Source organism: Pelophylax lessonae (assembly GCF_965119305.1).
Source record: "Pelophylax lessonae genome assembly, chromosome: 4".
NCBI lineage: Eukaryota > Metazoa > Chordata > Amphibia > Anura > Ranidae > Pelophylax > Pelophylax lessonae.
The window spans coordinates 490,536,347-490,680,525 of record NC_138771.1 but is presented as its reverse complement, the minus strand read 5'-3'; the positions used below and the strand labels follow the sequence as shown (position 1 = coordinate 490,680,525).

General features: G+C 44.5%; 1 protein-coding gene and 1 long non-coding RNA gene across 2 annotated transcripts; both read right to left on the bottom strand.

Moving 5' to 3' along the window:
- Window positions 1-54,840: 54,840 nt before the first annotated feature.
- Window positions 54,841-56,558, bottom strand: LOC309552714 (serine protease FAM111A-like; the record flags this gene model as incomplete). Its single annotated transcript, XM_082253639.1, has 1 exon — window positions 54,841-56,558. The coding sequence occupies exon 1, from the start codon at window positions 56,536-56,538 to the stop codon at window positions 54,841-54,843; it is 1,698 nt and encodes a 565-aa protein (XP_082109765.1). The 5' UTR covers window positions 56,539-56,558.
- Window positions 56,559-59,221: 2,663 nt separating this feature from the next.
- Window positions 59,222-121,736, bottom strand: LOC309553223. Its single transcript, XR_014225150.1, has 2 exons — window positions 121,642-121,736; window positions 59,222-59,338 (listed from the first exon to the last, which is right to left on the bottom strand). It is a non-coding gene; the product is annotated as an uncharacterized lncRNA (long non-coding RNA).
- Between the last annotated feature and the right edge of the window lie 22,443 nt (window positions 121,737-144,179).

Here is a 144,179-nt window from a genome sequence, read left to right as displayed (position 1 = left end):
GTGACGGCGCGGGCCACGGCCGAAGAGAGAGGAAGAGGAAGTAAGGTGAGTATATTTTCTTCTAAAACAAGGTAAGTAAAGAAAAAAAAAATCGTGATTATCCATTTATTTTTCAGGTGAAAGAGAGCAAGCAGATGGGGAAAAATTACTTTTAAGGGTGGAACTCCACTTTAAAGAGGAAGTAAACTTCTTTCTAATCTTTGTACCTATAGGTAAGCCTATAGAAAGGCTTACCTATAGGTACTGTAAATATCTACTAAACTTGCACCATTTAGGAGATACTTACTGTACACTACGCTGATGACCCCATCGTGTATGCGCTCTGAAGGAATGGTCGCCCTTGCCATTTCTTCAGAACCCTGTGCCATGACCGGCGGTTCCCGTGCACATACGCGGGAGTGACGTGACACGGCTCCAGCCAGTCACACAGCCAGAGTCTGCGAACCCAGAAAGGAAGATGGTCGAAGATGGATGCGGCCTCCAGCAGAGAAGACATGGGCTTTGTTTGCAGGTCAGACCAGAATAGTACAATATGGGGGTCACAGAGTTAAGGTCGGCAGAATAGTACAATATGGGGGTCACAGAGATAAGGGGGAGGGGAGGCAGAATAGTACAGTATGGGGGTCACAGAGATAAGGGGGAGGGGAGGTAGAAAAGTACAATATGGGGTCACAGAGATAAGGGGGAGGGGGCAGAATAGTAAAATATGGGGGTCACAGAGATAAGTGGGAGGGAACAGAATAGTACAATATGGGGGTCACAGAGATAAGGGGGCAGAATAGTACAATATGGTGGTCACAGAGATAAGGGGGAGGGTGGCAGAATAGTACAATATGGGGGTCACAGAGATAAGGGGGAGGCGGGCAGAATAGTACAATATGGGGGTCACAGAGAAAGGGGGGAGAATAGTACAATATGGGGGTCACAGAGTTAAGGGGGAGGGGGCAGAATAGTACAATATGGGGGTTACAGAGATAAGGGGGAGGGGGCAGAATAGTACAATATGGGGGTCACAGAGATAAGTGGGAGGGAGGCAGAATAGTACAGTATAGGATCACAGAGATAAAGGGGAGGGGGCAGAATAGTACAATATGGGGGTCACAGAGATAAGGGGGAGGGGGCAGAATAGTACAATATGAGGGTCACAGACATAAGGTGTAGGGGGGGCAGAATGGTACAATATTCTCCAGGCCAGGATCACATAACTCCCACACATGCCCACAGAAGTTTACACATTGTAGCATGGGTGTGTTGGGGATGTACATTCTAAGCATTTTGTGAGGAGGAAGGTAGGAAGCCTTTATTGCAGAAAGGACTTAAAAGTATAATATAGTATAGTAAAGTATTTTAAATATCCTTCCTGCTCCCAGGTTTATACCTTTAGGGCTAAAGCTGGGTATACACTTGTAGAATTTTAAACAAAAATTAATTTGAAGATTCTTAGAAAAATAATTACAAAAACTCTCAGCACAATTGAATGTCATTCGGAAGTAGTTCAATGTTTCATTTGGTTTTGATATTTAATTTTGGAATGAATGGACTTTATCATATGAAAACCACATACACTGTTAGAAATTCATATACTCTGAAAAAAAAATTCCCGTCCTGCTCCTTCAAATTTTTTCGTTACGGCAGTCGAAAATGAACATCGATTTGACCCCACTAAGGATTAGAAAAATGAACGAATATTCTTACAACAAGAGTTCTACTAGTGTATACTCAGCTTTAGTTCAGCTTCAAAGATTATCTAAGGTATTTTTTTTACTTTTGGATGAATTGAGTAAGGATTGTAACCCCATGTCAGGTTTTAATTGCTATAATTATGAATCATAGTTACATAGTTACATAGTTAGTGAGGTTGAAAAAAGACATCAGTCCATCCAGTTCAACCTATGATGTGTGTGTGTGTTTGCTTTTAACCGTACATTGTATACCCCTGTATGTTGTGGTCTTTAAGGTGCCCATCTAATAGTTTTTTGAAACTATCAATGCTCCCTGCTGATACGACTGCTTGTGGAAGAGAATTCCACATCCTTACCGCCCTTACAGTGAAGAACCCCTTACGCATTTTAAGGTTAAACCGCCTTTCCTCTAGTTTTAGTGAGTGGCCACGTGTCTTGTTGTATTTCCTTACTCTGAATAGTTTGTTCCTTATGCTAGGGTCGCCAGTACAGTATTTGTACATTGATATCATATCCCCCCTCAAACGTCTCTTCTCTAGAGAGAATAGGTTCAGTGCTTGTAGTCTTTCCTCATAGCTGATGTCCTCCATTCCCCTAATTATTTTTGTTGCCCTTCTCTGGACTCTTTCCAATTCCAGCACATCCTTCCTGAGGACCGGTGCCCAGAACTGGACAGCATACTCCAGATGTGGCCGGACCAGAGTCTTGTAGAGCGGGAGAATAATCTCTTTATTTCTGGAGTGAATCCCCTTTTTTATACATCCCAATATTCTGTTGGCTTTGCTTGCAGCTGCTTGGCATTGCATGCCACTGCCAAGCCTGTTGTCTACCAGTACCCCCAAGTCTTTTTCCATCCTAGACTCCCCCAGAGGTTCCCCCCCTAGTGAGTAGCTTGCTTTCTGGTTTCTGGCCCCCAAGTACATTACTTTACATTTATCAACATTAAACCTCATCTGCCATGTAGTTGCCCACCCCGTTATTTTGTTTAGGTCCGCTTGTAAGGTTTCCACATCCTGTATAGAAGATATTAGCATGCTTAGTTTAGTATCGTCCGCAAATACTGAGATTGTACTCGATATCCCCTCCTCTAGATCATTTATGAATAAATTAAACAGGATTGGCCCCAGGACAGAACCCTGGGGGACCCCACTTTCCACCCCCGCCCAATCCGAGTACTCCCCATTAATCACCACCCTCTGGAATCTCCCCTGGAGCCAGTTCTCTATCCAGGTACTCACCTTATGGTCCATACCTACCTTCCTTAGTTTGTACAGTAAGCGTTTGTGGGGAACGGTGTCAAAGGCCTTTGCAAAGTCCAGATACACCACATCCACTGGCTTACCTTTATCTAGATGGCAGCTCACTTCATCGTAGAAGGTTAATAGATTGGTTTGGCAAGAACGATTTTTCATAAATCCATGCTGGTTACTACTAATTATATTGTTTTCATTACTAAAGTCTTGTATGTGGTCCCTTAACATCCCCTCCAAAATCTTGCAGACTACAGATGTTAGGCTGACAGGTCTATAGTTACCCGGGATACACCTCGGCCCCTTTTTAAATATTGGTACTACGTTGGCCTTTTTCCAATCTGCTGGCACCATACCCGTCTGTAAACTATCCTTAAAGATCAAGAATAATGGTCTGGCAATCACCTGGCTGAGCTCTTTAAGAACCCTCGGGTGCAAGCCATCCGGTCCCGGTGATTTATTTTTGTTAAGTTTCTCAAGTTTAGTTCTAAGTCTGTCTTCTGTTAGCCATGGCGGCACTGCCTGAGGTGTGTTGTTTAGATTGGCCTTACAAGCTGGGTTCGTGTAGCCCCCCGATTCTTTTGTGAAGACTGAAGAGAAGAAATTATTTAACACTTCCGCCTTTTCCCTGTCCTCAATGGCCATATTTCCTTTGTCATATTTTATGGGGCCAATGTGTTCTGACCTCGCTTTCTTACTGTTTATATACTTAAAGAACTTCTTGGGGTTCTTTTTACTCTCTTCCGCTATATGTCTCTCGTGTTCTATTTTAGCCGCCCTGATTTCATCTTTCCATTTCTTATTACACTCTTTGTAATGCTTAAATGCTGCCAATGACCCCTCAGCCTTGTATTTTTTGAAAGCCTTTCCTTTAGCACTAATATGCATTTTTATGTTGGAGTTTAGCCACCCAGGGTTTAATTTTGCTCTTTTAAATTTATTTCCCTTTGGAATGCACTGGTCAATCCCCTTGTTAAGTATGCTCTTTAAGCACTCCCATTTTTCCTCCGTGTTCTTTGTTCCCAGGGTTCTATCCCATTTGATATTTTCTAGCAGCGAGCGCAGTTTTGGGAAATTGGCTCTTTTGAAATTCAGCGTCCTTAAATTACCCCTCTGCTTCCTATTACTGTAATTAATACTGAAACTTATTGACCTATGGTCACTGTTTCCTAAGTTGTCCCGTATTTCTATATCCGTGAGCAGGTCTGTATTGTTGGTAATCAGTAGGTCAAGTACCGCATTGTTTCTTGTCGGTGCATTCACCATCTGACCCATGAAATTGTCCTGCAAGATACTTAGGAACTGCCTAGCCTTGGCTGAATGCGCGGTTCCATCTGCCCAGTCTATATCTGGATAATTAAAGTCCCCCATTATAATGACATTTCCCATCCTTGCTGCCAATCCTATCTGTAAAATGAGGTCCGCCTCCCCCTCCTCCCTCAGGTTGGGGGGCCTATAGCATACGCCCAATATTACCTTCCCCACTGTGCCTTCCCTTTGAAGCTCTACCCATAGGGATTCTGCCTCGTCCTTAGCTCCATTATTAATATCATCCCTCATATTTACCTGCACACTGTTCTTAATATACAGACATACCCCTCCTCCTTTTTTACCCTCTCTATCTCTGCGATAAAGGGAATATCCCTGAATGGTCGCCATCCAGTCATGAGAGCTGTCAAACCAAGTCTCAGTTATCCCCACAAAATCTAAGTCCTCCTCCAACAACAGCAGCTCTAGCTCTCTCATCTTGTTGGCCAGGCTTCTGGCATTGGTATACAAACCTCTTAATTTTGAGCGGCTACATATATCCTCATTTGATGTTTTTAGGTTGCCCTCCTGATTTTTCCCCATACCCACCCTGGGTATAGGAGCTCCGTACACCCTACCGCTAGTGCCCCCATTTCTGCCCTCTGCAACTTGCTTTTGTAATGTTCTGGTACCTCTGGTACCCCTATTCCTCTTTACACTTCAGTGTATGCGTCCCACCATTCTCTTCTGGTAGGTGCGCATACACCTTTAAGACCGATGCTGTCATCACTGAGCGCCGCAGAGCGGCTATTTCAACCGCCGGCGTTCTCACTCACATGTTCGTTCAATGTGCCTTGTTGCTGACCTGCCTTGAAGCTCATATGCTTGCAAGCGTACCTCGCTGTCGGAACCTCGCTACTGATCCTGTATCCCGCTACCGGATCACTCGCTCATACCGAACCTCTCTACTACTGCTTGCTATTAGTGATAAGTACCCCGCAGGGGAATCCTCCATAACCTTCCTACTAAGCTTACACTATCTAGCTCTGCATACTAAGGACTGTTACTATCATCTGCACTAATTAGATTGCTAGCTCTTGAGCCTACTAACATCTATCCTTGCACTGGGTTAGTCTCTCCTGTATGTCATCTGCTATCCTACCACCTACTACCATACATGATTGCTAACCTATCTGCATCCTACCTGTTACCATCTATGCTCTCATGAACATTTCTCTCAACTGCTGTTCACCTATTGTCACTGTTCATACCTGTCTCTTCAGCTCATCACCACTATACTGCTATATACACCTATCACTCCAGGAACATCTTATTGAGTGTGTATATTTGTATGCTGAATCAGACAGACCACAGTGATGAGTCTTGGGAGTTGGAATTGGTATTTCAACGTATCTCTACATGACTGCTGAGTGGAGTTTTTCTGCAGCTGCAAATCCATCTTGTTTCAGAAAACGCAGGAGCGTTACAGATTGAACGAACCTAAAATGGATTCAGCAGATTTACCCACTCAAGTGACACAATTAAAACAACAAGTGACTGCGTTAATACACGCTCTTACTGAATTAAAAGAAGACAATCAGGCTCTGAAGCAGCAGGTAACCCGTCTATCACAACTTGCCGCTGCTCAGCCCCCTGAACCCAAAATAAATCCTCCTCTAGTGTTTACAGGTGATCGCAAAAAATTTAGTGAATTCAAAAACGCCTGTCAGTTACTTTTCTTGATAAAACCTCGTACCTACCTTACTGATCATATCAAAGTCTGTACTATTATTTCATACCTAACGGGTGATCCACGGGCCTGGGCAGACTCTCTCTTTGAGAAAAATGATCAGCTTCTCAACTCCTATGCGTTATTCCTAGCGGAACTCGCTAGTCTATATGATGACCCCAATAGGCAGAGTACTGCCGATATTCAATTGAGGTCCTTGAAACAAGGTAGGAGACCTGTAGAAGACTTTGTAGCAGAGTTCAAAAGATGGACCCTTGATTCAGGGTGGAATGATACATCTCTGAGAACTCAATTTAGACTCGGCCTATCAGAAGCCGTTAAAGACGAGCTCGCCCGAGCAGATTTACCGGACACCCTGGATGCTTTGATACAACTCAGTATCAACATAGACAGGAGGCTGCGAGAAAGAAAGGCTGAAAAAATGGGAATGCCATTGTCCAGTCCTTCTTGGATTTCGGCCGTTGACCCTACTCCTATGGAGGTAGGAACCATACGCCCACCTTTATCAACTACTGAAAGAGCCAGGAGACGATCCAGTAATCTTTGCTTATACTGCGCATTCCCGGATCACATGATAAGCGTCTGTCCCCTTGTCCGCAAAGAAGAGGGTGAGTGTTCATATGTCCTCCTAGGGGGATTGACAACTTCATTTACTAACCCTTATCTTTTTGTTCGTTTGACATTGCAGTGGGACCAGACTAGGATTACCACTAAAGCCATGATCGACACAGGATCTTGCGGAAATTATATCGATATACGTTTTGCTACTTTAAATAAAGTACCTATTATTTCAAAACCTAAGCCTGTCTCTGTGAGTCTTATTAACGGTATTCCGTTATCTTCTGGCCCAATCACTAATCAGACACAAGCACTCCTAGTCACCACTAACGAGTCTCATACGGAGACCACTACCTTCGACCTATTATCTTCGCCCCATTTTCCCATTGTTTTGGGACTTCCCTGGTTACACACACATCAACCAACCATAGATTGGAAGAAACGGACCCTAACCTTCCTCTCTTACTATTGCGAGAGTACGTGTAACCTCCCGTCTTATGGAAAGATCCTGTCTGTGGTGTCAGATGAGCTTGCACCACTATGCTATCAGGATCTGTCCGAAGTTTTTCTTGAGAAAAATGCTCAAGTACTGCCTCCCCATAGGGATTATGATTGCACTATTGATCTACTCCCAAAAAGTAAATTGCCTTTTGGTCATGTTTATCCTCTTTCACAGGATGAACTTTCCCATCTCAAGGGATACTTGGATGAGAATTTGACAAAAGGTTTTATTAGACCTTCCACTTCTTCCACAGCTGCAGGACTTTTTTTTGTCCGCAATAAAGACTCAAGTCTCAGGCCTATTATCGACTATAGGCAATTGAACGCCATTACAGTAAAAGATCGCTATCCTTTGCCGCTTATCCCTGAACTCATTGAACAAGTGCGTGGAGCTACCTACTTTTCAAAATTGGACCTAAAAGGGGCATACAATCTAATCCGAATCCGTGATGGAGATGAGTGGAAGACAGCATTCAGAACCAGATACGGATTGTTCGAATATCTTGTAATGCCATTTGGGCTATGTAACGCTCCTGCAGCCTTCCAACGATTCATAAACGATATCTTTAGAGACTTACTTGATGTCTGTGTTGTTGTATATCTGGACGATATACTTATTTATTCACGATCCTTGTCTGAACATATAAAACATGTAAGACTTGTGTTATCCAGATTACTCACACACAATCTATACGTGAAACTAAAAAAATGCTTATTTCATAAAGAAGAAGTATTATTCCTAGGATACATCATATCCAAAACAGGAATCAAGATGGATATGAGTAAGATATCCTGTATTCAGGATTGGCCTATACCAACCACCCACAAAGCACTACAGCGATTCCTTGGATTTTCAAACTTCTATAGAAAGTTCATCAAGAACTTCTCTGCCATTGTGAGACCTCTCACACAACTCACAAGTATTAAGAAACCATTCAAATGGTCAGATGAAGCAAATGAAGCTTTTCGCTTGTTAAAAACAAGCTTTACCTCTGCTCCCATACTACGCCATCCAGACCCATCCCTCCAATACATTCTGGAAGTAGATGCGTCAAATATGGCAGTAGGAGCAGTACTCTCCCAACGACCAACGAATACTTCACCACTCCATCCAGTCGCCTTCTTCTCTAAATCTCTAAGCAGCCCAGAGGTGAATTACCCAGTGGGTGAAAAGGAACTGCTTGCTATAAAACTGGCTCTGGAGAATTGGCGACATCTACTTGAAGGCACCCGATTACCAATACTCATATATACAGATCATAAAAATCTTCAATATCTTCAGACTAACAAAACCCTCTCCCACCGGCAGGTACGATGGTCACTATTCTTCCTAAGATTTAACTTCCTAGTGACCTACACACCTGCAGACAAGAATAAAAAAGCGGATGCGCTATCACGATTAACTGAAGATAATTGCTCCGAAATCCCTTCCGTTCCTATAATACCCTACAAGCGTATTATTGGGGTTGTCCGTTCCTTGAAGGAAGAGATTCTACACAGTATAGGTTTGGATTCACCTCCACCACAACTAAGTGCTGATGCAGAAGGCTTCCTCTACTACAACGACAAACTCTACATACCCCCTACTATGCACACCAAGATCTTGGAATTGTCACATGACGTGCCTATGGCAGGACATATGGGTATGACAAAGACCCTTAATTTGCTTACCAGGCAGTTTTGGTGGCCTGATATGAAGACATCTATACAAAAATTTGTCTCTTCATGCAACGTCTGTGCCAGGTCCAAAATTGACACTACAAAACCATCCGGTCTACTATGCAGTCTACCAATACCCCAGACTCCATGGGAAGTTGTGTCCTTGGACTTTATAGTAGAACTACCACCTTCCAAAGGATTTAATACCATTTTAGTGTCAGTGGACCATCTGACAAAGATGGCACATTTCGTTGCTATTCGCAGACTACCTTCGTCCAAACAAACAGCGGAACTACTGATGAAACATGTCTTTAAGTTACATGGAATTCCAAAAACTCTTTTGTCTGACCGTGGATCACAATTCATCTCCAAGTTTTGGCAAGAACTATGTCACATACTACGAATTGAGCGAAAGCTCACTTCTCCCTACCATCCTCAGACCAACGGACAGACTGAAAGAGTCAACCAGTGCATCGAGCAATATTTACGTTGCTACACATCATACCTACAGGATGATTGGGTGGATCTCCTCCCTCTGGCAGAATTTGCCTACAACAACGCAACCCACAGTACGACCAAACAGAGTCCGTTCTATTTGAACTATGGGTTTCATCCCACTATTCTTCCACCACGCATCCTTCCATCAAGTAACCCAGTAGCCTCAGACTATCTTACCCAAATAAAAGACTTTCTGGGTTTACTTAATACTACCATCTCACACGCTCATAGTCAACAAAAAAAGTACTATGACCTTCGTAGAAGACCTTCTCCTCAGTATGCTATTGGGGACCTCGATTGGCTATCAACAAAAAACTTAAGATTAAAGATCCCTAGCAAAAAGCTTGGGCCTCTGTTCTTGGGACCCTTCCCAATCAGGAAACTTATTGGAAAGGCTGCAGTACAGCTCACATTACCAACAGACCTCAAGATACATCCCATCTTCCATGTGTCGCTACTGAAGCCCCATGTTCCTGACCAAGGAATAAGGCCTACCATCCCACCTCCACCTCCTGTACAAGTTGAAGGCGGAGAAGAATATGAGATAAAGGAGATTCTGGATTCTCGTATCCACAGAAGAAGACTCCAATATCTAGTACAATGGAAGAACTATGGGCCCCAAGACGACACCTGGCTGGATACCTCTGATATACATGCCCCTAGGCTGATTCGCAATTTTCACGCGAAATACCCGGAAAAACCAGTTCTAGAGGCCTTCCGGAGCCGGCCTTAAGGGGGGGGGTACTGTAATGTTCTGGTACCTCTGGTACCCCTATTCCACTTTCCACTTCAGTGTATGCGTCCCACCATTCTCTTATGGTAGGTGCGCATACACCTTTAAGACCGATGCTGTCATCACTGAGCCCCGCAGAGCGGCTATTTCAACCGCCGGCGTTCTCACTCACATGTTCGTTCAATGTGCCTTGTTGCTGACCTGCCTTGAAGCTCATATGCTTGCAAGCGTACCTCGCTGTCGGAACCTCGCTACTGATCCCTGTATCCCGCTACCGGATCACTCGCTCATACCGAACCTCTCTACTACTGCTTGCTATTAGTGATATGTACCCCGCAGGGGAATCCTCCATAACCTTCCTACTAAGCTTACACTATCTAGCTCTGCATACTAAGGACTGTTACTATCATCTGCACTAATTAGATTGCTAGCTCTTGAGCCTACTAACATCTATCCTTGCACTGGGTTAGTCTCTCCTGTATGTCATCTGCTATCCTACCACCTACTACCATACATGATTGCTAACCTATCTGCATCCTACCTGTTACCATCTATGCTCTCATGAACATTTCTCTCAACTGCTGTTCACCTATTGTCACTGTTCATACCTGTCTCTTCAGCTCATCACCACTATACTGCTATATACACCTATCACTCCAGGAACATCTTATTGAGTGTGTATATTTGTATGCTGAATCAGACAGACCACAGTGATGAGTCTTGGGAGTTGGAATTGGTATTTCAACGTATCTCTACATGACTGCTGAGTGGAGTTTTTCTGCAGCTGCAAATCCATCTTGTTTCAGAAAACGCAGGAGCGTTACAGCTTTCCACTGGCTAATTCTACATCTGTACCCTCCCCCCCATTCCCTAGTTTAAAGCCCCTCTAGCTTTTTGGCCATCCTCGCACCCAGTACGGCTGCACCCTCCCCATTTAGGTGCAATCCGTCCCTACAAAAGAGTCGGTGACCGACTGAGAAGTCAGCCCAGTTCTCCAGGAACCCGAAACCCTCCTTACTACACCAGCTCCTCAGCCACTCGTTAACTTCCCTAATCTCCCGCTGCCTCTCTGGTGTGGCTCGAGGTACAGGTAGTATTTCGGAAAATACTACCTTGGAGGTCCTTATCCTCAACTTAGCGCCTAAGTCCCTGAAATCGTTTAGGACCCTCCAACTTCCTCTGCCTATGTCATTGGTACCCACGTGTACCATGACAGCTGGGTCTTACCCAGCCCCACCCAATAATCTGTCCACCCGATCCGCAATGTGCCGAACCCGAGCGCCCAGCAAACAACAGACTGTTCGGCACACACGGTCTTTGTCACAGATTACACTGTCTGTCCTTCTAATAATTGAGTCCCCTACCACCAGCACCTGTCTTTCCTTTCCCTTTCTCCCAGCCTCACTGGAGGAGTTCTTCCCCTGGCAGCTAGGGGTGTCACACTGCTCCAGCAATGCTGGTCCCTGACTGGTTTCCCCAACAATCAGTGGGATGGGAATACTTCACCTTAATAATAAATAATCAATAGGTACTGATGATTTCACATTAAGCCTCTTAGAAAAATATATAACAAAATAACTTTTCAGTTGCCACCAATTACACTTCAAAGAAATAAAAAAAAAAAAAATATATATATATATATATATATTTTTTTTTTTTTTTCTAGCCACAAGCTAAAATCTGAAACATGTTAACTTACCCATACTTTAAATAAGTCAAATGCTACACATGGCCAGACAGCTTATATCCTAAAGAGGAACTTCACTCCTTCCTGTTTTTTTTTTTGTTAAACATTTACCTCTTATACTGGGTTGTTCTTGATTCACATACCCTCCTGCCCAGTGTATCCAGCTACAGTATGTCCTGCTGCTATTTGCTGCTCAGCTGCTACACCGCCATCTTCTTCTCTAATATCATCCAGAGCTGGCTAACTCTTCTGTATTCTTGTAGCAGGCCCCGATGAGGCAATCGATCATACTGATTTGGGGGTCAGTATAGTACAATATGGGGGTCATAATGAAAAAGGGGGCAGTATATTATAGTGTTGGGGTCATAGTGATATAGGGGGCAGTTTAGTATAGTGTTGGGGTCATAGTGATATAGGGGCAGGATAATACAGTATGTGGATAATAGTGTTATAGGGGGTGCGAACAGTATGTTATGTGGTAATAGTGATATGGGGGGCAGGTTAGTACAGTTTGGGGGTCAGAGTAATATAGGAGGCAGAATGTGGAGTAATAATGATATTTACTGAACTGTAGTGCACAATCCACTACTCGCTGGCATCATTGGAAAATTGACATCTGTCTGTCCCAGGTTTGCCGGGACTGGGACAGTCCTGGTATATATTGAAGACTGTGTCCTGGTTGGTGTCCCAAGATCACAGCATGAAGCCATGATTCTGACACTACCGCTACCCAGCCCTGTGTGCTGTGTTTACACATACGTAAAGAAGATAATAATATGCAAATCTGAATGGCATTCATATGTAAATTGCCCCACCTCCACAAATGCTTAGGTCTGCTCAGCGGGGGATCTATCTGCTGACCCCCACTGAGCAGGTGGCTGACAGGTCCGTATCTGCTCCTGTATGCAGAGCAGACACAGGCACAGCCCGTTCTCTTCTATGGAGCGGTCTGATGGAAACAGACTGCTTGTCTGTTTCCATCTGACTGTCATCCCATCAGATCCACTGGACGTAAGGGAGACAGATTCCCATCTGTCTGTTTTTAGTGGACAGGATTGGATCAGATGCCAGCTGGTGTCAGCGGACATAGAGCTTATGGAGTGATCGGGTCTGCCTGTCCATTAGATCCTTTCAGATCAATTGGTTTTATTTGTGTGTGTTTGCACAGAAATGGAACGTAAAGGTCATATCAATAGGGACTGATGGTTTTATACTAAATCTTTTAGAAAAAGAATATATAACGAAAGGACTCTTTAGTCCTGCCTTGATGTTGAGGGGAGGTTCCCTGGCCTTTGGGTCTTTTTCCTCTCCCTATCCTGAGGGGTCTCACTTCGGGAGAACCCTTTGCTAAGTACATGATGGACCAGCTTTGGCTGGTCCTTAAGGAGTTGGGTCCACCTGGCTGCGGCCTACGTGGACCATGGCGTACCTTGTCTCTGTTAGGAACCTTGCACCTAGGGGGTTCAGAGTTAGAGGCCCCTCCCGCTTTAGGGGATTGGCTTTTCTGAACCCTCTGTGCACTTCTTTGTGTGCTGTGATTTCACGGGCCACTTTCTTTGTTCACAGGGGTTCAACAAAGCACTCTTTCCTCTCCCCTAATGCCACACTCGCTGACACAGGGGAGCAGCCTGATAATAGACAAGTATATAAAGCTTTCCGGGGGGGGGGATGTTGGTGCAAAGCAAGCAAAGTAGGGTGCTGAAGTAAGCAGAGAGGAAAATACCCTTTGGGTGCAAAGGTGAGCAAGGACAGGGGGAGGGGGAGGTAACAGAGAAGGGATTGCTGTTTGGGTGCAAAGGTGAGCAGAGGTTGGTGGGGTGCAAAGGTGAGCAGAGAGGGAGTATGCAGAGGTAAACAGAGGGAGGGGTTGAGGTGTCAAGGTGAGTAGAGAGGGAATGTAGGGGTAAGCAGAGAGGGGGAGATTGGAGTGATGGGGGGTTGTTGAAGCAGAGGTTGCATTGGTGGACAGTGTATATACTGTATACCTTTTATGTTGGGCCAATGTAAATCTTTCTATTATAGTGGTGGTCAGTGTAAATTTTCATATTACATTGGTATTCAGTGTAGAATGTCTTCATTACAGTAGTGGTCAATGTAAATGCCCCTATCACATTGGTGGTCAGTGTTGAATCCTCCCTGACAATGGTGGTCAGTTAAAAATCCCCCCTTACAGTGGTGGTCAAGGTAAATTCCCCATTATATAGGCGGTCAGTGTAAATCCTCCTTTAGATAGTGGCAAGTGTAAAATCACCCTTATTTTGATGGTCAGTGAAAATCCTCCCTTACATTTGTGTTCAGAGTACAACCCGACACATTTTACATTCTCTATAGGTGTAGAATTGTCCTTACATTGGTGTCAGTGTAATTCCCCCTTACGTTGGTGGTCATTGTAAAAATCCCCCTTTTCACTGGTCATCAGTATAAAATCCCCCCTTACAATGGTTGTCAGTATAAATTCTCCCCTTACAATGGTCTTCAGTGTAAATTCCCTATTACATTGGTTGTCAGTGTAAATGCCTCTTAACTAGTTTTATTACACAGGATTTTTGCCACAATCGCAGATCGCCGCCATTACGCATTAAAAAAAAAAAAAACAACAAAAATGAATCTTTCCCTTTGTTAGTAAACGCAATAACTTTTGCGCAAACCAATCAAAATACGCTTTTTGCTATTTTTTTTTTTAACAAACATATGGTAAAAAAAAAAAATTGGCCTAAAATGTTAAAAAATTTTGATTTTTACATTTTTTTGGGGGGAAATTTCATATAAAAAAATGAGAAAAATATTGTTATTTTTGCAAAATTTACGCTCTTTTTTTGTTTATAGTGCATGATCAAAAAATCGCACAGATGATTAAATACCACCAAAAGAAAGCTCTGTTTGTGGGGAAAAAAGGATGCCAAATTCGTTTAGGTACAGCGTCGCACGACCGCGCAATTGTCCGTTAAAGTCACGCAGTGCCGAATCGCAAAATAGGCCCTGGTCAGGAAGGGGGTAAAATCTACCAGGGCTTAAGTGGTTAAATACTTCAGTGCAAAATACAATGTCAAAAATTTAATTGGTGATAAACACAAAGTTTAGAATAAAATGCAATAAAATATATCACACAGGTAATATGAGAATTATAATCAAAGAATATTATTTCAGAATAGTAAGATGACCATAACCAATGACATCTAGAATATGATTAATAGTCTACCAGGAGGACATAAAAGATGGCAACCAATATGACAGATTTGACATGTGACTTCTCTCATCCAACAGATATTCATAATTCCAATATTTTAAATAAAGTTATATGGATACATGGATACAAATACAAATTGTTATACCATGCACTGAGACTTATTAAAAGTCCAGATCTTTTTGGTAAAGTAAACTTCTATTTAGTTAATCTACTATAAAAAAATAAAAAAAACATCATAACTGAACCATTTATTCAAGCCAAAATTAGCTTAAAATTCCAAGATAAGAAAAATTAAACCAATTATACTGCATTTAGAATGATTTAAATTCAAATCAGTTTAGGTGTGATAATGGATCAATTAGGAGTATATGGATAAGGCAAATTAGATTGTATACTTTACCAAAAAACAAACAAACAAACAGAGTTTCTGTTGTATGGGACGCTGTCCTGGCTTCAGGATCAAATGTCACCCATCAGTATTTCAGAGCTCCCTTCAAAACCTCTTCTTCCTCTAATCTCTTCAATTCTCTCTCTCTCCTCTCTAGCTGACTAAAACTTTATGCTACCTAAAATGTGGGCAGGGATCTCATTTCCATATGACCCTGACATCACTAAGGGGCTCATTTGCCAAGTTTCTTATAACTCGGACACAACTTTGAACCACCACCAGTGGCACTGTTGGATTGCGTACGGATTTGGGACATAGAATGTAATTACATTGTTTTCCCAAAGATAACCCTTTGACCTCAGTCTGGTAAAAAGATCAAAATTTCACAGATATGTCAAACCGTCAAGACACTATGGCGAGAGTATAGTATTTATGGTGACCATAAAAACTTAAAGAACCTTACATAAACATATTCTCTGTAAGTGGGTAATTAATACCACCTAAGTGTAATTCGTACTTAGCAATTATACAAAAACAAAACCATAGTATACAAAGCATTCTTAGAAATATGTATATGCCACACGTAACAATATTGTTGCTAATATTTTTCTCACCCAAAATTATGATGTTTCCTTACACATGTTTTAAATGAGCCCTAAAAGAAATATAATGAACTATTGTTCATTGTGAAACCATAGACAGACTAAAATTACACCACCCTCATTAGAACCTGGACTGGCACCACCATGATCTCTTATCTGATGAGATGTAAAAAGGGCCTCATTACTTAAAGAAAAACAAAATCTTCTGTTGAAACTTCAAGACCTTCTGTAAAAGACATCTTGTTTAAAAGAATATGAACTTTCACTCACCCCAACACAAAATGGATGCCAAGCTGTTCAAAAGTTCTATGTATATAACTGAATATATATGGCTTTTATATAATTCCATTTTTTTTATAATATCCTCAGTAATCCTGACATACCCCCCCCCCCCCTTCTTCCCAGTATTCAGAACAACCTTAGACATATCTGGGAATAAGGTCAGGAGGAAAAAAAATGTCTTGTCCTCTTTCTATAAGAGAAAAGTTCATATTGGGAATTGTTCATGACTTTTAAATAATTTGGTGGAATAAAAAATCAATTCCGAGTGTAAGTTCGTAGCGACTTTACTATTGTTAGCTATGTCACAAACTGTTCCTTATAGGTATTTTGAACTTCGATTTCCTGGTAAAGAAACTCAAATTTTCCTTGAAATCTCCAACTTCAGCTTGTAAAGTCTTGATAGAGACAGAAATTAACTGCTGCGATGGTATTGGCAACTACCATTCAAAGCGCAGTAAAACAATGCTGGCAATCAGGAATCAGAGAAATCTATTTGGACATTCAATCTCCGACATTGGTTGAATAATGAATGGTCTCAGCATGGTCTAGAGCAGTGGTCCTCAACCCTGGTCCTCAGAGCCCACCAACAGGTCAGGTTTGCAAGATAACTGAAATTCATCCCAGGTGATATAATTTGCTGCTCAGTGATTGCAGTACTCTAGTCTGCATCTCCCCAAGGTAATACTTAAAATCTGGCCTGTTAGTGGGCCCTGAGGACCGGAGTTGAGGACCACTGGTCTAGAGTGTCACACACCTATACTGAGTTTTGCTTACACGTGCAATATACCATTCTTGCATCTCCTCCAACTGAAATTAGGATATATTGTGATTTTTCTCAATGGATATCCTCGGATCCAAATTCACAAAGATCTTCTGAAACAAAATCTTCCTCTCCATCAACAAGGATCCAGGGGTGTCTTGCAACATGACTCCTGATGAAGGACCCGACTCAATGATGGGTTCTGTCCTGAACTGGGCTCCAAGGAGTAAGATGACCCATCCGATCGCTGCGTTTTTGGTATTCATCGTCTGTACCAATCAACGACCTGGTATGGAAGGTTAATCTCCTCCTATTAGATAAAAATTACAGTATGAATATATATTCTTATCAATTGATATTTTGCAAGATCTGCGCAACTATGAAGAAGCTTTGTATGTAAAGATCTGTTAAGTGAGAGAAAATATCACAATGTCAAATCATTATGTACATTAGGTTTCTTCTTCAGCCTCACCTTCCAGCATTCTTTTAAACTAGGTGATGGGGGGGAGGGTACAGATGTAGAATTAGCCAGTGGAAAGCAAGATCCAGAGGGCAGAAATGGGGACATTAGCGGTAGGGTGTTCAGAGCTCCTAAACCCAGGAGGGGTATGGGGAGAAATCACAAGAGCAGCCTAAAAACATCAAATGAGGATATTTGTAACGGATCACCGATAAACCGATTACGAGGCTTGTATACCAATGCCAGAAGCCTGGCTAACAAGATGGGAGAGCTGGAGCTGCTGATGTTTGAGGAGGACTTCGATTTTGTGGGGATAACAGAGACTTGGTTTGACAGCTCTCATGACTGGATGGCGACCATTCATAGAGATAGAGAAGGTAAAAAAGGGGGAGGGGTATGTCTGTATATTAAGAACAGTATACAGGTGAATATGAGGGATGATATTAATAATGGAGCTATGGACGAGGCAGAATCCCTATGGGTAGAACTTCAAAAGGAAGGCACTGTGGGGAAAGTAATATTGGGCGTATGCTATAGGCCCCCCAACCTGAGGGAGGAGGGTGAGGCTTACCTCCTTTTACAAATAGGATTGGCAGCAAGGATGGGAAATGTCATTATAATGGGGGACTTTAATTATCCAGATATAGACTGGGCAGAGGGAACCGCGCATTCAGCCAAGGCTCGGCAGTTCCTAAATGTTTTGCAGGACAATTTCATGGGTCAGATGGTGAATGCACCGACAAGAATCAATGTGGTACTTGACCTACTGATTACCAACAATACAGACCTGCTCACGGATATAGAAATACGGGACAACTTAGGAAACAGTGACCATGGGCCCGATTCATAGTACGGCGAATTGGCGTTTCGGCGGGATTTTGCGAACCGGCGAATTTTTAAGTCTGAAATTGGTATTCAAAGAATGGCGGGCGGAAAATAACGCCAACTGTGAGATTCATTAAGATCAACTAATGTCAGGACTGGACTTAAAAACAGTCCAGCTAAAAGGTGGACTAATTTTTTCAAAATCACAAAATATGGCAGGAAAAAAATAAAAAATGTGTGGGAAAGATGTGTTATATGATTTTGAGCTAAACTGCTTTTAAACTGTGTGAAAATGTTAAGTAGAAAAAAAGATATTAATAAAAGTGTAAATTGCAAAAATAGCTCCAGAGTCAATTTCTGGCAGATAGCTCATGTGAGCATGCTCCAAACCAAAAAGTAGGCTGAAAATAACGTTTTTGAAAACGTTAGTGGAAGTTTTATTGAATTTGCGGCAAATACCGCTGCAAATTCGCGGTAAAACGGCGCTATTCCGGCGCTAATAAATTTTTATTTTTTAATTTTTTTTTTTTTTTATTTTTTTTTATTTTTTTTGCACATATCTATGTATGTCTATATATATATATATGAATCACAAAAATATATATATATATATATGTTTTTTATTTATTGATTTGCCTATGTGTATATATATATGTATATATATATATATATATATATATATATATATATATATATATATATATATGAAAAGGAACACTAACACGGCTCCTCCCCGAAAATTAAACATTGTATATGTGTGAAATTAATATATTTTTGGGTTGGTTAGATATAGAAAGTAACAATAATATATGTTTTTTTGCATATGTATGTATATATATATATATATATATATATATATATATATATATATATATGCAAAAAACAATATATTATTGTTACTTCCTATATCTAACCAACCCCAAAAATATATTAATTTCACACATATAAAATGTTTCATTTTTGGGGAGAAGCCGTATTAGTGTTGCTTGTCATATATAACAACATACAGTTGTAGGTAGTTCAGGGATTCGAACACCCAAATACACTGTATATAAAATTATATATATATATATATATATATATATATATTCTATATATATATATTCTATTTAGACCCAATTCAAGCTCAAATAATTTTTATTTATTAAAATTTTTTGATGAACTAATTTAATCAAACTATATTAATTTTTAGAGCCCATTCACATTAGCGCGACTTGTCAGGCGACTTGTCAGCCTGACAAGTCGCGGTATGTCACGGTCCATTGAGTAGTACAGGACCCGTTCTAATAGGAGCGACACAAGTCACTCCGACTTAGAAAAAGGGTCCTGTACTACTTTGGGGCGACCTCGGAGCGACTTGCATAGACTTCCAGTATGTGAAGTCTCTGCAAGTCGCGGTGCACAGCGGTGCACGCGACTTCACAGGTCACCCCCCGAAGTCGTGTCACCTCAATGTGAATGGGCTCTTAAGGTGCCAGTGCATGTATGCTTGGTATAAAGATAACAAGAAACAAAAAAAAAAAAAACCTCAGAGATCACAATTCCCAAATAATTAACCTAGTTTAGTAAAACTGTATATAATCAACAAATTTTTAAAAATAATCCTGCATGCTGGAAATTATATATAGGTGTTTAAAACATTTATTTCTGTGAAAAATTAGTATTTTAAACTTAAATTGATAGGCTAAGAAACTATCAGTGGCATATATTATGAAATAAATGTAACAAAGTGATTATTTTTGTGTAAATTGTGTTTTGCAAAAATGTTGCAAATATGTATTGAGCTTGAGCTTGATTAAATAAACTGACCAAAATATCCAAGTGGTTAGCACAGCTGCCTTGCAACAATGTATTTGGGTGTTCAAATCCCTGAACTACCTACAACTGTCTGTTGTTATATATGACAAGCAACACCCCAAAAATAAAACATTGTATATGTGTGAAATTATTATATTTGTTGAGTGGGGAGCCATATTAGTGTTGCTTCCTATATAGAGCCACATTACACTCTGAAAAATAGCAGTGTTTGAGCTTGCAAATCTGAGAATTTGCAAATTGATTGAACATATGCAGTGCAACCCCAGAACTCAGAATTCAACAACCCAAAAAAAGATATATAGATATATATATAAAAAATTACTACATCAAGTCAACACACATAGGAAATGCTATCAATAATCTCAGAATGAGCACAAAGTGGCTTTTTCATTTAGACTAATGGGCCATACACACTATAAGATTTTCTGAAGATTTTTTCCTTTAGATTTACCAAAACCAGATAATATGAGGTCAAACCTAAACACTTTCAATTTGTATGCAATCTGGCAGGCCCTTGCACTACATAGAAAAGGTAAATCTGAAGGAAAAAGTCTTCAGAAAACCTTATAGTGTTTATGGCCATACATGATCCAATTTTCTTACAATTTTCTGTCCAATTTTCTTGAAATTTACCTTCAAGTATGTAGTACAAAGGCCTGCCTAATTGGATACAAGTGAAAGTGTTGTTTAGCTTTGACATCACATTATGTGGTTTGTGGTTAATCTATCAGAAAATTGTACAACAAAAATCGAACATGTATGGCCATACACACTATAAGATTTTCCGAAGGCTTGTTAGTATGATGCTTCCGACAGCCGACATCGCATTTTCGGCCGAACAGAATCTTTCGTGCAGGCATTAAAATTTTTGTTGGCCAACACCAGAACGGCCGATTGTTCGCCAGTCAGTACAGAATTCGGCCGACAATCAGCAGATTTGCAAGACTGAGCATGCTCAGAAAAGAAGAAACACACGGAAAGTTAACCATCACATGACATCACTTCTGCAGTCGTCTGTTGTTGGCCGACAAAATTCGTGTGCAGTCTTTTGCAGTTTTCAACAGACAGGACAGCCCTGGACAAAAGATGGCAGATCGGTCGGCCGACGATCGGTATGTGTGTACGAGGCATTAGTCTAAATGAAAAAGCCACTTTGTGCTCATGCTGAGATTATTGAAAGCATTTCTTATGTGTGTTGACTTGTAAGAAACTTGGATCATGGATGGCCAGCCAAACACTCATTCATTGGTGAACTGGTGATTTTGGTTTAGGAACCAACAGACCCAATTAATTACTTTGCTGGGCGTTTCCTATACTGGGTGGGTGTAGTTTAACCAAGGTTATATAAAGGGATGTATGAGATCATATCATTTGGCCTGTGGAAGGGCCACATGTCTTTATGGCTTGCTTCTGTTAGGCATTACGCTGCCTGAAAGGAGTGGAGTTGATACCAGGAGAAGATGGAGCGAAAAGGAATACAGAACACCCTTCGTTTTCAGGTTCTGCCTGGTTATATTCGTAAAGTGAGCTTGGAATTTCTGGTGCAGGACTTACTGCAGAAGTCGGTCGGAGTGGAGTTGCGACATATTTTTTGTATTCAGGATCATGCAGCACCCAGGTATTATGATGTTTCCTTTGTGCACAGTTCCCTTTGCATGGATGTTTTTGAAAAGTGCAGGGAATTGGAAAAAGCAAATAACGAATCAATAAGACCTTTTATTGTGGAACCCCTGTATGCCATGGAGGAGAAGCCACTGGTTGTTCATCTTTTCAATCCTTTCACGGATATTGCTTTAGTTGTTGCTTTTTTGAGAAGGTACTGCTCTTCAGTGAAGGGGGGCTTCAGGCTGACTAACCGTTTAGGGATCTTTAATAGCAAATTAAAGTTCTTTGTTAAACTGAAGGTGGAACCAGGAGGGATTGGTGGGGTGTGTCACCCACCGGCCAACTTTTCAATAGCGGGTAACAGAGGCTTTCTCTTTTATCCTGGTCAGCCTGCATATTGCAGGAAGTGTTTTTCATTTGGGCACACCAGGGAAGACTGTAATGTAGAAAAACGTTGCCGGAACTGCGGTGAAGAGGGGCATGAAGCTGGGGCTTGTCTGGTAAAGCGTGCTTGTGATGTTTGTGGTCAGCGTGACCACACAGTGAAAAATTGCTCAAAGGTCAGGAGGGCCTTTGTCTCATATGCTGAGGCTGTTAAGCGCACCTCTGAGAGTGGACGACCAGTGTCCACACAGGTGCTGTCTGACTCCCCGGAAATACAGGAAGAGGAAGTGGAGATTGAAGATAAGGAAAGTGGGCACCTGGAAGTGGAAGAGAGGGCAGAAGAGCCAACTACTAGCGCTGAGCCAGTACTTGTGGAGGATTGGGTGGAGGTGGAGAGGGAGGTGGAAGAGCCCATGGAAAACCTAACAGCAGCTTTGCAGTGGGAACCGGAGGTACAGGATGCACAAGAGGTGGAGGAGATGGAAACAATGGGGGCTAAGACAAAGGTGGACTCTTTGGACAGCCCCAAGCAGAAGAAGGCAAAAAAATTTAAGGTAGAGACACCTGGGTTTGAAATAAGTAACCCTTTTGAGGTCCTGGCAGTGTTGGGCGCTGAAGTAGAGAAGGAGTCATCACCCTTGAGTCCTGGGTCACTTGATTCTTTCCAGCCAGCCATGTTGTCACCTAGCCTGGATTTTTTGGATGATGAAAGTGTTGTCGCTTTGAACAATGTATGTCATTTTTCTGGCACAGGTGATGAGACTGGGGGTAAATAACGCACATTATGTGAATGAGCATTAAGTTTGTGTCCCTCAATGTGAGGGGTTTTGGGTCTCCTGCAAGGCAAGCAGTTATTCTTGAAGATCTGAAAGTTAATGGAGGAGACATTTATTGCCTGCAGGAATGTTTCTTTAATCGGCCGCCCAAACTTCCGGACTGGGTAGTGGATATCTGGTCGCCAGTTGGGGACAATAGGAATGCTGGGGTGGGTATTATCATCGCAAATAGGAACATTCACATCATATCACACGTTGTGTTAGTGCCTGGAAGACTACTTATGGCAGATTTAGTTTTGTTTAACCAGAAATTTAGATTATTTAATTTATATGCTCCCGCGAATAGACGGGACCGTCCTGAAGTATTTGAGGTGTTGAAATTGCATGCAGTGGGGAGGAGGCCTTGTGTGATTATGGGTGACTTTAATACAATCCGATTTTTGAAAGATCGAGTGGGAACAGCGGATGCTAAGCTGAATGCTAATAGCGCTATTTTGAATAGCATAATTCAGGATTTACATCTTAATGATGCACATATCGTTCTGGATTTGGTGGACCCCTACTTCACTTTTTTTTCTGAGAGTGGGCGAGCCAAGTCCAGAATTGATTTATGTTTGTTTTCAGAGGCTTTAAAATGCTCTGATGTCAGGCATAGACTGGTAGTTTTTTCTGACCATGTTGCAGTATATGTGGATTTGTGTGTGAGGGGTGACATTAACTTAGGGTCAGGAATATGGAAATTAAATAGCTTACTGTTGCAGGATGAGCATGTTAAAGCCCAATTTAATAAATTGTATAATAGATGGGTCCATAGGAAAAAGGACTTTAATGATATTTTGGGGTGGTGGGATTGGATTAAAAAGAAAATTAAGGTTTTTTTTCCAAAAAAAAAGTAGGAATAAAAATATCAGTGAAAAGAGGAGATATATTAGTTTGCAAGCCAGGTTGGCTACATTATATTCATTTAGGAATATGGGTTTTGACATGGCAGAGGAAATTGAGCATGTTAGGGGAAGAATTAAGGAAGTACTAACCAGAAGGGGAGAACAAATTATTTTTCAAGCAAAAGTTAAATATTTGGAGCAGGATGAAAAATGCTCTAGGTTTTTCTTTAAGAAGGCTTGTGGTGCGAAAGGGGTGTTTGAGGCAGTGTATGATGAGGAAGGGAATGAATGTAAAGGGGATGATGTGTTGGATTGTGTGACTGATTTTTATGAAAGGCTTTATAAAAGGAGTGTGTGTAGATGAGTCTGATTCAAGAGTGTTTGATATGTTGGAAGATAATCTAGATGAGGATGATAGGGTTTTTTTACAGAAAGAGGTGGAAGAGGCTGAAGTTTGGGAAGCAGTTGCAAGTATGGCAGCAAATAAAACCCCGGGGGGTGATGGCTTACCCAGTGAGTTCTTTAAAATGTATTGGGATATTGTTAAGGGGGAAGTAGTAGAGGTGTTTAGGTGTATAATGGGCAAAGGTACCTTGTCTGAATCTATGAAAATGAGGGTGGTGGTCTTAATTTACAAAAAGGGAGATAGAAAAGATGTTCGGAATTGGAGGCCTATTTCTTTATTAAATTCTGACTATAAAGTTTTTGCAAAAATGATTGCCAGACGATTGTCTAGAGTAATTAGTAAGATGGTAAGTGTGACGCAGACTTGTGCTGTGCCAGGTCGAAGAAGCTCAGAAAATTTAATCTTAATTAGGGATATAATTAATTTTTGTAAAGACCGGAATAGCTCGATTATCCTGACGTCTTTTGATTTAGAAAAGGCTTTCGATAAAGCCAATCATGGCTTTTTGTGGGAGGTTTTAAAGCGGATGGGTGTGCCACAGCATCTGGTTAAAGTATTGAAGGGTCTGTATTGGGGAATTAGTAGTCGGGTTTTAGTTAATGGAAGGTTGGGGCGGGCTTTTTTTATTAAATCAGGGGTGAGACAAGGGTGTCCATTGTCCCCTATTCTTTTCATTTGTTTTATTGACCCACTGTTGAGGATGATTCAGAGAGATAAGATTGTGAGGGGCTTTTTGGTGCCTGGTAGTGGAGGGGGGACGGTGAAATGTTTGGGTTATATGGATGATGTGGTGGTAGTATGTCAGTCGGTAGTTGGTGTAAAGAGGGTGAAGCTGCTTTTGTCTATTTTTTGTATATGCGCAGGAATGAGTGTGAATTGGAGTAAGTGTAGCATGGGTGTGTATGGGAGACATGTGGAAAGTGTGGATGATCAGATTGGGAGAGCGGAGGATGGAGTAAGGATTCTTGGTATTGTTTTTGATCAAAGAATGAAGGGGGAAGTGTGTTGGAATGAAGTAGGAGAAAAGGTGGCTAAGAAGTTGAGGTTTTGGTGTCTGCGAAAGCTATCAGTTTATGGGAAAGTATTAGTTATTAAGGCTGTAATCTTACCTTTGATTTTATATACAAGTAATATTTTTCCTCCTGGGGAGATAAGAGTAAGGAAAATTAATAAACTATTGTTTACCTTTCTGTGGGGGTCCAAAATAGAAAGAGTGAAGAGGGAGTATGTGTGTAGGCGGGAATGTAATGGTGGTTTAAGTTTTCCGAATGTGAGAGTATTTTTGTTATTGCAGTATTGGTTTTGTGTGGTGAGGATTTTGGAGAATGGTGGGTTGTGTGCTGGGATGGTTGCATTTATGGGGGGTTGGTTGTTTAGGAGGTGGGGGTGGTTGGAAAGGGACTCAAGGTTGCCGGTTGCCTTTGTAGTGGCACGTGACTACTGAATATTAGAGAAGTTTAGGGTGGAATTTAGGTTGGCTGAATTAGGAGAAAAGGAAAGAGATAAAGTGAGGGTGAAAAAATGGTTGTTTGAGAGGGAAAATGTATGTAACCTTAAAGAAGTGAATGCATCAGTGGCTGGTGAAGTATGGAAGAAAATGAATGTGTATGGTGTGACTAATGTGCAGAGAGAGATAGTTTGGATGAGTCTGCATGAATGCTTAGCTACAAGGTGGTTTATGAGGGGAAGGGATTTGTGTGTGTCTGGTATATGTCCAAGAGAGAATTGTGGGGGTGTAGAAGATTGTGAACATGTGTTTTGGGGGTGTGAATTTGCGAAAGAGGTGATTAATAGGAGTCAGGACCTGGTGAAGGAAATAATAGGGGTGAGGGTGAGTGGCAATGTATGACATTGTTGGAGATATTTAATGAGCACCAAGCTGAATAGTCTCTGGATGGAAATTACTGAAGTGGTATATAAAAGAAAGAAGAAAAAAAAAAAATTTGCTTTTGGGGGTGGGGGGGGGGGGCTTTGCTGGCATGCCTAAAGATCCATATTGCAGTAAGTGTATTCTGTTGGATGAATACTTTTCATGCTCTAACTGTTTGGTATAGTTTTTGCAAAGTGTGTCTTTATGTACTCTATACATGTTTTTTTTTTATTTTCATGCCTCTGTGTAGCTGTATGTTCTACTGATTTGATGGTATTTAAATGAAAAGGCAGGCTCATGCAAACAATTAACATAAAAGTATGTTGGGTATGTTTTATGCTTAATACTAAGGTGTCTACAACTTATTTTGCTTGACTTTTGGATATTGTAAGCTCTATCTATCCATCATATGTTGTATCTTTGCACTGTAATTTGAATAAAAATTACTTGATTTGGGGGTTTTGGGGGGGGGGGGGGCATTGCACATTTCACATTTTACATGCTTGCTTGAGTGATTACTGATGTTTTATACATGTTCAATAAAGCTTATTCATTTGTACACAGCTCCTGGTTTTTTGTTTTCTTTTCTTCATATTTGTCTAGATGTAATTCAGATATCTTTTGTGTCGAATGTAATCCATTTCTTGTATTTTTTGTGTGTGTGCAATGGCAGTACAGTATGAACTTGGGTAGGGTTTCTCCATTTACTCCAGTGAAGTGTGTGTGTGTGGGGGGGGGGGTGGTGTGTGTGTGTGTGTGGGGGGGGGTGGTGTGTGTGTGTGGGGGGTGGTGTGTGTGTGTGTGTGGGGGGTGGTGTGTGTGTGTGTGTGTGTGTGTGTGTGTGTGTGTGGTGTGTGTGTGTGTGTGTGTGTGTGTGGGGGGGGGGGGGTGTGTGTGGGGGGTGGTGTGTGTGTGTGTGTGTGTGTGGGGGGGGTGGTGGTGGTGTGTGTGTGTGTGGGGTGGTGGTGTGTGTGTGTGTGTGGGGGGGTGGTGGTGTGTGTGTGTGTGTGGGGGGGTGGTGGTGTGTGTGTGGGGGGGGGTGGTGTGTGTGTGTGTGGGGGGGGGGTGGTGTGTGTGTGTGTGTGTGTGTGGGGGGGTGTGTGTGTGTGTGTGTGTGTGTGGGGGGGGGGGGGGTGTGTGTGTGTGTGTGGGGGGGGGGTGTGTGTGGGGGGGGTGGGTGTGTGTGGGGGGGTGGTGTGTGTGTGTGTGGGGGGGGGGTGGTGTGTGTGTGTGTGGGGGGGGGGGGTGGTGTGTGTGTGTGTGTGTGTGTGGGGGGGTGGTGTGTGTGTGTGGGGGGGGGTGGTGTGTGTGTGTGTGTGTGTGGGGGGGGTGGTGTGTGTGTGGTGTGTGGTGTGTGTGTGTGTGGGGGTGGTGTGTGTGTGTGTGTGTGTGTGGGGGGTGGGGTGTGTGTGTGTGTGTGTGTGTGTGTGTGGGGGGGGGGGTGGTGTGTGTGTGTGGGGGGGGGGGTGGTGTGTGTGTGTGTGGGGGGGGGTGGTGTGTGTGTGTGTGTGTGTGGGGGGGTGTGTGTGTGTGGGGGGCTAAATTGTAAGAAAAAATTAAAGTGTTTATGTATATATTTAGCTAAAAATATATAAATTAAGGAATAATACAAAATTTCCATTCAGTCGCTGTGGATGAATGTAACCAAAACATTTAATAAAAAAATCACTAAAAATGATTACTAAAGAAAAGATTGCTACAGTGCTCACTCGCCTTTTTAGTTGGCTTAGGTCAGTGATGATGAACCTTGGCAACACAGGTGTTTTGTAACATTTCCCATGATGCTCACCTACACTGCAGAGTACATGAGCATTTTGGGAAATGTAGGGCAAAAACATCTTGGGGGGGGGGGGGGGGTTAAGGGTTACCATCACTGGCCTAGGTAAAACATTTCCAATACATTTTAGTTGTCTGTGTGCGCCATTTTTAAAATAAATAAAGCAAAATCTCTTTACAATAAATTTCAAATGGCACATTGGAGTTCGCCCTGGACCAGAAATGACACCAAATTGGCTTGCACACATTCCAGCAAGTGGTCACAATCAACTGGCTAATCATGGTGAGGGCCACTTTCAGCTGTGAAGAAATGGCATTCATATGCAAAGTAAGTGTGTGTGGGGGGGGGGGGGGGGTCTGTGCTTGTAATCAGAGCATTGATTACCAGTGCAGACCCTTGGGGGATGCCACTAGAGCCACCAGGGATGCCCACCCATGCCACCATTGATGCCAATCAGTGCTCAGGGAACCTGTTAGTGCCCTCCTCATCAGTGCTGCCCATCATTACCATCTTTCAGTGCTGCCCACCAGTGCCAATCATTGCCCATCAGTGCCACCTATCAATGCTGCATATCAGTGCCACCTATCTATCTATCAGTGCTGCATATTAGTGTCTCATTAGTGCCTGCCAGCGCAGCTCATCAATGCTCGTCAGTGCAACAAAAAACATATTGATTTACCAAATTTTATTACATAAACAAAAACACATTATTTTAGGGGTCAAACATTTAGGTCTTCTTTTTGCCAATAGAAAAAAAACCTTGCAGTGATCAAAAGAAAGCACTATTTTTTATGAAAATACTGTCATACATTTGTGTTAGGTACAGGGTTGCATGACCGCACAATTGTCATTCAAAATGCAACAGTATAAAAAGCTGAAAATTGGCCTGGGCAGGAAGGGGTGTAACTGCCCTGTAAGGAAGTGGTTAACTATTGAAACATGGGAATAAATATTCCAGGGGTAATCATGCTCAGCTCAATGGTTTAGTGGTTAGTGTTCCTGGCTGTAAACACTGAGAGCATGAGTTCAAATCCCAAGTGTGCCATCACCTTCTTAAATTTTAGACAGCTATAAATAAATACTGAAACTTGGCAAATGCATAATTGCACCCTGCACATATGCATGTTTGTTTCTTGAATATACAAGGCCATTGACATGCAATTTTAGGTGATGTAGCCAATGTATTACTATGTGGCCAAAAAAAATTTGGGCACACAGGGTGTTATCATGGTTGGGCCTTGAACTCATGACCTAGCAATCTTTGGCTGTGAGCTTAGCCCACTACACCAAAGTGCTGAATACAATCAGATATGCCTGAAAGTTTCAGATGAATAAAGAATGAAGATTGCTAATTAGACAGCTGTGTAGTCTGCTATTAGAAAATCTAAAGGTTAAAACACATAAGATACATAACTATACCTTAAAATTTAAAATAAACCATAATAAATGACATTGCTGTGTAATAGTGATTCAGAATAGACAAATTTCCTTTTATGAAAAACACAAAGGGAATTTGGCTAACTCCAAACTCAAATTCAGCCTAAGTTAACTCCAAACCCGAATTCAGTCTAAGTTAACTCCAACTCCGAATTCATTAAAGCATCTAGTTGATGGTTTAACTCCAGCCACTTACCTAATTAGGATGCAATGAGTTTAGGCTGGAGTTATTTCTGGAGAAGTGAGCAGCTCTACTCCAAACTTATACTGAATTAGGCCCTATATGTGTAATTTATGCTTGTAGACAGTGCTCCTTGCATGTTGGGCCTCTGTATGTGGTCAGGCTGTGTAAAAGTCTCACACATGTGGTATCGCCATACTCAGGAGGAGTAGCAGAATGTATTTTGGGGTGTAATTGCAAGTATGCATATACTGTGTGTGAGAAATAACTTGTTATTATGACAATTTTGTGTTTTTCTTAATTTTCCCAAGAATTTTGGGAAAAAATTATAACTTCAAAAAATTCACCATGCCTCTTACTAAATACATTGGACTGTCTAATTTCCAAAAAGGGGTGATTCAGGGTGTATTTGTACTGTCCTGACATTTCAGGGCCTCAAAAGATTAGATAGGCCGTCGGTACATCAGGTGTAATTAGGCGTGATCAATTTTCAATGATTGGCACCATAGCTTGTAGATTCTATAACTTTCACACAGACTAAATAATATCCACTAATTTGGGTTATTTTTGCCAAGGATATGTAGCAGTATAAATTTTGGCCCGAAATTATGAAAAGAAATTACTTAAAGAAAGCTCTATTTGTGTGAAAAAAATTATAAAAAATGTGATTGAGTACAGCTTTGCATGACTGAGTAATTGGATAATAAGGAATAAAATGATATATGGATAATAAGGAATTAAATGATCACTGGTACACTTTTTTTAACACTTGCGAACAAAAATTACTAAGTCTCATTATTGCAAGGAGGAAGAATAAACTCAAGGCTTAAAAGAAATTTTACAACCTCATGCAGGCACTAATGAATATAAAGAAAAAATGAAAAACATTCAGGACTTTATAACAAAATTGGATCGAGACAGGCAAAATAAAAAAATAAAAAAAATTCATAGGGACACGAATGACTGTAAGGCAGGAAATGTCTACAAATGGCAGGAATTAATGAAGGAAGGGAATATCCAATCTAGAGGATTATCACCAGAGAGGAATATATTCCCCACCTCATCCTCCTATCCTGAAAACACACCTATAGCTAGTACTTCCCAACACAACACTCAAAGTGAAGAACACAGATATCCCAGAACACCCCAAAACAATGTTCCGACACACAACCGCTTAAACCCATTAGGAACTACTCTCCCTCCCCCAACCAGAGGGGACCACCTCCATATAGGAATTATGGTTATTACCAGAACTCCCCGCATAGAGGGGATTTTTGAAATCGGGGTCAAGGCAGACCACCATGGAGAGGACACAGGGGAAGAGGGGGTTATTGGGGACCTCTGAGAGCCCAACCCCACTACTGGAGGCCCAGGGGCTATCACAAGGGTCCTCCTATGTACGAACCACAAGGAAAAGAAAAAAAAGAGGATGCAGCGAGAAAATTAGGAACAGGGATATTCAATCTGAGTGACACTTGATGATGAGGAACTTAAGATTTTAGATTTAGGATTAAAATATGCACCACCCAAGAACAATCGACAAGTTTCAGGCGTTCATAGATTTACAAACATTCGTAAGAAAATTGAACCTTAAAAAGCATTTTGCTAATAAGAATATTGATGAATTCAACAAGGATAATATGTTGTTGCCCCATACCCACAGTTGTCTTAAAAACAAATCCACATTCAACCCACAAACCAAAAATAATCAATGCCTCGATGTATTTAAAATGATGGTGGAACAGGACATAGAACACATCAGTGTACATCCAGTTAGAGGCAGTAGGCATATACAACAAGGCATTAGGGCCCTTGAAAAGAAAAGGGATGTAGTAATTAGACCTGCAGATAAGGGGGGGGGGGGGGTTTGTGATTTTAAATAAAAAAGGCTATATGAGTGAACTTAACTGTCTCGTGAGTGATCAAAAGACATATGAAAAGCTGAAAGGAGACACACTGAATAAACATAAGGCCATGCTTACCAGGAAAATAAAAAAAGCTTAAAGAGACAATATATTGGACAAGAAAGACATGAGGTACCTTGTTCCAGATGCCCCTAAAATGCTGATTATCTACCAGGTACCGAAAGTACATAAAGATCCTAAAAAACCACCAGGGAGACCCATTATTAATGGTGTAGAGTCTTTATTTTCCAGAACTGGAGAATATTTAGACCACTTTCTCCAGCCGTTAGTTCAAAAATCAACTTCTTATTTAATAGATAGCAAAGACCTGCTAAATTTTATTGAGGGGCTCACCATTACAGAGCACACCATTTTAGCAAGTGTGGATGTCGATTCACTCTACACCAATATTAATCAAAAAGACGCCCTAGCAGCAGTTAAATGGGCATTGGAAAATGACAATAAACTACCGACCCCACAAATTGAATTTATGTTAGATATATTAGAACTGGCTATGGGCAACAATTATTTTTGGCACTCCAGTAGTTTTTACAGACAGATAAGGAGAGTAGCCATGGGAGCGAAGTATGCTCCCACAGTAGCGAATATTTTTATGAATAAATGGGAGTCAGAGTATATTTTTAAACATCCACACTTAAAAGCTTTTAAACGCTACATTGACAATATTTTGATAATATGGGAAGGAACGATGAATACGCTGGAGGAGTTTATCCAAAAAATGAAAAATAATATTTATGAAATTTCTTTTACGGCTAATTTTAGTAAAGAGGAAATCAATTTTTTAGACCTTACTCTTTTTAAACAGGATGAACGCATGGCTACAAAAATGTATTTTAGAGCAACCGACAGGAATAATTATATTCCAATCAACAGTGGGCACCACTCAAGATGTCTTTCAGCAGTCCCTAAGGGTCAATTAAGGATAAAGCGGAATTGCTTGTTAGAAAGTGATTATGTTGAACAATCTAATCTATTGAAAAATAGATTCATAGATAAAGGATACAAAGCCACACAACTAGATGTAATTCAACAGAAGGTTAAAGGACTTGATAGGCAGGATCTACTGAAAACCAAACCTAAAAACCAGAGGGCATATGAGTTGGCATTTTGTACGGAATTTAATTCACAGTTCAAACAACTTGAAGGTATTATTAAAATGCACTGGCCCATACTTTTAAGAGACCCAACATATAAACAAATATTACCCAACAAGCCCAAATTTGTCTATAAACGACCACAAATTTTGAAGAACAGAATAGTCAAAAACATCCCAGATCCACCAACTAAAACAGTAACGTTCTTAGACCAGATAGGTTTTTTTTAGATGCGGCAGATGTGTCATTTGCCGCACTTGTAGAATAAATAATAGGACAAGAAAAGGAACCCACTTCCAGTTTAATACTACCCAAACGCCAATACAAAATAGACAAGTTTATTACCTGCGGAAGTACCCATGTCACTTACCTGCTTGAGTGTGAATGTGGGTTACAGTACGTGGGTAGAACAACAAGGGAACTACGCGCTAGGCTTAGGGAACATGTTAATAATATAAAAAATGGTTTCAGGAAACATAGCTTGTCTAACCACTACAGGATATACCACAATAAAGACCCTAGTAAATAAAAGTTTTGTGCAATAGACAAAGTAGAAAAACATTGGAGGGGGTCAAATATGAAACAAAACATTTCCCAGAACGAGACAAGGTGGATACATAAATTAGAGAGTATGGCGCCCAAGGGTTTGAATGTGGACATAGACATCAATTGTTTTATAAGTGATTTTTAAATAATTTATACACATATATTTATTCGTTTTTATATAAAGAAGTTTTATAGTTATTTATAGGAGGGCGAAATATATTTAATTATAAGGGTTCGTGATTTTCTTATGAGTCTTATGAATACTAACAAATTTGGTGCATTGAGAGATATTTTAATGTGTTAGTATATATGTTTTATTATTTGGCATGAAAGTGTAATGTTATTTTATAGAGATGTAGTTTGACTAAATGCCCACTAGAGGTCAGTGTTTTTTTAGCATTATGTGAGATAGTACACAGCACAGGAATATAGTTGTTTATGGGGCCCAATTTCTTTATGATTTTTGATGGTTTTCTAATTAAAAGGTAATAAAATATTAATGGCAAAATGAAGGGCACATAATACACAGAATATATGCAGCCATTTCCGGTTAATACGGAGGATACATTGGATGGCATTAAGTATAGGAGGAACGTCCCACCATTTAAGCTTGACATGCGCTCTCTTAGCCAGCTATTGAGAACGCCCAGTGGGAGGGCGAAACACAGTGTCTAGCAAGGGAGAGAGCGAGAGATGTCATTTCCTGTTATTTCTGGCCGGTGGAACGCACGCTGCAGCAGCAGCAACCACCGGACCGGTGTTCCGTGAAAAAACCCTACCCGTGAAAATTCTCTAACCTCGTCACTTCCGGTGAGGGTATGTCATACATCAGCTGAGCCGCTTCCCAGTGCGCATGCTCACAGCTGTGGAGGGTAGAGAATTTTCACAGGTTAGTGTTTTTTCACGGAACACCGCCTCATTCATCAGCTGTTGCCGCGCAAAATCATCTCGGCTCCAACCCGTCAGACTTCCCTCATCTCTGCTCCAGGAAAATGAAATTGGCAGCGGGTCTATGAAAATAAAAATCACGGCTAGTGTTTTATACCGTAACAGTCACTCATTTGGGACGCCGCACCTGCTGATGAGGGAAGTCTCCGAGATGATTTAATTTAGCGGCTGGGCATGCGCAGTGGGACGCGCTGCAACAGCTGATAAATGACACGGTGTAAGGTTAAAAAACACTACCCCATGAAAATTCCCTACCCGCCACAGCTGTGAGCATGCACACTGGGAAGCTGCTCAGCTGTTGAATGACGTACCCTCACAGGAAGTGACGAGGGTAGGGAATTTTCACAGGGTAGGGTTTTTTAACGGTACACCGGCAAGCGCTACACTACATTCTGTCTGTAAGTGCAATGTATAGCTTTATGTTTAAATAAATATTTTAATGTACTTCACTATGGGGAGCCCTATCTTCTTTTTTACTGAGGGGAAATAAGGCCAGTATAATCCAGCAGCCCCAGCAGTGAGACTAATGCCCCGTACACACGTGCAGATTGTCGGCCGAACAATCGGCCGTCTTTTGTCCCCAGGCTGTCGTGTCTGTTGAAAAGTGCAAAAGACTGCACAAGAATTTTGTCCGCCGACTACAGCCGACTGCAGAAGTGATATCATGTGATGGTGTTTTTTCTTTTCTGAGCATGCCCAGTCTTGTAAATCTGCTGTCTGTCGGCCGAATTCTGTATTGACTGGCGAACAATCGGCCGCTCTGGTGTCGGCATACAAAAATTTTAATGCTTGCACGACAGATTCTTTTCGGCCGACAATCAATTTCGAAAGTGCGCTGTCGGCTGTCGGAAGCATCATACTAACAAGCCGAAAATCGGCCAATCGGTACGGGGCATAAGAGCAGCGTTGGACCAACAGGGTTGGATTTATATCTGCATATAAGGCTGTTCATATACATAGTTCCGGTGACTAGGGACACAAGAGGGGAGCACCAGCACTTTATTAGAGATGTCGCGAACATAAAATTTTATGTTCGCGAACGGCGAACGGGAACTTCCGCAAATGTCCGCGAACGGGCGAACCGCCATAGACTTCAATAAGCAGGCGAATTTTAAAACCCACAGGGACTCTTTCTGGCCACAATAGTGATGGAAAAGTTGTTTCAAGGGGACTAACACCTGGACTGTGGCATGCCGGAGGGGGATCCATGGCAAAACTCCCATGGAAAATTACGTAGTTGACGCACAGTCGGGTTTTAATCCATAAAGGGCATAAATCACCTAACATTCCTAAATTGTTTGGAATAACATGCCAGTGTGTGAATACGATCAGGTATGATTTTGTATCGATCAGGTAGTGTAAGGGTTACGCCCGCTTCACAGTGACAGACCAAACTCTGACAGACCAAACTCTCCGTTTAACGCACCGCAAACAACCGCAAACAGTCTATTTGCAGTGGGCACAGTACAGTCTGTGGACCTGACACTCACTGGCAGGCAACTGCAATTATATTACAGAGGAAAAATTAAATTGATTTTTTATCTGCAAGGTGCTGTGCCACCCTATATGAGTGGTGGGCAGTGGGCACAGTACAGTCTGTGGACCTGACACTCACTGGCAGGCAACTGCAATTATATTACAGAGGTAAAATTAAATTAATTTTTTATCTGCAAGGTGCTGTGCCACCCTATATGAGTGGTGGGCAGTGGGCACAGTACAGTCTGTGGGCCTGACACTCACTGGCAGGCAACTGCAATTAAATTACAGAGGAAAAATGTAAATATCACTAGTTGTACTAAATTAATAGATGATGTTGTAATCCACTGCGCTTTAGGAAATACAGGTAACACAAACCTGACAGAATAACACAAATAACACAAATTGCTGCTACTTAAATGAGTAAATATAATAAAAAATAAAATTCATCCAGAAAAAACAGGAACTGGCTTTTTCATTCAAATTTCAGTAGCGCAGGGATGGTGATAACCTCTTACCAAATAAATAGGATGATAACATATATGAATCAGATGTGATAAATATACGCATAAAATCATAAATACATAAAAGCATGAAATCACATCAATAGGAGTCCATAAAGTCCACAGGTATAAAGTGCATAGAGCAATAAAAGTGCAAACATTAAGGATCACAGGTGCAACTTATGGGGACCACCCTTGCTTGCCACCACCACACAGTGCTGGGAGAAGTATCTGAAATTCAGACTCACCAGATGCCTATGCCTAACCACTCTCATGGACTAGCCAACAACAGTATATAGTAAAATCAGATTTCCTTCAGATCTCTGATTTGTGCTGCAAAGACTCCTCTGGAAGATTTCCTGGTAAATTTATAGTGAGTCTGAATTTCAGATACTTCTTATCACCATCCCTGCGCTACTGAAATTCGAATGAAAAAGCCAGTTCCTGTTTTTTCTGGATGAATTTTATTTTTTATTATAGGAAAAATTAAATTAATTTTTTATCTGCAAGGTGCTGTGCCACCCTATATGAGTGGTGGGCAGTGGGCACAGTACGGTCTGTGGACCTGACACTCACTGGCAGGCAACTGCAATTATATTACAGAGGTAAAATTAAATTAATTTTTTATCTGCAAGGTGCTGTGCCACCCTATATGAGTGGTGGGCAGTGGGCACAGTACAGTCTGTGGGCCTGACACTCACTGGCAGGCAACTGCAATTAAATTACAGAGGAAAAATGTAAATATCACTAGTTGTACTAAATTAATAGAGGATGTTGTAATCCACTGCGCTTTAGGAAATACAGGTAACACAAACCTGACAGAATAACACAAATAACACAAATTGCTGCTACTTAAATGAGTAAATATAATAAAAAATAAAATTCATCCAGAAAAAACAGGAACTGGCTTTTTCATTCGAATTTCAGTAGCGCAGGGATGGTGATAACCTCTTACCAAATAAATAGGATGATAACATATATGAATCAGATGTGATAAATATACGCATAAAATCATAAATACATAAAAGCATGAAATCACATCAATAGGAGTCCATAAAGTCCACAGGTATAAAGTGCATAGAGCAATAAAAGTGCAAACATTAAGGATCACAGGTGCAACTTATGGGGACCACCCTTGCTTGCCACCACCACACAGTGCTGGGAGAAGTATCTGAAATTCAGACTCACCAGATGCCTATGCCTAACCACTCTCATGGACTAGCCAACAACAGTATATAGTAAAATCAGATTTCCTTCAGATCTCTGATTTGTGCTGCAAAGACTCCTCTGGAAGATTTCCTGGTAAATTTATAGTGAGTCTGAATTTCAGATACTTCTTATCACCATCCCTGCGCTACTGAAATTCGAATGAAAAAGCCAGTTCCTGTTTTTTCTGGATGAATTTTATTTTTTATTATAGGAAAAATTAAATTAATTTTTTATCTGCAAGGTGCTGTGCCACCTTATATGAGTGGTGGGCAGTGGGCACAGTACAGTCTGTGGACCTGACATTCACTGGCAGGCAACTGCAATTATATTACAGAGGAAAAATTAAATGAATGTTTTATCTGCAAGGTTCTGTGCCACCCTATATGAGTGGTGGGCAGTGGGCACAGTACAGTCTGTGGACCTGACACTCATTGGCAGTCAACTGCAATTATATTCGAGAAAAAATGAAATGACTTTATCTGCAAGGTGCTGTGCCACCCTAAATGAGTGGTGGGCAGTGGGCACAGTACAGTATGTGGACCTGACACTCATTGGCAAGCAACTGCAATTATATTACAGAGGAAAAATTAAATGAATTTTTTATCTGCAAGGTGCTGTGCCACCCTATATGAGTGGTGGGCACTGGCAGTGGGCAAAGTTCAGTCAGTGGGCCTGACACACACTGGCAGGCAACTGCAATTATATTAAAGGGTAAAAATTAAATGAATTTTTTATCTGCAAGGTACTGTGCCACCCGATATGAGTGGTTTGCACACAGTACAGTCTGTATATATATAGAAAAAAATAAATAAAAGCAGACTGATATAACAGCCCTAAAAAGGGCTTTTTTGGGGTGCCGTCAGGATGCTGTCCTTCCAGCAGGAGTGGACACAGAACACTGGCCTAGCTATTGATTTCCCAATTAAGCAGCAGCAGCACTCTCCCTGCTCTAACTAACTCTGCAGGTTCAGAATGAATCTAAGATGGATGTTATCCTTGCTTTTTTATAGGAGGTGGGAGGGTCTGGGAGGGAGGGTATGCTGATTAGCTGGAATGTGTCTGCTGACTGTGAGGTACAGGGTCAAAGTTTGCTCGATGATGATGTATAGGGGGCGGACCGAACATCGCATATGTTCGCCCGCCGAGGAGAACACGAACAAGCGATGTTCGCCGGGAACTGTTCGCCAGCGAATATTTCGAGACATCTCTACACTTTATATGTTGTGGAGCACTGAAGCACTTTTTGTACAGTCACTAAAATTGTGCACACTACAAAGAAGGATTTCTGTATGGACTTATGTACTAATATATGGACATTGATGTATACATTTTTCGCTTCATGCTAATTATATCACCGTTTGCACATAGCCCTTTATGTAAGCAATCACTATTATATTATTCATTTGAATATTTATTATTTATTATTGGAATATATATTTTTTCTGCACTTTGAGCAGCTCTGACTTACACATTTACAATTATTATTCAAAATGTGAGAGCGCTGTAAGCTGAAAATTGTCCTGGGCAAGGAGGGGGTGAAAGTGCCCTGTATGGAAGTGGTTAAAGTGTTGCCAATAGAGATTTTTAAATACATACTTGGTGCCTTTCTATGAGCATGTGCAATTTTACAGCGTGACATGTTAGGTATCTATTCACTTCATGCATCATCTTTTATAGACTGTAAAAAAAAAAATGGGTATTATATTGTGTTTGTGCATTAAAGTTCATTAAAGTGCATCTTTTCCAAAAAATTTCTGTTAGAAAAATACCGTGTGACAAAAAATTGCAAAACCCCCCATTTTATTCTCTAGGGCCTCTGCTAAAAGAATTTATAATTTTGGGGATTCAAAGTTATTTTCTAGTAAAAAATACTGGTTTTTACATGTAAACATGTCTTCTTTTTACTGATAATACTACTAATATTAATAATATCACAGAGTCAGAAAGTGAAAGAGATTTTCTTTATTAGAATATACAAGATTATTATAGATGGAAATCTATGAACATTTGTGTATTCTTTAGCACATACAGTAACAGTGTAAGTCCAGGTGTCAGTTCTGTGGCACAGACATAGATGTGTTATCGCACTGATTAAAAAAGAGAGGGAGCGATTTGTTTAAATAAATAGCTAAGATGCAAATTTAAGTTTTCATCTTATTGAATTATTAAACCATTCTTTTAAATTTACATAATTTGGGTCATCTGTACCCTCCAATAGTCAGGGAACTACAAGCCCGAGAAGGCTGTTTTATAAGCTGTCTAACAGGTCTTTTCTCCAGAGGTTCCTTTGTGATCATATTTTAGGGTCATCCCGCCCAAGTCCAAATACTGTATATCAGTAGTTGTAGCTGTTGGAGAGTAACATTGGCCATGGGTGGATCATTTTTGTTGTTTTTTTTTTTTTTGATCAGCCAGTGGACTGATCAAAAAGACTAAATGGATACCCCCATCCTCTCCACCTCTGCTGTCAAAATATACTGATCAGCGCTACAGTTGATTGGCTGCAGTGCTGAGCAAACAACATTTTTTCAACAAGCCAGTTCATGATAAGCCAATCGTTAGAGTGACTTCTTATGAACAGGATTGGTCATAGATGGATTTAAATTTGGCTTTCACACTGATTTGCTTTTAGCAGCTAAAACAGAGCTTTCCAGCGTAAAAAAAGCATATTAAAGCTCTTCCCTTTTAACCGGTTAAAGACCGGCCCACGTACATATACTGCGGCAGGGCAGCCCTTAAGTGCAAAATCACACACCTGTACGTGATTTTTTTTTCGGCTCTGGGGTGGGTGTGCTGTGATTGGACACAGCGGGAGCCAATCAGCATGTCTGGCAGACCTGGTGTCTCCCTGGAAACCCAGCGATCGTCCCGAGAGAGGCAGAACAGTGGTCTGCCTATGTAAACAAGGCAGATAGCCGATCTGCTAATAAGGAAGACAGAGATCTTGTGTTTATGCTAAGCAGGAACATGGATCTCTGTCTTCCTTCAGTTAAACCATCCCCCACACAGTAAGAAAGCACTCCCAGGGAACACATTTAACCCTTTGATTGCCCCTGATGTTAACCCCTTCCCAGACAGTGTCATTAGTACAGTGACAGTGTATTTTGTTAGCATTGATCACTGTATTGGAGTCACTGGTCCCCAAAAAGTGTCAAAAGTGTCAGTTAGGTGTCCAATTTGTCCGCCATAAGGTCTTAAAATAGAGGGGCGGGTACTGTGTCTGTCAATGAACTTCAGAGACAAGGATTTTATGGTAAGACAAAAATCCAATTTTCTCTATCGTTCATTGACGGACACAGTCTCTGTTCTTCATAGCAGTAGCGATGTCCCAAAGCAGTGCCATAAAACATGAGGGGTGGGAACAGCAGAAAATAATTCCCAAGGCTGAACCACAGCCAGCCAGGCAACATAGGACTCATCAGAACAATAAGATGAGACCCATTTGAAAAAAACAACCCTCAAGGGAAACCAAAACACCCTTGAACTGCAGCCTGCAAAACTTTGCGGCCAAAGGAGGCACCTTCAGATGCCAGCACATCCACCTTTTAAAACTTTGTGAAGGTATGAACAGACGACCAGGTAGCCGCCTTGCAAACCTGAACCACAGATGCCTGATGACGAAAGGCCCAGGAAGCACTAAGCGCCCGAGTAGAATGCGCCTTTACAGGGAAGGGAGGAACCCGACCCTTAACTGAATAAGCCTGCACAACTGTCTGTCTGATCCATCTGGAAATAGTCGCAGCAGACGCCGGCAGCCCTTTCTACGGTCCATCTGTGAGAACAAAGAGCGAATGTGACTTTCGAAAAGACTCAGTAGTCACCAAGTACACCCTGATTGCCCGAACCACATCCAAAGTATGCAGTGCAAATTCCTTAGGATGCTTAGGCTTAGGACACAAGGATGGTAACACAATGTCCTCATTTAAATGGAAACTGGAAACCACCATCGAAAGGAAGGACGAATCCAGACGAGTACCACTTTATCCCTGTGAACCACCAGATAGGGAGAACGACAGGACAACGCCGGCAGTTCCGACACCCTGCGCGCAGAAGTAATAGGCACTAAGAAGGCCACTTTCTGAGATAAGGTAAGCAGGGGAATCTCCCGAACATTTTCAAAGGGAGGTTTCTGGAGAACCGACAGCACCAAATTAAGATCCCAAGGTGGCAACGGGGGTCGTACCGGAGGAACCAAGTGTTGCACGCCCTGGATAAAGCTACGTACCAGGTAATGGGAGGCTAGTGGCCTTTGGAAGAAAATTGCCAAAGCCGAAACCTGACCCTTGATAGTACTCAAGGCCAATTTTTGATCAACTCCCTGTTGAAGGAAAGCCAAGATCCAAGCCACCGAGTAAGAGCGAGGAGGAACCCCAAGAAACTCACACCACGCAATATACGCTTTCCACATACGATGGTAGATCTTTCTAGAAGTCCCTTTTCTTGCTTTAAGCAGAGTGGCAATCACTGAAGCAGACAATCCCGTCCTTCAGCACCTGGCTTTCAACAGCCAAGCCGTCAAAGCCAGCGACCGCAAAGCAGGATGGAAGATTGGTCCTTGAGACAGCAGAGCCTCACTGAGAGGAAATCTCCAAGGAACGTCTTCGACTAGCCTGACCAGGTCAGCATACCAAGCTCGGCGAGGCCAGTCCGGGGCCACAAGGATGACCGGAATCCCTTCCACCTCGATCCTGCAAAGAAGTTTTGGCAGCAACTTGAGCGGAGGAAAGGCATACATCAGCTGATATTGACCCTATTGAGCCACCAGCGCATCTGCCAGAGGGTCCCGAGAGTGGGCCACAAACCTCTGCACTTTCCTGTTGATCCGAGACGCCAATAGATCTACATCTGGAGTGCCCCAATAAAGGCACAGCTGCTGGAACACCTCCGGATGGAGAGACCATTCCCTTGAGCTAAGTTCTGCCGACTGAGGTAATCCACCTGACAATTTTCCACTCCTGGAATGTGAACAGCAGAGAGAGCTGGAACAAAGCGTTCCGCCCACCGAAGGATGCCTGCCACTTCCAAGGCCACAAGGACCCTTCTGGTGCCCCCTTGGTGATTGATATAAGCCACAGCTGTGGCATTGTCTGATTGGATGTGCTCTGGACAGCCCTGTGTAACGCTCCTGCGTTTTTAGTATAGGCTGGATTTGCAGCTGCAAAATCTCCACTCAGTAGTCATGTAGAGATGTGTTGAATACCAGATCCAACTCTCCAGGACTCATCACCGTGGGCCTGTCAGCTTCAACATACAGATATATACACACTCAATGAGATGTTCCTGGAGTGATAGGATGTATATGATAGTATGAAGGTGATGTGCTGAAGGGACAGGTGTGAACAGTGACAAGGATGGTAATCACTTGATAGGTTTGTATAGGAGAGTTCAAGATGGTATTTAGGAATGCAGATAGGTTAGTATCGAGTATGCTAATAGGTGGTGAGGACAGCAGATGACAAATACAGGATAGAGTAACCCAGTGCAAGGATAGATAGTAGTAGACAGGAGAGCTAGCAATCTATGCAGCAGTGCAGATGATAGATGGTAGTAGGCTCAAGAGCTAGCAATCTATGTAACAGTGCAGATGATAGGATAGTATGGATAGGTAGTAACAGTCCTTAATGTGCATAGGTAGATAGTGCAATAAGGTTATGGAGGGTTCCCCTGCGGGGTACTTATCACTTGTAATGTTAGTAGTTTAGAGAGGTCCAGTAGATGAGGAATGGTCCGGTAGCGAGTTACAGGGATCAGTAGCGAGGTTCCGGTCTGCTCCAGGTAAAGGGAATAGCTGGAGGTTCCGATCGGGAGACAGGCTTGAAAGCATGTGGATATCAAGGCAGGTTGAACGAACAGTGTGAGTGAGACCGCCGGCGGTTGAAATAGCCGCTCTGCGGCGCTCAGCAGTGACATCATCGTTCTTAAAGGTATATGCGTACCACCTGAAGAGAAAGGTGGGACGCATTACAGAGGAAAGTGGTGATTAAGGGTACCGGAGGTACCGGAATCTTACACCCTGAAGGTACTTCATCCAGTGGACCAGACAGAGCCTGATCACCCTCCGCTCCAGAACATTGATCGGTAACCGGGATTCTTCCAGGGACCAGACCCCTGGAGCAGAAAGCTTGCCAAGAACACCTACCCACCCGGACAGACTGGCATCCGTGGTGATCACTGTTCAATATATGGGGAGGAAGATTTTCCTTGTTTGAGCTTCGGGGACTGAAGCCACCAGAACAGTGACCCCCTGGTCACCTGGCTCAGCTGGATCTGATTGTCCAGAGAACTTGGATCTTTGTTCAATTTGAGAAGTATTTCCTTCTGAAGTATTCCCGTGTGAAATTAAACAAAAGGTACCGCCTCGAAGGACGACTATTTGCTGGACAGCAATAGCTGAATCGCAGTCTGGAGTTTTTGAAGTTTGTCCGGAGGAAGAAACACCCTGGCTGAGGATGAATCCAAAGTCAGACCCAGATAATCCAGTCTCATGGAAGGGACCAGGGACAACTTCTGAAGGTTCAGAATCCACCCGAACTCCTCCAGAGTTCTGATGGTGATCTCCAAGTTTGTCACCAGCGCCGTGGGAGACTCTGCACGGAGAAGAAGATCGTCCAGGTAACCCTGGACCGATATCCTCCGCTGGCATAACAACGCCAGGACCGGAGCCAAGACCTTTGTGAAGACCCGAGGAGCAGAGGCGAGACCAAAGGGTAACGCCAAAAACTGATAGTGATCCTCTCTCACGGCAAAACGCAGAAACCGTTGATGTCCTTCACATATCGGGATGTGGAGGTAGGCATCTTTGATGTCTAATGAGGCCAGGATATCCCCCTGATGTAGGGAAGCCCCCACCGCGCAAACGGATTCCATCTTGAATTTCTGAACTCGCACAAAGTATTCAGTGCCTTAAGGTCCAGAATCGGACACACCTTGCCTTCCTTCCTGGGGACCGTAAACAGGTTTGAGTAAAAGCCCTGAAAACGTTCAGAATTCGGAACCAGAACTATTACCCCTTGTTGTAACAGGTCCAGCACCGCCCCAAAGAGAGCCTGTAAGCAATCCGGGGACAGTCGCACATTGGAAGAGAAGAACCTTACCGGAGGGATGGATCGAAACTTGATCTTGTAACCCGACCGTATGACCTCCTGCACCCACTTGTCTTGTATCCGGGATAGCCACAGGTTCGGGTACCGGCAAAGATGTACCCCAGATACGGGTGTGGGCGCACCTTCAGGCCAAAGGGGCCTTAACCGCAGGTCTTGAAAAACCCGATTTCTGTTTGCCAGACCAGGGTCGCTTGAATCCACCCGAGGGGGCCTTGAAGGCCTTTGATCCCTTATCACTTGACTCTGAGGGATAAAAAAACTTTTTGTGTGCTGAAAAACAGGGACCCCTTCTACGACGAGGGTCCTTACCCTTGTTAGCCTGTGGGAGAAAGGTACTCTTACCCCCTGTAAGCCCTTTGATGTCATCAAGGGTAGCCCCAAACAGGCGATCACCTTGAAAAGGTTGATCAGACAAGGCTTTTTTGGAAGTCTGATCCACAGACCAGCATTTTAGCCAAAGTATACACCGAACGACCACTGCCGACACCAACAGTCGCGCCAACAGTGGAGCCACATCCAGTGTCACAAATAAATTGCAGCCCCTGAATCAACTGGTTCGTCAGCTCTGCAAAGGCAGGGGGAAGACATTCCCCCTCCAGGTCACGGCATAGTAATTTAGCCCATTCAGTCAAAGTTTGTGACACAAGGGCAATAGTAAACACCGATCTGAGTGCAGACCCCGCCAGGGAGTACATATTGCGGGCCACAGACTGAGCCTTTCTATCCGCCAGATCCCTAAAGGACGGGGGAATCCTCCACTGGGATCATGGTAGCCTTATTCAGTCTGGAGACCGGAGGGTCCACCGTAGGCGGCACAGTCCACTTTTTAATAAGTGACTCCTCAAAGGGGTCCCAGGGGGGACACTTGTGGCGGTCCCACTCTTTTTTGAGCATATTGTCATATTGTCAAAATATGCAGGAAAGGGAAAAACCTTTGCCGCTCTGAATGGCTTGTGAGTGCCAAAAGTCACCTGCGCCCCAGTCGCAGCTGCATCCTCCATTTTTAGGGTCTCATGCACAGAAAAAATCTGCGTCCACCCGTGCCTTTTCCTGCACGGTGGCAGAGGGAGAAATGTCATCCTCACTATCAGAGGAGACAGGGCATGAGGTAGTAGACTCCACAGGAAGACGCACGTCTGCGGCGGCTGAATCAGAATCTGACCCATCAGTGGAGGCAGGGGTAGGCGGGGGTCGTTTTTGAGCACTTCACCCCTTAAAGGCCACCTCCACCCAGGACACAAAAGATTCCAGGACCGCTGACAGTGCATCTATGGATGTCTGGGATGCGAAGGGCCCAGCGGGCTCCGAGAGAGGGTCAGGTGGGGAAACGTGTGCCACGGAGTCCGTGGTGCAGCAGGGGAACCCCGCAAAAGAATTTGAAAATAATTTTTTTTTAAACGTCCCCATAGCGCCCACAAAAGGTCAGGCACAAAGCACTGAAGACCCCCAGCAGAGAGAGAGAAAGACCCCCACAGACTCACCACCTGCACCAGAGAGGCACCATGAAGGCCCAGGATGTCCGTACAGCACGTGTCAGCAGCGATCTGAGATCAGGAGGAAACCTGAGTGCCAGCACTGGGTAAAACAGAGGAGCTCCACCACCAAAAAAATGCCTCTAGTGACTCCAAAAACATGGCCACCAGTGATTTTCAATGTGAATCCACCGCAAAATGGCCGCTGGGTGTACCAATATGGCCGCTGATCTGTAGCACATAGGCTACAGGAAAATGGCGGCCCCACGTGACCTATGGAGCTTCTGGGGACCCTCAAGGGAACCCCCCAGCCTCCTGGACAGGATCGACAGGATGGGGGCCCTTGTAGAGACAGGTAAGTCCCCCCCCCACACGATCGATCGTCTGGTCGCCGGCAGCATGCCCCCCCCCCTGCCCCCACCATCGGCCTAACGCCTGGTCCCAACCCCCGGGGGTAGTCAAACGCCCCATAGCCCCAGTAAGTGAGGGGGGGAAGGGGGGACAGGAAGGGGGGGGGTGCGTGACAGGACAGAGGTCTGACTGTCCTAAGGAGGGGCCCGCATCTACCCCAAAAACCACCAGGGGACAGGGGAGAACAATTACTCACCATACCTGGAACAGGCGGGCGCCATCTCCTGATAGAACCCCTCTCCACAGAAGTGGGGGGGGCTGTCGGCCAATAGGAACGCTGCCACTCAAGCCTAGACCCGGTCGTTTGCGACCTGGCGAGACATTTAACTCACAGGGCCAGTCCCCGTCCAGTGGGACTATGTTGCAGCCGACCTAGCGCGTAGCTGGTGCCTACGTGCGCTCGCTGGCTGGCTGGGGTGACCACTGGATCTATATATCCAGCCCGTCACCCAGATCCGGCTTGGTTGCTTGTAAATCCCACAGAAAAAAAATCCGGAGAAAAAAACTGAACAGAAAAAACTTTATGCCAGGACCACAGATCCCAGCAAGGAACTAGGTCCTTACTCCTGACTAGGCAGGTTAAAACTGACATCCTATAGCAGAGAGAAGGGAAATACCCCCTGGGACTGTGCATAGGCTTAGCCAGAACTTTTTTTCTGCCTAGTGTCCTACTCCTGTAGGGGGCAGTATAACCCTACTGCTATGAAGAACAGAGACTGCGTCTGTCAATGAACGATAGAGAATTTTTACATATTTTTATTGTCTGTCTTCTTTTGTTTATAGCCCAAAAAATAAAAACCACAGAGATGATCAAGAACCACTAAAAGAAAGCTCTATTTGTGGGGAAAAAAAGGACATTGATTTTATTTGGGTACAGTTGTAGCACGACCTCTCAATTGTTAGTTAAAGCAACGCAGTGCATTATCGCAAAAAATGGCCTGGTCAGGAAGGGGGTTGAACCTTCCGGAGCTGAAGTGGTTAAACCCTATGTGACTTTTCACATTGCTGCAATGTGTTTGTGCTGTGGTCTGAAAAGTCCTGCATACTGCATCTTTGGTGCACTTTTCAAAAGCGCACCTTCCATTTAAATAAAAAAAAAAAAAACACTCAAAAAAATGCACACAGGGTGCGTTTTGGGGTTGCATTGCAAAAAGATGCTGGTTGTAAATCACTTCAATACCGAACACCTTCACCCCCTTCCTGCCCAGGCCAATTTTCAGCTTTCAGCGCTGTCACACTTTGAATGCAAATTACTAAGTCATGCAACACTGTACCCAAATGAAACTTGGTAATTTACACATAATTTAGGGGTGGTGGTTTTGGTTATTTTTCAATCTTAAGTATACTTAAATGCAAAAATGCAATTCTTTTCATTGGGGGTGGTGTCCGGAGTTAGAACATCTTTCAGGCTTTTATTGATGTCTGTATCCCTGTTTGGGAGATATTTTCTCTATAATTGTTCTGCTTACCAGTGCCACTGAGAATGAAAGTGAGGGTGAATCCAAAATTTTGTGTTGCAGAGGGAGAAAATCTAATGGGGACACTTGTCTCATGACAGCTGTAAAATAGGGGATTTTCTTCACACTGGAAAACGGAATTTTTGTAAAATCTTACCTGTAAAATTCCTTTCTCTGAGTCCTCCGACAGTGGCCGCCCCTCCATATTCGTCACTATTGGGTTATTGACCTTTGCTCCGTAGGAGTAGCTAGGCAAAAGAATATGTTAATATCAAAGCTTTTAGCATATCACACCCCTAGGGGGAGGTCCCCTCAGTCAATACCCTTCTGCATCCTGCATTCCCTACTCAGTTTCAGTAGCATAGCGGTAGAGTACATAAACAAACCCCAAAAGAGGGGCGGGGGCGGCGACTGTCGGAGGATTCAGAGAAAGGAATTTTACAGGTAAGATTTTACAAAAATTCAGTTTTCTCTTACGTCCTCCGACAGTCGCCGCCCCTCCATATTCGTCACTATTGGGACGTCCCAAAGCAGTGTAGACATGAGGGGTGGGAAATAAACGCAGCCGCGCCTAAAGCAACGCAGTACCCACATCAGAAAAGAAGGAACCTTACCAAAGGAAGGAAACCAACTGGGCAACAGGAAAAACACGTGCTCAACAGGAGCAACAACCCAGGAAAACAAGTAACCTAGGGATAAAAACATCCCAACAGCCAAAGACCCAAACAAGGGATCCTAAGGCACTGCCGCACTAAGAACTTTACGGCCAAAGGAAACATCTGCCGATGCCTGAACATCCACCTTGTAGAACTTTGAGAAAGTGTGAACGGACGACCAAGTCGCCGCCTTACACACCTGGACCACAGAGGCCCGATGGTGACAGGCCCAAGACGTACTCAGAGATCCGGTAGAGTGCGCCTTCACAGGTACGGGAGGAACCTTCCCCTTCAAAGCATAGGCCTGCTCAATGGTCTGTCTGATCCATTTGGCGATGGTAGAAGCCGACGCCGCCATGCCCTTCCAAGGTCCCTCTGGAAGGACAAATAGGGAATCCGACATGCGAAAGGATTTAGTCGACGACAGATAAACTCTGATTGCCCGAACAACATCCAAGGAATGCAAAGCCACCTCCTTCGGATGTTTAGGCTTCGCGCAAAGCGAAGGCAAGACAATGTCCTCATTGAGGTGAAATTCCGAGATCCTCTTCGGAAGAAAAGACGGGTTAGGTCGCAAGACCACCTTATCTAAGTGAATCACCAAATAGGGAGAGCTGCAGGACAAAGCTGCTAGCTCCGACACTCTGCGAGCCGAAGTGATCGCCACCAAAAAGGCAACCTTCTTGGACAACAGAGGCAACGAGATCTCCCTGATCTTTTCAAAGGGAGCATGTTGTAACACGGACAGAACAAGGTTCAAGTCCCATGGAGGCAAAGGCTCCCTCCTAGGAGGGACCAAGTGTCGCACCCCTCGAACAAAGGTGCTAACCAAAGAATTAGACGCCACAGGGCGTTGAAAGAGAACGGCCAGCGCAGAAATCTGACCCTTAATCGTGGCCAACGCCAAACGCTGGTCCACGCCCATTTGAAGGAAAGCCAACACTCTCGATACCGAGTATGAGCGAGGGGAATACCCCCTGGACTCACACCAGGCAAAGTACGCCTTCCAAGTACGGTAGTAGACCTTCCCCAAAGAGGCCTTTCTAGCCTTGATCAAAGTGGGAATGACCTCAGGGGAGAGACCCCTATCCTTCAGGACCTGGCTTTCAACAGCCAGGCCGTCAAAGCCAGCGACTGTAAAGCAGGATGGAATATCGGTCCTTGAGACAGGAGATCTTCTCGAAGTGGCAGACGCCACGGAGTGTCGACCGCCAGATTTACGAGGTCCGCGTACCAAGACCGGCGAGGCCAGTCCGGTGCCACCAGAATCACCGTGTGCGGTTCCGAGGCCAACCTGCGAAGGAACCTGGATAGTAGCTGAATCGGTGGAAAGGCATACAGCAGACGATACTGATGCCAGGGCGCCACTAACGTGTCCGAGGCGTCCGCCCGAGGATCGCGCGTCCTTGCCATGAACCTTTCCACCTTGTTGTTTAGACGAGACGCGAACAGATCCATATCCGGGGACCCCCACTTTGCGCACAACATCTGGAAGACATCCGGGTGAAGGGACCATTCCCCCTGGTCCAGGGTCTGGCGGCTCAGATAATCCGCCTGCCAATTTTCCACCCCCGGAATGTGAACTGCCGATATCGCCGGGACGTGTGTCTCGGCCCAAGACAGAATGTCGGCCACTTCCCGAGCCGCTCGGGCACTCCTGGTGCCCCCCTGGTGGTTGATGTAGGCCACTGCTGTGGCATTGTCTGTCTGAACCCGAACCAGATGGCCCTGAAGCCTGTCCGTCCAACGCAAAAGGCAGAGATGTATTGCTCGCAATTCCAGAATGTTGATCGGAAGGGAGGATTCCTCCTCCGACCAAGTTCCCCGGGCGGACAGAACGCCCAGAACACCACCCCAGCCAGACAGGCTGGCATCCGTGGTGATCACCGTCCATGAGAGAGGACGAAAAGACTTGCCCCCCGACACCGCCGGGGACCGGAGCCACCACAGAAGTTCCCTTCTGGTGCGATGGCTCAACGAGATCCGCAGATCCAGAGATTGTGGACGCCCGTCCCACTGTGCCAGAATCTCCGCCTGGAGATACCGCGTGTGAAATTGGGCGAAGGGAATCGCCTCGAAAGCCGAGACCATTAAACCCAGACACCTCATACACGTCCGGAGGGACGAGCATCGATTGTCCCTGAGGGACTCGACTTTGTCCCGAAGCGTCCGGAGCTTGTCTTCCGGCAGGAAGACCTTCGCCCGAACAGAGTCCAGGATCATTCCCAGGTAGGGAAGACGAACCGACGGACACAGGGTTGACTTTGGAAAGTTTATCGTCCAACCAAACTCCTGCAGAGTCTGCATTGTGATGGACAGGTCGTTCACCAGGCCCTGACTGGTCGCAGACCGAATCAGGATATCGTCCAGATATCCCAAGACAGAGATGCCCTGGGCTCTCAACAAAGCCAGAACCGGTGCAAGCACCTTGGTGAATACCCGCGGAGCCGAGGCAAGACCGAAGGGTAACGCCACGAATTGGTAATGATCCTCCGCAATGGCGAATCGAAGGTACCTCTGGTGACCCTCGAAAATGGGGATGTGAAGGTACGCATCCTTCAAATCGATGGATGCCATGAATTCTCCCGGAACTAGAGCTGCCACCACTGATCGCAGGGATTCCATGCGGAACTTGCGAACCCGCACAAAGCGGGTTAGAGCTTTCAAGTCCAGAATCGGACGCACCTTGCCCTCCTTTCTGGGCACAGTGAACAGATTGGAATAGAACCCCCGAAATCTGTCCCGATGAGGCACCGGAACCACCACCCCCTGGGCCCGCAGGTCCCGCACCGCCAGGTGCAGATCCTGCAAGCGCTCCGGAGACAGTTGAAGATTTGAGGGAAAAAATCTGCTCGCCGGCCGAGAGAGAAACTCGATCTTGTATCCAGATCGAACGATTTCCTGAACCCACCTGTCCCGAATGCGGGCCAGCCAGGGTTGAAGAAAACCGAGCAAACGTCCCCCCACCCCAGAACTGGGTGAGGGCGCCCCTTCAGGCTGCATTGTTATGGGCAGCGGACCCGGACTGGCCAGACTTCTGCTTGCTTGCCTGTCCATGGCTTCTTCTGGGAACCTTGTCCCTTAAAGGGCTTGCCCTTGTAGTGAGACCTAAAGTCACGAAAGGACCCCTGAGAGGGCCTAAACGAGGCATTCTTTTTACCACGAACAAACCTATTCTTGTGAGTTTGAGGCAAGAGATTGCTCTTACCCCCGGAAATTCCCTTTATCAGAGTATCCAAAGACTCGCCAAAAAGGCGAGATCCCGCGTAGGGCAAGTTAGCTAAAGTCTTGCGAGAAGATTGGTCAACAGACCAACATTTCAACCATATCAGAAGATGGTTCAACACCGCCACACCTTGGAGACGCGCAGCCAAAGGGACTAAATCTAAGTCCGCATCACACAAATACATGGCACCCTGATGAATTTGATCCACCATAGCCAATGTAGTTGGCGGGGCAGAGTCAGCCACCAGGATGCGCCTGAGCACCTGCGTCCAATCTGCAATAGCCTGAGCTGCCATAATGGAAGCAAAAATAGGTTTCAGCATAGAACCAGCAACCGTATAAGTATGACGGGCAAGGGACTCCAATCTCCTGTCCGTAGGATCCCGGAACACCGGGGTCTCCTCAGCAGGAATCGCAGTAGACTTATTCAAAACAGCCACCGCATGATCCACCTGAGGCGGCACACACCAACGCTCATCAGTAGCGGGCGTAAAGGGATAACGCAGCTTGAACCTACTTGGCACAGCAAAAGGTTTCTTTATATTGCGCCATTGCTCATCAACAGCGCGCTGAAATTCCGCAGAGCAAGGAAAAACCTGCGACGTTTTGCGTTTCCTCTGCGTCCCATAAGAGGCCATCAAGGCAGGAGGACATGGTTCATCCTCCAAATGCAGTGTTTGCTTGATAGAAGCAACCAATTCATCCATGATTGCAAGCTCTTCAGATGAGCCAGGGGGAGAATTATCAACCCCTTCTACCTCAGCCTCCCCCTCAGACCCCACAAGGTCTAGAGACAAGCGGGACCCTGAGAAAGGCACACCAGCCACAGCAGCCCCATCGCCCTCTGAATCAGAGGAAATGGACACCCTGGGCCGTTTTGTGGATCGATCAGCCACTAGCATCTGCACCTGAGCAGCCAAATTTGCCACAATAGTAGCCAGATCAGCCCCCTCGGGGGAAGCAGCAGCCCCTTGGCCCCCCCACCAGGGTGGGAGGAAACTTGCTTTCCTGAGAATCCATGCCCCAGCAATATCTGAAAAAAGGAGTACTATCCCTTTAAGACCGCGGCGAGCGTAGCCCACCGCACTCTACTGAATACACCGACCCCCACAGGGAAGAGAACACTGGGCAAGGAATACAGGGAAAGTAGAAGGTAAAAACCTGGAGAGAGCACACAGACTGCTGCCACCGATCGCTGTCCCAGAGCAAAAGGAAGTGATGTAATAGCTGACCGCCCTATAAAGCCTATGTAGGCTACAAAAACATGGCCGCACAGTATGCCAAGCATGTCTCACAAGCATGTCACATACAGCATGTCTCCATAGCACACAGCATGTCTCACAGAGCAGAGCAGAGCAGGAGAGCCCCCCCCCCCCCCCCCTGCAGCCCACAGAAAGGCAGCTATCCCACACAGGAACCTGACAGGGAGCGCAGCATTTTTACACAGACATGCAGGGTCACACAGTCCCAGACTGACACCCAAAACAGACAGGTCCCCACACAGAATTCTACTTACCATCCGGATGGCGTGGGGAGCCTTCACTAGCGATCAAACCGCTGCACCGAGGACAGGGAGTGTCACAGCCCGGACGCAGTGAAACTGCGGTGCAAAACCGCAAATGGCGTCCGGTGAGGTAGCCACCTCACTGCAGCATCCCTGCAGCGAACAGGGATGGGTCGTTCAATATGCCAGGGAAACCTGAGCTGAACGCTCGATGGCAGGCTGGGAAGCCACTGGCCCTGAGAACCCTGAGGATCCTGGAAAGCCAGCCCGAGACCCAGCACCGCACGATCATCTTCATCCGAAGAACTAACTAATGCTGAAAAATAACAGCTAAGTAAAAGAAAGGGAGAAATACTTGAAATAAAATCAAAAAAAGATAGAAGGCTGAGACTGAAAAGCCCCAGCACAGGAACAGCCAGCTAACTCCTAAGCTAGGCAAATTGAAACTGAGTAGGGAATGCAGGATGCAGAAGGGTATTGACTGAGGGGACCTCCCCCTAGGGGTGTGATATGCTAAAAGATTTGATATTAACATATTCTGTTGCCTAGCTACTCCTACGGAGCAAAGGTCAATAACCCAATAGTGACGAATATGGAGGGGCGGCGACTGTCGGAGGACGTAAGAGAAATATATGCTTTATTTCCTGTTGAGTCTACTGGATAGCAAGTACATGGAAATCTCCCTAATGAGATTCAGATGGCAATACTTGTGCCAAAAACAGATGGCTTAGATAACAATACTTGTGGTGGTTCACAGTGCCTGTTATCAAGCTGTCATTGGACAGTTTAGATCACAGTCAAAAATGCACAGAGCCAATCAGAGTAGCTTTGTGCCTTGTGACCACCGCAATGGCCAATCTCAGCAATCTCAAATATAAACACTACTACTGACTATTTTGGTGGTGTTTGTACTGTCTTGCCATTTTTATTTGATATATTTTATAACATAAAGATCATTTAATTTGGGTACAGCATTGCACAAAAGAGTAATTGTCAGTCAACCTACCACAGCACTGAAAAATTACCTAGTAATGAAGCAGTATATACAGTAAGTACTCATGTGTTTAACCACTTGCCGACCGCCGCAAGTACATTTACTGCGGCAGTCAGCCCCTCCTGGGCAAAGCAACGTAGTATTACGTCGCTCACCCAGGAGCCATCCCCGTGCGAGTGACCGGCGGCTCCAATGTCCGCCGGTCACTCGCGATCTCCCACTGGAGAGGGAGAAAGGCAGGCAGCTAATGTAAACAAAGCCGCCTGTCATTCTCCCTGGTGTAACTGCAGAGATCATACGATCCTGCTATGTAGGATCGTATGTCTCTGTGGTTACATCAAAAGCCACGCCCCTTGACAGTTAGAAGCACGCCCCTAGGGACACACTTAACCCCTGGATCTCTTATAAAGTTAACCCCTTCCCTGCCAGTGTCATTTTTACAGTAACCGTGCATATGTATAGCACTGATTACTGTAGTAATGTCACTGGTACCCCCAAAAGTGTCAAAAATGTTAGTCAGGGGTCCGATCTGTCCACCGCAATGTCGCAGTCCCGCAAAAAAAAAAAAAAAAAAAAATCGCAGATTGCCGCCATTACTAGTTAAAAAAAAAAAACAATAAAAATGACATGAATCTTTCCCTTAGTTAGTAAACACAAAAACTTTTGCGCAAACCAATCAAAATACTCTTATTGCGATTTTTTTTTACCAAAAATATGTAGCAGAAAACAAATTGGCCTAAAATGTAAAAAAATTTTGATTTTTACATTTTTTGGGGAATTTCATATAAAAAAATTTGAAAAATATTGTTATTTTTTTCAAAATTGACGCTCTTTTTTTGTTTATAGCGCAAAAAATAAAAATTGCACAGGTGATCAAATACCACCAAAAGAAAGCCCCGTTTGTGGGGAAAAAAAGGACGTCAATTTCATTTGGGTGCAGTGTCGCACGACCGCGCAATTGTCCATTAAATTCACGCAGTGCCGAATCGCAAAATAGGCCCTGGTCTTTGAGCAGCCAAATCCTCCGGGGCTTAAGTGGTTAACCTTCCCCTACCCAAAGGCAAAAAAAGCAGCGACTTTAAATATACTTTATTACTGGGGTTGGGATTTTACTCCACTGCCTGTTGAATGTCCTTTATACAATTGAGAAACTCCCTAATAACAGGCTGCATTGTGTCTGAGTGCTCTCCTTGCTTTGTATAGTTATGCATATAACTATCCAGGTTTTCGTTACTTTTAATAACCTCATAAAATGATGAACATAATTCTCTTCTTTGAGTGGCTCCAATAATAAGAATGTCAACAATGTTGACACCATACTCAATTATGCTCTTCTTGTCTAAATGAGTGTCAGCAAGATATCCCCCAGAGTGCATTGCCACAAGGCCCCCACAATCATTGAAAACTGGACCACCAGAGGCTCCGTTATAAAGACATGTGTCATAAGTACTATATTGGTCACTGGACAGCATTTCAAAATTGTATTTTAGAAGGACATGTATGTAAGATTTATCAGACAAAATGGTTTTGAAGATTGTGTCAGCTCTTTTGTGAAAATTCACCACTGAACACATAGGATCAATTTTTTTGTATGAATCACCTGGATGGCCAATGATGCTGACAGCACCTTTCTGTGGGGGAGGGGTCACATATGTCAACAGGCCTTTTCCAGGCATTTCTGGTGAAATCTGTACAAATGCAAAATCATATTTCTCATTGTAATATGTAACAACGCATTGATGGATTTCAAACGGTCCAGCTGATTCACTCTCATAGTTAAATATTACTCCACCATTGGGTATAGGTTTATGTTCCCAGTCAAATCCTGACTCTATCAGACATTTTAGAACATGGTAACAGGTGAGACCCAGATTCTCAGTTAGAAGGAAGAAGGTACCACTATAATAACCCCTGTCACATGTATACCCAATTATTCCCACACTGTCTGAGTGCTGAGTCAGTAGTCGATGAGTGGTAATCAGCATGGGCTCCTTGTACATGACATTTTCTCTGTAATCTTCCCTCATGTCTGATATTATCTGCTTTCTCCCAGCTTTACTGACATTATTAAATGCGCTTGAAAATTCCTTGCTTGTAGGTGTCCGGATTTCAGGAATTTTAGGTGGCTTTACTTTGGGCTCAGATTGGGGAACTGATGAAGGTTGGGGAACTTCTTGTCTGGTCTGATCTGTATTCTGGAAGTCTTTCTCTCTCTCATCAGAGCTTTGCAAGCCCTCAGTTTTCTGGGTCTCAGAATCAGGTCTTCTATTTGGCTTCTTATTATTTGTCACCTGAATAGTATACACCACGTCCGGGTCAAGAAATGACAAATATATGTCCCTTTCATGCAAAGCTGATTGGTTTGGATTTTTAAGACTAAACTGACTGTTTATATCAAACCGTTTATCATTTAGAATTGCCTCTTCTATTGTCTGGTCTTCTTGCCCATACACAGATAGAGGTTTTTGTTTCCAGTTGTATCTACCATCACTTAATATATGTCTTGGGCCATCCCCTTCAGTGTATCCTTTACATTGCACTTTAAAAAATTTTCCTTTGCCACACACATTATAGTTGGAGTCTGGAAGTGATGACAGGATGGTTTTCTTGTTCTTGGATTGTTTTTTGCGTATTATTTCTATTTTGTCTCCTTCCTCCAGGGCACAGCATGGTACCAAAGGGTTAATGATTGTTTCAAGTTTGTATGAATATAGGATAATGTTTTCAGAGTCTACAGACTTCTTTGCATAATAAGCAACTGGCTTTTTCCCTTCCACTCTGCGATTATTCTCTTTACGTTTATACATAAAAGTAATGACGAGTGACTTGGAGTTGGATTGAATGTTACATTTCTATAAGGTAAAAGAAACAAATATGGTTTAAAAACATATACAATGATTTAGTTCTGGGTTAGTATGCATACAGATATTTAAGCTGACAAACTATAAAGGTGTGATGACAGCAGCAGCAAGTTATTGTAAACCTCAGACATTAAATATGAACAAAGCATAGCCCTCTATAGTGTGTACTTGTCTCAATTAAAGGCGCTAAATGTAATTTCTGTCTGCTGCTTCATTCCACTGCAATCAGCATGAATCACTTCTGACAATTTTTCCTGACACCATGTGAAAAATGGTGGCAGAGGAGGGACCTCCAGCAGATTGACAGCTTCAGCTCTGTTCCTGTGAGCTGTGTGAAGGGGTGTGTCTCTTCCCTCCAATCAGCTCTCAGACCTCTCCTCACTGAGCTCTGCAGAGTGTAACTTCCGTACCCCGCCCCTTTTTTCTGACAGCCCAGACAAGCTTATAAATACAGCACTTGAAAAGCAAGGGGGATAAATGAAGGTGTGTGGAAAGCAGCCGGTCCCTTGTTTAAAATACTTACCCACCAGTCTGCTAACAAACCAAATAAACCTGTCTAACAATGTAGGTTAAAAACAGGAGTTTAGTTAACACACATTTGCAATTGCATGCGGAAGCTTCAAGGCCAACAACAAGGCATCCTGTGTAACTTCTTGTATAAATACAGCACTTTGAACGGATGTAGAGAGAAGAGAAGACTGCAAATAGACAGATACAACTTATGTAGGAGGATTTGTTTAAGGGTAATTGATTGTTTGTCTATTTATGTATGTGCGTGTATAGTATACAGCAGGGGTGCTCAACGTTTGAAGAGTGCAGGCCTCTTAAGAGATTTGGTAACCGGTCGCTGGCCGCCATGAAATGGGTCAGAATTTCAAATTTTTTATTTTGAATAGCAAAATAAAGATTTTCAACAACAATCAGGATCATAATTTTCTGTGGGACCAACCCCACTGGATGTTTACCCTCTTTTTAATTACAATTACAAAATCAAATTTTTTTTAACCAGATCACCATCAATCACACTCTGGTGCTCATGTGTGACCAGCCAAAAAAGCTCTGAATCAACGTTGTAGCCTTCACTATATCGGGGTTCTTTGCAGCCATCCCTTAAATTGTCCACAGTCCTTGTTTTGGCAATCTAAACAAAAACAACAGACCAGGGAAGTGCGTCCCCTAATGGTGCAATAAACAAAACTAAAATGACACATAATGCACTCACATGCTCTTGGAATGACACCAAGCTCATCACACAACTGTGAGAATCCACCTTCAGAACCCCTGAATTGATGCCACTAGATGTAATCCACTCAGCTAAAGGCTTTTCTCCTCATGTCTATGTGTTAGGTAAGAAAGAGAAGAGCGGGGAGCAGGCCATAATAGTGGCTTGGTAATGACTGCTATCAGTAGTGTGGCATACACCCGAAGGAGGCTGTACTGGTTGCCATAGGTTTAAGGTTGCCTGTCACATAAAACCGCTCCGCAGGCCATGGGTTGAGCATGTCTGGTATACAGTGTGTGTATATGGATGTTACAGTATGTGCGTGTGTATATGGTATAACATTGAAAGTGTATGTTTAAGTATATGTTTGTGTGTGTGTGTGTGTGTGTATGTAGTGCCTATATGGGTATAACTAAAAGTAGATGTGTTTATATATAGTGTGTGTGTGTATACAGTGTGTGTGTGTGAATAGGGGGTACTGCTGTGTTATGCATAAAGGGAAGTTTGCATGGATCTGTGGGGGGTGCTGGGCTGTATATACTGTATTTATGACTCCTGTATTGTGTACATCACATATTCATGACCCCTGCACTCTGTGCATTACCCACTGCTGACCTCTACTTTTGGTAGATTTTTTACACCTGCCCCTGTATTATTTACATCTGCCCTATTTAGATTACATACTCCTGACACCTGCACTCTGTACATTTCATATTTCTGACCCTTGCACTCTGCAGGCCAAAAAGTTAAGCTCCTCGCACCCTTAGAGCAATGTTGTAACACCCACAATTCCCTGGATTACAGTAATGACCAAATTACAGGGCCAGTCATGGGAGGACTAGGATCATTTCACCTGGAGGGCATACAAAACATTTTCATGGTACGGCAAAGTGTCTCATGGTGCCCCATTTATTGGTGAATATGGTGAAATGTGGGTGTTCCCAAAGATCATGATTTAGTGTGACACCTTTTAAATCTTCTAGAATCAGCTCCCATTGCATCTCTTGGCATTTGGTCACACGACAATTCAAAACCGCAGAGGCAGTTGGTCCTGAAATACTTTCCTCTTTCAGACTTCGTAATCACAAGTTTGAATAGAGAGCAAATAGCTACAGTATTTAACTACCATCCATCTGTCCCTGAATGTGTGTCTTGCTCTGATTGATGTCTGAATAGTGAAGTATTTCTGTTCAGAGTCACCAGCCCAACAGATCTCATTATTACTGACCGAGGGGGCAAATTCCCTTCGGCCCCATCCTTTTTCTCATTTGGGGTTAGGCCACCAAAAAATTTAAGATTTTAGTGTGTGCTAGAAAGTTAAACCATCAATGTGCTTTAAATGGTAACTGAAAAACAGCTGTCAAATATATAGTACATAAAAAAGAATATTAAATGAGATGAAATTACACTTTCTGGGTGTAGGTTGGCCTCTCCTGTACACTCTGCATTCTTTGGAATGTTTCTTGTTTGTGGTTTTTCAGAGGTTTCTATACAATTCTGCTTTCCTGTTTGATCACATTGATCCTGTTGGAAGAGAAATGAACTATAACTACAAAGACTGCAATTAGGAACACATAATGTATTTTTTTATCCTATTACATTAAAAGCATACTCCAGTCATAACTGAAAATAAAGAATGTGAATGCATACAATGAGCTCAATCAACATGGTCATGGTTCTAGTGAAGATGCTGCTTCCTTCCCTCACACTACAGTGCTCTGTTCTTGCACATTAAGTGTTTTTTTTTTTTTTTTTTAAGTGCTCTATTCTTGTTCTCTGTTTCTCATACATCTTTTTGCAAGGGTCTTTATACAGACTTATACTGCAGAGAAGGGGAGGAAGTGTGACTGACCAGATCTGTTACTGAGAGCTGATTACTGAGTGCACTGGGTCCAAGGCAGGGTTAATGCAACAACATGAGTCTGTTTTCGTTTGTTCAACCAGTAGTAGAACGAATTCTGTACAACCTCTCTGCCCATATATGGATTAAAATTCAGCTAGTACCTGCTCAACCGTCCAAATTTGGTTATGTGTATTGCCAGCTTTACTCTAGTGCAGTGGCGGCTGGTGCTCAAAATTTTTGGGGGGGCGCAAAAACAAAAATGTAATAGGTATTGCTTCGCGGCAAAAAACGAGGTAAAAAAATTGCATGACTTTGAGGTCATGGTACAGGCATGGCACATGTGATGGTATAGGCATGGCACAGATGGTACAGGCATGGCACAGGTGATGGAATAGGCATGGCACAGATGGTATAGGCATGGAACAGGTGGTAGAATAGGCATGGCACAGGTGATGGTATAGGCATGGCACAGGTGATGGAATAGGCATGGCACAGGTGATGGTATAGGCATGGCACAGGTGATGGAATAGGCATTGCACAGGTGATGGTACAGGCATGGCACAGGTGATGGAATAGGCATGGCACAGATGGTATAGGCATGGCACAGGTGATGGAATAGGCATGGCACAGATGGTACAGGCATGGCACAGGTGATGGTACAGGCATGGCACAGGTGATGAAATAGGCATTGCACAGGTGATGGTACAGGCATTGCACAGGTGATGGTACAGGCATGGCACAGGTGATGGAATAGGCATGGCACAGATGGTATAGGCATGGCACAGGTGATGGAATAGGCATGGCACAGATGGTACAGGCATGGCACAGGTGATGGTACAGGCATGGCACAGGTGATGGTACAGGCAGGGCACAGATGGTACAGGCATGGCACAGGTGATGGAATAGGCATGGCACAGATGGTATAGGCATGGCACAGGTGATGGAATAGGCATGGCACAGATGGTACAGGCATGGCACAGGTGGTGGAATAGGCATGGCACAGATGGTACAGGCATGGCGCAGGTGGTGGAATAGGCATGGCACAGGCATGGCGCAGGTGGTGGAATAGGCATGGCACAGATGGTATAGGCATGGCACAGGTGATGGAATAGGCATGGCACAGATGGTACAGGCATGGCACAGGTGGTGGAATAGGCATGGCACAGGTGGTACAGGCATGGCGCAGGTGATGGAATAGGCATGGAACAGATGGTACAGGCATGGCACAGGTGATGGAATAGGCATGGCACAGGTGATGGTAAGGTCATGGCACAGGTGGTGGAATAGGCATGGCACAGATGGTACAGGCATGGCGCAGGTGATGGAATAGGCATGGAACAGATGGTACAGGCATGGCACAGGTGATGGAATAGGCATGGCACAGGTGATGGTAAGGTCATGGCACAGGTGGTGGAATTGGCATGGCACAGATGGTACAGGCATGGCGCAGGTGATGGAATAGGCATGGCACAGGTGATGGAATAGGCATGGCACAGGTGATGGTAAGGTCATGGCACAGGTGGTGGAATAGGCATGGCACAGGTGATGGAATAGGCATGGCACAGGTGATGGTAAGGTCATGGCACAGGTGGTGGAATAGGCATGGCACAGATGGTACAGGCATGGCGCAGGTGATGGAATAGGCATGGCACAGGTGATGGTAAGGTCATGGCACAGGTGGTGGAATAGGCATGGCGCAGGTGGTGGAATAGGCATGGCACAGATGGTACAGGCATGGCACAGGTGATGGTAAGGTCATGGCACAGGTGGTGGAATAGGCATGGCACAGATGGTACAGGCATGGGGCAGGTGATGGAATAGGCATGGCACAGGTGATGGTAAGGCCATGGCACAGGTGGTGGAATAGGCATGGCGCAGGTGGTGGAATAGGCATGGCACAGATGGTACAGGCATGGCACAGGTGATGGTAAGGTCATGGCACAGGTGGTGGAATAGGCATGGCACAGATGGTACAGGCATGGCGCAGGTGGTGGAATAGGCATGGCACAGGTGATGGAATAGGCATGGCACAGATGGTACAGGCATGGCGCAGGTGGTGGAATAGGCATGGGACAGGTGATGGAATAGGCATGGCACAGATGGTACAGGCATGGCGCAGGTGGTGGAATAGGCATGGCACAGGCATGGCGCAGGTGGTGAAATAGGCATGGCACAGATGGTACAGGCATGGCACAGGTGGTGGAATAGGCATGCCGCAGATGGTACAGGCATGGCGCAGGTGATGGAATAGGCATGGCACAGATGTTACAGGCATGGCACAGGTGATGGAATAGGCATGGCACAGGTGATGGTAAGGTCATGGCACAGGTGGTGGAATAGGCATGGCACAGATGGTACAGGCATGGCGCAGGTGATTGAATAGGCATGGCACAGGTGATGGAATAGGCATGGCACAGGTGATGGAATAGGCATGCCGCAGATGGTACAGGCATGGCGCAGGTGATGGAATAGGCATGGCACAGATGGTACAGGCATGGCACAGGTGATGGTAAGGTCATGGCACAGGTGATGGTAAGGTCATGGCACAGGTGGTGGAATAGGCATGGCACAGATGGTACAGGCATGGCGCAGGTGGTGGAATAGGCATGGCACAGGCATGGCACAGGTGATGTAATAGGCATGGCACAGATGGTACAGGCATGGCACAGGTGGTGGAATAGGCATGGCACAGATGGTACAGGCATGGCGCAGGTGGTGGAATAGGCATGGCACAGGCATGGCGCAGGTGGTGGAATAGGCATGGCACAGATGGTATAGGCATGGCACAGGTGATGGAATAGGCATGGCACAGATGGTACAGGCATGGCACAGGTGGTGGAATAGGCATGGCACAGGTGGTACAGGCATGGCGCAGGTGATGGAATAGGCATGGAACAGATGGTACAGGCATGGCACAGGTGATGGAATAGGCATGGCACAGGTGATGGTAAGGTCATGGCACAGGTGGTGGAATAGGCATGGCACAGATGGTACAGGCATGGCGCAGGTGATGGAATAGGCATGGAACAGATGGTACAGGCATGGCACAGGTGATGGAATAGGCATGGCACAGGTGATGGTAAGGTCATGGCACAGGTGGTGGAATTGGCATGGCACAGATGGTACAGGCATGGCGCAGGTGATGGAATAGGCATGGCACAGGTGATGGAATAGGCATGGCACAGGTGATGGTAAGGTCATGGCACAGGTGGTGGAATAGGCATGGCACAGGTGATGGAATAGGCATGGCACAGGTGATGGTAAGGTCATGGCACAGGTGGTGGAATAGGCATGGCACAGATGGTACAGGCATGGCGCAGGTGATGGAATAGGCATGGCACAGGTGATGGTAAGGTCATGGCACAGGTGGTGGAATAGGCATGGCGCAGGTGGTGGAATAGGCATGGCACAGATGGTACAGGCATGGCACAGGTGATGGTAAGGTCATGGCACAGGTGGTGGAATAGGCATGGCACAGATGGTACAGGCATGGGGCAGGTGATGGAATAGGCATGGCACAGGTGATGGTAAGGCCATGGCACAGGTGGTGGAATAGGCATGGCGCAGGTGGTGGAATAGGCATGGCACAGATGGTACAGGCATGGCACAGGTGATGGTAAGGTCATGGCACAGGTGGTGGAATAGGCATGGCACAGATGGTACAGGCATGGCGCAGGTGGTGGAATAGGCATGGCACAGGTGATGGAATAGGCATGGCACAGATGGTACAGGCATGGCGCAGGTGGTGGAATAGGCATGGGACAGGTGATGGAATAGGCATGGCACAGATGGTACAGGCATGGCGCAGGTGGTGGAATAGGCATGGCACAGGCATGGCGCAGGTGGTGGAATAGGCATGGCACAGATGGTACAGGCATGGCACAGGTGGTGGAATAGGCATGCCGCAGATGGTACAGGCATGGCGCAGGTGATGGAATAGGCATGGCACAGATGTTACAGGCATGGCACAGGTGATGGAATAGGCATGGCACAGGTGATGGTAAGGTCATGGCACAGGTGGTGGAATAGGCATGGCACAGATGGTACAGGCATGGCGCAGGTGATTGAATAGGCATGGCACAGGTGATGGAATAGGCATGGCACAGGTGATGGAATAGGCATGCCGCAGATGGTACAGGCATGGCGCAGGTGATGGAATAGGCATGGCACAGATGGTACAGGCATGGCACAGGTGATGGTAAGGTCATGGCACAGGTGATGGTAAGGTCATGGCACAGGTGGTGGAATAGGCATGGCACAGATGGTACAGGCATGGCGCAGGTGGTGGAATAGGCATGGCACAGGCATGGCACAGGTGATGTAATAGGCATGGCACAGATGGTACAGGCATGGCGCAGGTGGTGGAATAGGCATGGCACAGGCATGGCGCAGGTGGTGGAATAGGCATGGCACAGATGGTACAGGCATGGCACAGGTGGTGGAATAGGCATGGCACAGGCTTGGCACAGGTGATGGAATAGGCATGGCACAGATGGTACAGGCATGGCGCAGGTGGTGGAATAGGCATGGCACAGGCATGGCGCAGGTGGTGGAATAGGCATGGCACAGATGGTACAGGCATGGCACAGGTGGTGGAATAGGCATGGCGCAGATGGTACAGGCATGGCGCAGGTGATGGAATAGGCATGGCACAGATGGTACAGGCATGGCACAGGTGATGGAATAGGCATGGCACAGGTGATGGTAAGGTCATGGCACAGGTGGTGGAATAGGCATGGCACAGGCATGGCGCAGGTGGTGGAATAGGCATGGCACTGGTGGTGGAATGGGCATGGCACAGGCATGGCACAGGTGGTGGAATAGGCATGGCACAGATGGTACAGGCATGGCACAGGTGGTGGAATAGGCATGGCACAGATGGTACAGGCATGGCACAGGTGATGGTAAGGTCATGGCACAGGTGATGGTAAGGTCATGGCACAGGTGGTGGTAAGGTCATGGCACAGGTGGTGGAATAGGCATGGCACAGATGGTACAGGCATGGCGCAGGTGGTGGAATAGGCATGGCACAGGCATGGCGCAGGTGGTGGAATAGGCATGGCACAGGCATGGCGCAGGTGGTGGAATAGGCATGGCACAGATGGTACAGGCATGGCACAGGTGATGGTAAGGTCATGGCACAGGTGATGGTAAGGTCATGGCACAGGTGGTGGAATAGGCATGGCACAGATGGTACAGGCATGGCGCAGGTGGTGGAATAGGCATGGCACAGGCATGGCGCAGGTGGTGGAATAGGCATGGCACAGGCATGGCGCTGGTGGTGGAATGGGCATGGCACAGGCATGGCGCAGGTGGTGGAATAGGCATGGCACAGATGGTACAGGCATGGCACAGGTGGTGAAATAGGCATGGCACAGATGGTACAGGCATGGCACAGGTGATGGTAAGGTCATGGCACAGGTGGTGGTAAGGTCATGGCACAGGTGGTGGAATAGGCATGGCACAGATGGTACAGGCATGGCGCAGGTGGTGGAATAGGCATGGCACAGGCATGGCGCAGGTGGTGGAATAGGCATGGCACAGGCATGGCGCAGGTGGTGGAATAGGCATGGCACAGGCATGGCGCAGGTGGTGGAATAGGCATGGCACAGATGGTACAGGCATGGCACAGGTGATGGTAAGGTCATGGCACAGGTGATGGTAAGGTCATGGCACAGGTGGTGGAATAGGCATGGCACAGATGGTACAGGCATGGCGCAGGTGGTGGAATAGGCATGGCACAGGCATGGCGCAGGTGGTGGAATAGGCATGGCACAGGCATGGCGCTGGTGGTGGAATGGGCATGGCACAGGCATGGCGCAGGTGGTGGAATAGGCATGGCACAGATGGTACAGGCATGGCACAGGTGGTGGAATAGGCATGGCACAGATGGTACAGGCATGGCACAGGTGATGGTAAGGTCATGGCACAGGTGGTGGTAAGGTCATGGCACAGGTGGTGGTAAGGTCATGGCACAGGTGGTGGAATAGGCATGGCACAGATGGTACAGGCATGGCGCAGGTGGTGGAATAGGCATGGCACAGGCATGGCGCAGGTGGTGGAATAGGCATGGCACAGGCATGGCGCTGGTGGTGGAATGGGCATGGCACAGGCATGGCGCAGGTGGTGGAATAGGCATGGCACAGATGGTACAGGCATGGCACAGGTGGTGGAATAGGCATGGCACAGATGGTACAGGCATGGCACAGGTGATGGTAAGGTCATGGCACAGGTGGTGGTAAGGTCATGGCACAGGTGGTGGTAAGGTCATGGCACAGGTGGTGGAATAGGCATGGCACAGATGGTACAGGCATGGCGCAGGTGGTGGAATAGGCATGGCACAGGCATGGCGCAGGTGGTGGAATAGGCATGGCACAGGCATGGCGCTGGTGGTGGAATGGGCATGGCACAGGCATGGCGCAGGTGGTGGAATAGGCATGGCACAGATGGTACAGGCATGGCACAGGTGGTGGAATAGGCATGGCACAGATGGTACAGGCATGGCACAGGTGGTGGAATAGGCATGGCACAGATGGTACAGGCATGGCACAGGTGATGGTAAGGTCATGGCACAGGTGGTGGTAAGGTTATGGCACAGGTGGTGGAATAGGCATGGCACAGATGGCACAGGCATGGCGCAGGTGGTGGAATAGGCATGGCACAGGCATGGCGCAGGTGGTGGAATAGGCATGGCACAGGCATGGCGCAGGTGGTGGAATAGGCATGGCACAGGCATTGCGCAGGTGGTGGAATAGGCACTTACCTGGCGACGGCTCGGCTCCCGGCGGCGGCTTCTCCCCTCCTCGCGACTCTGATGTCCGTCCTCTTCTGCTCGGCTCCTGGCGGCGGCTTCTCCCCTCCTCGCGACTCCTCTTCTTCGCGGGCTGCGGCGGGAAAGTGACCGGGCGGTGACGGTGAGTGACTGATGCACGCACCGGCACCGCCCCCAACGAGGTCACCATGGATGTCCTGAATCATGATTGGTCCAGGCTGGAGTCTGGACCAATCATGATCCAAGACATCACAAAAGGGGGTGGTGTAGCGCATTTTTCTGCGCTACAGTTACGCCCCAGAAGGCCGCCAATTGGCGCCTCTGCTGGTGGAAAACCCCACCCCCCATCGGCACCAATGCGGCGGACGCCGAAAGAGGGGTGGTGGAGCGCAGAGCTCTGCGCTACAGTTACGCCCCAGAAGGCCGTCTATCGGCGCCTCTGCGGGTGGAAAACCCCACCCCCATAGGCACCAATGAGACGGGCGCCCCTTGTGGGCAAAATTTTTTTTTTTTTTTTTTTTTTAAATCTTTTTTTTTTCTTTTTCTTTTTTTGGGGGGAGGGGGGGGGGGCGGCGCCCCTGCGCCCCCTATGGGCCGGCCGCCACTGCTCTAGTGCCTATTAGACCGCACTGTCTTATTTGGACAACCTCTACCACTGCTATGAAAGTAAAATAAAGGTAAAGCCAAGAAAGAGATGTCATTTTTATATTATCTATTGTACTGGAAACTTTCCCTGTGCAATCATTTGGGCTTTAAGTAACCCGCATTGGGACTACAAACACTAAACTTTGGTTGCAGTTAAGAAAGTGCCATATCAGGGGTGGACTGACAACTCACAGGGCCCGTAGGCCATAGGAGAGCTTGGGGTCCCCTGTGTCCCGCATTCATGCCACATCCACACAAGCCCCACTAACATCTTGCACTGCCCACAGTTACAGGCCTCCTGTAGCTGCTGCCCCTGGGCAATAGCTTCTGAGACAAGAAATAGCAGTCTATGTCTCAGCAGGAGCTGGACTGAGGATCTGGAGTAGATTGCTAAAGGGGTATTTGCCCGAGGGGGGGGCACTGTTCTGAAGTCCTGGTCTGGAGAAGCATCTTTTAACCCCTTCACTGAGGACCTACATGTCAGGGTGGCACACAGCTCTTGGGACATTATGAATGAAGACCTGGGTGTGGAATTGTTGGGTGTGATTGTGCTGGGAGAGATGTAAGTGCCAGAGGATGTTATATAGACTGGGGCCGCTCTTACAAAGCGTTAGACATACAGACCATTCCCTGTTAGTAAAAAAAAGGGTTAATCGTGCATTTCCGACAGGAATCTGGTAGAAATGAAAGAGTTCATTATGTGCTTTCATCCGGGATCTGTCACCATTGAAAGGGATATTCATGATGTGCTTCCATCAGTGATCTGACAGCAATAAAATATTTAATCATGTCTAGCCACCAGGGATATGTTAGCAATGAAAGGGTTAATTATGTACAGCCAGCAAGGATCTGCTAGCAATAAAAGGGTTAAAGCGGTAGTAAAAACTGCTTGCTGACTTGTAAGGTAAGCTTATTAAAAAAATTACCTGTAGGCAGGGCTGGTGCAAGGATTTTTGACACCCTAGGCCAGGGGTCCTCAAACTTTTTAAACAGGGGGCCAGTTCACGGTCCCTCAGACACTGTTGAGGACCGGACTATAGTTTGTAAAAAAATATGAACGAATTCCAATGCGCATATTTTATTTGTAGTGCACAAAAAAACAGGAAAAACAATCCAATATTTATTGCTTTTTATATATATATATATATATATATATATATATATATATTGTAGCAGGGTGCTGGTAAAACAGCTCCAAATGGCTGGGGAAGTGGTTGATGGGATCTATGTTCCTCCACGGTTTCTTAGATTTTTCAATCTAAGGTAAAATCAGCAAAGATATTATGGTAAAGAGTTCTAGTCTTTACCCTTTATTAGTAAGGTCTGTTCCGGGGCTGGTTTTACTGGGAATCTGATAGTGCTCTGGGTGGGACAGATTCCCAATTCCGTGGACCACAGTTTGTTGGTCTCTGGCTAGGCCTTGATTAAGGCAGCTGGACCTGGATCTTGTGGAGAGTGTGGATGTCTCCATTACAGGAAGCAAATGGGAGCATGGCTGCTTGTCTCTGAAACCTGGGATATTATTGTTTGTTCCAGAAAATACACTTACCTGAACAAGGACTTTAAAAGGACTACAAACACAGTAAGGCTCAGTTGAGCGGAAGTTTATTTAGTTTTTTTGGCCAGGAGCCAGTTTCTTTTGTTATGAACTTTTGAGAGTGCATTAAACCTGTCATTTTCTAAAGAAACTGTGAGCGTGTCCCTGCCTTGAGTCTGATCCCCTACAATATATATATATATATATATATATATATATATATATATATATATATATATATATAATGACCACAGCGTGCCCCCTTTCAATGCCAGAGTGACCACAGCTTGCCCCCTTTCAATGCCAGAGTGACCACAGCGTGCCCCCTTTCAATTCCAGAAGTGCTCTGCACCCTGGGTCCACCCTTTTCTGAAGCATATTAGAGCTTCAGTGAGTGACAGATAGTCAGCCTTATGTCGAAGTTTGAGGACCCCTGCCCTAGGCGAATTCCATTTTGCAGCCCTCTGGCTCCACCCCTGACTCCACCCCCTTTGCCTTGCTAATGTTTTCAGGTGGAGGTGGCAGAGGTTGAGATTTTTGCAGTGCCTCTCCACCTATTTCTTCAGCCGTGGTCCACAGGCCCCAACCTGCGCCTCTGGACCTAGCCTGAGGACAAATAGTGGCAGCACAGGCTCGTTTCCTCATGCTAGCCGAGGTCTGCAGGTATACGGACAGGCTAGGGTAATATACGGACAGGCTAGGGTAGTATACGGACAGGCTAGGGTAGTATACGGACAGGCTAGGGTAGTATACGGACAGGCTTGGTAGTATATAGACAGGCGGCCTCACCTATGTCTGCATTGCAGGAGGCCTGCTGGGGGTGCGAGGGGGAGCAGCTGCAGGCGTCTGCCATGAAATCCACAGACCAGAGCAGAAACAGGAGGGCCACGGGCCAGAAGGAAACCAGGCTGACTGCATTCAAAGCCGCATGTAGATCCCAGGAAGAGCAGATTGGTGTCCTGGGCACGGCGTGCTGTGTGCTCAAGGGATCAGACTCCTCCTCCTGGGTGCTCCGCCAGGACCCTCTGTACCGGGTGATGGGAGGATGAAGATGACGTGGAGGGGGGGGAGCCTGTCACTCATCATCCCAAGAGGAGGGGGAAGGGAGGAAAGACAGCCGGATCCGGGCAACTTCCCTAATTTCTAGGGAGACACAGGGAGAGTGGTCCCTACAGGACTGTCCATGGAGAGGGAGCTTAACTGGAAGTCCCCTTTCCTTCTCAGGCTGTTCCATACAGCTGGCCAATGAAGAGGAGGCACCTCTGACACCCATGACTGGTGTGCGCTCTAGGTTGGTGCCTACCTTGCCTATAGGTAGTGCTGGGCCTGCCTGAAGGTACAAGAAATACCCCCTAAACGAGCACTCTTGATGAGATATTCACTACTTTTGCAGCTGGTATGCCATCCAGTCAGAGCGATGTGCCACAATTGTAGCTCCTGTGTGCATGCATGGCACTGCCTGACATCCCCTTACAAGGTCGCATAGTACAGTGGTGCGGCGCGTGGGGAGGAGACGGTGGCGTGAGTGGAATTACATTTTAGTTCAATCTTATTTTATTGAAAGAGAAGGGTTTTACAGAGTTAGGGGAGAAGCATGGGGGTATGAAACGTACAGTAAAATAAGTTGTTCAGGAATGACCTAAAGTAAACCGTGAGTAAGTGCATACAACAATCAACAGAATTACATTTTATTGGAGTCCCCATTTGGCACTGACATCTTCACGACTTGGCGATTGAAATGGCCAGAGCTCACAAACCTGTAAGGAAGACAGGGTAAGGATGGAAGCCCTGTCAGCAGTGACAGCATGCCACTGGAGTGCTTTGTTTAAAGGTAAGGGTTTCAAAATGTGCTAATATGGGATGCATACTAGCACTTTATGGCATTGTCTTGTAAGAGGGAGTTTTTTTTTTTACATTTTTTTTTCTTTCTTTTGACCCATTTAACTACCGTTTTAAATACAGTATCTCACTGAAGAAATGACACTGTGCTACAATGTAAAGTAGTGAGTGAACAGCTTGTATAACAGTGTAAATTTGCTGCCCCCCTCAAAATAAAAAAACACCCAGCCATTAACCACTTCTGGACCGGAAGGATTTGCCCCCTTAATGACCAGGCCATTTTTTGTGATTCAGCGCAGCGTTACTTTAACTGACAATTACGTAGTCATGCAACGCTGTACCTAAATAAAAGAATAAAAGATGTCCTATTTTCCCCCACAAATAGAGCTTTCTTTTGGTGGTATTTGATCACCTGTGCGATTTTTGTGCTATAAACAAAAATAGAGCGACAATTCTGGAAAAGAAGAAAAAAAAAAAAAAAACATTTTCACATTTTGCTATATAACATTCCCAAAAAAAAAAATGTAAAAATGAAAAATTTTTAATATTTTAGGCCACTTTGCCTGCTACATATTTTTGGTAAAAAAAAAAAAAAAATTGCAATAAGCGTATTTTGATTGGTTTGCGCAAAAGTTATCGCGTCTTTCTAACTATGGGAAAGATTTGTAATTTTTATTTTTTTTTTTTTTTACTAGTAAAGGCGGCGATCTGCCATTTTAAGCAGTGGGATTGCGATCCTTAACTGACATTTTTGGGGGGACCAGTGACATTACTACAGTAATCAGTGCTAAAAATATGCACGGTTACTGTAATAATGACACTGGCAGGGAAGGGGTTAACACAGTGGGTGATCAAAGGGTTAAAGTGTACCTAGGGGAGTGTTTCTAACTGTATGGGAGTTGGGCTTTTGAAATGATCACAGAGACCTGTGATCCTATATAGAAGGATCACAGGCGCTCTGTGATCATTCCAGAGAGAAGAACAGTCAGCTGTGTTTACAACAGCTGACCGTCGTTCTCTCTCAGCGGGGAGCGATCGCGGGTGGCAGGCGGCAATCGGAGCCCCCGCTGCCGAGTGGGGGCAGGAGCACACCGCCAACGGCGCGCGCTCGCCCCCTAGCTGCAGGAGTGCGACCAACGTAGAGCTACGTCGGTTCGCTCAGGAGGGGCTGACTGCCACAGTAAAACTGCGGCGGGTGGTCGGGAAATAGTTAATGTCTAAACCACTGGCCACAAAAGTGAGTACACCCCTAAGTTACAATGTCCTAATTGGACACAATTAGCCATTTTCCCTCCCCTGTGTCATTTGACTTGTTAGTGTTACAAGGTCTCAGGTGTGAATGGGGAGCAGGTGTTAAATTTGGTGTTATCTCTCTCTCTCTCATACTGGTAACTGAAAGTTCAACATGGCACCTCATGGCAAAGAACTCTATGAGGATCTGAAAAAAATAATTGGTGCTCTACATACAGATGGCCTAGGCTATAAGAAGATTGCCAAGACCCTAAAACTGAGCTGCAGCACGGTGACCAAGACCATTCAGCATTTTACCAGGACAGGTTCGACTCAGAGCAGCCCTTGCCATGGTCCACCAAAGAAGTTGAGTACACGTGCTCAGCGTCATACCCAGGGGTTGTCTTTGGAAAATAGACATAGGAGTGCTCCCAGCATTGCTGCAGAGGTTGAAGGGATGGGGGGTTAGCCTGTCAGCCTGTCAGTGCTCAGAAAATATGCCACACACTGCATCAAATTGGTCTGCATGGCTGTCATTCCAGAAGGAAGCCTCTTCTAAAGATGATGCACAAGAAAGCCTGCAAACAGTTTGCTGGAGACAAGCAGACTAAGGACATGGATTGCTGGAACCATGTCCTGTGGTCTGATGAACTTACTTGGTTCAGATGGTGTCAAGCGTGTGTGGCGGCAACCAGGTAAGGAGTACAAAGACAAGTGTGTCTTGCCTACAGTCAAGCATGGTGCTGGGACTGTCATGGTCTGGGGCTGCATGAGGAGCTACAGTTCTTTGAGGAAACCATGAATGCCAACATGTACTGTGACATACTGAAGCAGAGCATGATCCCCTACCTTCGGAGACTGGGCCACGGGGCAGTATTCGAACATGAAACACACCTTCAAGACGACCACTGCCTTGCTAAAGAAGCTGAGGGTAAAGGTGATGGACTGGCCAAGCATGTCTCCAGACCTAAACCCTATTGAGCATCTGTGGGGCATCCTCAAACGGAAGGTGGAGGAGCGCAAGGTCTCTAACATTCACCAGCTCCGTGATGTCATGGAGGAGTGGAAGAGGACTCCAGTGGCAACCTGTGAAGCTCTGGTGAACTCCATGCCCAAGAGGTTTAAGGCAGTGCTGGAAAATAATGGTGGCCACACAAAATATTGACAATTTGGACAATATCACTTAGGGGTGTACTCACTTTTGTTGCCAGCGTTTAGACATTAATGGCTGTGTGTTGAGTTATTTTGAGGGGACAGCAAATTTACACTGTTATACAAGCTGTACACTAACTACTTTGCATTGTAGCAAAGTGTCATTTCTTCAGTGTTGTAACATGAAAAGGTATAGGTTTACAAAAATGTGAGGGGTGTACTCAGTTTTGTGAGACACTGTATGTCTAGTGAATAAAGGGTTAGTCATGCATTTCTCCCAGGGATCTGCTAGCAATAAAATGGTTAATCATACTCTTCCAACATGGATCTCATAGCGATGAAAGCTAACCATTTCAGGTTAACCCATGCAGGTTGCCTAAAATTAGCAAGTGAGACAGGCTACCAAGACTGGGAAGGGTTTAAACCTTTTTCTTTAATTTCCCAATCTTTTCTGGGCTCTGCCTTCTCCTCTGTGCTGTAAATAGTAAATAAAAGAAGGAAGGGCTCTGCACATAGAGTGCTGCTGCATTGGAAGAAGACAGAGACTCTGAACAGACATGCTGTTGGACTGTTTTGCCTTGCAATCCGCTGAAGGCACTGGGGTTTCCAGAAGATATCCAAGCCAAGGAGAATGCCAAGATGAAATATCACCTCATAGAGGTATGCCTGGGCAGCCACACTACAGTAGATAGTTTAGGAGAAAGATGTTGTTTATAGTGAACAGTTATGCCACACTTCTTCAGTAAATTACATGAACCAGTCTGTAGTTATTCAAAGGGGTGCATGTTGGTTCTGGCGTATCTTAAGAATCTGGGTCTGTAAAGCATAAATGGGTATGACGTAACATGGTTATAAAAAAAAAAAAAGGGGTTAACTTAGCAAGACAAGGCAGATGAGTGTAGTTGCCATAGGTAACCAAGTAAAGGCACAAATTACAAGCAACCAGTCATTAGGCATGGTACCTAGTAAAGTGACAGGTCAACAGTAGCAAGGGGGTTAATGTTCTGGCTACCTCCCCAGTGGTCGGTATCCCATAAGCGGATCTAAACCCAAATTACGGAGATCTATTGCCTTGTCATGAGTTACAAGAAGTGGAAGAGTTAAGTACATGCATGAGGTCCGTGCTATGTGCATGGCGGGTCCCCATTCTGTTACCGGGAGTGAGGTAACAGAGGTACGCTGAACTGGTGAAGTGGACGCATGCTCAGCACATCCCTCCTAATGCAAACATACAAGTTACAGTGTGTACTAACAAGTCGCTTTTTAGAGGAACTCTGTAAAATAACTTCACACAGTGGAAGCTCATCTCTAAGTCGGGGAACTACCTTAATGTCTGATTCTTCACATGGCCGCAGTCTCTGCCTGGTCCCGGGCATTGATGATCGTGCTCTGCGTGAGGGGCACCCCCATGTTCTTGGGTGCAGATGGGCCTGCCCACACATGAATGCACTTCAGCTGTCCTTGACAGACCTTGATTTATAGGACGCAGCCCGGGACAAATACATGTCGGAAAAGCTGTTTTGCAAATTTGTCCTGGACAGTTGGCAACAATGCAGGAGCCTCTCATGAGACCTCCTACTTGCCCTGGGCCTTGGGCAGTCCCTGATTGCCTGAATGGCGAGTCCACCCCTGTGCTATATGATGGCTCAGCATACCTGAAATATAGCAGCCCTCTAGGCAGGGGTGTTGCTAGGTGGGAAAAAGACCAGGGGCTTCAGCCCGAAGATAAATTTGATAGCCCCTCCCACATTTAAAAGTAAGTACCGCCCAAGCTCCACCCAATGCCCCCCTCAGTCAAGGGTCAGTCAAGGGATGGTATGACGAGGAGTACAGGGGGTCAGACATGGGGTGGTGTGGAGAAGAGAGAAGTAAAGGGGCTCAGTCATGTGGTGGTATGGAGAGGAGTACAGAAGGTCAGTCATGGGGTGGTATGGAGAGGAGTACAGGGGGTCAGACATGGGGTGGTATGGAGAGGAGAGGAGTACACGGGGTCAGACATGGGGTGGTGTGAAGAGAGAAGTAAAGGGGGTCAGTCATGTGGTGGTATGGAGAGGAGTACAGGAGGTCAGTCATGGGGTGGTATGGAGAGGAGTACAGGGGGTCAGACATGGGGTGGTATGGAGAGGAGTACAGGGGGTCAGACATGGGGTGGTATGGAGAGGAGTACAGGGGGTCAGACATGGGGTGGTATGGAGAGGAGAGAAGTACAGGGGTTCAGTCATGGGGTGATATTGAGAGGAGTAAAGGGGGGCAGACATAGGGTGGTATGGAGAGGAGTACAGGGGGTCAGTCATGGGGTGGTATGAAGAGGAGAGGAGTACAGGGGGTCAGACATGGGGTTGTATGAAGAAGAGTACAGGGGGTCAGACATGGGGTAGTATGGAGAGGAGTACAGGAGGTCAGTCATGGGGTAGTATGGAGAGGAATACAGGGGGTCAGACATGGGGTGGTATGGAGAGGAGTACAGGGGGTCAGACATGGGGTGGTATGGAGAGGAGTACAGGGGGTCAGACATGGGGTGATATGGAGAGGAGTACAGGGGGTCAGACATGGGGTGGTATGGAGAGGAGAGAAGTACAGGGGGTCAGACATGGGGTGATATTGAGAGGAGTAAAGGGGGGCAGACATAGGGTGGTATGGAGAGGAGTACAGGGGGTCAGTCATGGGGTGGTATGAAGAGGAGTACAGGGGGTCAGACATGGGGTGGTATGAAGAAGAGTACAGGGGGTCAGACATGGGGTAGTATGGAGAGGAGTACAGGAGGTCAGTCATGGGGTAGTATGGAGAGGAGAGGAATACAGGGGGTCAGACATGGGGTGGTATGGAGAGGAGTACAGGGGGTCAGACATGGGGTGATATGGAGAGGAGAGGAGTACAGGGGGTCAGTCATGGGGTGGTATGGAGAGGAGTACAGGAGGTCAGTCATGGGGTGGTATGGAGAGGAGAGAAGTACAGGGGGTCAGACATGCGGTGATATTGAGAGGAGTACAGGGGGTCAGACATAGGGTGGTATGGAGAGGAGTACAGGGGGCAGACATGGGGTGGTATGGAGAGGAGTACAGGGGGTCAGACATGGGGTGGTATGGAGAGGAGTACAGGGGGTCAGACATGGGGTGGTATGGAGAGGAGTACAGAGGGTCAGTCATGGGGTGGTATGGAGAGGAGAGGAGTACAGAGGGTCAGTCATGGGGTGGTATGGAGAGGAGAGAAGTACAGGGGGTCAAACATGGGGTGGTATGGAGAGGAGTACAGGGGGTCAGTCATGGGGTGGTATGGAGAGGAGTACAGGGGGTCAGACATGGGGTGGTATGGAGAGGAGTACAGGGGGTCAGACATGGGGTGGTATGGAGAGGAGTACTGCCAGCATCAGATGGAACAGAAATGAATGCAGCCTGACCTCAATCCTATTAAACTCCTTTGGCGTAAACGTAAATACTAACAGCCAGGTCTTCTTCTCCAACATCAGTACCTGACCTCAAAAATGCACAAGTTCTCACAAGCTCAATACAAAATCTTGTGGAAAGCCTTACCAGAAAAGTGCAAGCTGTTTACAGATGCAAAGGTGAGACAACTCAATATTAAAGAGGAACTCAACCATTGTCCCATCATTTTTTTTCCCTCCTCTTACATGTAATACGTGGGAACACTCACCCGCCCAACCCAACAGATCCAGCAAGCATTGTCCTGCTGTGATTTGCAGCACCTCTTGCACAGGCCTGTGAATGGAAAGCGAAACATCCCAGTATATGCGGTGAACACATTTCAAAGTCTAATGGGCCATACACACTATAAGATTTTCTGAAGACTTTTTCCTTTAGATTTACCAAAACCATATAATATGAGGTCAAACCTAAACACTTTTAATTTGTATGCAATCTGGCAGGCTCTTGCACTACATAGAAAAGGTAAATCTGAAGGAAAAAGTCTTCAGAAAATCTTATAGTGTGTATGGCCCTTTAGAGACGTCATTCTCACCTAGACAAGAATGGCAGCCGCAAGACAGGGTGTACAAAATGAAAAAAGGAAAACAAACCAGAGAAAGGAATAACTTGATGCCAAGTGCATTCAGAGGGGGATTGTCTAATTTCTTGCCCATAGTTTTTAAAAGGGATGTCCAACAATCTCATATACCATAGGTATGATCGTCAGGTCACAGGTGTCAGACTTTGGGCCACTAGTGATTAGTAAAGGCAAACTGCCAGAGATTTTAACCACTTAAGCCCCGGAAGATTTTACCCCCCTTCCTGACCAGGGCCTATTTTGCGATTCGGCACTGTGTGACTTTAACGGACAATTGCGCGGTCGTGCGACGCTGTACCAATTGTACGAATTTGACGTCCTTTTTTTTTTTTCCCCACAAACAGAGCTTTCTTTTGGTGGTATTTAATCACCTGTGCGATTTTTTTTTTTTTTTTTTTTTTTTTTTTTTTTTTTTTTTTTTTTTTTTTTTTGACATTGGGGCGGACAGATCGGACCCTTGACTGATATTTTTGACACTTTTGGGGTTACCAGTGACATTACTACAGTAATCAGTGCTATACATATGCACTGTTACTGTAAAAATGACACTGGCAGTGAAGGGGTTAACTTTTTTTTGAGAGGGAGGGGTTATGTGTGTCCCTAGGGGTGTGCTTCTAACTGTGATTGGCTGTGGCTTTATGTGTAAGAACAGAGATCAACGGTCCTACATAGTAGAACCGTATACTCTCCATTCTTACTCAGGGGAGAATGACAGGCGGCTGTGTTTACATTAGCCGCCTGCCTTTCTCCCAGTGTAACGGACAATTGCGAGTGCCCGGTGGACATCAGGTCCGCCGGGCACACGCGCGGGAGAGTCCGTGACCGTGCGGGAGCAGGAGCGCGCCTCTGGGGGCGCGCGCTGGCTCCCTAGAGCCTCACAGGCTAGCGACGTAGCCCTACGTCGCTTTGCCTGTGAGGGGCTGACCGCCGCAGTAAATAGTCGTGCGGCGGTCGGCAAGGGGTTAAGCAATGTTCAATCTCCCTTCATGTTCACTTACTCAACATCCAGTACTTGCACATGCATGTTTGCATGGGAAACGTGGCTGTGTTCAATGAGCTTCGGAGTGTAGTTTAAAGTTTACCACAGTCCTAATATGCACTAAATCTATTTTAAATTCCCCTCTGATGCTGTCTAACCCAGATTGATGAAGACAACTGTAATACTTTCATTTGGGCAGCTCAATAATCTGGTGCAGGAGGGTGGGATCTGCAGCCAAAGAAACCTGCAGATGCTCAATGAGAGATTATAATGCTTTCTTAAAGAGGAAGTAAACCCTCCTCTACAACTTGTACCTATAGGCAAGCCTATGATAAGGCTTACCTATAGGTACTGTAAATATCTCCTAAACATGTACCGTTTAGGAGATATTTACCTTACATGTCGCCAGTGACGTCACTGGCGCATGCGCTCTGAAGGAACGGCCGATCGTGCCGTTCCTTCAGAGCCCCGTGCCGTGACTGTCGGCTCCCCCGCGCGTGCGCGGGAGTGACGTCACCGCGGCTCCGGCCAATCAGATGGCCGGATGCCGCGATCCCGGAAGACGGGCGACTAGACATGTCGCCCGTCATAGAGGTGAGTGAGCGGCACGGCGGGGGCTCGTTCTGAGGTAAGTATTGCATAATGAGCTAATATGCGATGCATACTAGCTCATTATGTCTTTCTTTTGCAGGGTGTAAGAAAAAAAAAAAAAATTTATACGAGTTTACAACCTCTTTAAGTCTTTCTTAAGTGGCGTCCGCCTTTCTTAACTTTCTTAAGTTTAGAAACAATAATAATGTTTGAAAAAGATTCAGAGTATTAGTGTTTAGGACTGCTTCAAAGAAAATGTATTACAGCACATCCAGTCGCAAGGAGAGTGATTGCCGCTGTCAAGTTTAAGCATTTATTTCGGGTGTGTGGGCGGGGCCGGTATGCGGTGCTCCGCCCCTTTGCTCCGTGCATAGAGAAAGAGAAGCTGGCTGGGGAGGAAGGTGTCAGGAGGCTGCTGAATGTGCACACACAGCGGTGTATAATAAACCTGAATTATACACCGCTGTGTGTGCACATTCAGCAGTTACAATTGGTCCCGCCCCCTACCACCTTCCTCCCCAGCCAGCTTCTGTTTCTCTATGCATGGAGCAAAGGGGCGGAGCCCCGCATACCGGCCCCGCCCACACCCGACATCAATGCTGAAACTTGACAGCTGCAATCATTCTCCTTGCGGCTGCCCCGGATTGCCCACCAATCATTGGATGTGCTTTAATTATTTTACACTGCTGAGGTATGTAGCCCCAAGTTCTCGGCCAAACCCAGGCTTTGGGACTCGGGGGCTAAACATTTTAAAAAAGCAACAGGAGACCCGGGGCTTTTGGGGAGCCCACTCGGGGCTATAGCCCCGGTCAGCCCCCCCCCCTGCCGACGCCACTGCCTCTAGGTCCCCAACAGACCTCAGGGTTCAAATGCAAATTGACTTTTATTTAACTTTAAACACACATACACCATGGGTTTGCTATGGCACAAGCACCCCCTTATGGAAAGTGTGAAGTCTGCTCTTACTGAACCTAGAAGTTTAGGTTTCCCAGAGAGCTCTTGTTGCAATGTTGGGAACTGGTCTGCTTAAATCTAGGTAGAAGAGAGCCCCCCCTTATAGTGCCTGCGACCTAACTTTAGCCTTATTTAAAGCGTTTGTTACCCCAACACTTCATATTCCTGATATGTGCCTGCTTTACCATGTACTTGTATGAGAAAGTATCCCCTTCTCTTTGTATTACTTCCTTTATGTGAAATCCCTGGTGTTCCTGCTAATCTTGTTTTTCTATTTTAAAACTGACCACACTAAGCAGGAGAACACGTGGTCAGTTCTCTAAATATCCTGGGAACTCAGAGTATTCTCCTTCAATGATCAGACTGACACTCCCCCACTGCACAGTCATTCAATGGGAAACTTTGTGTGCTGCTGCTGCTTCTCCTCCCCCCCCAGCTCTTATGCAACTGAGACTAGAGGGGATGTGATCACTAATAAAAAATGGAAAAAGGTATTTATAATGTTTTGCCTTATTTCTATTTTAAACTGAATGGGTTGTTTTACAAGGTGATCATTTACAATGTATGCCAGTGCAACAGGTTTACTGTAATTTATATCTAAATTACAAAATTCACTAAAGCAAATGGAACAACTATACTTTCCTATTTAAGGAAGAGCAGACCCACAACCTGATGTGGTTAACTGAAAAAAAAAAAAACAGTTGGATAATCCCCCCAGAAGAAACTGGTCCCCAGAAATCGCCTAAGAAAATAAAAACTGGTCTACTAGAAAAGACCAACTGCTCTATACAGCAGGACCAGGGAGTTCCCTTGACATACATTTGGTTGGGTTAGAAAGGGTAAACCCCCTGTCTGAAGACAAGGGATCTAATAACACAAAGTGTAGTCCTTTTTAAAGCTGAACTGCTAAATCTTGCAGTGTTGGGCACCTTGGTTAGACACACTTGGTCTAGCACCAGTGGACTTGACTATGGACAGGCTGGTCATTGGTAGAGGGTAATTACGAATTGTTTTTAGAGGTAACTCTTGGGTAATGGGATGTAGGGTTATGGGCATATTCATGCAAGTCGTGTATCTGTTAATGGTTATGATTTATTATGTTTCTATGGATGTAATACTTTTATGCTTTTAAATATGTATGTTGGATTGTATTTTGACTGAGCTGGAGACTGTATTGCTGGCACAATTTTTTCATTCAAAAAATTTTTATTTGAGAAAAAAAAATATTTTTCAGTGTGAAGTGCCCTCAAGGAAGGTACTGATTAGAAGGATCCAAAAAGTTGGCTCTTTTCACAGGTCAATCTAAGCGAGCCTAACCTCCTCTTCCGGGGTACTCGCCAATTCTCCTGGCTCCTCCTCCCTTCCAAGTGCCCCCATTGCAAACTGCTTGCCAGGGGACACTCTTGCGCATGTGTTGCCGAGCCACGCTATTGACACACATAGTGCGGCTCTGCCCTGTCCTCCACTCCCACAGGATTTTACACAGGGTTTTATTGAAATCAGCAGTAGCCAATAGCTCCCACTGCTTTTTTTGAGCCAGTGAGGAGAGAGAAAGAGCAGTACATCTGCTCTCTGGCACAGTGCTGGATCAAGATCAGACTCAGGCAAGTATTTAAGGGGGGCTGGAGGGGAGCAGCTCTAAAAGGTTTTTTACCTTAATGCAGAGCATAGGTGTGAACAGCCTATTGCATTAGTGTGTGCACCCCAAAGCCCATAGCCCTTTACAGGCAGGAACTCCTAGCCTCCTGCTGTGTAGCAAAAAATGTAGTGAAACAACTTGTAATTTCTCTGTGGCCACTGATCCCAGCACCACCTCTTCAGGCACTGCCAACCCCCCTGGCTACAGCTGCCCTTTTCACTAGCCCTCCAAGTTAACTCTCACACCAGTCTTCCCGACTGACTCTTCACCAGCCCACCCAGCTGACTCTCAAATCTCTCAAGGAAAGAATCAAAGGCTTAAGCCCACCGCTGTCCTCAGGGAGACTGGCTACATATGACAATCCCCCCCCCCCCCCACCACCTTGTTAGTCCCCAACAGTGTTGCTACTCTCCAGAGCTCTGCCAGGATGAGTCATCCAGCCCTGAACCTTGCTGTACACTGACCCAGATTCCATGGTTCAAACTTGGCTCTGAGCCAAACTATATTTCACCTACTCTAAATTCTAACACACCCTGCACTAACGTTTAGCACACAGTATAGAGTTCTAAATATATACAGGATATACGCACAATAGCAGATGTGTCAGTAGGACAGTGAATGTTGTCAGTAGAGCAATGGACGTGTAAGTAGGCAGAGGTGGATGTCAATAGGGCAGTGGATAGTGCCAGTCAAAAAGCAGTGGACAGTCAGTAGGGCAGAGGACAGTGTCAGTAAGGCAAAGGAGGGTGTCATAGGGCATAGGTTGGTGTCAGCAAGGCATAGGTTGGGGTCAGTGAGTAGAGCAGTGGACGGTGTCAGTAGAGCAGGGGACGGTGTAAGTAGAGCAGAGGTGATGTCAGTAAGGCAGTGGACGGTGTCAGTTTTCTATTCTTATCTTTTACAATTTTATTTAATTACTTTTTACAATTGAACAACGCAAAAATGTTTTTTTTTCCTTTCATCCTTCCAGGACGGCCTACATATGAGAGATTGTGGCTCCGCCTCACAGGAAACACAACTAATTTGCAGCTGTTAAAAGGGTCCCACCCATCCTTGAGCTTCAGTTCAGTTGTGTTTCCAACCTCACATCGGAACGTTTTGTTTTTTTACTGACCTGAAGGCAAAAGACTGTCTGTCTGAGAGGTACCCCTGGAAGGCAGCTTCGGTCGGCCTAATGGCAGGTTTTCTCCCTAGCTGCATCCTGGAAACCGGAGCTTTCAGGTCGCCAACATGCCAGGTAGTGCGGTTTACCTTACAGTGAAGGTCCCTCGATACCTGAAGTCCTGTTGTCTCTGCAGGAAAAGTCTCCTCCATTTGCTCCTCTAAAGCGGTAAGGATTTCGCCGGGTAAGTGAAAAATTTCCCGCCAAGGAGCGCGCCGCAAGCCTCGCTGTGAAGACCGGACAGCGATACCCGGAAGAGAGCGCAGCATGGAGGAGATGCCGGGCCCATGTGATGTTCATGGCAGAATCTCTGGCTACGAAGGGGCTGTAAATTGCCCAAAAAGAGACCAAAGCACAACGCATCCCTTAGGGGTATAAGTCGATACACAGGTGGCTGCAGGGACATGAGACCGGGTAAGTGAAATTTACCGGATAATGGGGCCTACTGCTGCATACGGTCTAGGATCAGCAAGCCTTTAATTGTTCCCTTACTGACAGCCCTGTTAACGATCTGTGTCTGGGAGTAGCACATATGTTAAATAAGAGAGCGAGTTAATCACTTTGTTTCTCTCTTTTATTGTTGCAGGTCGTTCCTCGGCCCAGAAGGCCTCTGTCAGACCCTCCTCTACTTTAATAGCACAAACATGCTGGAAGTGCGGTACTGTGGAGTAGTCTGTTTAAGCCTTGCAACACAAACCCTTTGAGCCATACGTGTGTGGTAAATTGGCTGAGAGTATCTGTTTTAATGAAGTTTTTCTTAAATCAGTGCAGGAGGGTTGCCTAATCCAGTCCTTGTGGACTACAGCTGCTACTCATCAGAGCTTAACGCTTGTGAGCACAGATTAAGATAGTCTGTCTGCTCTGGAATGTATGTTCTCTAGAGCAGGACTCTTTCCTCTTTTCAGAATCTCAAGACATTTCCTCTGCAAACAAGGAATGAACCAGGTCCTTAACTAAGTAAGGAGGGCTCGGGCGGTAACAGATTTAAAGAGAAAAAAGTTCCAAAAAAAACGGACAAAAATCTCTTTTTCCTGGAAACTGTGGTGTAGTGGGTTATGCTCGTAAATAAAGATTGAGCCAAGACCCAATCAGGCTAAACACAGTAGGTGTGTGATTAGTTACTATGGAAAGGATTCCTTAAAGCAGTGTACACCACTCAAAGGATCCCTACACCAGCCTAGAAGGTACAAGGACTTGGGGACACCCAGTCCAGAGTTATTTCTATTCACAATCACTGAAATATATCATTTTTCAGTGAATAGATTCGCTGGTAAAATTCTCTACCGACTAATTGGCCTACACACTATAAGATTTTCGGAAGATTTTTTCCGTTAGACTCGCCAAACCATATGATATGAGAGCAGATCTAAACACTTTCAATTTGTATGCAATGGCAGGCCCTTGCACTACATTGAAAAGGGTAAATCTGAAGGAAATCTACCAACAAAAGTTGGATGGTGTGTTTTCAGCTTTAGACTGACTGGGGTGTGGTGATATCTTGCACAGGTCCTCTGATTCATTATCTTGATCAGCTGTAGCTGCAAGTTAACCATCCCCACCTAAAGTGGAAGTAATCTCCCCTAAACAACTTCCCACGTACGAAGTATTTAGGAATTGAGATCTTTTGAGTGCTGGTCACAATAAGGACAGAGCCCTTGTTAAAAGGAGGCATGAATTGCTAATTCTTATAATGTGGTTACAGCTATAGCCGACACCTGCTTACTATCTGGCAAAAAAAATTTGGAATTCAGGAGCTTACCAAATTTATCTCAGTAATTAAAAGCTCACAAGACATCTTAAAGTTCCCTGTCCATAGTTGGGGGGTATGATGTCCTACTTAACAAGATTCAGCTGTTCAGTCAGTTATAGCCTCTGCAAGAACAGCGACTCTCATAAATACTGCTAGGAGAGCAGTGTGTGCAAAGTTTATGAAGGAGATGTCTCGTCCAAATTAAGACTTTGTGCCTGGCCTGGCGAAGGATCTTTTTTGTGTGATCAAGGCCTGAAGGATGTTTATCTAGATCCTCAGGGAACAGGTTATCCCAATTTTTTTCCCGCAATGGAAAAACATCTCAACCAGCCCTTATGTCCTCCAGATCATTCAGAGAGGATACAGACTGAAGGTTTTTCTTCTCAGCCAGTGGCAGAGATAACTGTATCATACCCCTCAAAGAAAAACCCTGTTAAAGGGGATTCAAGAGTGGATGGAGCATAGGGTAAATACCCCTGTACCGTGAAATCGGGTCTTCAAAGATTTTTGACTCTCACGCATTGTGGTACGAACCCGCAAATAGATGCCGTCGTGTTGTATATCCCAGAAAGCTAAACAAGTACATGGTATACAAAAGATTATCAATGGAGAATATTCAGGTAGTCAAAAAAATCGGGTAAGAGATGGTTTTGTATGACTACTCTGGATTGAAGAGACGCTTACATGCAGGTTCCAATTCATCTGGAACTCTAAGCATTCCTAAGATTCGCAGTGGAGACTGCAAATAGGACAGCATCATCTGCAGGGCCCAATATGGATCCCTTATTTGGGCTATAAGTTGACCCTTTCAAGAGCAGCAAAACAGGCAGACACACAAAAAGTGATGTCAGTCCTACAGCCGGCAGGGTGGCTGATAAATGAGGAGAAATCCTCAATAGAACCGGCTCAGGTTCAAGTCTGCCTGGGGTATAAGATTTCAAAGAAACTGTTTTTCCCAGAGGAAAAGAAAAAGTGGTCTCGGCGGTGGAAAATGTCTGTTTTCATCCTCTGTGTTTTCAGGGGACAGAGCATGAGGATGTTTGGTCTGATTACAGCTTGTATCCCAGCTGTAGAGTGGCCCAACTACACTCACGAGACCTTCAATATTTCCACCTGCTCTCTTGGAACAAGAGACAGAAGTCCCTAGACAAAATAAATCGCGCTCTCCCCTCAAATAATATCATCATTAAGATGGTGGACAGTTCCCCAAAACCTAGGGGAAGGCCGACTTGGGGGTCAAGAACAACCCTTAAAAAGTCAACATGGACGTAAGTTCCAAAAAGGGAACTCACCTGGAGGTTAGACCGACTGGGGTGTGGTCATATCTTGCACAGGTCCTCTGATTCATTATCTTGATCAGCTGTAGCTGCAAGTTAACCATCCCCACCTAAAGTGGAAGTAATCTCCCCTAAACAACTTCCCATGTACGAAGTATTTATGAATTGAGATCTTTTGAGTGCTGGTCACAATAAGGCTCATACCCAGAGTACCTGGGATATCAAGCCTCACCCAGCTACAGAGAGCTAAAAGTGGTGGAAAAGGCCATAGAAGCTTTTCGGAAAGGACATTTTAAGGAAAAAAGTCCAAATCTATTCAAACAATGCTACAACAGTAGCTTACCTGAATCAGTGGGTGCCAGCTCAAGGACCCTATTAAAATTGGCTCAGGAGACACTGAGCTGCGCAGAGAAGAGAATAATTTCTCTATTGGCAGCGCACATAAAAGGGAAGGACAACTGGGAAGAGGAGCTCCTCAGTCGTTATTCCATCAAACGGACAGAATGGGAACTGAATCCCAGAATATTTCAACTTCTAGTCCAAATGTTTGGTCAACCGGAAGTGGATATGTTTGCCACTTGACAGAGCAAAAAAGTAAACCAGGTCTTCGCCTGGACATAACAAAATGATATGGTAGGCTTGGATACTCTAGCACAGCCATGGCACGATAGGCGAACATATGCCTTTCCTCCTCAAAATCTGATTCCTAGAATCATACAGAGACTCAGTGGATGGCTGCAACTGCGTCTCGTAGTGATTGCCCCTTGGGGGCCAAAGAGAACGTGGTTTGCGACTGATATCCCCATCAGTGACAGCTCCCTGGAAACTAACAGAGGTTCCAGATCTGTTAATACAAAGGCCTCTTATTTCACCCCAGGCCACAGGTTTTTCAGTTAACAGCCTGGGTAGTGAGCGCCAAATCCTGAAGGGAAAAGGTTGTTCAGAGTCATTGATACCCTCCTTCCAAGTAGAAAGCCAGTATCTAGGAAAATTTATTCCAAAATCTGGAAAACATTCTGTACTTGGCAGAGTCAGAAGAAAAAATTCCTCTGCCTCAATCCCCGTTATCTTGGAAATTTTACAGGATGGGGTAGATAAGGGGGTGCCAGTTAACACCCTTAGAGTACAGGTAACGGCACTTCTGTGTTCTTAGATAAAAATCTGGACAAAGAGCCTTTTCTAATTAAAAAGATTGGTTAGTTCAGGGATGAACGACCCCGATCAATAGAGCTAATGTTTCAGCTCGGAACTTAACGCAAGTACTAGAGACATTAGCTAGTGAACCCTCGGTACCTTCAGAGAAGGTTACTCTAAATATTTTGGCAAATAAGTTAACTTGCTGTCGGCAATTACCACAGCCAGAAGAGTGGGAGATTTACAAAAATTCGTCCATAAAGGAACCCTTTATGCTAATTCTCTAAGACAGAGTGATTCTTAGACCAGACCCACTGTACCTACCCAAGGTAGTTTCTTCTGTTCACAGAAATCAAGAGATGGTCTTGTCACCTTTTTGTGTGAAAAACCTAGCTGTGCAAAAGAACGGAAATTCCATTGTCTGGATGTAAGAAGTGTCTTCTCACAAGATCTGGAAAGAACCAAGGGGTTTAGAAGGTCTAGCCACCTGTTGGTTCTACATTCTGGACCAAGAAAGGGATTGCAAGCATCAAAACCCTCGATCTCGAGGTGGATTAAGCAAGCCATTAGCATGTCATATAAGGTGTCAGGTAAACCCACACCCGCAAAGCTAAAGGCACATTACACAAAGGGCATGGCAACTTCCTGGGCCGAAAAAGCCGGAGCATCCTGGGAGCAGTCCGCCATGTACCCATCTGGTCCAGCCAAGATACATTCCTAAAACACTATTGTGTGGAAGTACTGTCGCAACAAGACCTTGCCTTTGGCAGAAAGGTTTTACAGGCAGTGGTCCCGCCCTAACGTAGGCCAGTATGGATTCCTTTATTATCCTCTCATATGTAGGCCGTCCTGGAAGGATGAAAGGAGAAAACTTAGTATACTGGTAACGGCCTTTCTCTTAATCCTTCCAGGACGGCCGGCCTACTTCCCGCCCAAGATGGTGGTGAGTTAAAAATGTGTATATATATGTATATATGTGTAGCTGTATGTTATTGAATAACTATATTCCTTGAAAGTTCGGTTGGAAAGCTACTTTTCTATTACTGAAGCTCAAGGATGGGTGGGACCCTTTTAACAGCTGCAAATTAGTGGTGTTTCCTGTGAGGCGGAGCCACAATCTCTCATATGTAAGCTGTCCTGGAAGGATTAAGAGAAAGGCCGTTACCAGTATACTAATGGTAAGTTTTTTACTTATACTGTTTTGTGGGGAGCAGCAATTTTAATAATGGTTTAGGTTGAAACATTATAAATGCCCAATTCCTTAAAAAAAAATGTCAGGTGGATGCTTTAAACCTGCCTGTGAAGTGGTAAACCTGTACAATTTACTGTATACTTTGTAATACAGCAAATTTGACATTTCCAAAGAAAGAAAAACTTTAACATTGCCAGTAAAATTGTATTTTTCTGACTTTATTTCCTTTGTAAAAAATAACATGGAACCCCCCAACATGCATACCAATACCCTGAGTGGTATTTTGGAGGACCCTATACCCTTTTTGCAAATGTAGCACCCTACAAGTAGGTGCTAGGTAAAGGTATAGTGGGCCTTGTCTGCCTAACAGCAGGGCTGTGATTTATTAGTCAGGGTGTCATGGTTTCCAGGTGTGCCTGCTGAAGGGGGGAGTCTCCCCACTGGCTCCTGTGAGAGGCTTCTCATAGGGTGGTGGAGGAAACCCAATCAGGGGACACATCCAGGCTTGTAACTACCCCAGAAGGCAGATTATGCTGCAAAAGTTTCTGGGAGTGGGTATAAGTTTGGGGGTGCCACATGACACGATGTCTTTGGCGGGAGCAGAGCCCCAGGAGGGAGAGAATGGCTGTCTCCCCTCCTGTGTGAGGAGGAAGATCTCGGGGTACTGCCTGAAGACCCAAAGAGTGCTGAGCTATGCTGAGGGGATCCGGTGTGCCGAGAACCTGCGGAGAGTCAGAGCGGTCCAGTCCCAGGAAAGCCTACACAGGTCGTGAGTGCTGAGGATTGCCGCTGGGGGTCTGTCTGAAGTTAGAGGGGACCACTCCAGAAGAGGTTTGGGGATCCAGTGCCAGCTGGCAGTGAAAGGGGGTACCTAGATTGAGGACCCTGAAGTGACAGAGGGGGTACATAGTCAGTGGGCCCTGAAGAGCTTAAAGTGCAAAGGGGGCGCCTGTAGTTTGGGGCCCTGAAGTGATAGTGCACAGTGTGAAGAGTGCCAGTTGAGAGTTGCAGCAGTTCAGGAACTTACAAGGAGTTTTCTCAGCCAGTGCAGTGCTGGAGGGAGCCATTCAGTGACTCTGAGCTATTGCAGTGTTACAAATCAAGTAGTTCTACAGTCCTGGATTTTCTGGACTAAAGTTGAGGATCCAGCACAGTTTCAGTAATTACACCGTGTTCAAGCGTCAGGAAGCATTGGCTAGCGTTGGCTGGCATCAAGACAGCACTAACAGGCATTTTTGCCAGGAAAGTCCCACAATTGTATTTAGTTGAGCCTAAAGGAGTATCCCACTCATTCCCTTCTCCCATCCCCTTAAATACAATAAAACCACAAAACAAAGATGCCGGAGTTGTCAATGTCTCAGTGCTCACACCCAGGGCCGCAGCTCACGAGGGCTGGAGGGGTAACCGGTACCGATGGTAGACCCACATCAGGCCACAGGCCTGGAAAACCTGTTACATTAAGAAAAGAAGCTGAAAGGAAAATGTAAACTAACAGCAAATGTTTTTTTTTTTCTTCTATACGGTCACTTGTAGTAGCAAGAATGAAAAAAAAAAAAAAAAAAATTTTAATTTAACCACTTTAAGACCGGAGGATTTTGCTGCTCAATGACCAGGCCACTTTTTTCAGCTTGGCACTGCGTGAATTTAACTGACAATTGCGCGGTCATGCAATGCTGTACCCAAATGCAATTTATGTCCTTTTTTTTTCCCCACAAACGGAGCTTTCTTTTGGTGGTATTTGATCACCTCTGCGCTTATTTTTTGCGCTACTAACCACTTCCCGCCCGCCCTATAGCAGATTGACGGCGGGAATGTGGTTGTATTATCCTGACCGGACGTCATATGACGGCGGCAGAATAATACAGCTCTGCGTGCCCCCCGGGGGCGCGCAGAGCGGCGATCGGTGATGTGAGGGGTCAGCCTGACACCCTGCATCTCCGATCTCGGTAAAGAGCCTACTGACGTAGCTCTTTACCATGTGACCAGCCGTGTCCAATCACGGCTGGTCACATAGTAAACAGGAAGAGCCGTTGATCGGCTTTCCTTAGTTTGTGCATGACAGGCACGAGTAAAGGAGCGCCGATCGGCGGCTCCCCTGACGGGGGGGGGGGGGGGGGGGGTCGGCACTGGTAATCAGATCATTGATTACCAGTGCAGACCCCCGGGGGGAGGGTGCCACTAGAACCACCAGGGATGCCCACCCATGACCCCAGGGATGCCCACTTTGGCCACCAGGGATGGCAATCAGGGCTGAGGGAGCCCCCCATTGCCCTCCCCATCAGTGCTGCCCACCAGTGCCCTCCCTATCAGTGCTGCCCACCAGTGCCCATCATTGCCATCTTTCAGTGTCACCCACCAGTGCCCATTATTGCCCACCAGTGCCGCCTATCAGTGCCCATTAGTGCCCATCAGTGCCACCTATCAGTGCCCACCAGTGCCACCTATCAATGCTGCCTATCAGTGCCACCTATCAGTGCCCACCAGTGCCGCCTATCAGTGCCCATTAGTGCCTGTCAGTGCCACCTATCAGTGCCCATCAATGCCGCCTATCAGTGCCCAGCAGTGCGGCCTATCAGTGCCCACCAATGCTGCATATCTGTGCTACCTATCAGTGCCACCCCATCAGTGCCACCTCATCAGTGCCTTTCAGTGCAGTCTCATCAGTGCAGGAAAAAACGTATTCATTTACAAAATTGTATAACGTAAACAAAAAAATTGTTTTTTTTTTTCTAACTTTTCGGTCTTTTTTTATTTGTTTAGCAAAAAGGAAAAAACCCAGAGGTGATCAAATACCACGAAAAGAAAGCTCTATTTGTGGGGGGAAAATTACATAAATTTGGTGTAGGTACAGTGTTGCATGACCGCGCAATTGTCATTCAAAATGCAACAGCGCTAAAAGGGGAAAATTGGCCTGGGCAGGAAGGGGGTGAAAGTGCCCGATATTGAAGTGGTTAATAAAAAGAGCGAACATTTTGCCAAAAATTGACATTTTCTACTTTGACTGTTAAAAAATATCCAATATATTCAATTTTTGTCATATATTTAGGCCAAAATGTATTTAGCTACATGTCTGACAAAAACATTCTCAATGAGCGTATTTTTATTGGTTTGCGCAAAAGTTATAGCGTCTACAAACTATGGAGTATATACTGGAATTTAAGCAGCTTTAATGTCTGACTGCCTATCTCAATTCTTGATGTGCTAAAATGGCAGGGCATTACAAACCCCCCCCCCCCAAATTACCACTTTTTGGAAAGTAGACTTCCTGAGGAATGTCCTGAGAGGCATGTTGAGCTCATTGAATATTTTTTTTTTTTTTTTTCACCGTTGTTTGAAAAATAACTAACTAAAAAACTTTTTTTTTTTTTTTACAAAAAGTTGTAATTGAAATTATATATTGCTCACGCATGCCATGGGTATATGTGTAATTACACCCCGAAATATATTCTGCTGCTTCTCCTGAGTACAGGGATACCACATGTGTGAGACTTTTTGGGAGCCTAGCTGTGTAAGGGAATTCCAAAGGGCGTAAATTTCTCATTGCACTTTCTCACTGCCTATCACGGTTTCGGAGGCCCTGAAATGTCAAGATAGCACAAACCCCCCCCCAAATTACCCCATTTTGGAAAGAAGACACCCCAAGCTATTTGCTGTGTTTTTATATTTTGCCACACGTTTTGGGAAAATTACATTTTTTTTTTTTTTTGTTTACACAAAGTTGTCACTAAAAGATAAATAGCTCACACATGACATGGGTATTTGTGGAATGACACCCCCCAAAATACATTCTGCTGCTTCTCCTGAGCACAGGGATACCACATGTGTGAGACTTTTTTTGGGAGCCTAGCTGTGTACGGGACCCCGAAAACCAATCACCACCTTCAGGTTTTCTAATGGCGTAAATTGTTTTCACTTCTCACTACCTATCAGTTTCGGAAGCCCTTTATTTTAAAAAAAAAAATTTAATTTTCCCAAAACTTGTGGCAAAATATAAAATATTCCGTGGACTCACCATGCCTCTCAGCAAATAGCTTGGAGTGTCTACTTTGCAAAATGGAGTCATTTGGGGGGGGGGGGGGTTTGTGCTATCTTGAGATTTCAGGGCCTCCGAAACTGTGACCGGTAGTGAGGAAGTAAAATAAGCAATTCATGAAATGAGAAAAAACCTGAAGGTGGTGATTGGTTTCGGGGTCCTGTACACAGCTAGGCTCCCATAAAGTCTCACACATGTGGTATCCCTGTACTCAGGAGAAGCAGCAGAATGTATTTTGGGGTGTCATTTCACATATACCCATGGCATGCGTGAGCAATGTGTCATTTAGGGCCTGATTCATAGTACGGCGAATTGGCGTTTCGGCGGGATTTTGCGAACCGGCGAATTTTTAAGTCTGAAATTGGTATTCAAAGAACGGCGGGTGGAAAATAACGCCAACCGTGAGATTCATTAAGATCAACTAATGTCAGGACTGGACTTAAAAACAGTCCAGCTAAAAGGTGGACTAATTTTTTCAAAATCACAAAATATGGCAGGAATAAAATAAAAAATGTGTGGAAAAGATGTGTTATATGATTTTGAGCTAAACTGCTTTTAAACTGTGTGAAAATGTTAGGTAGAAAAAAAGATATTAATAAAAGTGTAAAATGCAAAAATAGCTCCAGAGTCAATTTCTGGCAGATAGCCCATGTGAGCATGCTCCAAACCAAAAACTAGGCTGAAAATAACGTTTTTGAAAACGTTAGTGGGAGTTTTATTGAATTTGCGGCAAATACCGCCGCAAATTCGCTGTAAAACTGCGCTATTCCGGCGCTAATTTTTTTTTTAAATTTTTTTTTGCACATATCTATGTATGTCTAATATATATATATATATATATATATATATATATATATATATATATATATATATATATATATATATATATATATATATATATATATATATATATATATATATATAGTGTTTTATTTATTGATTTGCCTATGTGTATATGTGTGTGTGTGTGTGTGTGTGTGTGTGTATGTATATATATATATATATATATATATATATATATATATATATATATATATATATATATATATATATATATATATATATATATATATATATATAAACACTAACACGGCTCCTCCCGGAAATTAAATTATGTGTGAAATTAATATATTTTGGGTTGGTTAGATATAGAATGTAACAATAATATATGTTTTTTTGTGTGTGTATATATATGTATGTATATATATATATATATATATATATATATATATATATATATATATATATATATATATGTATGTATGTGTGCAAAAAACTATATATTGTTGCTTCCTATATCTAACCAACCCCAAAAATATATTAATTTCACACATATACAATGTTTCATTTTTGGGGAGAAGCCGTATTAGTGTTGCTTGTCATATATAACAACATACAGTTGTAGGTAGTTCAGGGATTCGAACACCTAAATACACTGTTGCAAGGCAGCGGTGCTAACCACTTAACTACCTAAAGCTAATGACATGATTTGTACTTAAAAAATAAAATATATATATATATATATATATATATATATATATATATATATATATATATATATATATATATATATATATATATATATATATATATATATATATATATATATATATATATATATATATATATATATTTCTATTTAGACCCAATTCAAGCTCAAATAATTTTTATTTATTAAAATTTTTTGATGGACTAATTGAATCAAACTATATTAATTTTTAGAGCCCATTCACATTAGCGCGACTTGTCAGGCAACTTGTCAGCCTGACAAGTCGCGGTCCATTGAGTAGTACAGGACCCGTTCTAATAGGAGCGACACAAGTCACTCCGACTTAGAAAAAGGGTCCTGTACCACTTTGGGGCGACCTCGGAGCGACTTGCATAGACTTCCAGTATGTGAAGTCTCTGCAAGTCGCGGTGCACGCGACTTCACAGGTCACCCCCCCAAAGTCGTGTCGCCTCAATGTGAATGGGCTCTTAAGGTGCCAGTGCATGTATGCTTGGTATAAAGATAACGAGAAACAAAAAAAAAAAAAAACCTCAGAGACCACAATTTCCATATAATTAACCTAGTTTAGTGAAACTGTATAAAATCAACAAATTTTTAAAAATAATCCTGCATGCTGGAAATTATATATAGGTGTTTAAAACATTTATTTCTGTGAAAAATTAAGTATTTTAAACTTAAATTGTTAGGCTAAGAAACTATCAGTGGCATATATTATGAAATAAATGTAACAAAGTGATTATGTTTGTGTAAATTGTGTTTTGCAAAAATGTTGCAAATATGTATTGAGCTTGATTAAATAAACTGACCAAAATATCTAAGTGGTTAGCACAGCTGCCATGCAACAATGTATTTGGGTGTTCAAATCCCTGAACTACCTACAACTGTCTGTTGTAATATATGACAAGCAACACCCCAAAAATAAAACATTGTATATGTGTGAAATTAATATATTTGTTGAGTGGGGAGCCATATTAGTGTTGCTTCCTATATAGAGCCACATTACACTCTGAAAAATAGCAGTGTTTGAGCTTGCAAATCTGAGAATTTGCAAATTGATTGAACATATGCAGTGCAACCCCAGAACTCAGAATTCAACAACCCAAACAAAAAAAAAAAAAAAAAGATATATAGATATATATATAAAAAATTACTACATCAAGTCAACACACATAGGAAATGCTTTCAATAATCTCAGAATGAGCACAAAGTGGCTTTTTCATTTAGACTAATGGGCCATACACACTATAAGATTTTCTGAAGATTTTTTCCTTTAGATTTACCAAAACCAGATAATATGAGGTCAAACCTAAACACTTTCAATTTGTATGCAATCTGGCAGGCCCTTGCACTACATAGAAAAGGTAAATCTGAAGGAAAATGTCTTCAGAAAACCTTATAGTGTGTATGGCCATACATGATCCAATTTTCTGTCCAATTTTCTTGAAATTTACCTTCAAGTATGTAGTACAAAGGCCTGCCTAATTGGATACAAGTGAAAGTGTTGTTTAGCTTTGACATCACATTATGTGGTTTGTGGTTAATCTATCAGAAAATTGTACAACAAAAATTGAACATGTATGGCCATACACACTATAAGATTTTCCGAAGACTTTTTCCTTCAGATTTACCTTTTCTATGTAGTGCAAGGGCCTGCAAGATTGCATACAAATTGAAAGTGTTTAGGTTTGACCTCACATTATCTGGTTTTGGTAAATCTAAAGGAAAAAGTCTTCAGAAAATCTTAAGCCCCGTACACACGTACTGATCGTCGGCCGAACGATCGGCTGTCTTTTGTCCAGGGCTGTCCTGTCTGTTGAAAACTGCAAAAGACTGCACTCGAATTTTGTCGGCCAACAACAGACGACTGCAGAAGTGATGTCATGTGATAGTTAACTTTCCCTGTGTTTTTTCTTTTCTGAGCATGCCCAAGTCTTGCAAATCAGCCGATTGTCGGCCGAATTCTGTACTGACTGGCGAACAATCGGCCGTTCTGGTGTTGGCCAACAAAAATTTTAATGCCTGCACGACAGATTCTGTTCGGCCGAAAATGCGCTGTTGGCTGTCGGAAGCATCATACTAACACGCCTACAATCGGCCGATCGGTCGTCGGCCGAATATTTACGGCCGAAGATCGGTACGTGTGTACGAGGCATTATCGTGTGTATGGCCCATTAAGCTGGCCATACATGTTCAACTTTTGTTGTACAATTTTCTGGTAGATCTACCACAAACCACATAATGTGAGGTCAAAGCTAAAAAACACATTCACTTGTATCCAATTAGGCAGGCCTTTGTACTATTTACTTGAAGGTAAATTTCAAGAAAATTGGACAGAAAATTGGAACATGTATGGCCAGCCTTAAGCCTCGTACACACGTACCGATTGTCGGCCGTAAACATTAGGCCGACGACCGATCGGCCAATTGTAGGCTTGTTAGTATGATGCTTCCGACAGCCGACAGCGCATTTTCGGCCGAACAGAATCTGTCGTGCAGGCATTAAAATTTTTGTTGGCCAACACCAGAACGGCCGATTGTTCGCCAGTCAGTACAGAATTCGGCCGACAATCAGCAGATTTGCAAGACTGGGCATGCTCAGAAAAGAAAAAACACACGGAAAGTTAACCATCACATGACATCACTTCTGCAGTCGTCTGTTGTTGGCCGACAAAATTCGTGTGCAGTCTTTTGCAGTTTTCAACAGACAGGACAGCCCTGGACAAAAGACAGCCGATCGGTCGGCCGACGATCGGTACGTGTGTACGAGGCATTAGTCTAAATGAAAAAGCCACTTTGTGCTCATGCTGAGATTATTGAAAGCATTTCTTATGTGTGTTGACTTGTAAGAAACTTGGATCATGGATGGCCAGCCAAACACTCATTCATTAGTGAACTGGTGATTTTGGTTTAGGAACCAACAGACCCAATTAATTACTTTGCTGGGCGTTTCTTATACTGGGTGGGTGTAGTTTAACCAAGGTTATATAAAGGGATGTATGAGATCATATCATTTGGCCTGTGGAAGGGCCACAGGTCTTTATGTCTGAATTTGCTTTTGGGGGTGGGGGGGGGGGGGGTTTGCTGGCATGCCTAATGATCCATATTGCAGTAAGTGTATTCTGTTGGATGAATACTTTTCATGCTCTAACTGTTTGGTATAGTTTTTGCAAAGTGTGTCTTTATGTACTCTATACATGTTTTTTTTTTTTTTTTCATGCCTCTGTGTAGCTGTATGTTCTACTGATTTGATGGTATTTAAATGAAAAGGCAGGCTCATGCAAACAATTAACATAAAAGTATGTTTTATGCTTAATACTAAGGTGTCTACAACTTATTTTGCTTGACTTTTGGATATTGTAAGCTCTATCTATCCATCATATGTTGTATCTTTTTGCACTGTAATTTTAATAAAAAATACTTGATTTGGGGGTTTTGGGGGGGGGGGGGGGACATTTCACATTTCACATGCTTGCTTGAGTGATTACTGATGTTTTATACATGTCCAATAAAGCTTATTCATTTGTACACAGCTCCTGTTTTTGTTTTCTTTTCTTCATATTTGTCTAGATGTAATTCAGATACCTTTTGTGTCTTTTGAATGTAATCCATTTCTTGTATTTTGTGTGTGTGCAATGGCAGTACAGTATGAACATGGGTAGGGTTTCTCCCTTTACTCCAGCGAAGTGTGTATGGGTGGTGTGTGTGTGTGGGGTGGTGTGTGTGTGTGTGGGGTGGTGTGTGTGTGGGGTGGTGTGTGTGTGTGTGGGGTGGTGTGTGTGTGTGTGTGTGTGTGTGGGGTGGTGTGTGTGTGTGTGTGTGTGTGGGGTGGTGTGTGTGTGTGTGTGTGTGTGTGGGGTGGTGTGTGTGTGTGTGTGTGTGTGTGTGGGGTGGTGTGTGTGTGTGTGGGGTGGTGTGTGTGTGTGTGTGTGTGGGGTGGTGTGTGTGTGTGTGTGTGTGTGTGTGTGTGTGTGTGTGGGGTGGTGTGTGTGTGTGTGTGTGTGTGTGTGTGTGTGTGTGTGTGGGGTGGTGTGTGTGTGTGTGTGTGTGTGTGTGTGTGGGGTGGTGTGTGTGTGGGGGGGGGGGTTAAATTAAGGAATAATACAAAATTTCCATTCAGTCGCTGTGGATGAATGTAACCAAAACATTTAATAAAAAAATCACTAAAAATGATTACTAAATAAGATTGCTACAGCGCTCACTCGCCTTTTTAGTTGGCTTAGGTCAGTGATGATGAACCTTGGCAACACAGGTGTTTTGTAACATTTCCCATGATGCTCACCTACACTGCAGAGTACATGAGCATTTTGGGAAATGTAGGGCAAAAACATCTTGGGGGGGGGGGGGGGTTAAGGGTTACCATCACTGGCCTAGGTAAAACATTTCCAATACATTTTAGTTGTCTGTGTGCGCCATTTTTAAAATAAAGCAAAATCTCTTTACAATAAATTGCAAATGGCACATTGGCATTCGCCCTGGACCAGAAATGACACCAAATTGGCTTGCACACATTCCAGCAAGTGGTCACAATCAACTGGCTAATCATGGTGAGGGCCACTTTCAGCTGTGAAGAAATGGCATTCATATGCAAAGTAAGTGTGTGTGTGTGGGGGGGGGGGGGTCTGTGCTTGTAATCAGAGCATTGATTACCAGTGCAGACCCTTGGGGGATGCCACCAGGGATGCCCACCCATGCCACCATTGATGCCAATCAGTGCTCAGGGAACCTGTTAGTGCCCTCCTCATCAATGCTGCCCATCATTACCATCTTTCAGTGCTGCCCACCAGTGCCAATCAGTGCCACCTATCAATGCTGCATATCAGTGCCACCTATCTGTCTGTCAGTGCTGCATATTATTAGTGTCTCATCAGTGCCTGCCAGCGCAGCCTCTTCAATGCTCGTCAGTGCAACAAAAAACATATTGATTTACCAAATTTTATTACATAAACAAAAACACATTATTTTAGGGGTCAAACATTTAGGTGTTCTTTTTGCCAATAGAAAAAACCTTGCAGTGATCTAATACCACCAAAAGAAAGCACTATTTTTTAATGAAAATACTGTGATACATTTGTGTTAGGTACAGGGTTGCATGACCGCGCAATTGTCAATCAAAATGCAACAGTATAAAAAGCTGAAAATTGGCCTGGGCAGGAAGGGGTGTAACTGCCCTGTAAGGAAGTGGTTAACTATTGAAACATGGGAATAAATATTCCAGGGGTAATCATGCTCAGCTCAATGGTTTAGTGGTTAGTGTTCCTGGCTATAAACACAGAGCATGAGTTCAAATCCCAAGTGTGCCATCACCTTCTTAAATTTTAGACAGCTATAAATAAATACTGAAACTTGGCAAATGCATAATTGCACCCTGCACATATGCATGTTTGTTTCTTGAATATACATGGCCATTGACATGCAATTTTAGGTGATGTAGCCAATGTATTACTATGTGGCCATAAAAAAATTATGGCACACGGTGTTATCATGGTCTGGCCTTGAACTCATGACCTAGCAATCTTTAGCTGTGAGCTTAGCCCACTACACCAAAGTGCTGAATACAATCAGATATGCCTGAAAGTTTCAGATGAATAAAGAATGAAGACTGCTAATTAGACAGCTGTGTAGTCTGCTATTAGAAAATCTAAAGGTTAAAACACATAAGATACATAACTATACCTTAAAATTAAAATAAACCATAATAGATGACATTGCTGTGTAATAGTGATTCAGAATAGACAAATTTCCTTTTATGAAAAACACAAAGGGAATTTGGTTAACTCCAAACTCAAATTCAGCCTAAGTTACTCCAAACCCGAATTCATTAAAGCATCTAGTTGATGGTTTAACTCCAGCCACTTACAGTGGGTACGGAAAGTATTCAGACCCCCTTAAATTTTTCACTCTTTGTTATATTGCAGCGATTTGCTAAAATCATTTAAGTTCATTCTTCTTCCTCATGAATGTACACATAGCACCCCATACTGACAGAAAAACACAGAATTGTTGACATTGTTGCAGATTTATTAAAAAAGAAAAACTGAAATATCACATGGTCCTAAGTATTCAGACCCTTTGCTGTGACACTCATATTTAACTCCGGTGCTTTCCATTTCTTCTGATCATCCTTGAGATGGTTCTACACCTTCATTTGAGTCCAGCTGTGTTTGATTATACTGATTGGACTTGATTAGGAAAGCCACACACCTGTCTATATAAGACCTTCCAGATCACAATGCATGTCAGAGCAAATGAGAATCATGAGGTCAAAGGAACTGCCTGAAGAGCTCAGAGACAGAATTGTGGCAAGGCACAGATCTGGCTAAGGTTACAAAAAGATTTCTGCTGCACTTAAGGTTCCTAAGAGCACAGTGGCCTCCATAATCCTCAAATGGAAGACGTTTGGGACGACCAGAACCCTTCCTAGAGCTGGCCGTCCGGCCAAACTGAGCTATCGGGGGAGAAGAGCCTTGGTGAGAGAGGTAAAGAAGAACCCAAAGATCACTGTGGCTGAGCTCCAGAGATGCAGTCAGGAGATGGGAGAAAGTTGTAGAAAGTCAACCATCACTGCAGCCCTCCACCAGTCGGGGCTTTATGGCAGAGTGGCCCGACGGAAGCCTCTCCTCAGTGTAAGACACATGAAAGCCCACATGGAGTTTGCTAAAAAACACCTGAAGGACTCCAAGATGGTGAGGAATAAGATTCTCTGGTCTGATGAGACCAAAATAGAACTTTTTGGCCTTAATTCTAAGCGGTATGTGTGGAGAAAACCAGGCACTGCTCATCACCTGTCCAATACAGTCCCAACAGTGAAGCATGGTGGTGGCAGCATCATGCTGTGGGGGTGTTTTTCAGCTGCAGGGACAGGACGACTGGTTGCAATCGAGGGAAAGATGAATGCGGCCAAGTACAGGGATATCCTGGACAAAAACCTTCTCCAGAGTGCTCTGGACCTCAGACTGGGCCGAAGGTTTACCTTCCAACAAGACAATGACCCTAAGCACACAGCTAAAATAACGAAGGAGTGGCTTCACAACAACTCCGTGACTGTTCTTGAATGGCCCAGCCAGAGCCCTGACTTAAACCCAATTGAGCATCTCTGGAGAGACCTAAAAATGGCTGTCCACCAACGTTTACCATCCAACCTGACAGAACTGGAGAGGATCTGCAAGGAGGAATGGCAGAGGATCCCCAAATCCAGGTGTGAAAGACTTGTTGCATCTTTCCCAAAAAGACTCCTGGCTGTATTAGATCAAAAGGGGGCTTCTACTAAATACTGAGCAAAGGGTCTGAATACTTAGGACCATGTGATATTTCAGTTTTTCTTTTTTAATAAATCTGCAACAATGTCAACAATTCTGTGTTTTTCTGTCAGTATGGGGTGCTATGTGTACATTCATGAGGAAGAAGAATGAACTTAAATGATTTCAGCAAATGGCTGCAATATAACAAAGAGTGAAAAATTTAAGGGGGTCTGAATACTTTCCGTACCCACTGTACCTAATTAGGATGCAATGAGTTTAGGCTGGAGTTATTTCTGGAGAAGTGAGCAGCTCTACTCCAAACTTATACTGAATTAGGCCCTTAGTGACAACTTTGTGTAAAAAAAACAAACAAAAAACAAACAAATTGTCATTTTCCTGAAACTTAGGGCAAAATATAAAATACTCCATGGACTCAATATGCCTCTCCGCAAATAGCTTTGGGTGTCTTCTTTCCCAAAAGGGGTCATTTGGGGGGTGTTTGAACTGTCCTAGCATTATATGCTCAATCTTAGCCACACATCACCCACTTTTCTAACCACTTGAAGACCAAGTCTTTTCTGTGACTTTTTGTTTACATGAAAAAATATTTTTTTTTTTTTTACTAGAAAATTACTTTTAACCCCCAAACATTATATATTTTTTTTTTTTTAAAAGCAGAGGCCCTACAGAACAAAATGGTGGATGTTGCAATTTTTTTTCGTCACACGGTATTTGCGCACAGATTTTCCAAACAGTTTTTTTTTAATTTAATGCAGAAATACACTATATAATGCCTAATAGTTTGGTAAAATTTGAAAGATCTTATGCAGAGTACATACTGTAGATACCAAACATGACATGCATTAAAATTGCACACGCCCGTGCACCGGCAACAAACTACGTCCTTTTTTTTAAAAGTCTTTGCAGGTTACCACTTTGGACTAACAGAGGAGGTCTACTGCAAGAATTACTGCCCTCAACCTGGCGTTCGCGGCGATACCTCACATGCATGCTGCAATTGTGGTTTACATATGACACTAGACCAACGCTTGCGTGAACCTTTGCGCGCAAGCACGGGGGGACGGGGGGGGGGGGCTTGAATTCTTTTTTTTTTTTTTTTGTTATTTTGACACCTTCTTCCTTTTTCATTTTTTTTTTTTTTTTTAGAATTTTTAGTGTTATCACAGTGAATTTAAATATCCCCTATGATCGCAATATGTAGTGACAGGTACAGGTCTTTTAGACTCTAGATCTCTCCTCTGACCTTAAAGCATCTGACCACACCAAGATTGGTGTGATAAGATGCTATCCCAATTTCCCAATGGCGCTGTTTATTTCTGGCGAAACAGAAGTCATGAAATGCTCGTAGCTTCCAGTATCTTAGGCCATTGAGATGATTGGTCCCCTCCCACTGCTTGTAAAAGAAGACTAGCGGCTAATTATTCGTTAGGATCGCTTTTACATGTAAGTTGACTGCTGGCTGTAAAAAACGATACCAAGATGATGCCTAAATCTGCAGACATCATCCTGGTATAACCACTCAAAGTCCAGCAACATACCAATACATTGCTGGTCCGTGTTTGGCATATATTGTAGTTTTTTTTTTTTTTATGCAGCCTGTGGGCTGAACGAAAAAAGAGAACCTAACAAATTCCTTCATCCACATCGATCAATGGGGATGAAGAAATATTCGCCAGAAAAGGTGTAGTACACCCATCATTAGCCGCCCAAAACATCCAAACCCACTTTCTAATGATGGGTATACGTGACCAAATGCCATGTAAACCTAATTTTTTTTTTTTAACTGTGGTGGTGAAATCACCTCCTACAGTGCTGCCATCAGAGATTTCTATATATGCTGAGTGCAAACGCTGTTTGTGTCAGAATATATATAAATCAGTGTGGCAGCTGATAAATGTACCTGCAAGGCAAACTGAACAGTAAACATAAAACATTACATTGGTACCAATGAAAAACAGTAAAAGTAGGAAGAGTATAAGTAGAAGAGCAAAATATGAACAGAAAAAAATAAAGACAACTATTTTTGGCTTTTTTATTTTATGTTTTTTTTGTAATTTTTTTTACACTTTTTTTTTTTTTTTCCCAACGTTAACGTTCCAGGTTAGGGTCTCTAAAAATGACAATAGCCATCGAACATCTTTCGAGACTCTGTGTGTAAGTGTGCCCTAAACTGTGCTGTACCCTACGCTAATAATCCACTAGTGTGTGGTAGCGATGGAAACAGTCACCGTGGCAAAGACCAGGTCGGTCAGGACAGTCGGGACAATAATTACGGGTGTCACACCTAAATCCGCGCTTGCTGCAGACACGGCATCTTTGGGTCGGGGTACTCGGGAGGAATTCCTCTCATGCAGCCGGCTCACTGCATCTGGTTGGGGAAGTTGGGCAGGAGCACCTCCTGGAAACAGAAGGGCTCTGATTATCTCTTCTTAGTAGTGTAGGAAGGATAATGTTCCGGCAGACGCTTTGTATAAGACATAAGCGTGGTAAAAAGCCAATTGGAACAAGTATACAGACACTTTTTTGTACCCGCATCTAGCCTTACGGGCAATTAAGTACGGTCCCATCATCTGGTCGTTGAAGTCCACCCCTCCCATTTTACGGTTGTAGTCGTGGACACAGAGGGGCTTTTCAACAACACCAGTGACCGTAGTAATTTCAACTGCCGTGTCTGGGTGAATGGAGGACAGAACAAAAACGTTCCGTTTGTCCCATTTCACTGCGAGCAATTTATCGCACCTCAAGCAGGCTCTCTCCCCCTGACTAAGTGGGGCATTCACAAGCCGTTGGGGGAAGCCCCGGCGATTAGATCGCACGGCGCCACATGCGCCAATTTGTAATTGAAAGAGGTGTCTAAAAAGTGGCACGCTGGAATAAAAATTGTCCACTTACAAGTGGTACCCCTGTCCGAATAAGGGTGACACCAAGTCCCAAACTATCTTGCCGCTGCCACCTTATGTAGTCTGGGCAGTTGGGGGGCTCCACAGTGCTATCTTTTCTGTCGTAAGCATGGAAACTAACTGTATAGCCTGTGGCCCTGTCACACAGCTTATACAGCTTGACCCTGTATCTGGCATGCTTTCTGGGGAGATATTGCTTGATAGCAAGGCAGCCAATAAACTTAATCAGGGACTCATCAACGCAGACATCTTGTTGGGGGATAAACAAGGCTGCAAATCGCTGATTGAAGTGGTTTACGAGGGGACGAATTTTGTGGAGCCGGTCATGTCCAGAGTCTCCCCAGGGTTCATTGTCATTGAAGTGCATGAACCAAAATATTTGTTTGTATCGAGTCCTGGACATAGCAGCAGAGAATATGTGCATTTGGTGAATTGGGTCAGTGGACCAATATGACCGCAACTCACTCTTTTTAGTAATGCCCATGTTGAAGGATAGGCCCAGAAAGGTCTTAAATTCGGAAACCGTTATAGGTTTCTAGCCTAATGGTCTGGCAAGGGACGAATTTGGATTGGTGGTGATAAATTGGTTAGCTTACAAATTACTTTGATCCACAATAGATCTGTAAAGATCTTCAGTGAAAAACAGCTCAAAAAAATTAAGGGCATTAAAATCAGCTGTTTCCACTTGAATTCTGGGTTGGGCGGTGAATGGGGGAAGTACGGGTGCTGCAGAATCAGTGGGCTGCCAATTGGAATTTGCAAGCACATCAGCAAGGACACTAAGGGCTCTAAGGGCCTGTCTTCGAATTTGTGGTGACTGCGGGCCACTACTCGTGCTAGCCACTGCACCAGCTTCAACTGCGTTTATGGGACTCGCCACGTCATCAAAGTGATACTGCTGTGCTGGTATGTCTAGGTCCAGGGTGTACTATGCCGCTGGTGCTTGCCAGTTCACCAGAAGTGTGAATGGCACTATTACTGGCACTCTGCTGCATACAAGAAAAATCGGGTTCTTGCATCTCAGCAACTCCAGAATGGGGTCGGGTATGCCTGAACTTAGCAGGGACCCATCTGTCGTCGGAGCTATCTGTCAGGGAGCCACTGCTCTCTACAGGTTCATATACTGACTCTGATTCTGCCAGTGAGGCTTCCCCATCGCTCTCATCTGACATGGTAAGTATACTGTAGGCCTCTTCACTACTGTACCACCAGGGGCGGGCTGGGCCAGGGGGCAAAGTGGCAATTTCCCCCCAGGCCGCTCTGATTCCCTGTAAAATGGGCCGCTGTACAGGCAGCTCAGGACTGTGCATGTGTCGGAGCTGACCGGGTGCTGCTGCTCGGGCGGCTCTGGCAGGGTTACAGCGTGGAGGAGCAGTGAAAAGAATGTCTCTATCTTCCACTGCAGCTGCGAGCCGGCGATATGTCCTGTGACAGGGATGTTAGCTGCCTGTACCTGTCACACAGGACTGAGATTGTTTGTGTTCCATTCTTACGGAGCAAAGCCCCCCTCCTCTGTAGAAATGAGAGAACAGATCTGCTCTGCCTCCTCCCGCCCCTCTCTTCCTGTGCCCGCCCACACATTCTCTTCACATCACACGGGCAGTCTCCAGTGTGGGCGGGTAAGTTTAAAGTTGTCTAGTCGGGAGTGCACAGTGCTTTCCTAATCCTGCATATGCATGCTTTTGGATGAGTTTGTGTTAGGCAGTCTGCAACTGAGAGTTGTTTTCCTGGCTTTGAGTGGTGTTTCTAAGTCTTAGTACCCAGCTCACAAAGAACTGTTCTTGTTGGCCATAGAAACCAGTCAGACTTTCCTGCTCCTCTTAAGCCCCATGTCAAATGAGTGTTTCTGCTACTAATGACAAATCCCAAGACAAACCACTGATAGAAGTGCTCCTTTGCTGGGTCTAAATGCTGTAGAAGTTCACTCACTTACTTGGAAGCAAAGAGCGACATTTCACTGATCCAGTGAGGGAGCCACTCCATAGGAAAAGGTAAGTGGTTTGTTACTGGTGAGTTTTAGAGGATTGCTGGTCTGACATGGCCTTCACTATCCTGGACTTCTACAATGGACACTCTGATTACTATGGGACGTGTGCTGTTTTTTCCTTTTCACTTTTATGTATGGAGCCCAGTATTTAGATCTCCACTGGATGTACAGTCCTCGCTGTATGTCCTTTAAAACCACTTCTGGACCGGAAGGATTCCCCCCCTTAATGACCAGGCCATTTTTTGCGATTCGGCACTGCGTTATTTTAACTGACAATTGTGCGGTCGGGCGACGCTGTACCCAAATACAATTGATGTCCTTTTTCCCCACAAACAGAGCTTTCTGTTGGTGGTATTTGATCACCTCTGCGATTTTTATTTTTTTGCACTATAAACAAACAAAAGAGCGACAATTCTGAAAAAAAAAAATTTTTCACTTTTTGCTATATAACATTCACAATAATAATTAAAAAAAAAATTAAAAATCAAACTTTTTCATAATTTTAGGCCAATTTGTATTCTGCTACATATTTTTGGTAAAAAATAAATCCCAATAAGCGTATTTTGATTGGTTTGCGCAAAAGTTATCGTGTCTACAATGTCAGTTAGGTGTCCGATCTGTCCGCCGCAATGTTGCAGTCCTGCAAAAAATCGCTTATCGCTGCCAAATTGCCAATACTAGTAAAGAATAAACATGACATAAATCTTTCCCCTAGTTTGTAGAAAAGATAACTTTTGCGCAAACCAATCAATATACACTTATTGGGATTTATTTTTTACCAAAAATATGTAGCAGAATACAAATTGGCCTAAAATTATAAAAAAGTTTTGATTTTTAATTTTTTTTATTATTATTGTGAATGTTATATAGCAGAATGTGAAAAATATTGTTTTTTTCAGAATTGTCACATTTTTTTGTTTATAGCACAAAAAATAAAAATCGCACAGGTGATCAAATACCACCAAAAGAAAGCTCGGTTTGTGAGGAAAAAAAAGGATATCAATTTTATTTGGTTACAGCATCGCACGACCACGCAATTGTCCATTAAAATAACGCAGTGCCGAATCGCAAAAAATGGCCTGGTCATTAAGGGGGAAAATCGTCCGCTCCAGAAGTGGTTAAAACATTTTTCTAGGTGGCACTGATGTGGAGACACTAATATGGGGCACTGATGCAATGATGGGCTGCACTGATGAGCAGGCACTGAAAGGTAGCACTGATTGGCGTCACTTGCTGGGCATTGCTGAGGCTGCACTGTAATTCTGTGCTCTGATTATCTGTACAGGTCTCCCCTGCGAGGAGATGCCACTGATCTGGCTCTCCACATTTTACACATGATCCACTGTGATTGGACACAGCCAATCACATGTGCAATGAGCCGCGGCATCGGCTCTTTAACGAGATCGGGGTCATATTGGTCTTGTTTCATAACAACATCAATACCCGCTATAAAAACCAGATGGGCATGGATGGTGAGCTGATTCGGTGGTTCAACGGGCCACTTGACTAGATTTGCCCCCCAGGCCTAAGGCTGCCAGCCCTCCCCTGTGTACCACCGTTTGGACATTTTAGCAACTAAATTTACAGGTACAGTAGTGTAACTCACAAGTAAAAAAGCACCTGGTTGTCGAGGACTATTTGTTCGCTACAAAACAAAACTGCTAGTGCTAGCAGAGATCAGGCCTGACTCTGCTAACGCAGTGGTTTTGTGTATTTTGAAAGTGACAGTAATCTATTGATTACTGCACTTGCCTGGGTGGGGTTGGCTGGGCGGAGGGGCTAAAAGCAGGTGCTGGCAGGAATCAGTGCGGTTTTTGGAACACTAAACTATGGGGACGCTAGTATAGTTCTGATCAGATTAGATATTGATCTGTTCAAACACTATACTAGTAATTGAGGTGTATATTGTGTGTATGTGTGTTAGTGTAACTGGCAATCTGTAATTGATTCTGACGCTAAATAACTGTTTAAAAAATGTGGTGGGACCCTGACACTAACTAGCCTAACTAGCGTCACCCGTGACACTAATATATATATATATATATATATATTAGTGAACACTGTGACAGGGCATTGAAGGGGTTAACTGGGGGAGATAAAGGGGTTAAACCTTTATATGGGATGTATGGCGGGTGGCCTAAGCCTATCTGGGCCTAGCGCAAGCGCAAACTGGGGTCACAAGTGACACTAATACAGTGATCAGTAGTTCGTTAATATACTGTATATTAGTGCACAGTGTGATGGGAGTTAAGGGGTTAACTGGGGAGATCAATGGATTAAAAGTTTATTAGGGGATTGATGGCGGGTGCCCTAAACCTATTTGGGCCTAACGCAAATGGAAATCAGGGTCACAAGTGACCAGGGCCGGCGCTACCACTAGGCGAACTAGGCAGCTGCCTAGGGCGCACTGCTGCCTAGGGCGCAGCCCCGGCCGCTGGTTGTCATGGAGGTTCAGGGGTGGTGGAAGCATTGAGCAAACAGCGGCATTCTCATGGAGTAAGCATCTGTCCCAATGTGTGAGCGGATGGCCCGGGAGAGGGGGTCTGTACTGAGGGGGGGGGCTCTGTAATGAGAGGGGGGGTCTGTACTGAGGGGGGGGTCTGTACTGAGGGGGGGCTCTGTAGTGGGAGGGGGCTCTGTAATGAGAGGGGGGTCTGTAATGAGGGGGGGGCTCTGTAATGAGAGGGGGGCTCTGAAATGAGGGAGGGGGCTCTGTAATGAGAGGGGGGACTCTGTAATGAGAGGGGGGTCTGTACTGAGGGGGGGGGGCTCTGTAATGAGAGGGGGGTCTGTACTGAGGGGGGTGGGTTTGTACTGGGGGCGGGGTCTGTCCTGAGGGGGGGGGCTGTACTGATGGAGGGATCTGTACTAAGGGGGGTCTGTACTAAGGGGGGTCTATTCTGATGGAGGGGTCTATTCTGATGGAGGGGTCTATTCTGATGGAGGGGTCTATTCTGATGGGGTGATGGGGGGGGGGGTCTGTACTGATGGGGGGGTCTATACTGATGGAGGGGTCTTTACTGATGGAGGGGTCTGTACTGAGGGGGGTCTGTACTGATGGAGGGGTCTGTACTGAGGGGGGGGTCTGTACCGATGGGGTCTCTCTCACCCCCTTCTCTCTCTCTCACCCCACCCCCCCTCTCTCTCACCCCACCCCCTCTCTGCTCTCTCTCACCCCCTCTCTCTGATGTTATGTCAATATATTTTTGGAACACAGTAAAATAATACAAAAAAAGTGCCATTAGAGAAACCAAACAACCCACCAACAGACTAACAGGTTGCCCTCCCCATTTATGCTTAATTTAGATCCTTTAGTTTTGCTTTTTTTTTTCTTGGGGGGGGGGGGGGGGGATGCAAGTAGTGATCTTGCCTAGGGTGCAAAATAGTCTAGCACCGGCCCTGCAAGTGACACTAATACAGTGATCAGTAGTTACCTACAGTATATACTGTATTTAGTGCACAGTGTGATAGGGAGTGAAGGGGTTAACTGGGGGTGATAAAGGGGTTAAATCTTTATTAGGGGATAGATGGCAGGTGCCCTAAATCTATTTGGGCCTAGCGCAGGCGTGATTTAGGGGGGCGGGGTCTGTCCTGAGGGGGGGCTGTACTGATGGAGGGGTCTGTACTAAGGGGGGTCTGTACTGATGGGGGAGGGGTCTGTACTAAGGGGGGTCTATTCTGATGGAGGGGTCTATTCTGATGGGGTGATGGGGGGGGTCTGTACTGATGGGGGGGGGTCTGTACTGATGGAGGGGTCTATACTGATGGAGGGGTCTATACTGAGGGGGGTCTGTACCGATGGGGGTCTCTGTCACCCCCTTCTCTCTCTCTCACCCCACCCCCTCTCTCTCACCCCACCCCCTCTCTCCTCTCTCTCTCACCCCCTCTCTCTGATGTTATGTCAATATATTTTTGGAACACAGTAAAATAATACAAAAAAAGTGCCATTAGAGAAACCAAACAACACACCAACAGACTAACAGGTTGCCCTCCCCATTTATGCTTAATTTAGATCCTTTAGTTTTGCTTTTTTTTTCTTGGGGGGGGGGGGGTGCAAGTAGTGATCTTGCCTAGGCCGCAAAATAGTCTAGCACCGGCCCTGCAAGTGACACTAATACAGTGATCAGTAGTTACCTACAGTATATACTGTATTTAGTGCACAGTGTGATAGGGAGTGAAGGGGTTAACTGGGGGTGATAAAGGGGTTAAATCTTTATTAGGGGATAGATGGCAGGTGCCCTAAACCTATTTGGGCCTAGCGCAGGCGCGATTTAGGGTCACAAGTGACACTAATACAGTGATCAGTAAAAGATCTGTATACCACTGTATATAGTGTACACTGTGAGGGGTTTGGGGGGTGATCAAGGGGTCAAAAGTGTACCTATGTGTGGCAGTGTCAGTGTAGTGTTGTGGAACTCATGTTTTAGATGCTTCTCTTTCTCCTAGAACCGAAAGAGCTCCAGGAGGGAAAATTACATCACTTCCCCTGCCTGTGTTTACATTACACAGGCAGGTGAAGTGATGTAATTTTCCCTCCTGGAGCTCTTTCGGTTTACATTACACAGGCAGGGGACATGATGCCATTGGCCAGAACCAATCACCAGATCCAGACCAAAAATCATTGGTCTGCATCTGGTGACTGATCGGTTCTGAGTCGAATCAGACCAGGATCGGGCTCTCGGAGCGTGCGGGAGCGTGCCCTGGAGCCGTGAATGTGCCCGACGTAGGTCTGCGTCGCTGGACACAGGAGAGCCGCAATGCTGCAGTAGCAGCACAGTGAGCGGTCGGCAAGTGGTTAATATCAGAAACCTTATCCTTTATGAGGGTCTGTTTATAGATTTTGAAAGGGAACCGCACATGGAAAGAAAAAAAATCATTAGCATGAAGCCTAGCTGTTCAGGAAAGATGGGAGACAAGCATGCCTCCCTTCCTCCTGAACCATGTCAAGAAAGACACATACCCTCAACATAGGAAAGGTACCATGCCAGGTTGAAGCCCTTTGGCAAAGCACTTTTTTCCCATGTTGATGAAGACAAGAGCCTCTTCTCCAAAACCCTGGCCCCAGTGATAGGGATCTGTGGGCTAAGTGCTTATTGAAATCCTGAAGCTCCCTTTGAAAATAAGGGCACTTAGAAATCAGCTCCCATGTGAAAGTGTAAAGCAGGCCATAGACGATTCGAATTTCGTTCGAAAATCGTAAATGGCAGTGTTATCGAACGATTTTCGTATCGTTAGTGTGGTATGTAAAACGTTCGATTTTCGTACGACAGCAAAAATTCACATATCCAACATGTTGGGTTTTTTTGCGAAAATCGGCCGAATTTCGTATCATTAGTGGGGGAGTTGTAAAACACAGAACAGTAGGGAGTGTGTCCGGTAGAGATGTGGTTAAAAGGCACAAAAAATAGTGTTTTGTCGTACGATTTTCGGCTCACATTGATGGTACACTCGATGATGTGCACGAGAGCCGCTTTCGTTTATCGAACGATAAATCGTACGAAATTCGAATCGTCTATGGCCTGCTTAAGGCCCCTTTCAGACAGGCGCTTTCAGATCTCTCAGCTGATCCCCACTGAGCAGGCAGATAATAGGTGCGGCAAGATGGAAACAGACCACCTGTCCATTTCCATCCAACTGTCATCCGATCCGCCAAATGGATGGGGAATGTATCCCCATCTGTCTGTTTTTAGCAGACAGGATTGGATTGGACGTCGGCGGGTGTCAAAAGACATAGAGAGCAATGTAGGGTCCAATCAGGTCTAGTCAAGGGTCGAGTCCTGTCCATGCTACTGCGTATTGATGCTGTATACAGACCTATTTTGAAAGCGATTTTTTTTTTTTCCGACTTAACTGGAAGTGTTCTGAACTTTAAATAAATACCTTCCCTTTATGGTTTTACACTATGTGGAGCATTTTCGTTTCCTTTTCGTAATGATCGATCCACTGTGGGAAAATATTAATCTACTATACATACTGTACTTTAATTGATACAAGAAAGTGAGAAGGAGACTGATGTGAGGAGCCATCCAGCATCCTCCCGATACACTAGGTGTGCATACACTAATGCAGTGTTTCCCATCTCCGGTCCTCAGGGCACACTAACAGGCCAGATTTTAAGTATTATCTTGGGGAGATGCAGACTAGAATACTGCAATCACTGAGCAGCAAATTATATCACCTGGGATGTATTTCAGTTTTCTTAAAAACCTGGCCTGTTACTGTGCCCTGAGGACCGGAGTTGGGAAACACTGCACTAATGCATGAGTTGACCCACTAGGCATATGCTAAACTGGGTCCACTCATTCTGGTAAACCTCTCTATATGATTGGTGGTGGTGGATTGTGTCACAACAGTTTTGTTCATATTCACTGTTTGGTGTATGCTTTTGAAGAACCCTGGCTTCACGCTTAGTGTGGCAATAAGAACTTTTCCTTTTTTTCATTTTACTTTTTGGCATTGTGATTTCCTCGATCACATTTAAAAGTACTGTTTTTTGCTCATATGTTTTTCTTTTCAGGTTTATCACTATAACTATGTAACTGTCAGTTCATGTTAACCGGTTGCCGACCGCCGCACGACTATATACTGCGGTGGTCAGCCCCGGCCAGGCAGAGTGACGTATGGGTACGTCACTCGCCTGTCACTGACTTGCGAGCCAATTGCGGGCGCGCGCGCGCCCGCCGCGGCTCGTTCACTGACAAGTCAGTGCGTGTGACCGGGGGACCCGATGTCCGCCGGTCACACTACGATCGCTCCGGTGAAGGGAGAAAGGCGGAGCAGCTTATGTAAACAAGCCGCCCGTCATTCTCCCTGGTGTAAAAGTGAAGATCAGACGGTTCTACTATGTAGGACCGTTGATCTTTGTTTTTACACCAATAGCAATGTCCCTATACAGTTAGAAGCACGCCCCTAGGACACACTTAACCCCTCCCTGTCCAATACAGTTAACCCCTTCCCTGCCAGTGTCATTTTTGCAGTAACAGTGCATATGTATAGCACTGATTACTGCAGTAATGTCACTGGTACCCCCAAAAGTGTCAAAAATGTCAGTCAAGGGTCCGATCTGTCCGCCGCAATGTCGCAGTACCGGAAAAAAAAAAAAAAATCGCAGATCGCCGCCATTACGCGTTAAAAAAAAAAAACACCAAAAATGACAAAAATCTTTCCCTCTGTTAGTAAACGCGATAACTTTTGCGAAAACCAATCAAAATACGCTTTTTGCGATTTTTTTTTTTTTTTTTTTTTTTTTTTTTTTTTTTTTTTTTTTTTTAACCAAACATATGTAGCATAAAACAAATTGGCCAAAAATGTTAAAAAATTTTGATTTTTACATTTTTGTTTTTTTTGGGGAATTTCATATAAAAAAAAATGTGAAAAATATTGTTATTTTTGCAAAATTTACGCTCTTTTTTTTGTTTATAGCGCATGATCAAAAAATCGCACAGGTGATCAAATTCCACCAAAAGAAAGCTCTGTTTGTGGGAAAAAAAGGACGTCAAATTCGTTTAGGTACAGAGTCGCACGACCGCGCAATTGTCCGTTAAAGTCACGCAGTAAAAAATCGCAAAAAACCCCCTGGTCTTTTAGCAGCCAAATCCTCCGGGGCTTAAGTGGTTAATCATGTATTAGCGAAGGGGCGTGGCTTGGCAATGGCGCTGTAGAGTCGGGGAGCTCCGCACGGTCCGTGGGTGTTACAGCCTCTCATACCCGACGAACCACCTCATACTTACATGTCCGCGATTGGCAGAGCTCCAGCAGCCATCCGTGGACTGGATATCACCACGTACTTTCTAAGAAACACTGCGACCCCGGTCCCAGCCTCAGAATCCAAGATGGCACAGACGTGCCCGGCCTCGGCTAGCATGGCCTCCCAGAAGAAAAGCGGTAAACAGATGCCTATGCCTGCCCTCTCCTCGACACTCACCACAGAGGGACCAGACTCTCTGATCCCCTCACCGGAACTTCCCAGGGCAGACTTCCCTGTCCTGTCTGCGATCTCCGGTGGGCAGGAGCAACCCACGGTAGCAGAGTGGAGGAACCTATTAGCCCACATTCCTACTAAGCAGGACTTCACAGAAATGGCCGCTTCCATTGTGAGTACCCTATCTAATGAAATTCATGAGCTCAAACAACCGATAGATGGGGTGAACATCAGGGTGGTTAAGGTGGAAACGGCTGCAAATGCCCTGGATTCACAGGTGCATGCCCTGGAGGAATCGCAAGCCCATTTCCACCGCTGCATGGCCATGTTACAGCTACAGCTGGACGATGGCGAGAACCGTAATCGCAAGAACAATATCAGGCTGAGGGGGATCCCGGAGGCTACCTCAGGGGGTGACTTGCGGGCTACAGTTACTGCCATATTTAATCGCTTACTCAATAAACCACCGACAGCTGAACTGGACAGAGTGCAGAGGGTACAAGGGCCACGTACTTGAGATCCCACCTTCGCCAGAGACATACTCGCAAGAGTGCATTTCTATACCATAAAAGAAGAGATCATGAGGAGAGCGTGGTCGCAGGGACCGCTAGACTTTAATGGGGTGACTATCAGTCTCTTCCCCGACCTCTTCTGCCTGACTCTTTGGCTGTGCGGGTCACTTAGACCCCTACTGGAGACGATTCGAAGTGTGGGAGCTACTTATCATTGGGGACATCCTTTCTATTTGGTGACCCAGAAGGGCACTGACTCCTTTGCTCTGCGATGGCCTGAACAGCTTTCTGAACTCTTCGCCTTCTTGGGAGTGCAGCCGATCACCATCCCGGATTGGCTTAATCTTCAGCCTAACTTCGGTTCCTCCCAACCCTTATCTCCTAGACCACAACACCCTAGATGCCGGAGATCCCGCTCGACCCTGCGGAGGGCCTCCGACATCTCCGGAAGCGTAAGAACAATGACTATATCCAATGATGGTCAACTGACCTAACCAGCCCTACACATGTGTAGGACTGGGCATCCTTTGTGTATCCCTTTGCATAATACGGTTGTTTTTCTTTCCTGCCTTTTATGTCTGGAATCCCCGCTATACTAAGTTTATTGTTCTCTATTCCTGTGGGGGGTGTCGTTGGGTGGTGGGGTTATGGGTACTTCTGTGTGCTCACGGGTCCCTAGAGGAGTCTGTGTAAGAATGGGAGAGAATTTAGTAGTCCGGGTACCGGGTCGGAAAGGCCCACCTTGCGTAGGCTTGCCACCCATGGGCTGCGTATGCAGAGCTATCTTAATGCACCGCTCTCCGCCATGTGGGTAGCAGTGTTAGTTTATTTTCATATGTGGTTTGGTCACAGTTATATTATTTTTTGGGCTTTGGGGTTCATTCCGTCCAGATTCTCCATTTGCTCTTATCTTGGCTGGCACCCCGGCAGTGTGTCTCCCACTACTGAACAGAGTCTTACCCACACCCTCCCCATGTAGGCTGCGCCTAGTTGCGCTTGGTTTTATTTACCCACATATTGTTGTCTTTGTTATCTCACGTATCTACTTCACTCGCTCCTGACCCTCGCTTCCTGCTCAATACCCCCCCCCCCCCCACTTGACTTTTCCCCTTACCTTACTCCTGATCCCTCCCTCCCTCCCTCCCCCCCTTTTCTATTCTTCTGCCCCTCTCCCCCTCTTTCCCCGGAGGCAGGAAATTGTCTGTTGCCATGGCGTCCACAGTCTCAGACTGAGCTCAAGATTCAATTCACCTCATTCAACGTCTGAGGCTTGGCAACTCCAGAGAAACGATCCAGGCTTCTCTCATACCTCAAACAACACAGATCATGTATAGCTTTCTTGCAGGAAACCCATTTTAAAACTGCGATGGTGCCTAAACTGTATAATCGGGATTTCCTGTGGGCTTATCGTGCCCCCTCCCCTCTATCGAAATCTAAAGGGGTCAGCATACTTTTAGCTAAACATATCCCTTGGTCGTTCATAGAAGAAAAGGCTGACCCCCAAGGTAGATATCTCCTCCTTAAAGGGACAATTGGTAATACCACGGTCATGATGGCCAATGTCTATTTTACGAATTCGAACCAGCTGACCTTTCTGAGATCCCTGATCCCTATTGCCTTGGAATTCCACGAGGGACTCTTCCTAATGGGGGGAGACTTCAATTTTGCCCCAGAACCTGAGTTAGATGTCTCGCGAGGCGGGTCACACATCTCTTACTCATATGTAAAAGAAATTAAAGGTTGAGCTCTCACATCTCAATTTAACTGACCCTTGGTGAATTATGCATCCTAAAGACCGGGACTATACCTATTACTCCTCGATTCACAATACATACTCGAGGATAGACTTCTGGTTGATCCAACACAGACTTACCTATGGTCAATGACTCGCAGATAGATCATATTTCCTTCTCTGATCATGCTCCCATACACCTGACGTTACTGTGGGGGGGACCGTTCTAGACTATCGACCTGGCGGCTGAATGAGTCCTTGTTGCAGATACCGGAGGTGCGAACTGAGATCGAGAAGACCCTTGTCTACTTTTTCTGAGACAACGACGATTCCACACTGAACCGTGCTTCCATTTGGGAAGCACATAATTATGTTGTGAGGGGCACCTTGATTTGCATAGGCGCCCAAAGGAAACGTGAGAGGGCCTGACAGAGGGCCTTTATGCTCAAATGCAATCCCTCAGTTCGTTACACAAGAAATCCCTGGCGGAGTCCCACCTTTTAGCCTTACAAAAAGTCAGGGAGGAGCTGAACGCTCTACTCTTATCGTAAGACCACGCAAAGTCTGGCCTGGGCCAGACGACACATATTTTAGAGTTCTCCAATAAACCCGGGGCAATGCTGGCTAGAGTCTTGTGGGGACCGAGGAAACGCACTTGTATATCCCATTTAGACACCGATCAGGGGAATAGAGTTCACACATCCAAGGACATTGCAACCGAATTCAGTAAATACTATCAAGCCTTGTATAACCTACAGTCTGACACATCCCCTGAGACTATAGCCGACAAGTTCCTGGGAGATATATCCGGGAATCCGGGAAGCCCACACTTACCGAGGACCTCGGGAGGTCTTTGGAGGCCGAGGACTTTGACTTGGCCGTGGCCCAGACCAAACCACCAAAGGCGCTGGGTCCGGACGGTATTACTGTCGCATACTAAAGGACTTTTGCCCCGGCTCTAACTTCCCATTTTCTCTCAACTTATAATGCCCTTATCTGGGGCAGTGACTTGCCAGTTGATTCTTTACGGGCATACATTACGCTCATACATAAAGAAGGGAAAGACCCAGCCCAGTGCGGCAACTTTTGCCCCATAGCACTGCTGAATGTAGACCTGAAGTTCTTCGCAAAGATCCTGGCCAACAGGCTCCATCCACACATTGCAACCTTAGTACATTTGTATCAGGCAGGGTTTATACCAGCAAGGAAGGCCAGGGACAATACGACCCGTGTTATCAATCTGATTCACCATGCCCACATAACCAAGCGCCCTTTCCTGTTACTTTCCACAGACACAGAAAAGGCCTTTGACAGGGTGGCCTGGCATTTCATGCGGGCCACATAGTCTCACATTGGCTTAGGCCCTAATATGCTCCGTTGGATTACAGTCCTTTATTCCTCCCCTATGGCGGCCGTTAGGGCTAATGATTGGAGATCTGACTTCTTTACTTTGACGAATGGAACAGGGCTGCCTGTTGTCCCCAATTATCTTTATTTTAACGCTGGAGCCCCTCCTCTGCACCATTAGGAAAGACACTGACATCTCGGGCATCAGTGAACACTCTGGCCACCATAAAATTGCAGCCTTTGCTGACAATTTGATTTTCTTTGTCACTAATCCAAACATATCACTCCCCAACATTCTGCAGGCACTCGAGCTCTATGGTGACCCGTCCAACTACAAGATTAATCTCTCTAAGTCAGCAGCGCTTAATATCACACTTTTGAGCTGCGATGCCAGTAACTTACGCTTTTCCTACCCGTTCCAATTGGCCGATTCCTCAATGAAATACCTAGGCATTAACATAACACCGGATCCTGCTAACCTTTACCAGGCCCATTTCTTGCCCCTTTTCCAGGCACTGAGGTCGGATCTTCAGAGGTGGCACTCCCTGACCTTATCTTGGTTACAGAGTAGTTGAGGTTGAATAAAGACAATAAGAACTGTGAAAATGTGGAATAGACTCCCTCCAGGGGTGGTTCTGGCCAGCTCATTGATTGCTTTAAAAAAGGCCTGGATTCTTTCCTGGGTGGACTTAATATACTGTAAGTGGGTACTAACAGAGGCGTAACTAGAGCCTTCAGGGCCCCGATGCAAGAAAACATGAAGGGCCCCCCCAGATCCCTGGCCGGGGCCCTTCCCTTCAAGCCCAGGGCTCTTCCCACTAATCCTGGGGCTCTTTACTCTCGTTGCATGGCCTTTTATTACGGTCCCGCAGCAGGATCCTTTCACAAGTTCTGCAGTGGGCTCCCTTCCTGCAATCTTGGGGCCTCCCCACAGTGGTGCAATGCCAGGGCCCGGTCGCAAGTGTGACTTTTGCAATCCTGGAAGTTCACCCACTGGTTTGCTACTGGGCCCCCTGGAGCATGGGGCCCGGTAGCAATCGCAACCCCTGCAACCCCTGTAGTTACGCCCCTGGGTACTAATATTTATAGGTAAAGTTGATCCAGGGAATATCCGATTGCCTCTCGAGGGATCAGGAAGGAATTTTTTTTCCCCTGCTGTAGCAAATTGGATCATGCTTTGCTGGGGTTTTTTTCACCTTCCTCTGGATCAACTGTGGGTATAGGATTGTGTATATGTGATTGTATGGGGTTTTCATTACTGTTTTTTTTTTTTTTTTTTTTTTTTTTATTGGTTGAGCCAGATGGACTTGTGTCTTTTTTTCAACCTGACTAACTATGTAATAGTCCATCCAGTTCAACCTGTGTAGGTGTGTGTGAACGTATAAATTTCCCATACCCCTAAATGTTTTGATCTTGGAGATGTATGTCCAAGAGTCTTTTAAAAGTAGCCATACTCCGTGCAGTTACTACCATTGTTCCACAATCTTATTGCCCTTACTGTAAAAAAAAAAACCCTTGCGTAGCCTGAGGTTAAATCACTTCTCCTCTAATCGCATTGTATGGCCTCGTGTCCTCTTACTTTCCTTGCGACTGAATAGGTTTTTTCCTATGCTGAGATCACCGTTGAGGTATTTTTAAATCGCTATCAAGTCTCCTCTCAGGCGTCTCTTCTCTAGGGAGAAAAAAATCAAACGCTCCTCATAATTTAGGTCCTCCAATCCCCTAATTAGCTTTGTTGCCCTTCTTTGGACTCTTTCCAATTCCAGAACATCCTTTCTGAACTGGACAGAATAATCCAGATCTGGCCAAACCAGAGTTTTATAAAGTGGTAGGATTATAGTTTTATCTCTGGAATACAGTATATCCCCTTCCTTATGCATGCTAATATTCTGCCGGCTTTGGCAGCTGCAGCTTGACATTGCATGCTATTGCTTAGTCTATATTCTACTTGGACTCCTAGATCTTTCTCCATTCTTGATTCCCCCAGAGGTTTCCCCCTGAGGTTTCCCCCTATTTTGCGTTTATGTTTTTAGTCCCCGAGTGCAATACCTTACACTTCTCCACATTATCGTGAAAGCTATGAGCGCAATTAACTGTGTAAAAAAAAAATCCCCTAGTGAATAAATAACAATGACTGCAATATATATTAAAATAGTAATATGTCAAATAAATGTGAATAATCCCTATTCCGGCTGCTAACACCCACTGTGTTTCCACTCCACAATAAAGTACAATAAAAATCAAAAAGTGCTGCACCAGATAATGTAGTGATTAAAAAACAAAAGCGAATACATCAAGCAGTATATTCATTAAGAATAATAGTAAATAAATAAATGAAAGAGTCCCAGTGATCACAAGTGTATCCTGATAGTGTACACCTCTGTGAATGTGCTCCTCAATCCATCACCAAAAAATAAAGTCTTTCACCTCACCATCTGACCCAAGAATCACCAAGGGTCAGATGCAGCAGTCCCCTCAGGGATTAACGGATGGATGACCAGATCACACTTAAGGAGGCGGTGCATAATCCAGGACCAGGCTTCACTAATTCTCAAGCAAATACCAATAAAGAGAATGGTGCATAATCAGGGACCAGGCTTTACTAGTTCAGAGGCAAATCCCATTAGAGAGAGAAGTGCATCATCCAGGACCAGGTTTCACCAATTCTCAGGCAGATCCCAGGCATAGAAAACATAGAAGCAGGAAGAATCTAACGCTCTCAGTGTTAAGAATAGATGATTTATAAAATAATAGTACACTTACAAGAGCGGCACTCAATAGTGCAATGTAGCCCACAGTTCCTCAAGTGGATAGGATGTGACGTCTGACAGGCTCCGCCCCCTATACGCGGTACGTCGACACATTCAGCTTTGACTTCATCGGTAGGGGTCTGGATGATGCACTTCTCTCTCTAATGGGATTTGCCTGAGAACTAGTGATGCCTGGTCCCCGATTATGCACCATTCTCTTTATTGGTATTTGCGGCGGAGGCTTGAGGAGATTGGGTCGCCAGGGGAAGTCTTGCCTGATTGACCTATGGCCGGGGAGGGAATTGCCTTCCCTCATGGACTTGTCTAGGCTCTCGGAACCCCCTCTTGACCCATTCCGTGTTAACCAGCTGCGGCACTTTCTCTAAACCTTTCAGAAAGCGCAATATACCCCCCGCCCACTAACTCCTTTTGAGGGACTCTGCAGGAAGGGAGAACCAATCAGACACACTGATCATGGTGAAGGGAGGCTCGTTGTCATTCATTCGCCGCTGGGAATCAGACTTCAACACGACTTTCTCACCCAAAAAACTAGATACGGTACTTATTATGGCACATCAATCCTCCATTGCCAATCAATACCAGGAAGTAGGCTATAAAATCCATACCAGGGGGTACAGGGTACCTTTTGTACTGCATAAATTTGACGCCTCACTCTAGATAGATGTTGGAGACGTGATTCAGAGGTAGGCACTATGCATCATATCTTTTGGTCCTGCCCTGCTCTGGGTACCTTCTGGGGGGAGGTGACGGATACCATCAAACAACTTACAGCAGTTGATGTGAGAGACAACCCAGCAGCTTGTCTACTCCACCTGACGGAGAGGCCCTTGCAGAGATATAAGAAATCTCTAACATTACAGCTCCTTAATGCTGCTAAAGCATCCATACCCGCATTGTGGAGGCAAACTCATCCACCATCCCGTGCACTGTGGTATGCCAAAGTCAAGGAGATACATTGCATGGAAGAACTAACAGCTACTATCCAAAACACTGAGGAACAGTTTGGGGAAAAGTGGATGCCATGGTTACACTTCACATGTACTGACGCCTACCTTAAAGAGATCTTGGGATCCTAGATCGCCCATCCTAGAGCTGGCCTCAGTTCTGGGGGGCTCCGTAAACTCTCTCTTTTTTTTTTTCTGGGTTACCCGCCGCCACCCCTTCTCCCCCCCGCCTCTCCCCTTCCCTCCTGCCTCCCCCTTCCCTCCTATTGTGCATTATACCCCCTTTCCCCCCTTATTTTTCCTACACCTCAGTACTCATTCCCTAGAGTGACTGAGATATTCTCTAACACTCAACTTTTCTTTACCTCTTCATGAGAAAACAATTCTGTTAGCACCATTGACGTGTGACTCCCAGGGGCTACATGTTCATGTGATATAATTTTATAGTTCTCAATATGTCACATGAATAACGATTAAGAAAGATTAAAAATGACAAGCACAGTTTTTATTTCAATGTTACGAAAGCCTTAAGATCTGCCTTTATCATTCTGTATTTGACGTAGCTGGCTTATTGTATTTGATGTATGTATCGCTACTTTCTTACACAATTTTTATATTCTGATAACTTTGCAACAATAAAATATAAATTAAAAAAAAAAAAAAATCGCATATTAGCACTGCACATTTTGTTTATATTGTTTATTGATGGCACTGGTTCAAGTGTTGTGCTGGCTTTTTGGACATTAGCATGGTAATTACCCCATATCTTGATCCAATCGGGCCTGCCTGAAAAACTGAGAGGCGGACCCTATCCATGTTAAAGGGGTCTAAGGGGTACATAGTAACCCTACTGATTCACAACAAAAAGGTTAAGAGAAACTAAACACAGTACATACTTTGGCAAGTCCTTTAAAAAAAAAAAAAACACACATAAAAAGCCACGTTGTCAATACATCAACAATTATGTCATCTGTGCAGATGCTGGTTAATCATAATGAACAACACCCACTGAAAATCTACTAATGAAGAACCATGCTGAATGACATATTCTGGGCTGACACCTGAATTGCAAACGAAGAGTGGATGATGGCTAATGTCATTGACCAAATATGGCTATGCATTAAAATATGTTCCCTTTTTTGGGAAGTGATTTTACAGGTTGTTCATTAATTTTACTTCCTGATTGTTCTACATACCTCTGTGCATCTTGCTTTCTTGTTATTGTCTCCATTCCAAGACAGTTTGGTATCGGATTGTTTTCTTTTCCCAGGGGTAGGCTGGTGGCTCTGCTAGAAGAAAACAAAAAATTAACTATATAATCAATCTGTCACCTCACCAGCAACTGCTCCTCAGAATGACAAGAAATGACAAATAAGTGGCAATCACTTTGAGGGTATCTTATCAGTGGATAAATAGCTGGCACCAAGGGGCCTAAAGGAATGATTGTCATGGTCCTGTCACAGTTCTGTGCACTGTCCTAAATTCAGAAATAAACCCCTTACTTTTGTGATTTGTGATAGAAGGCAGACATATCGATACCTTCTCTTGTAAAGCAAAAGCTCATATAATAATATATTTTTTTGACTGGAGTATTGACCTGTTGGGGAAATTCCCTCACGCTTTGCTGACAACTGCCAAATTTAGAATCTCCTTTCAATTGCTGTCCCAGTAACACAAGGTCATAAATATGCAATAACCAATCCCACCATTCCAGGGTGTAGATCTCCACCTATCTGGCCAGGGACCTTGCCCTCCCTACCCCAAAATAACCCCCCCCCCCCCGAGTCTTTTCTTCTCTTCTGGAGTTCCCATGTAAAATGGTCCTTCTTCAGGTGCCCACATCGCTGCCTGATGATGTGAACACTTGTCACCTGGTCCATCAATGGGCTTTTTAAAGGCTCCTCAGAATAAGTTACAGGGGCTTAGAAAAGGTTCCTTTTGTTAAATGTGGGGTGGATAAAAGGTTTAAAAAAAGCCTACATATGGGCTTTACCATGAGCCAAGAAAAATAAAAGCACTGCTTATCATTAGCACAACTAAGGAACAAGTGGGAGATTTCCACATTTCCTCTGTCCTCTCTTGACCCATGCCTCCAGGAAAGCCTCTTCCCATGTGTTTGTAGAAGGATCCTTACAGCACTCGAGCTCTGTCTCAAGGCAGGACACCCCCCACCCCAGACTAGGGGGTACCCCTGAGGGCCACCAACAGCCTTCTCAACACTTCATCTCCATCCTCCACCCGACTGAGTCTGCTGGCATGGCCCATGTCTATTTATGGAGTGGTCTCAGCCCCCTGCCAGCCTACCTCTGAGGATTGGCTGAGGCTCTATAAATATTCAAGGCAGCTCCTCCTAACCTCCACCCACTAATTATAGAAGATTCTCCAACCTTCTAGACGGGGGGGGCACAAGAGCTACATATATACAGTATATACACAGTCCAGATGTGTCAGTAGGACTCAGTAGAGCAATTGACATGCAAGTAGGGTATTATTATTATACAGGATTTATATAGCACCAACAGTTTGCGCAGCGCTTTTCAATATTAGGGAAGACAATACAGTTACAATACAATTCAATACAGGAGGAATTAGGGGGCCCTGTTCGTTAGAGCTTACAATTTAGTTAGAGGTTGAAATCATTAGGTCAGTGAATAGTGTCAGTCAAAGAGCAGTGGACAGTGTCAATAGGGCAGGGGACAGTGTCAGTAGGGCAGAGGACAGTGTCAGCAAAGCAAAGGTTGGCGTCGGTAGGGCAGTGGACGTGTAAGTAGGGTAGAGGCTGAAGTCATCAGGGCAGTGGATAGTGGCAGTCAAAGAATAGTGCACAGAGTCAGTAGGGCAGATGACAATGTCAGTAGGGCAAAGGTTGCCATCAGTAGGGCAGTCAATGGTGTCAAGTTAGTAGAGCAGTGGACGGTGTCGGTAGAGCAGAGGACAGTGTCAGTAGAGCAGAGGACTGTGTCAGTAGAGCAGTAGAGCAGAGGACAGTGTTAGTAGAGGTGATGTCAGTAGGGTAGTCGACGATGTCAGTAGTTTTCTATTTTTATTATATTTTATCATTTTATTTTTGTAGTTATTTTTACAATTAAACAAAGCAAAAATGTTTTTTTAAATACTGTTTTGTGGAAAGCAGCAATTTTATTAACATTTAAATTGAAACATTAAAAATGCCAAATTTCTTTAAAAAATACCTGGTAGATGCAATAAATCTGCTTGTGAAGTGGTTAACCTGTACAATTTATTGCATACTATGTACTACAGCAAAAAAAAAAAAAAAAATGTTTGGACTGGAACTACATTTCAGTGAACTGTAAGTATCTGTTATCTAGAACAGCTATTTTCAACCAGGTTGCTAAGGCACACTGGGGTGCCTTCAAGTTTCTTCAGCGGCGCCTTGGCAAAATACCTAAAAATTGCCCAAAAATTGTATACAAGGCAGCAGGTGAATCAAGTCTTTTAGTTACATGAAGCCACAGATTTTCATTGTGCACTGTTACAATGAAATCATCGGTTGATAAGGGGGACATCGGGTGCCTGCCCAGCATCCTTGTTTGCCCCTCTGTTTTAGCACTAGGGACATTGAGGTAGAAGAGAAACATTGGAATACTAGTCAGTACCACTGTTTTGGAAGAAAAATATAACTTCTAATGTTAAGTGTCTTATATGTGGATGATGTTGCATTATGTAAAACTATTAGTTTTGTTTTTTACGTTTTTGAATAGGGGGGCCTCAAAATTGTGCAAAATTTTAAAGGGTGCCTTGACTGACAAAAGGTTGAGAAATGCTGATCTAGAACATGCTGAGAATATGTAAAGTAATTCTGTTTAAATTGGACTGTGTAACCTTTTTAGCAGCAGGTTTATAAGCTCTTCTTCTGGGCTTGTCTGGTGTTTCCAATTGGTTTTCCTTCCCAGAAAAGTGCACAGTTTCTTGGCTTTGCTGCAAAAAGATGGCATATAATAGTCAAGATAATAATAATAACAACATATAATATAGTGGGGAAAAAGCATAGTTAAATGTAACAAAAATTACACAAGAGCAAAGATGTTGGAAAATGATTTGGTATTTAGAGCAATACCAAACAGACCAGAACAAGTATAATAATTTGATTTTGTTTAGCTGTATTAATACATACATGCAACTGCCAATTATAATGTAAAGCTCAATTCCGGACACAAGGAATGATTTGCAATTTAGTCCATTCAGTCCTGAGATTTACACAGTAGCAAACCAAGGACTACCTGGGAAAGCCTCCCTTTTGGGTAAAAGGTACCAATTCACACAGGAGACATACACAGCCCTGATAGGCAACCGACAGGCAGTCGGTAAAACCAACTCTAAGTGCACATACAGAGTGGGGCCAGTGATCAGAGTTGTGCATTTTGTGCTGGCAAAGATATGACAGCTTGTTGCACAGGGCTCCTTGGTTGCTATGAAGATATGTGTTCACCAGCATGGTAGAAACTGATCACTCATCCACAGCCCCATTCAGCTGCCAGCCAGGAGATTTCCCTTTCAACAGCTGAAAGTAAACATAGGGGTGGGATGCTGGTGCCATTACCCAAATATGGCAATGGCTATATTTGGACAATGATGTCAGGCAGCTTCCCCTGCTTTTGTTTACTTTGAGCTGTCTGGCCAGAACATAAATAGGGATGAGGCTTTGGTTGCTACAACGCTGTTGGCTGCAGAGCCAAAAGTGTCCTAGCTAGCTAGGGACTAAACATGCACTGAGGACAATGTGTCTATAGTATGAACAGTTCAGCTTTAGTGTGGTCCCTCCATGTAACAGAATCATGTACCTGTTCCCGAAGGCACAGCTTGTCTATCACCCACACCAGCATTTGTAGTGTGGAGGAGCAACTAAATTCTAAAGAATGTCTTTGACACTCTGTATGAATTTCACTGTATTTTCTTCCTGGTGTACAGGCTGGATCCTCAAAGAACTGGATAAACTGCCAAGAAATGTAGATAAGTCACCAAGCTTTTACCTAGGTAAGTGGGAGAAATCCCTAAGGGACTGTTGACTCACAACCATTTTAGCTGACTGCTGAATAAAGATACCCATTTGGGATTTTATATGCTTAGCAAGCAATGTTCTCTTGTCATGATTCAATTTTTTTTAATCCTTCCCAGTGTTCAGATTGAGGGCTTGTTCATTGAGAGCCCTGACCTGAGTTGATCAACGCAAGGATACTGAAAAAGCAAATGCTGCCTTGGTGCCTCTTTCATACCACACTAGTGCTATGCATGCCAGAAAATCACAATTGTTGTTGTTAACATTGTTAAATATACTGTCAGTTTATTAAAACTTGAAAAAAAAAAAAAAAAAAAACAAGCACTGCAATGGATTGGAATAATGCATCGTAACATGCATGCACAATGCAGACCAATGCACAGGTTATGCCTCGTACACACGATCAGATAATCAGACAACTTATCGTTCGCATTTTGTTGCATGATACTAGTATCCAATTCAACAATGCTTACTAAAACGTATGATTTTTTTTTTTTTTTGTATGATTCTGGAAAAGCTTCCTGGTTGCGTAGCTACGTATCTGTAACGCTCCTGCGTTTTACGTATGATGTGGATTTTCAGCTGCAGAAATATTCCACTTCAGTAGTCATGTAGAGAAACGCTGAGACACCATTCCCAACTCTCAATGACTCATCATGTGTGGATGATCTCAATTCAGCAAGTAAATACACACACTCAATAAGATGTTTCTTAGAGTGACTTATGTATATAGTAACACAGTGATGATAGGCTGAAGAGACAGGTTGGGTAGAGATGGTAGAGGACAGACACTTGAAAGGAAATGTTCTTGAAAGTAAGATAGTAGCAGATGGGATGCAGATAGGTTTAGCAATCATGTATGGTAGTAGATGACAGAGTAGCAGGTGGACATACAAGAGAGATCAACCCAGTGCAAGAACAGGTGGTAGTAGGCTCAAGAGCTAGCAATCTTAGATAATGCAGATGTAGTAATAGTCCTTAGTATGCAGAGCTAGATAGTGTAAGCTTTAGTATAAAGGTTATAGAGGTTTCCCCTGTGGGGTACTTATCACTAATAGCAATGTAGCAGAGGAGAGGTTCGGCAAGAGCGGATGATCCGGTAGCGGGATACAGGGATCAGCGCAGCGTGGTTCCGACAGCGAGGTATGCTTGCAAGCATGTGAGCTTCAAGACAGGTTAGCATCAAGGCACAAAGCAGTGAAGTCGTGAGAAGGGTGAAGGTGAAAACAGCATGCCGGGGTTGATCGGGTGGCGAGACACAGGATCCGGAAACAGAGGTTCAGGTAGCGAGATACAGGAACGTGTAGAATTGACATGCTGAACTCAGAGATCAGGACGCTCCAACCATGGCGGTTGAACGAACACATGTGAGTGAGAGCCGGCGATCTAAATAGCCATCCAGTCCGGCGCTCAGTGATGACAGCATCAGTCTTAAAGGTATATGCGCACCTTACCAAAAGAGAATGGTGGGGCGCATACACTTATGAAAGAGTAATTAGGGTACCCAAAGGTACCAGAACATTACAGTACCCCCCCTTGAGGCCCGCTCCTGAAGGCCTCTGGAGCTGGTTTGTCTGGGTACTTCGCATGAAAATTGCGGATTAATCTAGAGGCATGTATGTCAGAGGTGTTTAGCCAGGTGTCGTCTTGGGGCCCATAGTTCTTCCATCGAACCAAATACTGAAGTCTTCCTCTGTGGATACGAGAATCCAGAATCTCTTTTATCTCGTATTCTTCTCCACCTTCAACTTGTACAGGAGGAGGAGGTGGGATAGTAGGCCTTATTCCTTGGTCAGGAACATGGGGCTTCAGTAGCGACACATGGAAAATGGGATGTATTTTGAGGTCTATTGGCAATGTAAGCTGTACTGCAGCTTTTCCAATAAGTTTCTTGATTGGGAAAGGTCCCAAGAACAGAGGTCCAAGCTTTTTGCTAGGGATTTTCAGTCTTAAATTTTTTGTTGAGAGCCAAACGAGGTCCCCGATAGCGTACTGAGGAGAAGGTCTTCTGCGAAGATCATAGTACTTCTTTTGTTGACTATGAGCGTGTGCAATGGTAGTATTAAGCAAACCCAGAGAGTCCTTTATTTGGGTAAGATAGTCTGAAGCTACTGGGTTATTTGAAGGAAGGATGCGTGGTGGAAGAATAGAGGGATGAAACCCATAGTTCAAGTAGAACGGACTCTGCTTGGTCGTACTGTGGGTTGCGTTGTTGTAGGCAAATTCTGCCAGAGGGAGAAGATCCACCCAATCATCCTGTTGGTAAGAAGTGTAACAACGTAAATATTGCTCGATGCATTGGTTGACTCTTTCAGTCTGTCCGTTGGTTTGCGGATGGTAAGGAGAAGTGAGCTTCCGCTCGATCCGTAGTATGTGACATAGTTCTTGCCAGAACTTGGAAATAAATTGTGATCCACGGTCAGACAGAAGAGTTTTTGGGATACCATGTAACTTAAAGACATGTTTCATCAGGAGTTCTGCCGTTTGTTTGGACGAAGGTAGTCTGCGAATAGCAATGAAATGTGCCATTTTTGTCAGATGGTCCACTGACACTAAGATGGTATTAAATCCTTTGGAAGGAGGCAATTCCACTATAAAGTCCAAGGACACAACTTCCCATGGAGTTTGGGGTATTGGTAGACTGCATAGTAGACCGGATGGTCTCGTAGTGTCAATTTTGGACCTGGCACAGACATTGCATGAAGAGACGAATTTTTGTATAGATGTTTTCATGTCAGGCCACCAGAATTGCCTGGTAATCAGATTAAGAGTCTTTGTCATACCCATATGTCCTGCCATAGGCACATCATGCGATAATTCCAAGATCTTGGTGCGTATGGTAGGTGCTATGTAAAGTTTGTCGTTGTAGTAGAGGAAGCCTTCTGCATCAGTATTTAGTTGTGGTGGGGGTGTATCCAAATTTATACCATGCAAAACCTCTTCCTTCAAGGAACGGACAACTCCAATAATGCGTTTGTGAGGTATTATAGGAACGGAAGGGATTTCGAAGTAGTTTTCTTCAGTTAGTCGTGATAGTGCATCCGCCTTTTTGTTCTTATCTGCAGGTGTGTAGGTCACTAGGAAGTTAAACCTTAAAAAGAATAGTGACCATCGTACCTGTCGGTGCGAGAGAGTTTTGTTAGTCTGAAGATATTGGATATTTTTATGGTCCGTGTATATAAGTATTGGTAATTGGGTGCCTTCGAGTAGATGTCGCCAATTCTCCAGAGCCAATTTTATAGCAAGCAGTTCCTTTTCACCCACGGGGTAATTTATCTCGGGACTGCTTAGGGATTTAGAAAAAAAGGCGACTGGATGAAGTGGTGAAGTGTGAGTTGGTCGTTGGGAGAGTATTGCTCCTACTGCCATGTTTGACGCATCTACTTCCAGAATGTATTGGAGGGATGGGTCTGGATGGCGTAGTATGGGAGCAGAAGTAAATCTTGTCTTTAACAGGTGAAAAGCTTTATTTGCTTCATCTGACCATTTGAATGTTTTTTTAATGCTAGTGAGCTGTGTGAGGGGTCTCACAATGGCAGAGAAGTTTCTAATGAACTTCCTGTAGAAATTCGAAAATCCAAGGAATCGCTGTAGCGCCTTGCGTGTGGTTGGTGTAGGCCAATCCTGAATGCAGGATATCTTACTCATGTCCATCTCGATTCCTGTTTTGGATATGATGTAGCCTAGAAAGAGTACCTCTTCTTTATGAAACAAGCATTTTTTCAGTTTCACATAAAGGTTGTGTGCAAGCAATCTCGATAATACTAGTCTTACATGTCTTATGTGTTCAGACAGGGATCGTGAATATATAAGTATATCGTCCAGATATACCACAACACAGACATCTAGTAAGTCTCTGAAAATATTGTTTATAAATCGTTGAAAAACTGCAGGGGCGTTGCATAGCCCGAATGGCATTACAAGATATTCGAACAATCCGTATCTGGTTCTGAATGCAGTCTTCCACTCGTGTCCATCACGGATTCGAATGAGATTGTATGCTCCTTTCAGGTCCAATTTTGAAAAATAGGTAGCTCCACGCACCTGCTCAATGAGCTCAGGGATAAGCGGTAGAGGATAGCGATCTTTTATTGTAATAGCATTCAATTGCCTATAGTCGATGATAGGCCTGAGACTTGAGTCCTTATTGCGGACAAAAAAGAGTCCTGCTGCTGTGGAAGAAGTGGAAGAAGTGGAAGGTCTAATAAAACCTTTTTCCAAATTCTGATCTTTGAGATGGGAAAGTTCATCCTGTGAAAGAGGATAAACATGACCGAACGGCAATTTGCTATTTGGGAGTAGATCAATGCTACAATCATAGTCTCGATGGGGAGGTAGTGCTTGAGCATTTTTCTCAAGAAAAACCTCAGAGAGATCCTGATAACATAGTGGTGCAATCTCATCTGTCACCACAGACAGGATCTTCCCGAAAGACGGGAGGTTACACGTACCCTCGCAATAGCAAGAGAGGAAGGCCAGGGTCCGTTCCTTCCAATCTATGGTTGGTTGATGTGTGTGCAACCAGGGAAGTCCCAACACAATGGGAAAGTGGGGTGAAGGTATTAGATCGAAGGTAGTGGTCTCCATATGAGACCCGTTAGTAGTGACTAGGAGTGCCTGTGTCTGATCAGTGATCGGACCAGAGGATAAAGGAACACCGTTAATAAGACTTACTGAGACAGGTTTAAGTTTAGAAATAATAGGAACTTTATTTAAAGCAGCAAAACGTATGTCAATATAATTTCCACAAGATCCTGTGTCAATCATGGCCTTAGTAGTAATCCTGTTCTGGTCCCACTGTAATGTTAAGCAAACAGAAAGGTAAGGGTTAGTGATTGAAGTTGTCAATCCCCCTAGGAGGACATGTGAACACTCACCCTTCTTTTTGTAGACTAGGGGACAGACGTTTATCTTGTGATCCGGGGATGCACAGTACAAGCAAAGATTACCAGATCGTCTTTTGGCTCTTCCCATAGTTGATAGAGGTGGGCGTATGGTTCCTATCTCCATAGGAACGGGGTCAACGGCCGAAATCCGAGAAGAACTGGATAATGGCATTCCCATTTTCTCAGCCTTTCTTTCTCGTAGTCTTCTATCTATGGTGATACTGAGTTGTATAAATGCATCCAGGGTTTTTGGCAGATCCGCTCGGGCGAGCTCGTTTGGGTTTTCAGAGATGCATCATTCCATTCTGAATCAAGGGTCCATCTCTTGAATTCTGCGACAAAGTCTTCTACAGGTCTCCTACCTTGTTTCAAGGATCTTAATTGAAGATCGGCAGTACTCTGCCTATTGGGATCATCATATAGGCTAGTGAGTTCTGCTAGGAACAAGGCATAGGAGTTGAGAAGCTGGTCGTTTTTCTCAAAAAGAGAGTCTGCCCAGGCCCGAGGATCGCCTGTTAGGTAAGAAATAATAGTACAAACCTTAATGTGATCAGTAAGGTAGGTACGGGGTTTTAGCAAGAAAAGTAACTCGCATGCGTTTTTAAATTCGCGAAATTTTTTGCGATCGCCTGTAAATACCAAAGGAGGATCTATTTTGGGTTCAGGGGACTGAGCAGAGGTAAGTTGTGTCAGTCTAATTACCTGCTGCGACAGAGCCTGATTGTCTTCTTTTAATTCAGCAAGTTAATTTGTTTTAATTGTGTCATCTGAGTGGTTTTTTCTGCTGAATCCATTTGTGGTTCGTTCAATCTGTAACGCTCCTGTCATGATGTGGATTTTCAGCTGCAGAAATATTCCACTTCAGTAGTCATGTAGAGAAATGCTGAGACACCATTCCCAACTCTCAATGACTCATGTGTGGATGATCTCAATTCAGCAAGTAAATACACACACTCAATAAGATGTTTCCTAGAGTGACTTATGTATATAGTAACACAGTGATGATAGGCTGAAGAGACAGGTTGGGTAGAGATGGTAGATGACAGACACTTGAAAGGAAATGTTCTTGAAAGTAAGATAGTAGCAGATGGGATGCAGATAGGTTTAGCAATCATGTATGGTAGTAGATGACAGAGTAGCAGGTGGACATACAAGAGAGATCAACCCAGTGCAAGAACAGGTGGTAGTAGGCTCAAGAGCTAGCAATCTTAGATAATGCAGATGTAGTAATAGTCCTTAGTATGCAGAGCTAGATAGTGTAAGCTTTAGTATAAAGGTTATAGAGGTTTCCCCTGTGGGGTACTTATCACTAATAGCAATGTAGCAGAGGAGAGGTTCGGCAAGAGCGGATGATCCGGTAGCGGGATACAGGGATCAGCGCAGCGTGGTTCCGACAGCGAGGTATGCTTGCAAGCATGTGAGCTTCAAGACAGGTTAGCATCAAGGCACAAAGCAGTGAAGTCGTGAGAAGGGTGAAGGTGAAAACAGCATGCCGGGGTTGATCAGGTGGCGAGACACAGGATCCGAAAACAGAGGTTCAGGTAGCGAGATACAGGAACGTGTAGAATTGACATGCTGAACTCAGAGATCAGGACGCTCCAACCATGGCGGTTGAACGAACACATGTGAGTGAGAGCCGGCTATCTAAATAGCCATCCAGTCCGGCGCTCAGTGATGACAGCATCAGTCTTAAAGGTGTATGCGCACCTTACCAAAAGAGAATGGTGGGGCGCATACACTTATGAAAGAGTAATTAGGGTACCCAAAGGTACCAGAACATTACAGTATCGGATAGTGCAAAACAAAAAAACAATGTCAGCCAGGCTTTTTCCAGGTTATTTTTGTGTTTCTGATCATGTGCGGTTTTTGTCTATCGATTTTTAGCAGACGCACACAGTACTGAACAAACGATTGTCGTTCGCTAGGCTATCGTACAACAAAAGTTTTTGTTTGTCCCTTCGGATTTTGTTGGACGAAATGTCGTGATCGGCTGTCGAAAGCTGTGTACTAACGATTAGATTATCGTGCGATCAATTTGAAAGTGATTTTTTTGGTACGATTATCTGATCGTGTGTACGAGACATTCGGCTCAATATAGCACATGCCCGCTGGTGTGAATGGGCTCTAAATGTTCTAAAAAACTGTCCTAACAAACCATAATCTTTTTTTTACCAGATAAGGCACAGCTGTACTATTGTAATGGGGTATAAATGCTCCTGGTAGAGCGTATATATTGGCTTTCTTTTCATCAGGAATAGTGTTCACACATGTTAATAAACTTTTTACTATTCCACTATGAGCCCAATGGTATTGGCTGAATTCCACAACATATTTTAAATACAAAATGGCTATGACACCTCATTTATCATTGCCATGAGGTGATTCAGCTAAAAAATGCACAAAAAACATATTAGTATATTAAAAGATCTGTTAAAAAAATAGTTACTCTATAATAAAAAAACAATAAATAACATTAAAAAAAAACTCTACCCTCATTTACTGAAGCTTTATTTATTAACTTTTTTTTTTGTGGAAAAACATCAAATAACAAAAATGCTAAATAAATAAATAAAAGGAGGATCCTCCCTGCAAGGGGCGTGGTTGTGGAAATGGCGCCATGAGACAGCGTGCAGTGGGGCTCCGGGACCGCTGGTGATTCACCGCTCTGAGTAAGCCGGCGTCCCCTGCTAGATTCCGTGGTGGCTGATCGAGCGGATCGGAAAGAAAACGATCGAGTTGGGCTGCACAACGGGAAAAAGAAGGCAGACCCAGAGGCAATACCGTCCTCACCTGACACATGAGAGAGTGCTGGGAGTCATACCTCGAGGCGGAAGAGAAAGCGCTGGCTTGTCCTGTGATTAGGGGAGAGGAGGGCCGACGACCAGGGTGTCTGATCTGGAGGAGTGGAGGGAGAGCGACTGTGCCTGGCTGAACAGCGGGAGTGCGAAGGCAAACCCAGAGGTAATGCTGTTTTTCATCTGATGCATATGGGAGTGCTGGGAGCCGTTTCTCGAGGCAATAAGAGGAAATAATATCCCGGCTGAAATAGGACAGAAGTTCTTACCTGGTCTATGAGTGGTGGAGGGGAGCGTGCGGCTGCTACAACGCCGGTAAGACATTCAGATATTTCAGAGTATTTCATCTGAAGCCTCCCCACACAGGAAAAAAGTGTTTTCTACCCCAAAATGGCACAAACACGCTCAGGGTCGGCTAATGCAAATACTTCCAAAAAAACTGTCAGTAATCAGCGGGAATCCACTGAGGCCCTATTAGCGAGTCAGCATCAGCAAGGGGCAGATAGAACTGTAATAGCACACGGAACAGACTCCCCCATTCCCCCAGGGGCCCCGAATTCAGGATTGGCAGGAGTTGTTGGCAATAATCCCTACAAAACAGGACATGTCAGAAAAGGCATCTTCAATTGTAAATGCGCTGACACAAGAAATCAATTTCCTTAAAGGACAAATGGATGTAATGTCAAAAAAAATAGAAATGGTGGAAGTGGGATCAAGCGCTTTGAGGGCCAGAGTGGATGACATAGAAGACACCCATAAAGTATTTGTCAGGCAATTAGTGACATTAAAACTCCAACAAGATGATGGGGAAAATCGGAGTAGAAGGAACAATATACGCCTTCGGGGGCTTTCAGACAAAGTCCAAGGCCCTGACTTAAAATCCAAAGTGGTGTCTATATTAAACATAATTTTGGAAACTCCCCAAACTGAAGCCATAGAAATAGATCGGGTGCACCGGGTACGGGCACCTAGGAGTATGGGATCAGATTTTCCTCAGGATGTCCTGATAAGGATTCACTTCTATTCAATCAAGGAAAAAATAATGAAAAACGCATGGAACAAGGGTCCATTTGACTTTGAAGGTTCAACCATACGGCTATTGCCAGACCTTTCAAGACAGACACTCAGGATGAGAGCTATATTAAAGCCTTTACTAGAAGTCATTCAAAACTCTGGGGCTAATTACCATTGGGGCCACCCCTTTCATTTAATCGTGGTTAAAAATGATGGTTCATATATCCTAAGGTGGCCTGATTAGCTACCAGGACTATTTGCATTTTTAAAGGTCCCTTCGGTGGTAGTGCCCACCTGGCTGGGGCTACAGGGACATAAAAACTCCCTGGGGTCCCTGGTAGCTGGGAAGTAATCACCAAAGGACAACACCTAGAGGGGGGGGGTCTTCCTAAGGTTGTGGAAGAGGAGTACACACCTGGGGAATATCGTCTCCTAAACGGGGGGGGGGGGGGGGGTTATGAATCCCCGAAGGGATCTCACATTACAAGTATATTTAGCAGGGAATATTTATAGAAGTGTGAAGGTGTGAGGGCTGCATGAGGAGGCCACAAGGTAAAGAAGTTGTATTGAATGAATAAGGGAAGAATGGAATCTGAATTTTTACAGTAAAACCTAATTTGGACGCATAGACAGAAGGCCTCAGAAGAGGCTTGAATATACGTTAGGGTTAAAAATAATTCCCCTTAAAATAAAGTTGGCCTATCATGCAGCCCCGCTCCTCTCGGAAAAATTGTCAGAGCGGTCTTGCCGGGTCCATTGGAGCCGCGCTCGCAGATTAAGTGAGGAAGTTATTGTTTTTGTGTGTGTTTTTTTTTTTTTTTCTATGGGTGTATTTTATTTTTTTATTTTTTTTTGTTGTTCTCTCTCTCTTCCTTTCTTTTCCTCTGTAATACAATATAAGTCTCATGGAGCGACCCTCCCACATGCCCCTGAAATAGATAAGCGCTTAGTCGCGTTTAGGTCAAGGATTGACAAGTAGGGAAGCAGGCAGAGAGGATCGGCGCTGTGGTATATCCCCTCCAAGGGAGAGTTATTAGTGGGGGGAAATTTTATTCCCCTCACCCCCTTTTTTTTTTCTCCTCCTCTTTCTTTCTTCTCTCGTTCTCCTCCTCTCCCTCTCCAGCTCCCCTCCCCCTCCCCCCTAATTGTGCAGGGATGGTGCCTATAGCGGTATGGGGAGAGGGGGGACGGGTGGGATGGCCAGGGCTGTCAGAACGGGCTTGAAATTGTCCTCTCTAAACGTGAGATTGTCCACCCCAGAAAAACTTATGCGGGTACTTAATGACATGAGAAGAGGCCATACACAGGTGGTTTTCTTTCAGGAAACATATTTTAAATGCGAAAGTGTACCTAAATTGTGTAATAGAAATTACCCATGGGTGTACCCATGGGTGTACCATGCCCCCTCTCCAATTCCGAAGTCGAAAGGGGTCAGTGTTGTCATAGCAAAGGAAGTAGATTGGACGTACCAGGAATCAAAGGCAGACCCACAAGGAAGATATCTTATGATAAAGGGCACAATAGGACAAAGGGTAGTGACAATGGTTAGCGTTTATTTTCCAAACGTTAATCATTTAACATTTTTACAGCAGTTACTGCCTTTGATTTTGGACTTCCGGGAAGGCCTTTTAATAATGGGCGGAGACTGGAATTACGTGGCAGAACCCTTGCTGGATACGTCACGTGGTTCCTCCCATTTGTCATATGCAAAACTTAATGGGCTTGGGAAGGAACTCTCGCTCCTCGACTTAATTGACCCGTGGAGGATTATGCACGCAGGGGAAAAAGACTATTCATACTTCTCTGCATCTCACAACACATACTCAAGGTTAGACAGATTCCTAATCCCTCAGGGGGACCTGGGTAGGGTTAAGGCTGCTACTATTGGGATGCCCATTATGTCAGACCATGCGCCTGTACACATTGTGATTGATCTGGACTCTGTACCACCGAAACCACCCACATGGAGATTAAACGAAGCCTTATTGCAATTCCCGGAGACGAGACTAGAAATAGAATTAGCCCTGGCAAATTATTTTAAAGAAAACACTGAATTGCAGGCATCCCTGTCTATAGTATTGGAAGCACATAAATGTGTGATCAGGGGGATATTAATGCAGCTGGGATCTCGCCGTAAAAGGGAATATGAAAAAAGCGTAACGGAATTGATGACACGCGTGGGAGAGTTGAGTGCGGTACATAAGAAATCGTTGGCGCAGGCACACTTACAATCCCTTATTAAAACGAGGGAAGAGTTGAATAATCTTCTATACCAAAGAACAGTAAAAAGTTTGACTCTTATGAGGAGACAATTATATGAATTTTCCAACAAACCGGGGGCCATGTTGGCCAGGGCACTTCGGGGACCCCAAAAAAAGACAGTAATCGCACAGATACAATAAAATAAGGATGGAAAAATCACAGAGACTGGAAAGATTGTGGAGGAGTTTGGGAAGTTTTACCAATCCCTCTACAATATAGATACAGGGGGAGATGTGGACGAGAAGTCCAGATCTTTGCTCCCAAAAGTGCGGGAGTATATCGAAACATCTGGGATGCCCTCATTAAAGAAAGATCAGGCGGAGGCTTTGGAAGGAGACATCTTAGAAGAGGAATTAGAATATGCCCTAAACCAAAATAAACCACATAAGGCTCCGGGTCCTGACGGTCTAACTCTACCGTACTATAAACAATTCTGGACACAGTTAAAAGTTCCCCTATTAGCCCATTTCAATAGTATTGGGAAGGGGGGCTCCTTGCCCTTAGATAGTTTGCGGGCATATATTTCACTTATACACAAGGAGGGAAAAGATCCCCACTATGTGGTAATTCTCGCCCCATAGCCCTATTGAATTTGGATTTGAAATTATTCTCCAAGATCATTGCAAATAGAATTATAACATTCATCCCTCAACTGATCCATTATGATCAGGTGGGATTTGTTCCCTCGAGAGAAGCAAGAGACAATACGACCAGAGTAATTGACCTCATATTTCATGCCCAGAGATTACAAGAGCCATTGATGCTTCTCTCTGTCGATGCTGAGAAGGCATTTGACAGGGTGGCCTGGGATTTTATCGAGGCCACCCTGTCGTATGTTGGACTGGGGGAGTGGATGAGAACTTGCATCATGGCTCTATATATTCAGGGCCCACAGCAGCAGTAAAGGTAAATGGATGGAGGTCAAATTTTTTTGAAATTAAAAATGGTACACGCCAAGGATGTCCGCTATGTCCATTAATTTTTTTTTTTTACGTTGGAGCCCCTTTTTATGTAAAATCCGGAAAGATCTAGAGATTAAGGGTCTACAGGTGGAAGGGACGCACCACAAATTGGCAGCCTATGCTGAGGATTTAATCTTCTTTATAACAAATCCAGTGCAAATGCTACCACTAATTCTAGGAGCAATTCAGGAGTATGGGAATCTTTCCTACTTTAAAGTAAATTTAGCAAAATCAGTTGCTTTGAATATTTCAATCCCTGATGAAAAATGGAAGGAATTACAACCACTTTTTACTTTTAAGTGGTCTAGAGACTCATTAGTATATCTAGGGGTGCATATTACATCTAAAGTAGAAGGACTTGTTTGAGGCTAATTTCCCCCCTCTGATAAAGACCCTTAACCTCCCTGGCGGTATGATTCTTTTGGATTTTAGGTGCTGAAAGCGGTACCATTATTTTGCATGTAATTCTTGTGAATGAGCAGCCCAAACCAACTGTATACATTTATTATATATATATATATATATATATATATATATATATATATACATATATACAGTTGGTTTGGGCTGCTCATTCACAAGAATTATATATATATATATATATATATATATATATATATATATATATATATATACACACACACACACACACACACACACACGCACACACGTGTGTGTGTGTGTGTATATATATTTATATATATATATATATATATATATATATATATATATATATATATGTATATATGTGTGTGTGTATATATATATATATATATATATATATATATATATATATATATATATATATATTTACATAAAAAGTACAGTAAAACTGCAGGAAAGGGCACTGGGGGGCAATTTAATGTGTTTTTTGTTATTTTGAACGGTATCAGTGTGTTTGGTGTGTTTTACATTCGAATTTGCCGCCGGTTCCACCCCCCGGCGGACGTCACGTCGCCGGAGACGGAAGCCGGGGCTCGCAGACGATCGGGAGAGAGCTCCGCCGCCGCATACCGCTTGCAGTCTTCGCTGGATCCCGGAGAAAAGGTAAGTAAAACCTCTTCCAGCATCCAGCGATCTTCCTAGCGCTACCCCGAGTGTGACTCGGGGTTACCGCTTTTGGCTCTAAAATCTTACCCCGAGTCACACTCGGGAATACCGCTAGGAAGGTTAAGAGAGACACTTTGAGATGGCAGACCCTTGCTTTAACGTGGTTTGGAAGAAGTAGTGCCTGGAAGATGAATGTACTCCCACGAGTGCTATATCTCTTACAGGCACTACCAATAGAAATACCAGAATGCTTTTTCTCCTTTCATCCTTCCAGGACGGCCTACAATTGGGAGATTGTGGCTCCGCCTCACAGGAAACAAAACTAATTTGCAGCTGTTTAAAAGGGTCCCACCCATCCTTAGCTCCAGTTCAGTTGTTTTTCCAACCTCACATCGGAACGTTTGTTTTTTTTTACTAACCTGAAGCAAATAGCTGGCCAAGACGGTACCCCTGGAAGGCAGCTTCGGTCGGCCTAATAGCAGGTTCCTCCCTAGCTGTGTCCTTAGGAAAGGAGCTTTCAGGTCGCCAACATACCAGGTAGTGCGGTTTGCCTTATGGTAAGGTCCCTCATACCTGAAGTCCTGCTGGTCTCTGCAGGAAGTCTCCTCCATTCACTGGGCGGAAGAATTTCGAATTTCCCGCCGAGCGGTGAGCCCCAAGCCTCGCTATGGAGACAGGAAGTTCCGGCGGAAGGGGCGGAGCGGCTGACTCCCGGAAGAAACTCAGCGTGGAGGAGACCCGGATCGGAGCGAACTCGGTACCATGGCTGACTCTCCGACTCTGAGAGGGCGGAAGCCCCAAAAAGAGACACAAGCAGCCGCAGTCCTCACAGGGGAGAAAGCGGCAACGCAGGTGGCGACAGGATCGGGTAAGTGATACCGATGGCGGCCCACTGCTGTCCATTAGTGACAGGTATGCCATGCCATGCTTTTCCTGTATAATGCCGTAGTGATAGGCAAGAAGATTATGTCGCTTCATGGTGTCCTCTCTTCTTGTTTTTCCATGTGTTGTCACAGGTACACCACCGGCACAGGAAGCCCCTGCCAGACCCCCATCCTCAACTAAAAAATGTGGGGAATGCGGGGTTAGGTTATCCAAGTATTACACAAAACCCTTATGCCAGACTTGCATTAATAAGTTGGCAGGGCAGGACCTTATGAAAGATTTGCTTAAATCTATGAAGGAGGAAATGGCAGCTGCTGTTCAGTCCTTTAAGGCTACAGCAGCTATCCCTCTAGTCCCAGCAATGGAAGGAGCAGATAATGCGTCCTCCCAAGACGCTGAGGGGTCAATAGGACCCCCATCCCTCTGGGAAGATAATCTATCCATTCCCTCAACTCAGGTTAGGGAACAGGAGGATCCAGAAGAAGGTTCTAGTTATTTAAGAGACCCTTCAAGTTCAGATGAGGACTCAGAAAATAACAGTGAAGGGGAAAAAGTTAAAAATCTTTTTTCCTTGGAATATATGCAGGGTCTTCTTAAAGTGGTATATGACACTGAAGAGATTCCTATTCCAGCAAAGTGTAATGTTCCGGTACCTTTGGTACCCTAAATTACACTTTCCACAAGTGTATGCGCCCTACCATTTACTTTTGGAAAGGTGCGCATACACCTTTAAGACTGGAGCTGTCATCACTCAGCGCCGGACTAGATGGCTATTTAAGGCGTCGGTTCTCACTCACATGTGTTCGTTCAAACACCCTTACTTGGATGCTAACCTTGCTTGAAGCTTCCATGCTTGCAAGCTTACTTCACTGACGGAACCTCGCTGCGCTGATCCCTTTATCCCGCTACTGGATCATCCGCCTCTCCTGAACCACCCTTCGGCTGTATCGCTAATAGTGCTAAGTACCCCGCAGGGGAATTCTCTATAAACTTATACTAAGCTTACACTATCTAGCTCTACATAGTAAAGACTGTTTATTACATCTGCATAAACTAGATTGCTAGCTCTTGAGACTACTGCTACTTTTCTGCACTGGGTTGATCTCTTTTGTATGTCCACCTGCTATTCTATCATCTGCTATCATACAACATTGCTAAACCTTCCTGCATCCATCTGCTACTGTCTCACCTTCAAGTGTCTATCACCTATCACCTCCACTCAACCTATCCCTCAAACTTCATCATTGTGTTACCACATACATAAAGTCATTCTAGGAACCAGCTTGCTAATTGTGTGTATTTACTGGCTGAAATAAGACCTTCCACACATGATGAGTCATTGAGGTTGGGAATGGTATCTCAGCATATCTCTTACATGACTACTGACGTGGAAACTATTTCTGCAGCTGAAAATCCACACCATATAAGAAACGCAGGAGCGTTACACAAAGAAGTCTTCTTGCAAAGACAAAGTGTACAAAGGCTTAGGAAAAGCCCAGTACAGAACCATTCCCATTCACCAGTCATTAAAAGACATAATACACCAGGAATGGAAAGTACCTACACATGCCTTTTCCAGACCAAAAAACTGGAAAAGAAGGTTTCCCTTTGAGCCTCAAGAATTGGAGGTATTTACAAAAAACCCTAAGCTTGATGCTCCCCTGGCAGTTATCAAAAGGAACAGATTTGTCCTTTGAAAATGCCGGGCATATTACAGATCCCATGGATCGCAGGATTGAATCCGCTTTAAGTAAAGCCTGGGATTTAAATGCATACAATACAACTGTAGCCTTAGCTGATACCTGTATGGCCAGGAATACAGACTTTTGGCTTAAGGAACTGTTAAAACGTGTCCGCAGTATGGCAGGATCACAAGTTCTGATAGATTCCTTGAATATGATTAGTAAAGCTGCATCCTATTTAGCAGACGCAGCTGTGGAATCACTAGCAGCATCTGCAAAAACAGCAGCATTAGTAAATTCTGCTAGAAGGGCGCTTTTGGTCAAAGCTTGGGAAGGTGATACAAACTCTAAAGTAAGACTTTGTGCACTGCCCTTTGAAGGTTCATTACTGTTCGGTTCAGGACTTGATGATACCTTGTCCAGATCCGCAGAAAAGGGGAAAAAGTTCCCCACCAAGAGAAAGGATAAATCAGGAAGATATTCCTTTCAAAACTTCCAAGGCAAAAATCAAAAAAGACCATTTAAGGCTAGGAAGAAAGGCTCTGGAAAAGGAAAACAAGGGGACAATTTGTTGTTCCTCAAACCAGGGCCTAAAACCCAAAGAATCTAACTGACGTCAGAGTCAGTGTAGGGGGCAGACTAACCCATTTGGCTTCCCAATGGGAAAACATCTCTGCCAGTCCCTACTTTCTGCATCGGGAAGGGTACCAATTGGAGTTGGTCTCACAACTGGTACCAAAGTTAACTATGACCTATCCCTTAAAAATAGAACAAAAGTTCTCCAGGGTGAACATGTGCATGGTCAGAAAAAATCTATACCAAAATGTCTGTATGACAATGTTGGATGTAAGAAACACTTACCCACACATTACAATGTGCGGGAAACATCAAGCGTTTCGCAGACAGCCCAGAGTTTCTCCTCCTTGCTTGGCAGAAAATCCAAGGATCTTTATAAAAATCTGGGTCAAGGTAGTAGGTCTTCTATACCTACTAGGACAAAAGGTGGGTCCCATGTCTGGACAATATGGGGATCTAGCTAAAATCAGCAGATCTATGGGGAATCAGTTACCGTCTCACCCAACAGGTAGAATGGGAACTGAACCCCACAATTCTCTAACACCTGGTCCAATAAAATTGTCAATCAGGAGTGGACATGTTTGTCACGCAGAAGAGCCAAAAAGTAGAGCAGTTCTCCCTTCTGATAGTACAGGAGGATATGCTGGGCTTGGAGACCCCAGTACAACCTGGGCCTTTCAAGCGAATCTATGCCTTTCCACTACAAAATTTAATATCATGAGTTCTGCAGAGTCACAGAGCATGGTTTAAACTAGGGAATGGGGGGGAGGGTACAGATGTAGAATTAGCCAGTGGAAAGCAAGTTTCAGAGGGCAGAAATGGGGGCATTAGCGGTAGGGTGTTCGGAGCTCCTATACCCAGGGTGGGTATGGGGAAAAATCAAGAGAGCAGCCTAAAAACATCAAATGAGGATAGATGTAACCGATCAAAATTAAGAGGTTTGTATACCAATGCCAGAAGCCTGGCCAACAAGATGGGAGAGCTGGAGCTGCTGATGTTTGAGGAGGACTTAGATTTTGTGGGGATAACCGAGACTTGGTTTGACAGCTCTCATGACTGGATGGCGACCATTCAGGGGTATTCCCTTTATCGCAGAGATAGAGAGGGTGAAAAAGGGGGAGGGGTATGTCTGTATATTAAGAACAGCATACAGGTAAATATGAGGGATGATATTAATAATGGAGCTATGGATGAGGCAGAATCCCTATGGGTAGAGCTTCAAAGGGATGGCACGGCGGGGAAGGTAATATTGGGCGTATGCTATAGGCCCCCCAACCAGAGGGAGGAGGGTGAGGCGGACCTCCTTTTACAGATAGGATTGGCAGCAAGGATGGGAAATGTCATTAGAATGGGAGACTTTAATTATCCAGATATAGACTGGGCAGAAGGAACCGCGCACTCAGCCAAGGCTAGGCAGTTCCTAAATGTTTTGCAGGACAATTTCATGGGTCAGATGGTGAATGCACCGACAAGAAACAATGCGGTACTTGACCTACTGATTACCAACGATACAGACCTGATCACGGATATAGAAATACGGGACAACTTAGGAAACAGTGACCATAGGTCAATAAGTTTCAGTATTAATTACAGTAATAGGAAGCAGAGGGGTAATATAAGAACACTGAATTTCAAAAGAGCCAATTTCCCTAAACTGCGCTTGCTGCTAGAAAATATCAATTGGGATAGAACCCTGGGAACAAAGAACACGGAGGAAAAATGGGAGTGCTTCAAGAGCATACTTATCAGGGGGATTGACCAGTGCATTCCAAAGGGAAATAAATTTAAAAGAGCAAAAATAAACCCTGGATGGCTAAACTCCAACATAAAAATGCATATTAGTGCTAAAGAAAAGGCCTTCAAAAAATACAAGACTGAGGGGTCATTGGCAGCATTTAAGCACTACAAAGAGTGTAATAAGAAATGTAAAGACGAAATCAGGGCAGCTAAAATAGAACACGAGAGACATATAGCGGAGGAGAGCAAAAAGAACCCCAAGAAGTTCTTTAAGTATATAAACAGTAAGAAAGCGAGGCCAGAACACATTGGCCCCATAAAAGATGATAAAGGAAATATGGCCACTGAGGACAGAGAAAAGGCGGAAGTGTTAAATCATTTCTTCTCTTCAGTCTTCACAAAAGAATCGGGGGGCTACACGAACCCAGCTTGTAAGGCCGAACTAAATTATACACCTCAGGAAGTGCCGCCATGGTTAACAGAAGATAGACTTAGAGCTAAACTAGAGAAACTTAACATAAATAAATCCCCGGGACCGGATGGCTTGCACCCGAGGGTTCTTAATGAGCTCAGCCAGGTGATTGCCAGACCATTATTCTTGATCTTTAAGGATAGTTTACAGACGGGTATGGTGCCAGCTGATTGGAAAAAAGCCAACGTGGTACCAATATTTAAGAAGGGGCCGAGATATATCCCGGGTAACTATAGGCCGGTCAGCCTAACATCTGTAGTCTGCAAAATTTTGGAGGGGATGTTAAGGGACCACATACAAGACTTTAGTAATGAAAACGGTATTATAAGTAGTAATTAGCATGGATTCATGAAAAATCGTTTGTGCCAAACCAATCTATTAACCTTCTACGATGAA